At 35.7% G+C, this 117,086-nt stretch overlaps 2 protein-coding genes, 1 long non-coding RNA gene and 1 pseudogene across 3 annotated transcripts; 1 reads left to right on the top strand and 3 right to left on the bottom strand.

Annotated features, from left to right (window-relative positions):
• Window positions 1-3,084: 3,084 nt before the first annotated feature.
• LOC113081646 (inactive phospholipase C-like protein 2) lies at window positions 3,085-22,695 on the bottom strand. The gene is made up of 2 exons (XM_026253663.1): window positions 22,061-22,695; window positions 3,085-5,708 (listed from the first exon to the last, which is right to left on the bottom strand). The coding sequence occupies exons 1-2, from the start codon at window positions 22,283-22,285 to the stop codon at window positions 3,198-3,200; spliced, it is 2,736 nt and encodes a 911-aa protein (XP_026109448.1). The 5' UTR covers window positions 22,286-22,695; the 3' UTR covers window positions 3,085-3,197.
• A 1,822-nt stretch (window positions 22,696-24,517) lies between these two features.
• LOC113081647 (cysteine-rich venom protein ENH1-like) lies at window positions 24,518-28,901 on the bottom strand. Its single transcript, XM_026253664.1, has 9 exons — window positions 28,846-28,901; window positions 28,170-28,240; window positions 27,905-27,908; window positions 27,699-27,799; window positions 27,523-27,613; window positions 26,570-26,712; window positions 25,513-25,598; window positions 25,285-25,367; window positions 24,518-25,167 (listed from the first exon to the last, which is right to left on the bottom strand). The coding sequence occupies exons 2-9, from the start codon at window positions 28,227-28,229 to the stop codon at window positions 25,025-25,027; spliced, it is 711 nt and encodes a 236-aa protein (XP_026109449.1). The 5' UTR covers window positions 28,230-28,240; window positions 28,846-28,901; the 3' UTR covers window positions 24,518-25,024.
• Window positions 28,902-38,971: 10,070 nt separating this feature from the next.
• On the bottom strand, window positions 38,972-43,049 carry LOC113081649 (uncharacterized). The gene is made up of 3 exons (XR_003282253.1): window positions 42,773-43,049; window positions 41,545-41,750; window positions 38,972-40,188 (listed from the first exon to the last, which is right to left on the bottom strand). It is a non-coding gene; the product is annotated as an uncharacterized LOC113081649 (long non-coding RNA).
• Window positions 43,050-46,877: 3,828 nt separating this feature from the next.
• LOC113081648 (raftlin-like) lies at window positions 46,878-114,712 on the top strand (annotated as a pseudogene).
• Window positions 114,713-117,086: the final 2,374 nt, after the last annotated feature.

The raw sequence follows: 117,086 nt of genomic DNA, 5'->3' as shown, positions 1-117,086 counted from the left end.
CAAAGAGTGAGCCTGCACAGAAATGTTTTGCAGCACCTAACACATTGTTATGTTTATGATAATATCTACCACCAAATGTAGGGCTGCACAGTTAATCAAAATGAAAGCGAAATTGCGATATGGCTTCGATTGAATTAATATCTATATACCCTGTGTGCTTCAGAGTGAAGCATGGCACTGTGTTCTTTTACACACGAGCAGCTCATTATCTGATGTGTTTTGCAGTCTTCCTATACTTGAAATTAGCAGTGCTTATCAACTAAACAGAAACCCTGTGGTCTTCTGTCAAAAGGTTTTCAAAAGGTTTGATGTTTGAAAATTCATACAGCCACAAATATAAATATAGCAATTTAAAATTAAATTACTATACTATTTTTCTTACATGTGGTGATCCATCAAAAATATTTTTTTTGACATTTATATAAAAATAAAAATGTTAATACATTTAATTTTTCTATTTATTTAGTATTAATAGTAGAAATAATAATAATTATTATTAATCATTTACTTTAATCATAATTTTAATTTTAATAATGTTTAGTTTTTCCTTAAAATTGCTGTAATTTCTATAATTTTCACTAGGTTTCCTATCATTATTATTTTTTAGTCATATTGATATTAAACCACAGAATTCTGGCCAAATTGTATAGCAATTTAAAGAACAACAACTAACCTGGATGCTTATATAATTATATGACAAAGTACAATAGCGGCCAGCTACTGTTATGTTTGGAATTTAATACTAACATATACGGTGCATATAATTTGCTAAAATGCAATTTACATTTTTTTGTTACATGAACTCATCAGGTTGCTTGCTTAATTCCACAACCCTCACTAGGTATAAATCTCAAAAATATATTTAGCAAATTTAAACTCTCACAGTCCAATCAATTAATAATAATAATCAAGGGCTTAACATCAATAATAACAATATCACTTAAAGTGTATTTGAAATGTTGAGATCATTGCATCATGTTATACTAGAGGATGCACCGATTGCACTTTTTTTTTTTTTTTTTTGGGCAGGATTTCGATTTCAGATTTTTGTTAGTATCATCTGCCGATACCGATTTTTGCAGATTCCGTTTTTTTTCTTTTCTATAAACTATAATTGACAGCAATTACAAACACAAATGTACTTTTTTCTTTAACGCAAAACTTTTATTTCCCCTCAAAAACACGTAAAAAGTCAGTTATAAAATAAGAACAAATAAAAAATTGCAAACAACAGGACAAATAAATGCAATAGAATAAAGAAAGCTATAAAACTACTTTTTAATCCAGATAAGAAATACTACAAAGTATATACCATATTTTTCGGACTATAAGTCGCAACTAAGTATAAGTCACATCAGTCAAAAATACGTTCATGATGAGGAAAAAACATATATAAGTCGCATTTATTTAGAACCCAAGAACCAAGAGGAAACATTACCATCTACAGCCGCGAGATGGCGCTCTGTGCCTGCTCTGTTGTAGACTACAGGAACATCTCATAGAGCCCCCTCTCGTGGCTGGAGACGGTAATGTTTTCTCTTGGTTCATGTCTCTTAGTTCATCTCTCTTGTCAAATTTATTTTCAGTAGTCTTCATTGTAAAAATTAAATACAAATTAATGCTTACCATTAAAGTTCTAAAACGTGTTCTCTTTCTTAACTATTTAACATTCCAAAACAGCATTTAGTGCAGTTAGTTGCTCATTTTGGTATTTGTTACTCATAAGCTGTTTTAGACCGAGCGCGGCTTGTGTGCTCCACTAATATAGATCATTGGCGGTACGTGCGCTTTTGGTGTAAGCGCGAAACCTGGGAATTACTAAAATAAAGCGCAGTATGAGTACGATTTAACTGGACAGAATGAGATGTGTGAGAGAAAAGGGGTCATCAGAGAGAAGAGAGAGAGAGACAGAATGTGCGACTGACGTTATTTCCTGTACCACTGGTAATAAAACGGATAAGCTCGAAATCGGAAAGAAGTGAGATCTGGGCCGATCATAAGTAAAAATCAACTGATTCCGATCCCTGGCCAAACGATCAGAGCATCTTTATGTCATACAGTATGCATACCACATGCTACACCTAATATACGGTGTATGCATGTGCCTATAACACACAGCAGAAACAACAAGAGCATTAGCATGCTATTCTGAACATAACCAGTGACCTAATTGTGGGAGGTTACGAGAAAACAAAAACCGAGCCAATGGAAGCAATGTGCCGACTGAATGTCCACGAACAAGAAATGTGATAGGAAGTGGTTTTTCTACAAAAGCACTGCTCTGAATGTAGGAGGAAGATGTAATTTTTTTGAAGGCTCCTCTAATGAGTTATGAATAGAATAGCTTATGATGACATACATATATATATTATATACACACAAACACACACACACACATGAAGTGCTTTCTTGTTATAGTAGTGCTAACTCTTCTATCCATGAGACCACCTAATCTCTTCTTAAAGGGATATAATCAACACATGCCTCAGGACAAACCCTGTGTTATGTAACATTTTCCACATCAAATATTTAAAGGAATTTGGCTGATCTCCTACCTGTAGCCTATGTATGAGTATATTTTCAGTTCTTGTGTCTAAAAAAGCATCTGTGGTCAATCTTCAAGGTGCTTTTTGTACCAGTTCAACAAGTTGTGCAACATCGAGGAACTGCAGCAGATTAAAATCAGCATTTTTGTTTATCAGTGCCAGAGAGATTTCGGTTCAAGTGCTCCTGGCCTTGTGAAGAGAAACATCCTGTAAACTGTGCTTCCTTCTCAGGGTCGACTTTCTGAAGCTTCATTTGAGAAAACTTTCTCACGCTAGAAGACTTTTGCCACACTGAGATACAGTTGGGCAAGCCGTTTTGGCAAGACATTTACATAACTTGAATGGGGTGAATCTCACAAAACCTGTCCAGGTCATATGTCATCTAAAAATTATAATATTATTTCCAAAATATTTTTTATTAAACATTACATTTTCCCTAAAAAACATAGAAATCGTTTTTTGCTTTTGGATGTTTTCAGTTATTATGCAAAATCAAAATATTTTTTTAAATATCTCATTTATTTATTCTAAGATTTTAGATTTTGGGGAGAAATGTCAACTAGAACTGATTTGAAAATATTTACCTTGATCTTTGCAATCATACTGAGCCTTTATGGCATTCATGTTAAAAACAAGTCACTACTTTGTTTCTCAATGAAGTAAGTGTTGTCTCACCTGCATGTTCTCTCTGAGATCAGTGGCCTCCCGAAGTGGCTGTGCAGCAGATTTAAAGACTTCATCTACAGTCTTGATGAGAAGTATCCTCATAGTGGCATACTCCCGACCCTTTTTACCCTTGCGAACCGAAAGCCCTCTTTTGTGAGGTTTACCCCCTCCACGACGGTTAGTAATGGCCACATGGACAAAGAGCCAGGCGTGTGGAAGGACTTCACCCGTCAGCGACTGGAGGGGAATGTGGCGGAAACCTGGCTGAATGCATTCAAACGGAATTGTGTACTGAGCGATAAACTCGTCCCCAATGTAGTCGTCATCCAGAACAACAAAGCGCACCATTGCTAATTCCGGAAGGTTAATCTGAAACTCGAAACTTTCATCAAAGATGGGGTTGTCGCCATTCTGATGGACCGTTTTAGTCCTTTGTTCTGCACAATCCGCAGGGATGCCATGAATTTCAACATAAACATATGGATCTACCACATCGCCTTTGGCGCCTGAGCCCTTGGGTTTAGGAAGATTTTGTCCACTAATGATCTTTATGTGAAGGAGCTGTGGAGACACTCCAGGAACAGAGTCTTTAGTATTGGCACTGAAATAAGACACCTGCTCCCTCATGATCGCTGGGCGTAAAACATACCCACAGTTCCCGTTTTGTCTAAACCAGCCGATGTTGAGGTCCATCATGAGACCCGGTGTTTGATAGTTCATTGCTACTATTTGACAGCCACATTTCCAAAAGTCCTGCGGGTTCATGTTGCTAGAATCAATTCGCATTGGACTTGGGTAAACCCTTGCTAGAAACTTCTTGTTGTAGTTAACAAACTCACCAGGGTGGTCAGTGGCACACCGATTGGCAAAGACCTCATTGAAGGAGCAGAGCTCCCAGTGCTTCTGGTTCTGGAAAGCCGTCTGGAAATCCTTAAACCGAACAGACTTACATAAGGTTATCAAGTCAGATAGATCCTTGGAAAGCTGGAACTTTTCGGGCTGAACAACCGTCTGCTGCTCGCCACCCTCGCTGTTCATCCGTTGAGACATTTCTGCACCCTCGTCCTCATCCGTCACCTCGCCTTCTGAGCCGATACAGTTGCTCGCAAGTTTCTTTCCTTTCACAAGAATCTTTCCTTTTATCTCCGAAGGAGATGGAAGGTAGTTGTCCTCAAGGTTTGGAGGATCCATGTGGATTTTGTCTCCGAGTATTTTCTTCAGGTGCTGAAACATTACCTTCTGTTGCTTCAAGGAACAGTGGTTCTCTAAACAAAGGATCAGAGGAAATTCCGAGGCTACGAAAGCGTACTTGTTGATGATGTCAATGACACTGCGGAAGACAATATGTGAGGTCATTGTATGGCCCGTGTAAATGACCGGTTCATTATCCGGCCCATCCCATACATCAAGTTCCACGCTCCTGCAGCCCATCTTTAGGGCACGGATGTAGCCTGTGATGTCTGATGGACCCCTGAACTGGTCCTCAATCAGGTAGGTATTGTGGGAAGAGTTTATGTAATAGTGAGAAAGGGGTTGGTTCATGTCTTGGCATACTGTTTTTTGTTCAGGATCAAAGATGTGGCAGTCTGGTGACATGAGGTAATTGATAAACCCATCCAGGGAGAGCCATCCCTTTTGTTGCCCCTCCTTCGAAGGTTCATACTTCTGAATAATTCCCACACTGATGTCTTCGCTCACCTTGGCCATGCCCTGCTCTGCCTCCAAAAAGATCATCAGGTCCTTGGTGTCAAGAAATTCCTTGTTGCTAGAGAACTGCACCAACAAAAAATAGATTTCTGGTCTTGTGCAAAGGTCGTGAAAGACTTCGATGAACTCCTCCTTGGTCACATCGGAACCGATTTTGTCTTTCGCTTTGTGCAACTCTTTGAACTTCAGCTCTATCTTGACATTTTTCAACCCAGGACTTAACTTCTTGATCAGCTGTACGGCTGCACAAAGACGAATGCTTTTTCCACCAATGACGTTCGCTTCATCGAAGAGGTCACCGAGCCAGGATGCACGCATGCTGTCCTGACTGCTCTGAATCATGTTAAGAGTGTGTTTTCCATATGATATTAAGTACCTGAGTCCAGTCACCCATATATTTGCTACATCGGCTGAATTAGCCACTAAATCAAGTGATTCATAGTTCTCCCCATAGATTATTGAGAATGCACAATCCTCTGAAATCTGATCCGAATTCCCATTGGTCCTAAAAGTGTCTGTGTTTTTACCAGTTCGGACCTCTTTAATTGATTTTACATCAATCTTGGCCTTGTCCGACTCTTTTTTGGATGGTTCCCATCGCAAAGACTGCATGTCGGCATCTAGGAGGAAGTAACGGTGGTAGACTCTGGAGTTGGAGCGTACTTTCCTTAGTTCAGACCCATCCACCATTGAGTTAATGCAGTCACTCGCACTGCTGATCTTCTTTTCTGTTGGCATGCTACTGAACGACACCGTCTTTTTCCTTTCCTTGTACCGCCTGGAACCATCCTGGAAAATAAAGCAATTTATCATCAGTAAGGTTTATAACTAGTTTAAAAAAAAAAAAAATCACATGGATACCCTATAGATTTAAATCATTGGAGATTTGCATATTTATTAAGAACATAACTTGCATATTTAAGACCAGTAATGTGCATTACAATAATTTCATGTTGACTTTCAAATAACAACTACTGAATCTGCATATTCAGATATGTTAAAGGAACAACATAAAAGGGACAAAATGAGAATACAAACAAGAGTTTTCCTGTTGCATCATCTCTGCTGGTGTGTGCTGTAATCACTGCTGGTGTTGTGACCAGAGCATCAATGTGTCCTTTGCTTTTATACCACCCTGAGCCTACAGGCAGCAAATTATTGAGCTAAACCAGGCTTAATTAAGAAAATAATTGCAACAGTTTCATCAAGAGAGAGCACTTAAGTCTTCAATGGGGTGTTTATGGGCTTAGAAAAATGCAAAATAAGTCTACATTTTCTTGCCACTATTTGTATCACCTATCTGTTTACAGCAAAATAGGCGTACCAGTTTTTTGCCCGTTTATTAAACAAACAAACAGCATTATTACATACAGTATATATATAGCATACAGAATTTAAATTACATTTTGTACTGCCAAGTTCTTTCAGACTTGATAAACTCAGAACATTGCTGACAAATACACCACACAAATAAAAATATCACTTTATTACATGCATATACATGTATTTTGGGAAAAAACACTTATTTATGAACGAATAATTGCAATTACATATATGGATATGCTGGTATCAAATTTTCATGTTATACAGCAGTATCACGGTATTGTATACAGTATGACAAGTTTAATAACTTTTTTCTTATAACAAAAATAACTATACAATAAAGCAATACAGAAAATATATAAAGTTTTTACACGGGGCAGCAGGATAAATAGCATGCATTATTTAATGCGCATCTTGTCAGTGAAGCCTGTTCTATAATCGGTGGTAAATCTCCATCACCTACCCACTTTCACATGGAGCTGCATCAACTACACAGAGTTGTTATTCACTGACAAACTTGTCAGCTTGAACCGGATTTACTGACAAGATGCGCATTAAATATTGTTTCGGATTTATTGTGCAGCCCTAGTTTAACACAGATTAAAGTGCAGAAGAACTATAAAGAGCAATAGGTATCACTTTACAATTAGATCTCATTAGTTAACCTTAGTTAATGCATTATTTTCACAATGAGAAATACTGTAATAACATTTGCTACAGAAGTTAAACTTAAAAAAAACATTTTTGATTTTGACATATATTATATATGTTATATATTAGAATACCTAAGATTAATGAATGTTCAGAAGAATTTTTCATTGGCAGTTTATGTTAACTTTTGAATTAACTAATGTGAAGGGTGATCGAACAATAAAGTATCAAAACACTTTCGAACAATATCTAGGGTATGTTGCAGTCTAGATTAAAATGTTCAAAAGTTTGAAAATAAATAGCCCATTTAAGTCTAAATATTTAAGTATTTGGCGCGGTGATGAACAGCATAGCAAATCCACAAATCTAAATGGCTATTTAAATATGTTTTAGAAAGTAGAGCAGCTGCTTTATTTATGGGGTTTCCAGGGTAACAGCTGCATTTTCTGCAGTTTAGCGCCATCTGCTGTCAGAGAGTGAATGTGCTTTCATTCAGCGTGTCTTGCGTGTTCCTCCATGTGCTTCTTATGCATGCTTGTTTACATCAGAGCACACATGGTCTTTTAAGCAGAATACAGTGGTGTTGTGCATTTTGACCAGTTGATGGCAAAAGTATTCTTAAAATGCATTCCAAATTCTGAATAATTTGTAATATATAATTATTCACAGGATTTAAAAGTGCCAACGATAACAATAGAATGCATTTTCATTACCGATATAACATTACCGAATACCCGCATGTCTGATCACATAAAAGTATTTTGACTGAAAAAGTACACAAAAAATTACATAAAGTGCCAAATGTCTAAAATTTGTTTGAACAATGTTAGTTTCCAAAGGAATCAGCAGTATGCTAACTAGTGATCGACCGATGTATCTGTTTACCGATATTTTTCCCGATATTTAAGCATTTTTCCATAATCGGGTATCGGTTTTGTAATATCGGATTCGCCGATTTACGGCGCCATCTTGTGGCCGTTTTGAGATTTCCGCCATTGCAGCTCAGTGCACAGGTAAATATATGTTCTACTTGGTTTGCTTTAATTAATCAACTTTATTTAACATAACAAACATGCACAAATGAGATCTGAGACATAAATTCCTGATATAGTTAATTTATGCAGCTTGTTTCTAAACAATTGAGACGAACTCATTGAGTTACGTAGTGTACGTCATGTACTGCTCCGAAAAGACGTATCTTTACATGAATTAAATAAAACAGACATGAATGAGTGCATGTTGAAAATAAAAAAAAATGTTTTTTTTTTTATTCTTTTATTATGTGTTTTATGTTCTGTCGCTGTCATTCTGTTGTACTGCGGAGCTTCTGTCACGAAAACAAATTCCTCGTAGGCTATGTGTAAACATACCTGGCAATAAAGCTCATTCTGATTCTGATTCTGATTCTGAAAAGCGTTGAATTTAATTCTCTATCTGTTGTATTTGCTCACCATTAGTCTAGAAGAGAAAGTTCGTTCATATTGCTTAGCAACTGACGGATGATCTGGAGGCTTAAGCATGGCCACTGAATGAAACTTTTGACAAGATTATCTTGTTTAAACACCCTAGATTATATTTTCATTTACTACATAACAATTATTTCGCTAATACACATATAAATATACCGCTTTGTGGAAATTAATTATTTATTATCTCCATGCGCGATCGCGGTTGATTAAGTTATAGTCAAACAGCACTTTGTCAGTTGGCATTTCATGATTAAACATTAGATTACATTTAGATCATAAAATGCCAACTGACAAGTGCTGTTTAACTTTATATAGTCTCAGGAAAAAAAAGTTCGTTCATATTGCTCAGCACCTGGGTTGATGATCAGGAAGCCTCAAGCAATGCCACTGAATGAAACTTTTGACAAGATTATCTTGTTTAAACACACTAGATTATATTTTCATTTACTACATAACAATTATTTCGCTAATACACATATAAATATACCGCTTTGTGGAAATTAATTATTTATTATCTCCATGCGCGATCGCGGTTGATTAAATTATAGTCAAACAGCACTTTGTCAGTTGGCATTTCATGATCTAATGTTAGATTGAATCTAGATCATAAAATGCCAACTGACAAGTGCTGTTTAATTTTATATAGTCTCGGGATAAAAGTTTGTTCATATTGCTCAGCACCTGACTGGGTTGATGATCAGGAAGCCTCAAGCACGGCCACTGCATACAATTTTTGAAGGAAGCAGGCTTACAGGGCAGAATGCTGAAAGACTCTGTTTTCTACACTAAAACCTAATTCTGCTTAACTGGGAGTATTAAGTTACACTACTAAATAGCTATGCACTCCTAAATAGCCCTCCCGCCCCCACCAATATGTTAGAATCATTTTTGTGCTTTATTTTTTTACCCGTTTTTATTTTTTTTACCTCATCAAAGCTTTTATTTTAAAACAAAGACACTTAGTAACAGTGCACTTACATTTTTTGGACTCAGACCCCTCTATTTATTTGTGTATAAATATAAAGTTTTTTTTTTTTGTATGCAAGGAGGGAGTGATTGTTATAAATAAAATGTTTTTTTTTTTCAGCTCATTTGTGTTGTAATAATTGTCAGAAACCCAAGTATAACAGTAAATAAATATCGGTTCTGCATATCGGTTATCGGGTACATAAACATGCAAATAATCGGTATCGGTATCGGTTATAAAAAATCAATATCGGTCGATCACTAATGCTAACCTGTAAAACAAAACCTGCATACTTGAATAAAGTGAATAAAGCTGAATAAATTATGTAAACAGCCATTCAGGCTTCACTTGGTTATTTAAAACAGTACAGTTTGCTCCAGGGACCATGATCTCAAGAGACATGGAGACATGACACTGACAGTATGACTGAGTTTCACGAGTCTCTCATATAACAGATTGCATCAGCTGTGACAGGCATATCAATTAACAGACATTAATTCATTTTAATTAGAGAACTCAGAGCTGAATCTACACATAAAATAATGCATAAAACTTATGAGCTCCATTGGTCCATAATCTGTTTGTTTACAATTACATTATGGCAACAGTCTTCTCCAGTAGTTCTCCACTCTACATTTCCTGAACAACTCTGTCCTACTGGCGGTCTACCTGCTCCCAAACACCACAACTTCAGTGGATTTTTACCCATCAACAAACACTGTCCCATGGTAACCTCTTGTCCCTTGAGAGGTCAGGCCAAAAACTGGATCCCATCCATATGACCATCTCTCAATATGATGCTGCACTAGCGCTGGAGCAGCAGCACTGAGAGTAATGGCCCCATGTGAATGTCAATGGCTTTGGTCCACTGGAAATTTATTCTAGCTGGGTCAAAGGAAATGTGCTTCCCTGTTGTAAACAACTGAGCTTTGGAGGTTAACCTTATTCTGGCAGGGGGGAATAAGCCCCAAGTTATCATAAAACATCAACATCAAGGTCAATACTGAAAAATCAGCTTTCTGAACATTTTTCAAATATCTGTAATCATTATATATATATATACACACACACACAATTTTGAAAATCACATCTCAAAAGTGGATTCTTACATTTTAAAAAAAAAGTCTATTTAAAGTCGACATTTCCTAATGCATATGCATTTAAATTAAAAATATAATTACATATTATATGTGTGTGTGTGCGTGTGTGTGGGCTAATTCACTAACACCACTCAAAGCACCAGAAAACAATCTGTCCGCCATTTTAGTGAATATTTAGAAAGAAAATCTATGTGTATGTAGTTAATTATCCAACACGAAAGTGTTTTCTGCTAGACCTGACAGGTTATTGTGTGAGGGCCCAGAAAAACAGTGTATATGCATTTTTTGACAGTGACAAAAATAACAGCACCGCTGACCACATCTACAACCAATAACAGCATTCGGCAAGATCAATCATGAGAAACAGACCAACATCTGAGGTTGATCTCGCTTCAGCTCTCTTCAAACAGCACTCAGCTCACAACTAAGATTATCTTATCCACTTTTTTTCTTTTTCTCTGTTTGTTGAAATTCTTTTCAGTTAGGTAAAATCAAAGACTAAATAAGGTACACTAACATTCAAAAGTTTGGGGTTGGTGTGATTTTTAAATGTTTTGACTCACCAGGGTTGCATTTATTTGATGAAAAGTGCAATAAAATATTTGATTATATTTTAAACTATATTTTAAGACATTCTTGTGATCAAAGCTGAATTTTCAGCATCATTGCTCCAGTCTTCAGTGTCACATGATCCTTCAGAAATCATTCTGGGTCTTCACGGTCATTAATTTAATGCAGCTTTGCTGAATAAATCAATGAAGATCTTACTAACCCCAAACTTTTGAACAGTACATCACATACACATTTCACTTGGGCCAGTAAACAACCACTCTGAATACATAATATTATATATTATATTAGATGTTTAACCAGTTTTTCGGAGGACTCTTAAAACCATGACATTCTCAGGACAGTGACTAGTGAAAGACCTGGGACTGTGTGCGTTCTTCTGCTGCCATCAGCCTATCATAAAGTAATTTTTCCTGCGGCTCTAGAGTGGCTAGTCACATGGCATTTGGTTGGCACTTGGCAACTGTTTGACAGGTCTATAAAATCCCCCTTTCCAAGCAGCACTGAAAGCGAAAGCAGTGTAAACAAACTGAACTAATGTAATAGAGAACATGAAGGAATCTCCCTGACTAACCACCTACTGTGGTCTTACCTAAACATTCACGGGAAAAGCTGAACCGCATGACTAAATATAATCTGCCTGGTCTGGGGAAAAATGCAGAAGGTCTGTCTGGGAAGAGGTTTAACACACTTTGACCTTTAGGTGTAGCCCACACACAGGGGAGGTTTCTGTCTTCCAGGCAGACTGTCCTTCCTGAGGATTTCCTTACGACGAAGGGGACGCCCTTACATCCCCGGGCTAGAAAAACAATGCAGTAAAAACCCCTCAGCGTACAACAGCTGTTTTATTATTTCCCTTAAAGAGTCTATTTCTGGCCAGTTATATCGTGAGCTCATTTTAAGGCCTGCTGGGATCAGGTCAGCCGTTTGATTGTTTTAATACACACAATTTGACTATGGTTTCAAACAGTGCTTTAAGTGGCCCAAAAGAGGTGCCGGTACTCTATTATAGCCATTTTTTTTTTCTCATCCCGAGGTAACAACAACTATATTGAAGGGGTTTTATATACAGCAGTCAACATATCCTTTTATTAGTTTGTGGATTTGCTTGAGCTAGAAAGAACTACTGAACATAAATAAAATGTGCAAAAGAATTTTGAAAAAATACCCTTAGAAAGAGCTACTGCATTACTGCATTCAAACTCCCAAACTGACTCAAATGATTCGCGAACCCGCTCCGAACTCCCGAACTGATTCAAATGATTCGCGATCCCACTCCGAACTCCCGAACTGATTCAAATGATTAGCGATCCCCAAACTGATTCAAATGATTCGCATCCCGCTACGAACTCCCGAACTGACTCAAATGATTCGTGTTCACCAAACTGACTCAAATGATTCGCGAACCCGCTTTGAACTCTCGAATTGATTCAAATGATCCGCAAAGCCGCCCCGAACTCCCGAACTGACTCAAATGATTCGCGAACCCGCTCCGAACTCCCGAACTGATTCAAATGAGTCGCGATCCTCAAACTGACTCAAATTATTCGCGAACCCGCTACGAACTCCCGAACTGATTCAAATGATTCGCGATCCCACTCCGAACTCCCGAACTGATTCAAATGATTAGCGATCCCCAAACTGATTCAAATGATTCGCAAACCCGCTACGAACTCCCGAACTGACTCAAATGATTCGTGATCACCAAACTGACTCAAATGATTCGCGAACCCGCTTTGAACTCTCGAATTGATTCAAATGATCCGCAAAGCCGCCCCAAACTCCCGAACTGACTCAAATGATTTGCGATCCCCAAACTGAATCAAATGATTCGAGAACCCGCTTCGAACTCCCGACCTGACTAAAATGAATCGCGAACCCGCTCTGATTTCTTGAACTGATTCAAATGATCCGCGAAGCCGCTCCGAACTCCCGAACTAACTCAAATGATTCACGCTCCATACTCCCAACTAGGAAGAATTAGGAAGCGTGCATTGTGAAGGGCGCTCTGAAAAGCGGCAGCGCAGGCAAAGGATTAAAACCTCTATTAAAACAGATGTCCAAATGAACGTACTGAGTACCGGTGCGTACCGGCCCACTTAAAGCACTGGTTTCAAATGAAAGGCGATGTTCAAATGACATTATCATAATAAAGATTGCAGTAAGAGTACTCAAGAATACTGTGTTTTGAAATAGGTATCATTTAAATAAATTAATTAATGTGAATTTAATAGTATCATATTAATTTCTATTGTTGAGACATTATGGCTTATTTTGCTTCTAATTTGTCTAGTTTCATCCAAAATACACAATTATTAGTTATTTAATTGCAGTTTATCTATTTGCATCTGTAGATGTCAATTACAGCACATATGTTTAAAGGATGTTTTCTCAAAATGAGTTTCAGTCAGAAAGCTCCACTTCACTTACGTACACCAAACTTTGCAAATTTTATTTATCTATATTCTGAAGGTTTGCTAATTTATATAAAATGTCATTACTAAAAACTTTTCTGTTTTTTTTTTCTGATTTATAGAGTTATAATAAAAAAGTAAAAAAAAAAAAAAAAGAAATCCAAAAACCCTAAAATCTTTTAGCTCTAATATGTCCACAATATGAAACAAGAAATTTGAACCTGGCTTTATATCCAATATATTGAGATTTCTATTCTGGTCATATTATCTGATATGCAAATGTGTGTAATATTTAATTAGATAAAGAATTATTTGCATAAGTAAATATTTCAGTAAACAACTGTCTCAATGCACTGTGACTAATAAACTGGGGAAAGTATGATGATATCATTAGATTTACTAAAATATTTCCCCTATTCATCTGTAACTTCTTGCCTTAAAAAATGCATCACTTATATTATTCTTGTGTTAACCATGCAATAAAATATTAACATTTAAAACAGCATCAAATAAACAGTTCAGTTACTTTAATGAAAACAAAATCTTTAGAGGAAAAAAACAATAAGGGAACTTGTAATTCAATTAAGTTTAAAATCACGTTACAAATCAGTAAATGATGCACAAGCAGCTTGTTGTGGCTCTTTTGGCTGCCAGCTCCTCAGTTGCCTGAAACACATGCGACTGAAAGTTTTGGAGCGATAAAAGCGCACGTTAATTGAGGGATTTAAGAGAACGAGGTACAAAGTCATTAAGATAATAAAAACAGGGATTTCCTGTGTATTTTTGTCTCAAAATTTCCTCTGTGTTTGACTAATAAGGGACCATTCGTTGTTCCCTCCTGATTAAAGTCCCTAATGGATTGAAAGCCTTTTTTCTGGCTAACTGCACCGTTGTGAACTGTACGTCCCTCGCAGATATCCACCGGGGAGACGCTATTTATCCGCTAGTCTTCAATATGTCACTTTTTGTGATTACACTGCTGTACAGATTGTAGTGCTTTACTGAGAAAAGGGGCTGACATCTGCTGGATATGAATACACTCCACACATTAATAACACCTCACCATCCGGGTAATAGCACTTCAAAAGCCTCTCCAGCGATGTGGGCATGAAATGCAGTGACCCTGAAAAGTTTTTGGACACCTAAGCCACAATTAACTATGCTTTAGATAATAATAAAGCAGCATGAGAAAACAAATGCTGCACACGCTTTTCTCACAACCTACTTCACTTTTTTTTGCAACCGGCTACATGCAAGACATGTCAGTGCGGTATAAACTGTAAAACATCTACAGCGATGAGCCAAAACTAAGCGAGCTGCCTAAGTAGACATTAACATTTTAATGTATCTGGCTTTTTTTTTTATTATCCATATCACCAATAAGTTTGGCTTGAGGTGTCAGAAGTGATTTTACTCACCAAGCTCCATTCTCTGCCTTTATTGTCTCTGTTTAATAGTTTTAATAATGAATAAATAATAAAATAAGCAAACTGTATGTGAAAAACTATTAGAATTTGCTTCTCTATTATGAGGTAAACTAAAGGTAAATGCTACAACATTCATCTGCCATCAGTTTTCAGCAAATAGTCTAACAGACTATAAATGATTACAGAAACAAGAAAATAATACATAATATTTTTTATCAAATTCAAATGATTTTTCTCACTTTTTTTTCAATTTATTTATTTCGAATTTACTGAATAAGATATAAAATAAATACAATTTAGGATTAGAGAATCAAGAAGCTGCTATCTATTTTATCAAAATTTTGTTTTATTTTATGACTCATGATCCGGCTTTAACCTCCTACACACACCGCAAAGCAGTTGGATCTTCTCAAGACGCTCATAAAACATGTGAAGTGTTCCTCTCAGCTCAATCATGGCGGCATGGATTGCTAATTAAGTCCTGCATTACAGACTAAAGAATTGACAGGGTGGCTATTGCACTTCAATCACGGCTGTCCCTTTCACACAAGCGCTTTCCCTGTGAAGAAAGCGTCCAATTAAAATGTTCTCTGATGAATATGAAAATCAATTCTGAATGCACCATGGCGGTGCATCTTCTTTATCCTCTGAACTGACGCAGGCTTTTAAAATGTATGCTTTTAATCAGTGCAAAGAAACATTTAGGGATTTAATCTGTAAAAATCTGTCAAGAACATGTCATTTTCCACCCCAGAAAGCATTAGGAAGCAAAGGCCTATATGTATTGCATTAAAAATAAAGCTTTTTTTAATTAACATTCAAGTGCAATTACTTTTAGCATGAGATTTGCCCTATTTTCACAGTCTAAGCATTTGCGTGCAATCGTTAAAAATAAAAGAGAAGTCTTACAAGTACTTTCTACCTTCAGAACCAGTTTAAGATATATGGAGAAAAAGATCTGGACAGTTATTTGCAGCACATACAGTATAGAAAGGTTTCATTTACAGTAAGGAAAGTGGTCAGTCTAATAGATAAACAGCAGTTCAAGCTATTCACATAGAGTTATTCACATAGCCTACAGCAAGAGGCGTTCGTTTTGAAGCACTGGATGTGTGACCTGAGTTCACACCAGAACCCAGTTAAGATCTCTGCTCTACAGACAGATGAGCGTGCAGATGAAGCATTCGGTGAATGCAGAGTCGAACCCAACTGCTATCCGTCTCTGCAATGTCTATTAGGCCTGGTTTCTATCTAATCCATATCAAGTGGCTTATATAAAGCGCGAGACTGAATGACGCCACATCTGATGAATAGACCATGAACAACGTGGCGGAGCTAGCACTGAGTTCACTCGCTTAACACACAAGTGTTTAGCACAAAGTGCACATTGACCTTTTTAATGCGCACCACACCTATTAGTGGACAGAGCGGTGCTTTCCTCAAAACACTACTAGTGATGTCAACTTGAGCTACAACACTGAGGGGGACGGGATGAACAAATTCACTACATGATTACTGTGTTTGGAGACAGCAAGGAAGACTTACATTGATCAGAAGTGATACTAATGACATTTATAAAGTAACTAAACATCTCCATTTCAAATAAATGCTGTTCATTCAAACTTTCCACAACATGCTTTTGATACTGATTGATCGTAGGCCTCACTGGTTTGAGCTTATGCACCTCACCTTTTTGAGAGAAAAAAGCTGTATTTGTGGATAATTATGGTAATGTTCATTTAAAACCTGAGGCCTTTTTGAACAGCAAATCAGCATATTATACTGGTTTCTGAAGATCATGTGACACTGAAGACTGGAGTAATGAAGCTGAAAAATCAGCTGTGAAATCACTGGACTAAATTACATTTTAAAATATATTCAAATAGAAAGCAGTTCTTTTAAATAGTGAAAATATTTCACAATAAAAAGTTTTTGCTGGATTATGTTGGATCAAATGAATGCAGGCTAGGTGAGCAGAAGATAATTATTTAAAAAAGAAAACTTAAAACTGAGTACTAGTATTCATACCCTAGCATATCTTTCAAAACCATTTTAAAAATCTCATCAACCCCAAACTTATATAATCTTATATTCCATAGAGTTCTCTATAAACTTGCCACTGCTCATCCAAGCTCATTTCTAATGTAAAATCTTTGTTCTGAAATTTCAAATGACTCCTGAAAGCTCAATTTAGGCTTAATTTATTCTTGCAGCATGCCTGGAAAGTTTCAGTGTGATAAATATTGTCCTCTGTGGTGTGCTGATGCTGGATCGTGACTGATCTCATCTGCTGATCAGAGACCGTCTCCAACTTTACAACTGCATCCTGCTGAACGCAAGAAAAAAAAGGCTGACGGACAGTGTTTTAAGGGCACAGACTGGTCTGAATTGTCTCTTTTTCACAATCCCCACATAAACAGTATCAGCCATTAAAAACTGCTGTTTTAGTCAAATAAAAGAGAATAATGGCTCTACAGAAGAACAACACTCATATCAGCACCTGCTATCAGTCAGTAGATTTTAAATTAAGGATGAGGGTGTTTACTGCTCAAGTATAAAAATAGCAACTCATTATAGTAACAGGGCTGCCCTCAAATTACTGTCAGGTCATCGTTTTCATCTCAAATAAGTGATTTACACTAATACCATCATAACCTTTCACTTGTTCAATGCTGTTAGTTTCTAAACCTGAACTCGGCCCTAGCCTTAATGCAGTCTACACCCCTCAGAGACCTCCTTTCACAGACTGAAGTGAACATGGCTGTTAACAACCAAACCACATCCTCTGACAGCAATGAAGAAAACATGCTATACCAAACCACCGATTAGGACATCAACGATGTTTCAACAAGCAATTACTCACGGGTAATCCGATCTGCTACCTGCAACACAGAAATGCACGCAACTGGACGTTTGCATTCGCTTTCTGCCTCCGGTGGAAATTCCACTTAATTTTGATTCTTTGAATCTGGTAGAAAAAAAATGTAGTCTTATTTTCTTTAAGATCTATTTTTCACTTGATCTTAATATAGCAAAATATATCTTGACAAAACAACTTCTCTTGAGCTATAAAAAAAAAAAACTTTAAATTTAGTAATGTCATTTCAATTTTCAAATAAATGCTGTTCTCTTGAGCATTCTAATCATCAAAAAAACACTGGGAAAAGTTTCCAAAAAAACAAAACAAAAAAAAGCACTGTTCTCGACCTTGATAATAATCAGAAAAGTTTCTTGAGTGACAAAGCGGCATGCTAGAATGATTTCTGAAGATCATGTGACACTGAAGACTGGAGTGATGATGCTGAAAATTCAGCTTTGATCGCAACAATAAATTACACATTTAATGCATATAGAAAATAATAAAAAATAGAAATAGAAAACTTTTTAAATTGCAACTTTTTCATAATATTACTATTTTTATTATATTGTTTAGCAAATAAATGCAGCCTATATATATATATATATATATATATATATATATATATATATATATATATATATATATATATATATATATATATATATATATATATATAAACAGCCTAATAAACGAATAAATGAACAATACTGAGAGACACAGCAATGTCAGTGGTGCTGCTGCTTATGAGGGCAACACAGGTTTGAATCTGGCTTGTGTCATTCAATTCCTGCCTCCTTCTTTTCTCCGTGGCATTTTCTGTCTGCTCTTTAACTAACTCTTTCATTAAAGTGGCAAAAAGAACAACAGGACAGATCTGTGCAAGTTTGACCATAACTGCAGACACCGTGACATTGAATCATCCTATGTTGATGATGATGATGACACAAATCGATCAGAAGCTTTGCTTAAGCTTTTTTCTCTGGGACTTTCTGAATATTAACAATAATGATTACTATGAAGACTACTAAACTGAGAAAATTTGAGAAAAAAATGAGAAAATGTTCTGGTTATTTTGCTAAATTTATAAAGTGACATTTCTTGTCTGTGTTATGGCTGGACAATAAACACTCACTGGCCACTTTATTAGGTACACCTTGCTAGTACCAAGTTAGACCCCCTTTTGCCTTCAGAAGTGCCTTAATTCTGTTGGAAACATTCCTCGGAGATTTTGGTCCATATTGTCATGATAGCATCACACAGTTGCTGCAGATTTGTCTGATGCACATCCATGATGCGAATCTCCCATTCCACCACATCCCAAAGCTGCTCTATTGGGTTGAGATCTGGTGATCTGGATTCTTGAAGATGGTCATGTTCAAGAAACCAGTCTGAGATGATCTGAGCTTGGAGACATGGTGCATGATCCTGCTGGAAGTATCCATCAGAAGAGGAGTACACTGTATTAATAAAGTGATGGACGTGGTCAACAACAATACTCAGGTAGGCTGTGGTGTTTAAACCATGCTCAATTGGTACTAAGGGGCCCAAAGTGTGCCAAGAAAATATTGCCCACAGCATTACACCACCACCACCAGCCTGAATGCAGCAGGATGAATCCATGCTTTCATGTTCTTTACACCAAATTCTGACCCTTCATCTGAATGTTGCAGCAGAAATTGAGACTCATCAGATCAGGCAACACTTTTCATTTTTCTATTGTGAGCCTGTGTGAAATGTAACCTCAGTTTCCTGTTCTTTTCTCTTTTTCAGATCATTCTCTGTAAACCCTAGAGATGGTTGTGTGTGAAAATCCCAGTAGACCAGCAGTTTTTGAAATACTCAGACCAGGCACCAACAACCATTCAACGTTCAAAGTCAATTAAATCCCCTTTCTGATGCTCGATTTGAACTTCAGCAAGTCGTCTTCACCACATATAGATGCCTAAATGCACTGAGCTGCTGCCATGTGATTGGCTGATTAGCAATTTGTGTTACCAAGTAATTGAACAGGTGTACCTAATAAATCCTACGGTGAGTATACATCAAATAATATATATATATATATATATATATATATATATATATATATATATATATATATATAGTGTTGGTGTGTCTAGCACTAGTGTGAATGTTCAAGCCTTTCAAATGAGACAGGAAAGCAGGAAGTGTCTTGCAGGAACTTGCAGGAGAATGATATAGGCTATACTTTGTTCTCTTCATCGTGACAGGCTATTGTGTGGTTAAAGATCAGTCAGAGCTTTCGTGATCTCTACAAGACACAAATGTCAATAGCTTCACTATCTTTCTGCTGGAGGACTGAGATTCAAAGTTCAGCGCCAACAGTGACAAAGGAGGACAGGCTTCAACACTATTCTTTTACATCAAGAAGCATTATGTTTACTTTTTTAAATTAAGAAAATGAAAATTTGTCCAGTTAGAAATCTTAGAATAACTAAAATCATACTGGTTTTCCATGACACGATAAAATTTGAAAGTTTTTCTAAAATAAATTTTGTGCTGCACAACTAACATAAAACTGAAGCAATAATTGGCTTAAAAAAAAAAAAAAAAAAAATAAATATATATATATATATATATATATATATATATATATATATATATATATACATACACACACACACACAAACACTGTATAACTGTCTGTTAAGCATGTTGTCACACCCAAAATAGGCCTCCCGTTGTGCAAACAATGGAGGAAACAGTGAGTATGATGATGCTTGTAGAAGGTTGTTCACGTCTCTGTGGTTCACCTGAGATGATCGTTCTTCTAACCACATGATTTGAATAAGCTGAGAAACGCACTCAAAATCTTTCCACAGGAAACACTGTAGTTGGTACAGGAACTAAAAGCAACGCAGAGTGAAACAAATTTAACTGAGGGAAAGCATTTCCTCATCTACGTGTAAACTGTCTTCTCTGCAAGCCGTCCGACGTTTGTCACATTCTTGCCTTCAGCCAGCTTCAGCACAGAACTTTGACCACAGACGGCACGAATATAAACGTTACTGAGCAACCAAAACTAAATCAGAGGAAAAGAAGAAGCGGTTTCGAAGCTACCGAGCGACAATGGCCGACTGCTTCTGTTCGACAAGTGTATGACCTACTTATAAATGTCATCAGTCCGTCTGTTTGGGCAAACTTGTGCCGTTTAAAGTCTTTATCTTTAAACCGAACTGACAAAATGGTGCCACAGCAGTCGGCATGGGGAAGTAAAGCAATATTTCCTGTCACAGCTTTCTACAGTAAACGGTCAAAATTTCCCAATAACATACAACAAATTCGCTAGAGGCCACTGGAAGATTCACTAGAGCCTCACTCTCGCTAGAGACTGTAAAAACATGTTTAAACTAAAGCAGTATTGGTTCTGAAGAGGAAGAACTTCTCAATGAACAATAAAAAAAACTTAATAAGAACTTGTGCTTCATAAATCCATATAGCTAAACAGTATTTTTACCCATAATCATGGCATACACACAATAAATGTGTCAAACATTCTCATTCAAGATCACAGACATGGTCTGAACTAAACTAGTCTGGAACAGCACTGGCATTAAGATATGGCATAAAATGTGACCTATGAGTCCATTTCGACATGTATTGGCATCAAATGTGATGTGTGAGGTCATTTCAACATTCATTACAGTGAACTACATACAGTAGTTAGTTAGGAGTACAGTCATTAGCACATTTTCCTTTGCTAACTATTGATAACTAGGCTAGCTGTTGAAATGCTACTGATAACAACAAATTAACCAAAGCTTGCCATGTAACTCTATGTGGTTCAGAAATCCACTTTTGACTCAACTAGCTGCTGATGCTTATTCCACTTTTACTGTTGATGATGACACGCACAAAAAAAAGTAATTAATAGTGACATAAGAAAAGATATCAGTTGGGTTAGATGCAATTTGCCTCATTTACAAGTATTAGTAAAGCTGCAACAGATACCAGTAGCTAATGGGATTGTTAAGAGAGGAAATAATGAGCAGTTTTAACTAAAATTGGATTAGAAGCAACAACTTGACTGATCAGTTGACCTATGAACCACAGATCCCTGAAAAGATACAGCCGGTTGCTTAACTAGCCATATAAGACACACAGATGCTAGTTAGTTTGAAAGGAATAAATGCACGTGACTTCATCTTGACTGATCACGAAAACGCTTGAAAAGAACACATGATCTGGAGGAAGCAGCAATGGTATGGTCACAGTGGCTTGTGTTTTCTGTGCATCCGTACCATAAGCCCCCACAAACCTGTGGATGTAGCCGTGTATCAGGGTTTTGCACAAAATTAACCCACAAATTAGGAAAAACCCCGATGTATTGATCGTTTACCTTAATAATACTGGCTTTCCGTGGTATTCCAGGTTTGCCGTCCAGCGCCACAGACGCGTTGGCCGTCTCAAGCCCCTGGTTCTCGGGTGCACACTGTCCACAGTCACCGTTCGAGACCGACAACTCGCTCGCAGCTCTGCCGTCCGCCTCCTCGCCGGGCTGGGTGGATTTCCCGCCACCGCTCGGCGATGAGACCCCGCAGTTCTCGGTGACAAACTCCGCCATGAGCCCCGTGTAAAGCACGCAGCAGCCTGTGTCTGACAGTATTAGCTGTCGGTTCGAGTAGCGAGCGATTGGAGCTCCCCGAGAGACGTGAGAGAGAAATGGAGAGCCATCGCAGGTTTAATTCTCGTCGGCGTTTCTGCTTCGGCTCGCCAGCATCTGTGGGGTTCGATACATTGTATCCGCACGCACCGCGCTCGAATGTTTCAGTGTGTTACAGTGTTGCGAGTGTCATCGTGGAGGCGCTCACGCGTCTTACAGACACTGCCATCTGCCGAATTAACTTCACATCGGTACAATACACTGCTGCTCTGAAACAGCGCGCGCAGCAGCTCCACGATCAGATAAGGCTTTACATGGAAGTGCATTTACTGTACATGTCGGAACATATGCTGCATGGAGACCGGGGCAAGTTGTCACGCGGGGAAATTCAGGAAACTCGCTTCTAATTTACTTTATCTCAATAGCTGTAGGGGTAATACGTTTTTGTTAAACAGTTCAACAAATGTTTATTGTCAAGCACGTTGGCCTCTTTAAAACTTGATGAAGATAATTCGTGTGAAATCTGTCATACGTTCAGAAAAAGGCAATGAAGGGGATTCTCCAGACAAGTGTTTTATCATTGTATTTAAGCAATTGTTTCAACGGCTATAAATAATAATAAAAAAAAAACTCATCGTTTGACAATGCATTGATAAACCTCTGCATCCTAGAAAATATTAGCGACATTAGCTGTGAAAAATAAGGTTTGAAGTACAGTAAGTTAACCGTTATTGAGATGCTTTGCTTCAATCGAATTAAGCTTCGGTAAGGTAGTTTAAATTATACAGATTACTTAATAATCATCATAACAATTTAAAACGTTTTTAGAGGAATATGCATGTCTAGACAGATGGCTTTTAACAATTTGCTGCTGTTGCTTAATAGTCTAAAATGTGCTGAAAAAAAATCTGTTCTTTGTGAAGGAAATCATCTCAACAAATATGAAACGATGACGTTAGCCAGGATGTTCAAAAGCTACCATATGTTAGTTCAGTTAAATTAAATCATTTTTTTTAAGTGCATTTATTACTATTATTTTTGCAATACTTTTTGGTGACACTGTAGATGCAGGAATACACACTGTAGTTTTAAATAGGTTTGTGAGCTATTTAAGTGAGTATCAGTATTATCAGATGCACAGGCATAGCAAAGTTCACAGTTTCCAACAGTATATCATTATCAAGTCACTGAGTCACCAGCCATTAAGGATTCATAGGGTTTCGTACTGGTGGCCATATTGAATTTAGAGTTTATGATGATTATGGATTTATGGATTTGTTTCATGCAATCACAGCTTTTTGCTTTATAAGATGTTAAATGATGGACTGGTGTGGATTATTGTGATGTTTTTATCAGTTGTTTGGACTCTCATTCTGACGGCACCCATTCACTGCAGAGGATCCATTGCTCAGAAATTGATGTAATGCAAAATTCCCCCAAATCTGTTCCTGTGAAGAAACAAACTCATCTACATCTTGGATGGCCTGAGGGGGAGTAGATTTTCAGCAACTATATAACTATAAATGGAAATGGAAAGACTGGACTTCGGACACACATGACTGCGTGATTTTGCTTTTTTATTTTCCCAGCATTGAATCCAGCCAAGAGCTTGTGACACATGAAAGCATGCTTGTTATTTGAGCACCCTGAGCAGTTAAGCCCGCCTCCTCACATTGTGTTTTCATGCACGTGACATGCACATTTCAACAAGTAGCTTTCAAGCAGGTGAAAGCAGCATATGCTCAAGGAACACGGCAGACACGGATGTGCGGTCATACACACTCTTAGCACATTTAACACAGACCATCATCTGAAAGGACGAGACGAGTATTCTAATCATTTCTGACAGGAAGCATGAAACATTTGTGTCATTGTGTTCATATAGTGTGCAACAGAGTCACCTGCTGGACCCTTGGGCTATTACAAAATCTACAGTGCAAAAGGACGTGATGTTTCCTGATTTGTGAATATCAGGAAACAACATGTACTTTTGCACTGTATTTAACAAAATGTGCCTTTGTCTAATTATAATTGCATTCTAATTTCAATTCACATTTACTTTATGTGAGTGTATATATAGTTTTTACTCTAAACTGTGCAGTCTGTAAGTATAATAAATGAAATAAAAATGTATAAAGTGCAATTGTTTTAATAATAATTAGTAAACACTAGATTAAAACCAGAGACTGAATCTACAGCTTCTCGTGGCTTGATGATTTAATATGGACATACATGAATTTGTGAAGCATAATGACATGGTCTAAAATCATTTGAATGATTTTAATCAAGTGATGTGGTTATATAAACTGCAGGATTATGGAACAGAGTTCATTACATGAACATTTCAGCACAATATACAGTACTTTGTGACCAAACTCTTTACTGCCAGCAGTCTGTCATTTGAGATGTATCCGGTTTTCTGTTTTAAGTTGTGCCTTCTCCAGCTATTGTTTTCAGGATGTACAAGGCTTTAAAACACAAATGACTTTACTTATATGTGATTATATGTGATTGTAAGCTTTTCCATCATATTATTAATACAGTACCCTTGATTTTTAATAATTAGCCTATTTGAGGTATTCCACATAGAAAGAACAGACATAGAAAGAAGTTAGAATATATATTTCACATTATAGGTAAGATGTGCATCAACTCTCCAAAAAAGCCTGTGCTTCATTTGATATATGGTCATGGTAGATTTCATTTCCTCGCAATGGGGATGATTTTGTCTTCACATTGACAACTGGCTGGACACCACTGGCTCACCAGGGAGTGGTCACAAGTGGCCATCTCTTTCAGTTCATCGCAATTGGTGACCGTGTTGACGTACGGACAGGGATTAGCTAGAAGAAGAAGAGAATTGAAAGTCAGTGGAGCAATAGACTCTTCTTAGAGATGCATTCAGCCATGCAAACTCGTCGTTTAGGATCATTTTCAACCAAAAACAGGAATGCACTTACTGCACAGATCGTCTTCACAGTGGTCCGGACAGGCAGCACATGGATCACCCAGCGAGTACGGTGGGACTCCTCTGAAATTCCCTCTGAAATAGAGGAAGAGTCATGTATGTTAGTTTGAGATGCCTCCATCTTACAATGTGGCATTTAATGATAATACAAACAAATGCATTGCAACTGTGTTGAATTTGGCAATAAAACATTAAACTATCATAGTGTACAGGAACATACGCTCTGTAGTAATGGCATCCGTAGAAGTAGGAGCTTCCACACTTAGCCATGGCACAACCGACCTCATACGAGCTGTACCACACCACCTAAACACAAGCACTGCTTTAGTTTGAGATGCCTCCATCTTAAAATCACTTAATGACACTACAAACAAATGCATTGCTTTTCTGCTGGAAAAGAAGTGTGCTGAATTGTATTGGTTGTTATTCACATCTTAAAAGTGTATTTTCAACAACAACAACAAAAAAAGCTACTTGCAGAAGAAATAATACTTAGACTACACTTTCTTGTTTCTTAACAGATTTAAGTACACTTTAACAAGTGCACTTTCATGTCAAATAGAAAAAAAATGCATGTATTTCATGCTTTAAAAAGTATACTTTTCGATGTGTTCACCGTACTAAACCTCACGTGTAAGGTACAGTAGAGTAAATGTACTAAACTGCATCTTCATTGTTACAAATGTGTAATTGCAAATATATTTTCAAATACTTGACATACAAGTTTCATTATTGTCATTACATTAATGTATATTTTAATTACCATAGATGCTTATCAGTACATTCAGCAGTGCACTTTAATCATATTTCAAAGACAATAGAATTATATCAAGGGCCCTACTTCTTATACTACTCCTCTTCTTGTTACATGACTGACTAAATAAAACTATTATACATTTTAAGTTAATTGTAAATAACATGCAATTAAGGGTCCAAAACATTATATTCAGTTTGCACTCAAGTATATTTATTTTATTTTTTTTTTGTAATAAGGAGCCGTCTTTTTAAAAGTATTTTAAAGTGTACTTCCTGCATATGTGGCACAGAAATAGAAACCGAACAGTTGCTGGTAGCCATGGGTTTCCATGGTATTTTTCCCTACTCTGGAAGTCAATGGATACCAGCGACTGTTTGGTTATCAACATTTCTTTTTTCAAATATCCTGTGTGTGTGTGTGTGTGTGTGTGTGTTCTGCAGACAAAAGTAAATCTTACAGGTCTGAAATACCATGAGGGTGAGTAAATGATGACAGAATTCTCATTTTTGTAAATAATCACCTGTGTGTAATGTCCAGTCGGCTGACCGTTGGTGGATCCGGTGGGATATTCATAATTGTTGACTTCGCTGTGCCAGGCATTTATCACATCAGTCCATGAATAAAGCGCAGAGCCCTTGAAGAGATTTTCACCCATTTCATATCCTGTCCATTAGAGAGAAAACATTAGATGAGAGAATTTCAGCACTGCATCTGGTGACCTGCAGCCTGGTTGCAGACATTCATTTGTGTTTTTTTTAAAAACATCATTTTTTTTTTATGATTTTTTACACCAAAGCCTATAAAAATAGGCCCTGATGTTCAATGTTAATACAAAGGAATTCTGTGTTGATTTACAGAAGTGTTTTTACCTGTATTTTGAATTATGCATTACAAACATTGTTTCTTTTCTGTTGTTCAGTAAATGTTTCTTACAGTGTAGAGTAATAAACTCTGGTGGTGTAATGGTTCATCCAGTGTCAAATCGTGAAGTGAAACCCACTGAGAATCACTCATCTAGAATGCACTGCATGTGACTGTGACACACAGCATGTCAACACACACTTGCACAATCCTCATGTATGAATATTAGGTCTATATGCATATGAGTTGATCAAAGAAATCTTCTGTTTTTTAATTGCTTTGGTTGCATATGCTGTGGCCTCAAAATATTTGTATATAAGCAACATTTTTTAAACTGTCACTGTACTCATATCAAAAATTTATTCAGGTACAATGTAATATTTATTCAGGTACAATGTAAAACACAAAAACACACACATACATAAAAGCTATCTGTGCGTGAAAAATTCTAAATATTAAAGTATTTAAATATTGAAGTACTTCAGGGTTTGTTCTTTGGCTTGCTGTTTGAGGGTTTTTATAAACACTATTGTTTTTAAAGCTGCTCAGAACAGTATGTACTATGAAAAGTGCGCTAAAGATAAAAGTAGTGACTGTAAGTGTGTAACATACCGTCAATCAGACGGCTGCTCGGTGGTCCATGTGTCATGTTACACTGATCAATCCAGCCTTGAGCTGACTCTGCCACTGCATCGCTCCAACGCTACAAATGACACAAAACATGTTTGTGTCATTGGTATGCATGATGTATGAATGATGCATGATTACAATGCAACAGTGTGATTTACCATTTTCAGCATGTTGCTGGCAGGCGGCTTCACAGTCCTTCGGTAGGCGTTGTGTAGATCCACGATCTCCTGCTGAACTGAAGTCAGGTCTGTACAGACGCCTGTGAGAGTCAAAAGCAAAACAATCAGTATGAAGCATTTTCAGATGATGCATATTTATGCCTATTAACCAAATTTATAAGAGGCAATATGGTAATATATGTCACCTGACTGGAAATCCCACCACATGAAAAGAGACAAATATGAAAGATTATTAATATTATTGCTTGTTGATAACAAAACCACAACTACAGTATAATAAATGTTCATGGTTTATATATATTTGACTACATAACTCATTCCAAGCATTTAAACAGAAGCCTTTCATTTTTTAAATCATTAGAAACATATATTTAGTCAAATGTGTTCAAATGTTAGTTAAAACTCTGTTATAAGTATCATAAATAAAAAAAGTATTAAATTCAAACTCACCAAGTTGCAGGCAGCGCTCAAATGGAGCAATCCCAGGATACAAACTGTTACTGCAAACATTTTAGGTTCTTCTGTCCAGCAGATCGCAAAGGCAGCATTTTAAAATAAATAAATAAAAGCAAAAATGTATGATTTAAAAACATTATCTAAAAACAGGTGTAGGTACATGCGTACACACACACACACACACACATAATTTCAAATATTATAAAACACAATTTAAAATATTATAAATTGTTATATTATATATAATTGTAATAATTATAATAATAATAATAATTACAATATTTTTTAAAGTTAAAAACTTATTAATTATTTTTCAATGTCAAATATAAATGATAAGAAAATTCATTTAAAATATAATTTATAATATAAAAAACAATTTTTTTTTACACTACCATAACAGAAAAAATGTCAGAAAGAAACTAAATTTCAAGTTTGAAAGCTAATTTTGTAGTCCTTTTTTCAGATAAATACATTCAGAATTTAAAATATAAATTGTAAAAAATACTGTAAGTAGAAAAAAATTATTAAGAATATTTTTAAATATACACTACAGATACTAATACACTTTAATCATTGTTAAAATGTTAAGCAGAAACCCAAATGTTTTTTTGCTTGCTTTATAGCTAAAATGATATACAAACTGATCTGCATTATTAATTCTGCTCCTCACCTTCCCACCGGAGTATAGGAGTCTGAGATGTTACTCGCTCACTATTTCCTTTTATATTCCCAGCATCTTAATGATCTCAAGAACATGTTCCCATGTCTGCAGTGACTCGTGACACCACTTGAGCAATATGTTCACAAAACAATACAAAACCTGAGAGGCAGAAGCAAACATGCGAGTGTAAACACGAGGGTCTAGGTTTAGTTTAAAGAACAGCGTGAATTAACCCACAGAAGAATGAGCCGAGATATCCAAAGAACCTGCAAACAAAGCAACAATGATAAATCGAATGGACAACGTGGCAATGGACCAGAGCGTATAGTTAAAGAAAACACATCAGTCTTCTTATAGAGGGGTATAATAGGCAGGATGAAATAGAAACTGTAGACTTTACTTTCACTCAATCACCCTCATGCATGCCAACTATTACAGTGTGACATTTGCTATTGTGTATTTTCATCAAGCAAACAAGGGTTTTTTGACACCAGTTTCAGTCTGACTTGCAAAATGACTGTCCATTTGACCTGGTTAATTAACAAACAGATACATTAAAGTTACATCAGAGCAAAATCATTAAAGCTTAAAACATTCTGTCATATCAGCTGTGTCTCCAGGGCTTCTACTGTGCTTTTTCACAGCTAGGGTTATAATGCAATGGGATGTAATCTGGCCTTTCAAAGCATTTCAATCTTTTTACATCATTGTAGACCTTTAGATATAAGTTTAACTATTCATTCCCTGTCTTAACATGATCATTTGATGTATTTGATGGCTTGACTCTTCTGCACAAGGAGTAACAGGTATATATATTCCTGCAGGTAGTAAATACAATCGCTGAATGATAAATAAATATTAAGATGTCTGGTAAAGGCAAATCATTTACAATGAGCCATATAATTATGAAATGCATTTGTAATATGTTATATATATATAATTACATGTGATTTATACACTGTAAAAATATTTTTTCTGATCACTGTGAGCATAAAATAAATAAGGTAGCAGGTGCTACGCATACCAGGTTTTTGCAAAAAAAAAACTCAAAACTCTACACACAAAACCACAAAACACACACACAACACGCATAACGTAACACATATCTTGCAAAAGAAAACACTCCATTCAAAACTATTTGAACTCCAAAATGTCATTTTTGAGTATTAACGCTACACACAAGAATAAAATAATTAGCCACATACATTCCGAACTACACACAAATTAGAAAAATGTAGAACACTACTCTCGTGTGTCTTTTGCTTGTTCAGATTGCAGTTCACACATACATACAAAGTATATAAAGTACTGTATGTAAGTACAGCTGATGTATTTTACACAGTTATGCAACAGACCTGAATCAATACTGAACTGACTTGAGCTATATAATGACCCTGAAACTATTGTGAAGCTGATGTGAAACAATCTGTTATGTAAAGCACTTTTGAAATAAAGTTGACTTTCTGAATTGGCTTGTATGCATATTCACTGTGTGTGTGTTGTGCACACATAATCTTACGTGCATGTTTTATGTCATATCAGGACACAACTCTGTATAATGACATGGGTATGACACAGGTATTACAAGGAGAGGGTGACTTATGAGGACATAACCCATGTCCCCATTTTTCAAAACGCTTATAAATCATACAGAATGAGTTTTTTTGAGAAAGTAAAAATGCACAAAGTTTCCTGTGAGGGTTAGGGTTAGGTGTAGGGTTGGTGTAGGGCCATAGAATAAACAGTTTGTACAGTATAAAAACCTTTACACCTATGGGATGAACCCGTTGTGTGTGTGTGTGTGTGTGTGTGTTTGTGTGTGTATAATATATATATATATATATATATATATATATATTATATATATATATATATATATATATATATATATATATATATATATATATATATATATTGATTTCTAAAAACACAGAGTTTTGATTTTCTACTGAACAAATTATGTGTAAGTGTTTTCTCACATGAACACTTGGTGCATGTCATCAATAAATAAATGTGGCATTTAAATGGTAGTGTTTCCCAAATTAAACAAAAGAGCTGTTAGTTTCGAATGACTAATGTAATGTATAGAACTGTGTTTAGAGTTTGTTTTATGAGAGTAAACCGAGTTAAACGACACAGGACAGTCTGACCAGTAGGAGGCGCATTGGCACCAATATCAGGATTTCCCCGACAAAAACTTTCTTCAGAATGTTTCTTACACTGAGAGTTATGTTTATATATAGTTTAAAAATCAGTACGAATTAAAAGGTTTTAATGTTTTGTGCTTCTTTTGGATTTCAAAGCAATCTGTCATTTCAGTGGTTTCCAAAGCTGTTAACTGAGAAAGCAAGGTGGCTGAATGCTGATGTGAGGCGGATGTTGCTAGTCTCAATTTTTATGCAATATTTACTAACAATTTATATTATGAAACTATTTATTAATTTAAAAAACTAAAACTTTAATGTTAACGAACTGTATCATCCATTGACATTTTGCTTTTGGAAGACATTTATCAGCGAGATTCCTCAAAACACTGGCTGATTTATGAGACTGTCTGAAATATGGGTTCAGATGACCTCAGCATCAGACAAAATGCCATTAGAGGTCATGCAGTGGGTGTCTTCTGTGTGTAAAGGTTGTTATGGTCCAGTGAGTGCTTCAGCGCTGTGGAAGCAGGAGCATTTACTCGTCTTCTGCTGCACTGCACACTTCTTGTTTTCCTCTCACAATGCAGTTAGTGAAGTGTTCAGTGCTCTTTATTTTCACAGAGATTACACAGTGATTAGTTCGCAATAAACGCAATGCTAATTACGCAGTGGGAGATCTCATTTTCCACCATCTCTCCTTCCTCTTCAAGCTTCAGTGAAAGAGATGTGTTTTGTTTTGTTTTGTTTTGTTCCGTTTTTTTGAAGTACGGTGTGGTCCAGAAATCTGAGAGCACTTTTTTCGAATTAGTACAAAATGTTTCATCTCTTAATAATTTGCTTTGATTAGTGACCTAGAAATGCAGCAAAAAAATGTTTACTCAATATATATATATTTCCAAAAATAACCCCCCAAACACACACACACACACACACACACACACACACACACACACACACACACATATATATATATATATATATTTAGATAAATTATTTTAATGTATTATTATTCATTTCCAGGTTAAATCCCTTTTTATGCACACAAAACATTATACATAATTGATATTTAGAATATATTAAAAAATTAAAAAAATTATATATATATAAATATATATATATATATATATATATATATATATATATATATATATATATATATATATATATATATATATATATACCTCTTGATGAGCTGCAACTGTACTTGAGATAAAGACAGGCGCCACAAGGATTTCCTGTTTCAGAAAGATTCATATTCTTTCATCTCGGCTCATGTCATTAATTTGTGTCCTAGGGTCAGTTGTGTCCTCTGCTGTGCATAAAATCACTATCAACAGCCTTTGAAACAGGAACGTCAATCATCCCGAGTGCCTTAAAGACAATATTTCCCATTAAAACACTTGGTCTTCTGATGAAACGCTGGTGTGTCATTTTTATCATAGTGATGTGATGGATGAAATTAAAGTGATTATGTGTGATTCGGACAAGGCCATTGTGTTTTTAGTCTGTCCCCTCTCTCTCAGACTGGTCTGAATAATGGATTCACAGCCATAGGGGGCCACGTCTGGGGTTTATAAAAAATAGATCTCTCTACTGGGGGCTGCAGACACAGACCCTCTCACCCTTGAACGAGCCACCGCCACAAAACCTCCTCAGAGGAGAAAGGCAGCACTCAGAGATCACTGTTTCATTGCTCAGGAGACAGTCCTCGGTTACGTTTTACTGGAGCCAGCTTTGTTTCTCGTAAAACTCTTAAAAGTGTTTTCATACAGTAAGAATACAGTACTTTGTTTGAGTCAGTTCGGGAGTTCAAAGCGGGTTCGCGAATCATTTGAGTCAGTTTGGGGATCACAAACCATTTGAATCAGTTCGGGAGTTCGTAGCGGGTTCGCGAATCATTTGAGTCAGTTTGGGTGTTCGGAGCGGGATCACGAATCACGAAAGATTAGAGCTAGTAAATTTTCAAATTGGCCATAACCTTTAATTTGTTGCTGCCAACTGGGGTGGCAGCAGGGGTGTGCAGGCTTTCTTTTAGGGTGGCATTTGCCACCCTGGTAGATCCGCCCCCTTATTATGCCATTCTGTATATGTGAACACTCAAATGTCTGATTTCACATAGAAATTGCGGTTTTCTCCAAATAAGTTAATATATAGCCTGTTATGATAAAGCCGTGAAGAAGAATCTGAAAAGAAAGAAGCTTCAAATAAATATTTTAAAGTGAGTGAATAAATCCAACCACCCCTATAGGTTTCATTTTGCATAATCCGTGACCGACAGAGGAGCATCTTGGCGGCAGGGATTTAAAACTTTACCAAGACTCAAACTGACATGGGCAGAGACTGGATTTTTTCGAACATGTAGGGTACATGTGATTTCAAAACAATTCAGCCCGGTATATATAGTGAATATATTATTTACCAGATATAAAATGAGTTTGGTTCAAGCGTTTCATTGTATCACGGTGATATCTCTTCAGCGCACAGCGCGAGCAGGACAAACAACAAAGCAGAATATTAAAAACTATGACTGGACTGTCACATCCATACCATTATATTGAGAACACCATTATAATAAAACTCTGTGAATTTTTTTAGTTTAGCTGCCGTGTTTCTGCACATTGATTCGTGAAGAAGGCGTCCACAATAGGGGTTAGCATTCAGAGCCGCGATATGTTCATTTGCATTAAGGGCTCTTTTTGCAGATAGCCTATAAATCATAATATTAACGCTATGTTGTATAAATAATGAAGGGTATTCTACATGAAATCATGAGTTTAATCCCATTGATTAAAAACGTGCTATCAACTGCGTCACTCTACTGGTCATCTTCAGCGCGCGCAGCTCAAAACAGAAACGCAGAACATTAACAGCACGTCCTGATTTTGCCAAGTTCGATGTGTTCCTAGGTCAACATATTTTGTTGACCCTGGAACAACATTTAACTCCAAAAATATATTCCTAACCATATCCCTACACCTAAACCTAACCTCAACCATGAGTAATCCCTAAAATCAGAGGAAATGATAGATGAATGACACTGATGTACAAGCACCAAACACTGATTTTAAGCATAAACTTCACATAATCTATACACTGGTTCTTCAAATCTGATTGGTTAATCACAATGTTGTTCCAGGGTCAACAACGATGTTGTCCCAGGAACATGTCTCACTTGGTAAAATCAGGTTCTGCGAACATTAATAATAGGCCAACTTTATAATGAGAGCACTTTTGTAAAAACTGTGAATTGTTAGGCTTTCGCTGATGTTTAGTGTTAACTATCTTTTAATCAAAACATGAAATTACTATTCACCCAGTTTGTATCTGTGAGGCATTTGTTACATATTTTCCCTGTGTGTTAACATCAGTAATTATTATTTACGAATGTCTGACTTGACTCAATGTATTTTGCACCTCCTCCAAACATAGGCTACGATTCGACTATCAGTGGAAATATCAGCAAGATTCGAAAATTTCAATTAGACTATGAAAATCCTTAGTCGGGGACACCCCTAATGGGGCAAACCTGTCCTCAAACTCATATAGGTCGTTTGTCCAAATCCTGAAATACGACCCATCAGAGCTACAATTGCCTTATGGGCAAAAGGTCATTTTCATATTAATGTTTGGTACTTTTTTTATTTCCTTTGTGTAGCTCAGTTGGTAGATTATTGCATTATACCTTGATATGTAATCATGTTATCATGGGTTCGAAACCAGAGAATGGACGTGCATGTAAAATGTATATGCACAATAAATCATAATTTAGCATGATTTCTGTGAGGGATATGTTTAGGGGTGGGGTTAGGTGTGTTCATTCAAACGAATAAGCCACTTAGTAAAATATGTACGAATTACTGTGAGATCGGTGCAAAAAGCAGGGGGGCAGGGTTTCATATTTTTTTGAAGCACCCCTGGCTGCCGCCATTGGCTAGCTGACCCCCACCTGCTGTTAGCATTCCATTGACTCCCATTCATTTTGGCGTCACTTTGACAGCGAATAATTTTACATCTGAAGCGTTTAAATACTCCATTTGTCCATTAATTATTTCTAAAGAAACACGAAAATGTATAAAAGGCTCCATTACCTTGTATCTTACGTTATGGTCCCATAGAAGCAGTTTTGGTAAAAAAATAAGCTAACGATTGCGTCATAACCAGCGACTCTCTGAAAGTACCGTATGGACACGAGGAGAAGCTCGCAGGCAATCTTTTACTGTCTATGAGGCTATCGGGGGGACGTGGAGGCATGAAGTCAAGGGAGATAATTGATCAGAATACTTACCAAAATTTGCTCCTGTTCACGCTCGCCTTCTCTGCAAGATTCGGTGGGTGATTCAGATTTCTCTTGGCACAGCGATTAGAAGATTTACAGGTTGCTCACGTGACGCAATGCAATACTGTCATTATTTTTTACGCCCGCTAGAGGGCGCTTAATTTTAAAATGTAAATATAGGTCGTAATAAGGTGCTTGCACAAACGACCTATATGGTCGTTTTTTTTTTTTTTTGTTGGAGGACAGGCTCATTTGTAATATTGTAAGATATTATTTTAATTAAAACAATTAATTAAAAAAATAAGCATGTCACAAAATAACAGCATAAAGGTCTGGAGATTTAAAATGAATTTACTCTCCATTTCATTTGTGGTCTTTGAGAAACAACTGAGATAGAGAGATCTTTTTTCATTCTGTTGCTCTTTCAGTCCTCACTTATGCTGAGCACTTGTCATTGCTTTATTATGTCCCTGTAATTTCTAAAATATCTGCTCCCACTCTCTTGTTCTCCTTTTTATTGGTCTCCCTTCCCTTCCCCTCTCTCTCTCTCTCTCTCTCGCTCTCTCTCTAGTACTCAGCACCTCCTCCTTCTCCTCAGTTGGATTCTTCAGTCGGTGGGCAGTAACTGTGTCTTCTGAAGAAGCAGAGAGAGAGAGGGCGGGGGAGAGAACTGTGTCTGGGTCAGCTCGGTCTGTCATCTCAGACAGTCAGAGAGAGCGAGACCGTACGCAAGAGATAGACGGCAGGATACAGGAGGTATGTCAGAGGATGTGGTTTCCCTGAGCTTGCAGAACATTGCACAGACATACTTTGAGCATGACCTAACGGCAGCATGCAAAGTGTGTTTTCTGCGCTCCACTAGCTGCCTGCCGCAGGAGGACTGATCCGCTCGGGATCCTCGCTTCTTGTTGTTATTGTGCTGTCACATCCAACAGGAATCCTACCGTCACTCTTGCTGTTCACACGCAGGACGGTGGATCGCTGACTCAAACTTGCAGCGTCTGCGTGTCGACACCTCCACAACAGGTAAGCGGTCTGTCTTCATTGATTTTCTCACTTCATGAAGCATGCTGTCTGTCTAGGAGGAAAGCAAACATGACAACAGTACAGTGATAAAGAATCAATCATGGGAAGCCACAAGCCACAAGTTTGCCACTGTGTGATGCGCTACAGCAACCATCTTTATCCATTAACACAGATACATGCTCCACGTAAAGCGTATCACACAGATCAATGGTTTAATTTGAGTCACATGTACAAAGTGTGATACTGAGAGGAAGACTGCATACTTGCCTTCAATGCTTGACAGTTGGCTTTTTCTTTAAGAAGTGTTTCTTCAGCACTTTATGACGTTTGTTTGTCTGAAATCAAAGGATTTGGGTTGCAATCCTCTTTAATAGGACGTATTTAAATAACTTTGGAGCATGCATTCACTAAGTGAGGTTAAAACTCAACATTAAGTAGCCTAATTTGTTTCAAACTGAGAGCGAAAATGCTGCATAAGGTAGAACAATCTGAAGATATTTGATGTCTAAAGTCAGTATGGAATGAAAATTCAGATATTTTCTAAATGCATGTTATTGATTGTACTATGAACCTTTATTTGTGCATGTTTTAATTAGAATTGTTTTTGGTCCTCATTATTGTTCATCAAAATGTCTATCTTGTGGTCAAACACCGACTTCTCCAGTCATTTAGTGTGCATAAAACCCGCCCCTTTCTTACAGTCAACGGCCAACGGCAAGCTCACGTTCAGATCCACCATCCAATCAAAATCTGATAGACAAAACCAAGTCCCCACTCAAGAATTTTTCTACTCCATTAAATATCACAATACAAAATGATAAAAGATTCGTCACTACTTTTGTTTCATCACTACTGTATGTGGAGCATAGTTTTGAACCAATGAGATTTCACTGTAGGCGGGGTTTCCTTACAGTGCAGAAATGAAATACAAAATAATCAAGAGTCCCAAAAAATTCCCTGTTGCTCGTTTAATGTTAGTTTGTTACTGACAAAAAGTAAACCTAAAAATAACCTAAAGACAACATTCTGTATGTTCTATAGTTTCTATTAGAATTTTGCAAAGAAATTTTTATTTTATTTTACATTATATTTAATTTTTTTTTCCTTTTTTTTAATCAATTTCAGTACTTTAGCTTAAACTTAGTTTTAGGGGTTTCCTTTTTTAATTACAACACTAGATTTGTCATTTATTCATTCATTCATTTATTCATTCATTCATTCATTCATTCATTTTTGTCACAGGACCCTATTTGTGTAGAAAACTTTTGGCAGTCTGATAAAATGACTCAAGAAAGAGTTAAAAATCATTACCAAAACTGCAAGGTCAAGTCGAGTGCATTGCATGGTCGGGCTGTGTTCTCTGTTGTGAACTCACTGCACACTTTTTTAATGTACTAGTTTATCAAAGTATTCCTTACACACACATATATATAATATGTGCATATACTCTATACAGCATACTAAATACGGCTCAAAGAGTATGAGTAGTATGTACTGTATGTTAGCATGATAATCTACACATAGCCTAATTGTGCTGTTGTTTAGATAGTAGGCGGTCTCATTAATGGTCCCTGTCACTCATATTGCCAAAAAAATGCCAACTTTCATTATAAATTAATGTGTTATGGATGCAAATCACTGTCAGTTTGAATGCCCTTTAAGAAAGGAATGTAAGAAAAAAGAACAGAGAACGCAAACTGTCATTAATCAGTTCCAGACGGCGGTTCGGAGGCTGTGCGTACTCAGTCGCGCTGCGCCAGGCGCCTCAGGACTGACACACAGAGCTGCTGTTGTCATGGAGGAATCTGGTGCATCATATAACGGGCTAGTCACCTCAGACCCCACGCGTACTCGCTATTAGAGAGTTACTGGAGAGTAATGCTGACTTCAGTGTCATATGGGCATCAGCAGGACCTTTTTATTACAAGGTTGTTTCCTTGGGAGAAAAAAAAAAACTAATACCAAACATAATAAATTTAGTCAATTTTCATACAAAAATATGAATGGTACTTGCCTATGCAAAAGTCTCTGATGTGATGCTATGGAGCTGGGAGTGGTTTCCAGGGTGTTGCCATGTAAATGAAATTATATTTATTAAAAAAAAAAGAAAAAAAAAATATATTTATTTATTTATAAAATGTATTTATTTATATAATTTATTTATAAAATGTATTTAAAAATATATTATTTATTAAAAAAATTAAGTGATCATATATATATATATATATATATATATATATATATATATATATATATATATATATATATATATATATATATATATATATATATATATATGAAAAACTCTAAATGAGGCCAGTTAATTTAAGTTTCCTGTAAAATGTGCTAGTGAAAACAACAAGCCATCTAATAATATATAGTAAAATTTTTAAATAAAACGAAAACACAAATTGACAAGTTAAAACCTAAAATGTTGCTACTATATTTTGTTTACAGTAAAAAAAAGTACTGTAAATTTCACATATTTTTTATCATTAATATGCCTCATTAATATGCCTCATTAATGTGCCTCGTGCTGCTTTATTTAACTTTTTTAACTTTTTTTCATAACCTTATTGTATAGTGTACTGTATAGATGTATTTTATATTTTATATTTTATCTAGATTTTCAGGCTCTACTGTTAAGTTTTATCTGTATGCACCATGGATCTGAGAGTAACGCAATTTCAGTTCTCTTTATGTATGTACTGTACATGTGGAAGAATTGACAATAAAGCAGACTTGACTTGATTAAAAACAGTAGCAACAAACATTACAGGACAAGTTACATACTTAAATTTAATATTTTAGTTAGGGTTTTATTCAAATCACTAACTAGTATTAGCAGTAGTAATAGCGGTGCTCGACTTAACAAACACTAATGAGACAAATGCTGACTATAGGCCTACAGTAAGAACAACTCTATTAATAACAACGGTTATTCAATATATGCAAAAATTACCATTCATCAGCCTTTTTCCACACATTTCCTGGCAAAGGTTTTCTTAACTTTTCACTCATTAAGTTCAGCAAAAAAAAAGAAAAAACAAAGACAAATACCAGTGAGCACAAAGAGGATGCATGGTCATTCTAAACAATCTTAATATTAATGTGGAAAACATAATTCACATAATTTGGTCTTTGATGAAAAATGCGTAAGTTTGGGACTTTTGAAAGTAGACTGTGCAAATGTTTTAGAGATTGTTGAGATCTGCCTTTTTTTATTTATTTTTTGTAGAAAACCTTGTGAATAACAGCTTGCTCTGTAAGTTCCTTTACCTATAAGTCACACACAGCAAAAGTGCAGCTAATTGCCTCTTTGTTCCTCCTGCAGCTGTTACACCTGTATCTTCACTGGCAGCTGAGCGGGATTGTTAGGAACATGATTCATACACGTGAAGCTTCAATATTTTGGTAATCTAATTAGGACAGAGAATCATCTCTTGTGCTCAATTAACTCTAATTTAGATAATTGGAACGCCTTAGTGCATTCGAAACTTAATTACGACATCCTTCCGAGACGTGACGTGCAAAAAGCACAGTGCGTTATTCGTGGCTCGCTGTACAACGGTTTCACCTCTCGTTCAATTAGGGTAGGCCCTCCTTTGCTCTCTCTGAGAGAAAATGTACACTCTCTCCTGTGATTAGACAGCCTACAAATCAGATGTCACATTCGCTGTCTGTGCCGCGCATTCAGCACCTTCTTCTCGGAGTCAGTTGAGGAGATGAAACGCAGCTTCAGCTGTGCGCCTTTATGGAAGATGAATGGTAATTTTTGTTCTTCTACTGTGTGAGGTGCCACTTTGAATGGATTATTCTTCCCGGATGTGCGCGGAGATTAGCTGCTTCCCTCCAGTCTCAGCGACGAGCTTCTGCCACAAATATTCAGGCCGCTGGCGATGCCTAGGCACAACACAGAACAATCAAAGCGGGAAACATGCAAGAGCTGCAGTAAAACACGCTTTAACAGGCGACAGAACAGAACTCCTTTAATACATCTCCAAGACTCATCGACTCGCTTGCTAACGAGCGGCCGGGAAAATTGCAGCGATATTGATTGAGTCGTGCTGAAGAAGGACATGTCGATACTTTGCTTGAGTGAAATAGAAGTTGAGCTTTGTTTTAAAAGAAACACCGATTCAGATTGCTTTCTGGTAGAGTGCACATGTTAAGAAAAGAGACTAAATTCTTTCATTCTCACATTACAAGTACTGGATTGTTTCCACTGAAATCAGTCTCACACTTTCGCACAACATACTGTCTCACATATGGCCACTGGGTGGGTGCTATGATAGAAATATGATATTACTTATTTATTTATCTTAAAAACAAAGGATCTTTATTGGCATTGATATGATTCTTTAAACATCAATGGAATCTCAATGTTCTTTTAATCTCTTTAAAAATAAAGGTTTTAAAATGTGTGTGTGTGTGTGTGTGTGTGCTCTTGTTTTTGTGACATATCAGGACACAACTCTGTATAATGACATGGGTATGACACAGGTATTACAAGGAGAGGGTGACTTTTTAAGGACATAACCCATGTCCCCATTTTTCAAAACGCTTATAAATCATACAGAATGAGTTTTTTTTTTTTTTTTTTTTGAGAAAGTAAAAATGCACAAAGTTTCCTGTGAGGGTTAGGGTTAGGGTTAGGTGTAGGGTTGGTGTAGGGTTGTATAATATACAGTTTGTACAGTATAAAAACCATTACACCTATGGGATGAACACACTTTACACAAAAACAAACGTGTGTGTGTGTGTGTGTGTGTGTATATATGTAACTTTTTTTTAAGTTAATGGCTACTGTCAACTGTTTGGTGAACAGCATTATTCTAAATATCTTATTTAATAAAAAACATTGAAATAAAAAAATAAAAACAATATATATATATATATATATATATATATATATATATATATATATATATAGAATTAAATCATTTAAATAGCCGTAGCACACACCTGTGACCCTTTTTATCTTGCTTGTAATTTTTTATTTCTTTATTTTTTTTTTTGCACATAAAGCATCCAATCTACTGATATATAGTTAATACATATAAAAAGCAAACGAAAATCTCTAGCATATTTCTATCATCACTAGGTTCCACGTGACTCCGCCCATCTCTTTAATAAAGCAAATTATATTTGTCTAGTAAAACTGCAAAGGCAAGAGAAAGCAAGAGAAAGCTTAGATGAGAGAGAAGGAGAATACGAGAGAGAATCTCAGAGAAAGCGAATAAAGGGAAAGAAACAGACTGGGGAGATACTGCTCTCTTTTCTTCTCTTGAGTATGAAATCGTTGTCAAGGGGCCCGTTCCCATGGCAATTCCATCCGCTGTGTCTGGGTTTCCAGCTTGTCCGTGCCCAGACCTTGGATGCTGAGAGGATGGGTTTTCTAGGTTCATGCCAAACAAAAGGGAAAGTGTCCCCCCACCACCATCACCCAACCCCCTTCCAAAAGGCTGCAGTGAAAGAGATTTTAAAGAGACGACCTGTCAGATGAGTAGCAGTGTCTGATATTGGATTCAATCTATAACTGTAGTTTTCATTATACCTGTGTTCCTATTTCTTCTAATTATCTATAAGCAAGCAGTGAAGCAGCGGCCGGAACCGGAGAGTGTCTGCAGCTTGTAAGGACATACAGAAGGAACGCTTTCCCAAGACAACAATTAACCCCCGGTTTTGTCTAAATTATGCTGTGACATTTTGTTTATACTCGACTTTATTTAGACAGGAAATGTTTCCTCAGAGTAAACCATGCTGTTTGTGCATCTCTCATTTAATAGAGTACTTCTTGTGAAAAGTAAAAGCAGTCACGCTCTCTATTCTGTATTTGGATGGCACGCGATAGCTTTGTGAAGGAACACTGAAAATTAAGAATCAAGGCATTATTTTCTGAAAATCTTCCCCTCTATCATAGTTTACATGTTTGAAGTGATGTACTTATTTGGGTATCCTTCTTAATCATAATCATCTTTTTAAGTTAATTAGATGGTTTTGCTTACTGATCCTTAAAGAAAATTCAGGAAACATAAACACTTGGTGTATGCAGTTCCACAATGGAATTTCACTAATGCATTTCTTCATTGATTTTATTAATTAACTATAGAGAGTTTTTACCATGATGTAATTATATTTATCCACAAATGGCACTATTACAATTTCTGTTTCTTTAAGACAAAACTGTTTTATGGAAAGGACATGAAGAGAGCACAATTACAGTAGTTCTTCCAAAAAAGCGATAGTGAGAAAGTTCAGAACACACACACACACACACACACACACACACACACACACACACACACATATATATATATATATATATATATATATATATATATATATGTATGTATGTATATATTTTCATACATTTCATACATGTTCATACATGGCAAAAAGTAAAAAAAAGAAATCCCTAATACCCCCTCCCAATATTTTTCTTATATTTTAAGTATAATAGTAAATCAATTCTAAAAACACATACCATAATTGTTGCTTATGTTGCTTTTACGGTGGTGTTTGTCTTGTTTGGGTCTTCACAGCGATATTATCTCTTCAAGTGTGTTCACATTCCTTCTCAATGTCCTGCTCAGGTGAGGGGTCTTTGTTGAGACCAGGACGTCCAGGAAGGAAGGAGGAAGTCCAAACAGGGAGACTGCCTCTTTCCTACCCTCAGGAGAGTATTTTCCCTGCTGAACCGACAAAAACATGAGTCACGAAACCATGCCTCGTGCCTTATTTGCCACATTAAAGAAAATGGGTCAAAGGGAGAGTGGTATTTTTGAGCGCAGCTTTGAGCAGAGACCCAAAGCGTGACATTGAAGTTTTGTCCTTTGCACACTATTATTGAATTAGAGCAGTGAGAAACACTGTCAGTTCATCACTTCTCCCTGATGGGTTGTTGCTTGGAAAATGATCATTTTTAGAAAGATTTCCTGTGGCGCGTGATATAAGATGCATGCTAAAACACACATAAAGGTTTTGGAATAATTTGGCTTGTCCAGACTCTTTTTTGTCAGCCTCACCATTACTTTTGTTATAAAAAAAAAACAGAAGAACCTTTTTTTTTTTTTTGTCGTTCATTTTGGACTACCATGCAAAGGTAAACTGGAAGGGAACTCTTTTCTTGTCAGTCTACAGTGCATGAGGGAGCTGTTGCCAGGTTGACTAGAGAGACAGTTCTGCCAAAAGCTTGTAGCGTGAAGCAGAACCTCGGGGAGGGAGAAGTCGCTCTGAAATCATAAACATCTCCCACTTCCTCCGTCAGCTCTAAAAATACCTCGCCTCTTCGTTTCACGGCCCCCCTCCTCGTCTCTATCAGCTATGCAAATATCAGCCCCTCCAACCAACTTTGTTTTCCACCCCTCTCTTTTTGTATTTTTGCTGGGTTTCTCTCTCCGACGGGGGACACACTTAGCCTGTTGCCTCTAGAGAGAGCGTATCTGAGCTCAAAGCATCAAAAAGCCACACTGTGCAAGTTGTTGTTATGTCAAAGATGGCTATTTTAGGGGCAGTCTGTTGTTTTTCCATTTGATGGAAATATTTCAGAAAAGAGAGATATTTGAAAGCAAGCTGACCTGCCTTTTAGCACAAAATTACCGTTTACAGAGTCAGAACATCTTTAAATACATTAACATTCAGGTTGTATCGTACATAAATTATTGTGAACCAACATGAATTTAAAAATTACAGTTTACTTTTTAATGCATGTTCCTGGATATATATGTGTGTGTGTGTGTGTATGTTTGTATATTAATTAAAAAAAGCCTTTTAAACTACATTTTATACAATGCTCCAACTCTAAAGTGACTTTCCATTTTAACCAACATCAAGTTTCTTCTGCTCACTAAAACTGCATTTATTTTTTTAAATATAACACAGCAAAAACAGTAAAATTTTGAAATATTATAACAATTTAAAATAGCTGTTTTCTATTTGAATTTATTTTCAAATGTAATTTATTCCTGCAATGGAAAACTTAATTTTCAGCGTCATAACTCTTCAGTGTCACATGATCCTTCAGAAATGTTAATGCAAACCATGATATTTTTATGAATAGAATAGAAACATCATTTATTTTAAATGGAAATCTTTTGTAGCATTATATATAGCTTGACCTTCATTTTAGATCAATGTAATGCAAATGTAATGCACTCTTGCTGAATTAAAGTATCAGTTTTAAAAAAGAACCACATTTTTTCACACAGTCCAATCAATTCCCAATAGACTAAAATTCCCTCTTTTCAGTTTGTTTTCATTAACAACCTATTTCAATTATATTTCAAGTCACTGAATTTAAATCAGATGTGCGGCCATTGCATTTTGACTCTATACACATAAAAAAAAAAAGTCTCTACAAGTCTAAAATCTTCCTGCACTTCATTCATTCAGTCGATCATATTCGAAAAATCCAATTGCTGATGCATGACTGTTGTGCCCGAGATGCCATTTCCCCGATTGGATTCAGCCACGGCTAGCCGAACGCATCCATTCAAGTCCATGTCTCTGGAAACAGTGATTCTTATGACAGCATTCATAAATCTGCATGGCCTCTCGTCTGGACCCTAATTAAAGTCGCCCTGCCGCTGGAGTTGCCAGCACGCTATGCATTATCCTGACTCATAATGAACAATCTGCTCCTTGATTTTCTGTGATTGATTCTCACCTTTTCATTCGAGCAGCTCACCTCATTAACCGTGTATTCTCTAGAACCCTCGGCCATCACTGGCTCTCAGATTATTCGTCCGCTGCGTGCCCAGCCGCTGTAATTAGACAGGAACATAATAGAGAGTATTCTTCATCAATGGCCAACCCTAGGTTTAATCAGCTGGCCACAATGGGATATTACCTGCACCCTTCTGATCCGCTCGCGACTGTCAGCGGCTGTCTCTTTAGATTTGGGAAAGGAGGGCGGTTTGGCTGATGAACAGAGAGCACTTTTGGCCTCTCGCTGGCTGGACGTGTTAATTCCCAGCCTGCCAGTTGAGAGATTGGGCTCCCATGATGAGCTGAAGCCCATTTACGCCTATTATTTATTTATTTAGTAGCTGATTTAGTAATCTAGTGTGCCTTTAATTGGGTCTTTTTCTGCTTTCTTTCTGCCGAGCAAGCACAGGATGAGGCCGTACCTGGCTGAAAGGAACTGTAAAACAGCAGTGCACGGTCTTTTGCTGAGGCAAATTAAGGTGGTACATGAGAAAATGGAAAGATTACTTTCCACACGGGAAACACCTGAAAGAAAGCAGAATGTGAATGGAGTAATGTCATAATGAGAGTCCATGAAATCAAATTTGGAGTTTTGTGGTTTTGAAGACCTTTTCTATTAGGTTTAAGGACATCTGTATGCTAGTATACCGCTGAGCTGACATCTAAACTTCAAGCAGATATACGCAATTACAGAAAATGGAAAAAAAAAAAACACAAATAAACACAAAGCAGGCCCCTTGTGTACTGTGTACAGTGTCTAAAAGTATTGATGACTACAGCATATGCACATTTTTGCTAATATCTAATATAATAATATAAATGTACCATTAGTAGAAAAGAGAATAATAATTTATAACTTAACAACAAATATAATATATATTTTTATAATTATAATTTTATTATTTTAGTTCATTTCATAATTTTTTATCATCATAAGTGTATTATAATTATGATTAATTTATATTAAAATTATTACTTGAATGTTAATATTGACAATAATGACCATAGTAATAACAATAATAAATTCTAATTATTTTAATAATTTAATACAATTATTTACATTTGTGTGATATATTATTTTAGTTTTTAATATTTTTATTATCATAAATAATTTTATAATTAATTCTAATATAATTGTATTTATACGTTTTTTTTATTATCAGTTTTTATTTTATTTTATTTTTTTTTACATTTAATTTTAAATAAAGATAATTTTAAATAACATTTTATGTACAACTGGAAGGTCAGATTGTCAGATTACATTGTGTGACATTATCACTTTGTACACTACATATTTTGGCAAATATAGCAGATAATCCTTGTATTCCATAAAGTGCAAAGATTACAAACACTTATAAATAGTAAGAGTTCTAGAAAACAGTAAGAATTGTACTGTAATTTGTTTTTAGGGTATAGTCATTATATATAGTCATTATATATTTAATCGAACACTGATTCACTGGTGATGCATACAGTAAATAGCTTAATATTTATTGGACATATATATAATACATTTTTTTTTGCATCCGTCAAAGCATTTACACCCCTAAAAAATAAGGTTCTTTATTGACATAAATGGTTCTATGAAGAACCTTTATCATCCTTTGAACCTTTCCATTGCTCAAAATGTTCTTTATTGTGGAAAACGATTATTTACATTTTTAAGAACACTTAACTGATTCTCTTTGTGGAACCAAAAAATTGCATAATTGAAAAAAAACCTTTTGGAACCTTTATTTTGAAGAGTGCATGCAGTCTTTGAATTGCAGGTCAGCTCTGATGTGTCTAGATGCATTAACAGGAGTGTTGTTGTGAATGCTGAAGACACTGTTTGAACCTCTTTGTCTTTCTGACCATGTCTCTTTCATCCCAGGCTTAACTGTGAACTCGTTCGGCAGAAATGGGCTGCGGATTGAGGAAGTACCGTCAGCCGGAAGACAACAGTCCCGGGAAAGATTTACTCCACCCTCAAGAGACCACAGGTGGAGACCAGTGTCGGGGTCGCCTACACGTACCACCACTTAGACTTCCTGGTGGGGAAAGATGGTAAGTTATCAGCCGTTTTCCTATCTCTGTGTGAATTCACTCTGATATCTTGTGACTTTAAAAAGAGACGATCTGCAGAGTTAGAAATGTTGAGGTAAGGATAATCTTCGAGGAACTTTTGAAAGGAGAAATCAAACCGTTGCATGTAGAGACTCTCCAGAAATGTTCCTTGATTCTTTGCTGCTCCGCAAATCCCCGAAGTGATGACACTTGCAAATGACAAGCCCCAAATCCTCCCAGAATTCTCTCTGTGAATCACAGCTGCCTGCTAATACACACGCTCAACGACGGACTGTACCTGGATCTCCAGCAGTCGACGTGTTCCTGTGAGGACGCTCTCAGGTGCGTGGTGAGGTGTCTGTGATCTGTGAGGCGGCTGCCGGTGAGATGTTGGAGCCTGCGGGCTGTGAGGTGGCTAATGGGGGAAGATCCAGAGGGGCTTGGCTAAATATAGCTGTCAGAGTTGTTATTTCTCACGAGCGGAGCTCAGCTTGGGCCGGGAGGGAGGGTGATGAGATGTAGTGTGAGCCAGAAGTCTCGCTGACATCTTACCCCACAGATCAGAATAATCCTGTAAGGAGGATTCAGATGAATGCTGAGGTCAATCTCTCTCTCTGAGTGGGCGTAAACCCACACATATACAGTTTTTCCTACTTCCTTCTCTTGAGAAAGTCCTAGTTTCACTTTATCTATCACTAGACAAACAGGGTTGATGGAATTTGCTCCTCTACGATGACATCTTACCCACATCAATCCATCCATCCATGTCTGTCTGTTTTAGGGTTAGGGTTAGGGTTAGGGTTAGTTCGTCCGTCCATCCGTTTGTTCATTCTTTCAATCTGTTTCCCCCTAATTATTTTAGCTGACTGTCAACCTTGTCTTAGATGTTTCTCCTTAAATTCATTTAAAGAGAACTAAAACAGACACAAATCAGACCATTGTTGACATACAGTAAGACATATTACAGTGGAACCTGATGAAAAGTGACTCAAAATCTCTGGATGTCTGATTGCAAACCTGAGCACCGTTTGAGATCACCTCTGAAATCCTGGCGTGTGACCATGTTAGTGCAAATTACCTGGGCCAAATCATCGTTCTAGATGACTGACATCTGAAATTATAGTTTTTCAGCTCTGTTATGGTAATGACTGTAATAGAGCAGCCTGACTGTGCGATTGCTCTATACTGTATGTCCTTGAATTTGGCAAGATGGGTGAATATGTGCACTTCAGTAAACACCGCATACGAGAACTCTGTTATGTTTAGCAGTATTGGCCCATATCTCACATCCCCCACTACGCTTCATTTCTCAGCACTGCCTCTACTCTATTATTGCAAATATATTGCTATTCATAAAGGAGGAGTTGCAAAACACTTTAAAGGAGGGGGAGGAATGAGCAGCAAATGTCTCATCTACAAGGCGAAGACAATAAACTTCCTCATGCAAGACTGCGGTGGCTAGCTTAATGTTCCCTGACGCCACGCGGGTGGAAACATTAGACTGCACATTTGTTAATCGCCTTAATCAAATTTGATTAAGTGTCCATAGTCAACCTGCGCCATTGCTTTCCTTCACAAAGTGTTGTGTGAACTGCCACGTCTATTTGAGAGATCTGACCCATCAATCTATCTTAAGATGTTGTGGTGATATTGTGACATGAGCCAGATGTTGCAACTGCATAGAAGACGAGCACTAAGCAAGCAACGTCGTTAACTTAATTGACTGCTCTAATCATACAAAATAGGAAAATCATACACAATGTCTCAATTTTGTCACTTGACTTTTACAGAAGTCTTCCACTTCTCAGATTGAACTCAAATTGCATGCTTCTCTTCTACTTTCAGACGGCATCTTCAGATTCAAATATTCAAATTCTGTCTTTCAGATTCAAAGATTAAGGAATTCAAAGATTCCGGAATTCAAAGATTCTGGAATTCAAAGATTCCATCTTCAGATTCAAATTCAAAAGTCCTAAAATCAAAAGAATCCAATATGGAACATTTTTCCTCAAATTCCTTCAAGAACAAATGATCTGTCATTCAGATTAATTTTATATTGCAATAATACTCTCTGTCAGCGATAACTAAAGCTAAAATGATAAAAAAGTTACTTGAAAGGATACAAATGATAACTGAAATCAAATTAAATGTGAAAGTACTTATTTTTATCTAGTTGTCAATGCAGCATTTCAAATTTACATCAAGTTTAAATTCACTAAAATAATTGAAATTAAAATGTAAAAATTAATACAAAAATAAATAAATAAAATAAAACTATAAAAGAAACGACTAATAGAAATGGCAAAAACACAAACTAATGTGCCAGATGTTGTGACTGCGTAGAAGACAAGGCACCAAGCAAAGCCATGTTATTTAATTAAGTGACTGCTCTAAACATCTAAAAATAGGAAAATAAAACACGTTGTCTCAATTTTGTCACCTAGACTTTTGTAATTCTCAAGCATCTCTTCTAGTTTCAGATGAGATCTCAGAAATGTTCTTCATATTTAAAGAACCTGCAGTCAAAAGTCATTTTTTGATCAAATTTTTCCAAAGAACCAATGATAAATTAAGAAATCATAATAAAATTATAATAAAAACCATAATAGTATCTAACTGATACTAAAATAACACTGCTTTATGTATCATTGGTGTCTATTAAAAATTTGGTAACACTTTAGTATAGGGTCCAATTCACACTGATAACTAGCTGCATATTAGCATGTCTATTATTAACATATTGGCTGTTTATTAGTGCTTATAAAGTACATATAATGCATGACATCCATAATCCTACCCAATTCCCTAAACTTAACAACTACCTTATAAACTATAAGTTATCATCAAATAAGGAGTTAATTGAGGCAAAAGTTATAGTTAATGGTTAGTTAATAGTGTGAATTGGACCCTAAAATAAAGTGTGACCAAACATTTTCTTAAAGCATTTAAGGAGAAATGTCAGATTTTTGTCTAAAATTATCATGAATTTCCATTCTGATCCAGACAAGAACATCTTGTAAAAAAAAAAAAAAAAAAAAAAATATATATATATATATATATATATATATATATATATATATATATAATTATTATTATTATTATTATTTTTATATATATATATATATATATATATATATATACTGTATATTCGATATTAAAGATAACACCATATTCCATTTTCTGGGATGAGACACCAATTAGACAAAATGAACACCTTGTGTTTGTTGTTGATTTTGTCTAAATACATTTTCCCCTGATGCTGGTGTACAAAGAAACACCCTGGTAAGCAAGCGCATGAGCCTCGTAGTTGTGTGGTAAAGAAGCCATCACATGAAATACACAAGGGTGGTGCTAAACATGCCCTGCACGTGTTTTTTTTTTTTTGCACGTTTCCCTCAAATGTGATTTCAAATGTTTAAAATGTCAAGAGGAAGAGGAATAGAAAACACACTTACGGACGGCTTCTCGACCACACGGCGCTCTCCAAATCACTCTCACAACCCTGATATCATCAGAGAGTGGGGCTGATTATTAAATGCAATGACACCTAATACCTTTATTCAACATGTCAGTTAATAATACAAGAGGAGTCTTTCTTTTTTTTTTGCATAGCAGCTGAAAGAGAAGGCGAAGACAGTTGGTGCGGGGTTAAAGGAGCTGTAGTCGTGTAGGGGATTAGAGCAGGTGGATTCAGAGACTGCTGCTTTTATTCTGCAGCCAAGCAGTGTGAAAATTGAGTCGGAGGGGCACCGCGGGAGTCACATTCACAGCCATTTGCTTCCCCACATTACCTTCCTTCATTTCATCTTCACCGCGTGGACGACTGCCACAGTGCTGATGAGTTCGGGCCCCAGACCCCGCACCCTTCCAGAGAGCCATAGTTCAAACCTCTGCCTGTGAAATAGAGGCTCTCCGCTGGCGTCAGGTTAAGGCTTTCAGCACAAAGGCAGGTGAACCTCTATTATATTCTCTCTGATGTGGACGCATTGATTCCTTTAGCTTTTCTGCGAGATGGGCCTGCAATAAAGATCAAATGGGCTATTCGGTTAAAGTCGATAGAGACACTGACAATGCAAGTCCTTCTTCTGGCATAGTGTTTACTTTTAAATGGAAACAGAGCATTAGAAACCTTTTTATCCATGCTTAAATACTCCATGTTAGATTCACAAATAAATCTAAATTGTGCTTACACTAGGGCTGTGCAAAATCCAGAATCAAAGAATTGGATCCTTTTTTTATTTTTATTCATGAGGTGGAATTTGAATCGGCCTCATCCCACAGGAAGTTAAACTGGAATTGATAGGAAGAGGAATTTACTGGATTCAGGTCCACCCCCGTTGATGCATTCTGGGAAATTAAATTCATACTACTGTTTAATATTTTGTGGTCATTAAGTCTCACCAAGGCTGCATTTGATAATTTATTTGCCTGATTTATGTCAGTCAAAGCTGAATTTCCAGCATCATTCCTCCAGTCTTCAGTGTCACATGATCCTTCAGAAATCATTATAATATGCTGATTTGCTGCTCAAGAAACATTTTTGATTATTATTAATATTAAACAGTTGCACTGTTTCATAGTTTTGTTGAAACTGTGATGCATTTTTATCAAGGCTCTTTTTTGATCAAATGAATGCATACTTATTTAAAAATATATATTAATAAAACTATTAATTTCTTTAAAATAAAATAGAATAAAATTAATGTTAAGCAATGCTTTGGTTTCTTTTGGAACCTTTTTTATAAGCATACAAAAATTTAATAAAATAAAAAAGCCAACTAACCACATTTTCTCTGAAAATTAGCACATCTGTAACCAGAAGCAGAACAATGACATTCTCATGTAAATGTTCTGGCAGATATAAATACACATAGGAAATGTCAACAGCTAAGCCATAATGCTTTGATCAGGTTTCTAGACTATTTGTGATTTTGTTCTTGATGTGTTAAGAGCACCTGCCCAGCAGGCTTTCTCTTTTAAAAGTCGCCTTTAATCTTTCTAAAGAATTTCCTGCCTACCTCGGTGAACTTTCAAGGAAGAGCTCAGTGTGCATTAAGGGCACAGTTCTGATATGTGAAGCTGTATAATTACTAACACCAGCAGTACAGTGTAAACAGACATAAATAGCACTTTTCCCAAATAAGGTAAAAAATAAGATCTGAAACTCAAATATTTCTTGAGTTTCAACAGATTTGAAGAAATATAGCATTACATTAGTTGCTCAGGGCAATCCTCTGCAGTGAATGGGTGCCATCAGAATGAGAGTCTAAACAAGCTGACAAAAACATCACAATAATCCACCATAAGTCCATCAGTTAACATGTGCTGTAAAAAAAAAAAAAGCTGTGAGTTTGTAAGAAACAAATCCATCAAGACATTTTGACTTTTTAAGCAACGTTTCTGAAGACAATACCAGTCAATAATCAATATTTGACAGGGGACAGGCCAATATCACCATTCTTTTCATGCTAGTTAATTTTATCTTCTTTAACAGTTTATCATCTGATCTTTTTCAATGTAAAATCCCATAGGATCTGTGCTTCTAATGCTTTTAAAGAAACTAACAGGACACCAGAGTCTTCCTTTGCTTCTGTAGTTAGAGTGTTGTGGTTATGTTACATGTTTAAAATCAGTTGTGTTTCGGGTTGTCATAAGCAGCGCTGACAGCGTTCTCGACAACAGGAAATCCAGATCTCTGCAAAGTTCCTTCCTCTTTTCGACAGAGTCAATGTCAAAACTCTGCTCGCTGCAGTTTGTTTCAGATTATAGCTGCTTGTAGGGGAAGAAATTCATCTTACTCTGTTCATCATCTTTCCCGTGTCAGGCTGCTGTCATCTAAATGGCTTTTGCCTCAGTATAATGTCAAAGTAAAGCCCATTTATTGGTGCACATTTCCCCTTTGTCACTATGAGGGAGAATAGGTGGCCACTGCATTGATCTGTCTGCCGGTGGCTAGATAAACCAGGTTTGCTTCACAGTGCTAGCGAGCGGATGTTTGCCCTCAGCCCCGAGCATCTGCTTTACATCACAGCATCTGTTCGGGCCTCTGCTCTAAAGAAGCACATTGAACTTCCACAGGCCAGTCATCTCACATCAGCATGGCAGTCGCTTCAGACCGGTAGTATTGATTCCGCTCAAATACAATCATCAAGTTTCCAGCGGTGGGGTAAACAGCAAAGATTTAACAAAGGAGCTAGTTTTCTGTGATCTTAGTTTCAAAAGAGAGACACTTTTTTTTTTTTTTTTTTTTTTTTTACGTCCATGTCTGTCAGCTTTAAGACATTTTTACAGTATTTCTCATATGGGAAAATTTACCGAGGATGCATCCTGCACTACACAGATTTTTGTGTCTAATCCGATTCTTTCTTGATTCATTGTACCTCCCCCTGATTTACAAATAACATAGCCGTGACATTACTAAAGGCTAATGCCATCATTTACTCACCCTCCTCTTGCATCATTTCTGGGCAACACAAAAGGGGATTTTGATAAGTTGCTATTGTCCATTGAAAATATATGCTGCCCACAGGTGACAAACACTTCAAAAGGAACAAGCAACACCCTAAAAGCGTTCCACACAAACTTCAGAAAACTTATAATGCATTACTCTCTTTCTCTTTCTATATGATATTTATTTATTCCACTTTTTGAAACTCAACAGTCCTGGTCACTAATAGTGACTTAGAATATAGTGCATCAAACATTATATACAATTTTATACAAACACACACACACACATATTTCTCCCTTTTGGAAACAAAGTTAACACATTCTCTCAAGTAACATGTACCTGAGGTGTCTGGTCACATTATTCAAAGTTCATGGAAAAAAACAAAATTCGTCCACTTCCTCTGGATCTCAGCTAGCGTCTGTGGCTACTCAATTCAATATGGCTTCATCTGAGCTCTGTCTTTTATGTGTCTCTTTGGTTTCTGAAATATAATAAGGAATCATAAAATTAAATGTAAAAAAAAAAACAAATATATATATATATATATATATATATATATACACTATGTATCACCATGAGTTGAAATGTGTGGATAAGCAGGCATCCACCAGAAAAGGAAGAAATGAATCATCTGAAAGTTAAAATTTTGAGTGACGGCAAATGAAATGAAAAAGAGAAATGACATAACAAACAAAAACTTGTTCTTGGAATTGATGAGTGTGATCTCAGATCTGATCTGAATAGATATATATATATAATAGTGTATTCACATATATATAAAGCAGTTTAGACAAAAAAATGAATACACTACTTCTATGATATTTAAATATAATATTTATGTAAATGTTTTTCCAACAAATCAAATACAGTGTAGTTTCAGCATTAATTTGCAGTTGGTCATTATCTGAAACAGCTGATAGGCTGTGTCAGTTAATTTTCAATTATTTTCAATTATTATTTTATTCATTTAAGTATATATACTATATATATTTAGTCCATCAGAAAGCCTGAAGACTATTACTATATATATTTTTGTTGTTGCTGCAGACTGACTTTTCATGGCGTTTCTCAAATACACTAATTTCTCATATTTCCACACCCAACTTGAGTGAATTTTTGGACTTGTGTTTCCATGGAATCGGCCTCCCATGCTGGAATCATGGAGCTGTTTCCATGACAATCCACCACCTGTTGTTCCGTTCCTTTCACACGTCTGCCATGAGATGATTGGCATTTGGGAATAACAAATTATAGAGGTGCATTTCTTTGTTAGGAGGCGTCAGATCTACGGTGTCTCATTTACACGTCTATACTGTAGGTATATCGAGTATATCCAATGTGTTAAAGGTTAAAAGTCCTTTTATGTAGTTTAAAACATATAGTGCTTATTTTAGTCCCAGGAACGATGAATATATTTCAATTATATTTGTTTAGAGATTGCTGTCAGGAGGACTCAAGTGAAATGACGGTTCAATAATGGGTCGAAACTGACCTATTCAGTCTCACTATGAGAGGAAAGCTCTGAAAAGAGGTATGGTTTTTTAACAATTAAATGGTTTGCAAAGGCTTCATTTTTCAAGGGAGAGGCCAGTTTTATAAATTCCCATGAAGAATTGAAAGGGTTTTCTTAAGAATGACAATTTGTGGAAAGAAAAAGAACTTCCTGTATTTTGAGGTTGTTCTATTTTTAACTCTTTCATACTGTAAATACTAAAATAATCTTGTCATGCAGTGACATGAGGGGGACATGCAGATGTTTAATTGCATTATAAGTGCCATGTGCATTCGGCCCCATTGCATTCTGGTAGCAATTACAGAGGGTTTGTATGTATGCACATTATGGACTGTGTAAAGTACACATCCCAGAGGAATGTTGAAGTCTCTAAAGGCTTTTTATGAGAGATCCTGATCTCGGGGTAGTCAGATCTCACTCAACTACACAAACACAAAGGTAGGATTCAGAGAGAAGCAAGCAGAACCATTTCGAACATCAGTTTCTTTTGTTTTGTGAAACTGCACCAGGGGACACAGAGTCTGCACAACAAACTGAAGGAAAAATATCAAATATTCATTTCTAATAATGTCCAAGTTTCCCAGGGACACAATGCAATAATATAAACCCTTTCAGTGTATAATATTAGCGCATAATTTACCATGCTCAAATATATTCTGCAGACTTTCCCCTAAAATTAGTGCAGAAAAAGTCCAATCTGGCATTTAAGAAAGATGCCAATGGTTGATATTGTTGGTTTGAATAGGATTTACTGTACATTATAAAAACCTAGCAGAATAGTGAAAGATCACTGCCAAACCGATGCCATAATATCTAATATGATCCCATAATGCCCTTTAAGTGCCACAGCACTTCCTATGATATCATAATACCTTTTATGATGTCACAATAGGCATTATGGTTTCATAATGATCTTTACGGTATAATGCCCTGATGTTACTGTAAAAAGTTTGAGATTTTTTTTTTTATGTAGAAATGAATGCATATTCATCAAGGACAAAAGTGATCAAAAGTGGTACTATTTTTTAATGTTACAAAAGATTCATATATAAAATAAATGCTGTTGTTATTGTTTTTGTGGTTGCACTTTATTTTACAGTACGTGTACTAACATGTACTTACAGTGTATTTATCTAAGAAAGTTCTGGTGACACAAGGTAACTACATGGGGTAGGGTTAGGTTTAGGGGTAAGTTCAGGGTTAGTACCTAGTTATTACATAGTAATTGTAATTACTATAATAAGTACATAGTATGTACATGGGGAACAGGACTGTAAAATAAAGTGCTACCGTTTTTGTTTTGTTTTGTTTTTGTTTATTTGTTACTACTTTTTTGAACTATTTATCAAAGCAGCCAATAGAATGATTTCCACTTATTTTAAATTGTAAAAATAAGAAAAATATTTTAAATATTTCAGAATTTTTCTGTATTTTGGTTTAAATAAATGAACCACTGGAGATTATTAAAGATCTCTGTGTCATGGAAGAGTTTTGAAACATGACACAGGATTTTTGTTTGCAATTTGTGTTGTTTTGTTGCATCAGGCTTGATGTGAACAGGCCCTCGTGTCACTTTCCATGAAAGCAAAAGCTAAATGACATTCAGAAAACTGCATCACGAGCGTCTCATCGCTCCATCAATCACTACACATTATTTATAATTTATTTTTCTAGCTTCACAGACTAACGCCCGCACAAACCGTCGTCCATTTGCTGCTTAAATAATACAGGATTAACGACAGCATCATCTAACACAGCGGCATGGAACAGCAGTGTGAAATCATGAATTAACAGCCTGGTGGCTCCTAAATCATGTCAAAAGAGCCACAATCAGAGTACATCAAATTGATTTCTTCACTTGTGCCGTGATGACTGTTGCACGGGTTGAATAGCACTTGATTGTTAGATTGAGTGTGACTGCTGCACTGGGCCCATTAAAGCTTTCTGACAATGGCAGCGGAGTAATATTCTTAGCTTTTCCAGACGCTCATCAATGGATACAGAAATAACGCTGATGAACAAGCCTCCTCTATTTAACAGAGCTTGTTTCCCAAGAGCTGTCACTTAGCAACAGGACCGTCAGTGGACTCCTGGGCATCTGAGATGTCCTGTCAAGCAAATGACTGAATTCCACTAAAAGGCTATTAATAAAACCTTTTTACCTGGAAAACAAATCACCTTTAATGCATCCCATCAGGCATAGGTTGTAGCGTCTGATTAGCGTCTGGAAAATTCAGTCGCCAGAAAATTGCACTCCTCTCCGTCTTAAAGCAACGGCTCGTTCGAAAATAAAAATCTTCCCATCATGTCGTCTCAGATCTATCCATCTATCTATCTATCTATCTATCTATCTATCTATCTATCTATCTATCTATCTATCTATCTATCTATCTATCTATCTATCTATCTATCTAATTGCAATTCTACATCACAAGTGATCCAAATTTAAAAAAAAAAATGGTAGAAAATATAAATACATTTAATTTTGAAGTGCAAATTATATACAGTTATTATAATGCAATATTGACTTTCAACCCATAGTAAAAAGTTTGGCCACCTCTTCAATGGGGGAAAACAGGAAGAAGTTCGTTAGGACTGGCATGAGGGAACGAAGAGTAAACGATGACAGCACTCTCATTCATGGCTGAACTATGCCTCTACCTCTGTTTCATCTTCAGTGGCGCACATGAAATCAAAGGACTTTTCATTTGCAATATGCCATGGCTAACTGCTTGATGTATTTCTTTTGTCACTGTGCAGTGGTTTCGCATCCCAGGGATTGAGTGTTAATGTCTAATAACACCAGATATATGAGTCTGCAATCAGTAACTGCAACTTTTACAGCCAATAAAATGATTTTTACAGATGAAATACATCATATCAACATTTTTCTCCTTCTGCCAGATAATATTTGAGTTTCATAGTGTCAAGTGCAGGGTAATAAGCTGGTAAACAGACTCTACGGCATATGTCTCCAGCTCAAAGGACAAAAGTCCTTAAAAGATTAATATGTCTGAAAGATAGAAAAGATCATCAGTGTGCATATCACACGGCCAACACTGACCTGAGCCGAAATGCTTCTGGATGGTTAATGTTATACCTATAAAGTACTAAAATTACTAAAACTGAAATAAAAATAAATTACATCTACATAAAAATACATTTATTTGATCAAATATTAAATAATTAGAACTGAACATATAAAAACAAAAGCTACATATTAATAAAGGCTATGCATGAATACTAAAACTGGATGCGCATAAAGACCGTTATTAAACTTACACTGGAAATTTGGTTCATCTTTAATGAAAAAGATGCAATATAATACTACAAAAACACACACAACATCCATCAGAGCCAGATGACACAGAATGGCAGTGTTCACACGGGCTCCTTTCCTGGTGCATTTACCAATTTAAGACAACAAAATATACCTGGAGAGAAAGCTATTCATCAGCATTCCCATTCTTCTCAATGGCAGTCGCTCAGCTGGCGTGTGCAGCCTTTGTGGTTTGCCATCTTTCATGGGTACAAATTTGTGACATCAAACATGCTGCATGTGGAAAATAATGTTTTTTTTTGTTTGTTTGTTTGTTTGTTTTTTACGGATCATGAACACATTACAGTGCAACCAATAAACACAATTAAGAAACAGCTAATTTACCACCACTTTAAATCTATCAGTGATTATTACTGTTAACTAAAACTATGCTGGAAAAAAATTGTATTTACCTGTTTCTGACTAATTTACCTGGAGCAAGCTATCCGTCAGAATTTCCATTCTTCTCAATAGCAGTCTCTCAGCTGGCATGTGCAGCTCTGGGACAGGCCATCTTTCATGCACTGTAAAAAGAATTCTTTTTTATTTATTTTTTTTATGAGTTATAAATAAAACAAAAGATATTGCCATTTGTTTTACAAGAAAATATTTCAGTCTTTCTACTTCAAAAAATAATATTTAATTTGATGTGTTACATACTGTTTCCTTGCAATTGACCAGCATTTCTCAATGAAAAAATGTTTAAAAGTAATTGAACATGAAAAATCTGTGACGTCAAAAATGGTACATTGCATCTTAATGGAAGAGTGCAGTACAATAGCAATTGCACATCACAATACATAATTAAATGGTTAAAAACTGATGAGGGAGATAGAAGCAATAGCCCCTCACTGAAGTTCACAAGATTTATTCAGGGGGTGGAGACGGGTAGATTTAGGGAAATGGAAGGTGGGAGGACCTCACCCCTTGGATCTTGTGTTCTGCAGTGAGGACCATCTCGAAAGAAGCGGGTCATTGGAGAGGTAGTAGACATGAGAGGAGTCACGGGAGGGGATGATGGGAGAGGCAGAATGAGGGGAGGAGAGAGATTTGGGAACCACTCCACAGCCACAGCTTGATTCTCTCACAAAGGTTCATTAGTAAAGTAATTAATGCGTGCCGCTGTGCCCTGGGGCTCGTGCACCGACTGTGAGCAATGACTACTAATGACATAAAGCAGTCTTCCACAGAGCCTAGCCTGAAGAAACACTTCCACACACGACACTGCAAATTATCCTATTTCATTAGCCACACAGACAAACATATTTCACAGAGGCCTCACTGCATAAAAATAAAAGTTCCTTATTGGCATCGACGGTTCCACTTAGAACCTTTAACGTCCATGGAACCTTAAAAGTTTCTTTAAAGTGGGAAACAGCAAAGACTATAGAATTCCCAAAACGTGTCACTTGTTTAGTTTTGAATGGGCAAAAATGCAATGCTCAATATGGCCATTTTTTACCACTATTTGAGCAAAAGAAACATAATTTATGTGATGTGTATTAAATTTAATCATAAGAGGCGTTTTAAAGATGGCCGCCGAGCAAAATGACTTGCCCTAAAAATTGTTTAGGAAATAGTGTCGTTGGTACTTCGGTAGCAAGTTGATATTTACATTTTAAAAACTGAATTAAACTAGTCTTTCAGTAACATGGGAGGCATCGTGACAACAGAGCTGAGAATCTAAATGCAGCTTTTAATGACGAGTGGTCAAAACAGGCAGGGTCAAACACCAGCAAACAGGTACAATCCAGGGCAAGACAAAAGAGTAATCCGATAAACAGTCCAAGGTCAAAAAACAAGAAGGCAAGGCAAGGCAAGGTGGAGACAAGGAACAGGATACATGCTAAGCAATAATCAGCAAAGTGTGTGTGGATGTGTGCAACCTTTATAGTGTTCCTGATAGGAAACAGGTGTGGTGCTAGGCAAGGGTTTAAGGGAATTGGAGTCCTGAGAAAACAAAGACAAAACCCCTTATCATGACATTTTCGCAGTACCGGTAGTACAAATTATTAGGTTGATTCAGTTCCCACTGATAGACGTCTGTTTTCTAATGTCCTCCTGTGTATATGAGAGCACGCTTTGTGATAAATGTCAAACGTTTTTATGTACAACGTGTTTTTGCAGCGTTGAGCATTGTAGCCAATCACAGACGTGTTTGTTGAGCATGTGAACTCAACAGCCAATCAGAGGCGTCTAAATCAGTTTCTGTATATAATCCAATCATAATTTGAATAAAAGTTTTATATTCCATGATGCTGCATACACACTGCAAAGTTTTGGGGTGATTATATTCTGTATGTTCCGTATTGAAATGCAGGACTGAATCTGAAATCGCATTGTTTGACATGATAATCATAACAATGGACGGGACAAAAAATCTGATAGATCAAAGTAGATCTGTACCTATAATGTGTATAGTTGCTTTTAATTTTTTCAAATACTTTTCAACTTTTTTATGCAATGTTTACATACATTGAACCGATTTGAAGGCTACGTGTTTAAAGTTTAATGTTAACATTTTTACTTTTTTATTTATTTTAATTAATCTAAGTAATAATAAAACATTTTATTTAATTTTCAAACAGTTAAATAATAATAATAATTATTCTAATAACAATAAAACTTTAAAAAAATTATTAGTATTAAAATATTAGTACCGACAACAATAGCAGAAAAATGTTCTTTACACTAAGAAAATAATGGTTCTTTTAAGAACTGTTCACTGAAAGGTTCCAATATGGTTCTTCTGTGGCATCCATGTGAAAATCTGCTTTTAGAAGCTTTATTTTTAACATTGCACATGGTGCTGAAAATAGCGAGCTCACCAGATCTAGTGAGAAACTTTCCAGATGAGTTATTAACATGCTCCAACACATGCATGCCTTTAATAGTCATGAGATAAAATGGCGCGGAACCACCTTACGTGCTGTAAAACCTAAGCAGTTCCTTCCCACAGATCTTTTATTCTAACCCTCTCTCATCGTTCATGCAAATCAGATTGAACCGTTTTCCCCAGCGGCAGAACACCGCATTCTCTCCGCTACCCAATCCATACTGTATCTCTGGGTTAATTCATTTCATACTCATTTCTTTTTAAATGCACTGGCTCGTGAATGTTCTGTAATGCCAGTGCTGGGTTAAAGGGCACGGGGACCGGATCACATCACAGAACTGAACATCTGTGAGTGGAAAGACACGGCTGTCTGACATTGAAGTGGACTCTTGCCTGACTGACAGGGAAGCTCATGGGGCCAAAAAAAAAAAAGAAATCTTTTCAAAAAATACTGCTGAAAAACACAAGCATGTATGTGTTCTTGAGTAATCATTCACTCTCGGATGGGTCGCATATTAGAGTTAATGTAAAAATAATTACATTTCTTATTAATAGTCTCTGCGGCACTGGCCACAGTCTACTGCTGTAATTGAGTTTTTGTGTCTAATGTCTTTGGGCAAGGGTTACCATTATTACTCTTACCATTATTAATCACAAGAAATAAACTTTTACCATGGCATGTGACTACAGATGTGAGTTTTGCAGGCAAAATAATATTATTAAGCCTGTAAATGTCACATTTCCCCTTCCACGCTTTGTTATTTGAAAATAATTGATATTATAATTCTTCCAGCTAAAAATGTTTTGACATTAATGAATATTACCTAAAGCTAAAACTGAGACACATACTTAGGAGACAGCTTTATTGCTCAGCAATTAGACATAATGCAGTCCTCAGATGTTTTTCACCAACTTTGTCTATTTTTTCTTCTGGACACCTAAAGATAGACTCAAAGGAGTATTAGTGACATATAGCAAGGGAAGATAGACATTTTTTATACATGGTGCTGTAAGGGTCAATTGAGATGCCCTGCGATTCACTGAACGAGCCGTTTAACATAAAATCTTCGCTGGATATTAATATTCAAACTATAGTGAAACACTATCAATTAGCACAATAACAAGATCGGCAGTTTAAGACATTAACTTTTAAGCATAAAACACAAGATACTTCTCTTTTCAATATGAATAAGGCTTTATTAGATAAATCTAAGACATATAAACTAATCTAACACATAAACGCACGCACTCACACATTCACACAAGTTGCAGGAAGATCGAAAGTTAGGGAAGAGTGAGTTTAAGAGAATGAAAATGTGGAATCCCAAGTTTACAGCAATTCGTGAAATTGCATAGACATGAACAACCATCAATCACGTAATTAGCGCTCGCATTGAGTTCCTCAATGAGGTTAAAATTATATTAGATACACCAGCACAGATCAGAGTCTGGAGGAGTTACTTGCATCTCCTGTGTAAAGGGGTTCCATTTGTTGTCGTTGGAAAGGGGGTTTCCCGATGTAGCTGATTGGCTGGAAGTTCAGTAGTCGCTGAAGTGATGTCTTGGGAAGCCCATGGTTGGGTGATGGCTGAAGACGTGGAGTTGTGTAGCTGGTTGAAGTTGCACCCGAGGTCAGACTCTGAGACACGGCGTTCCAAAACTTAACTCAGAACACAAAACTCTCAAATGGAAAAGAAAAGAAACTAAAGTAAAAGAATAGAAGTAAAGTTTGACGAGACTAGGTGGTGTTTCTTCTCAACGTGGCTAAGTAGCAGCAGGCGTGCAGGCCGAAGCACACTGGAACCGCGCTCAAAGAATACTAAAAGTCATGACTAGGAGCAGAAACTAAGAAGCAAAGCAAAATTTGATGGTGTCCTGAGTACACACCTCAAATGTTGTCTTGACCAATCAGATATTGTGTTTGCTCGGGGTATCATAAATCATATGTTATCTTATCAAGCACGTGGTCTTAATTTTTTCCCACTCTTGCAGGGTATAATTTTGGACATGATTCCTATAACAATAAATTTGACAACTAAGTGATGGTCAGAAAGATTTCAAGCAAGCAGATTGAAACACATACATACTAAAAATGAATATGAATCCTTAAGATATCCAATAGTTATTAAAAGACATACACAATAAGTGATTATAAACATGGTAGTCAAATGTGTGGGTTACATGAATATGGAGTTAAGCAATGGACTGATATTCATTTCTAAGTCTTTTTGAGTTCATTTTGGTGAATCTCCATCTATAAAAGACAGTTTCTGTGAAATTCTCTAACATAAAGATGTTCTGTGGAGACCAGAGGTTAAAAGGTCCCCTTACTAATTTCAGTCTGGTTCTGCTAGGTGGGGGGAAGTCAATCCAAGGATCTTGTTTAGTCTCATGGGTTTACATGTGATGGTCGGCTGTGCATCTCTTTGACCATCAATCTTGATTACTTGCCCCAAATTTTACAATCTCTTCTCTGAATTGAAATTGTCAATAATTCTTCTAGTAGTGTTAATGTTGAAAGCTGTGAGTTGGTTGGCTGGTTATCTAGCTTCAGACTTGTGGCACTAGGAATTGATTTACAACATCCTGTTGCCTTTCAGAGGAATTCGGCTCCTCGTGTATCAATGCTTCTGATCGAATATTTAATTTGTCTGGTTCGGGTCTGATACGCTACAGGGCCAAAAAACAAACTTGTTTGAAGGCCATGGGCCAAAAATTAATGTTGCATTTTATCCAATTATATATATATATATATATATATATATATATATATATATATATATATATATATATATATATATATATATATATATATATATATATATATTTACTTTTTATTAATCAAAGTCATTATTTTTTTCAATGCAAAATAAAACAAAATATAAATTGTAATTTTAGAAATGAAGATATATGGCATGTATGTTTTTTTTGTGTGTGTGTTTTTTTTTCTTTCTTCCAGTGATATGGCATGGCAGGCCAAATCAACGATCATTAGAAGTCAACTTTGGCCTGGTTTGGGCATCTCTGATGTAAATCGTATGTAGTTTGTACTTTTGATATCAAAATGTATCTTTTGAAACTGAAGCAGCTATTTATGAGGTTCCCGGGGTCTTTTACTCAAGAAAATTTAATCTGAAAGGCTTGTGCATTTGCACTATATTTTTATCTATATTATATCATTACTCTCTAGGAGAAACAATTGAGATATTATAGAGTGCTCCTTTGTGATTTGTCTTTCCTATGGGATGAGCTATCTTATATGTTATCAAATAAGGCTGATCTGCTCCAGTTCACGGGTCTGAAAAAGACTTTTCAATATTAGCTGCCACAGAATTTGGTGTTTTGGGAGTTCTTACGGTGATTAAGGCCAGCTTAAGCAACATCCCAATATGTGTTTTCCCAGTGGCATGTGATCACATTTCTTGCTTATTTTTTTCTACAAGACACAGAAAGTGCACATACAGAGATGGCGGAGAGAGCTAATAGCATCGACTGTGAGAGGGCAAACCCAGCATGCATCTGCCTGTTGGGAGAGTCTCTGTTTACACACAGAAAGCAAAAAATCAAATCAAACATACCAGGATTAATTATACTTAAACAGATCCAACCGTGCACATACGGTTTAGAGGGCTTTTGTATCTGTGGACTATTTTCTCATCATTCGTTTTATCTCACGGCTTGTGGAGAAAATGATTGAGCAAACCAATATTATTTTTAGTTGGCCAATGATTTGCCTGAAGCACCCTTTGCTTTATTGTGTGTGCTATTTTACAATGGAGCTTTGGAATTACGCCTGAGAAAAGAAGAACATACATACAGCCACAATCAGGCCTTTATATCGGCTGGATCTTATGATTTATATTCTGTTTGTACAAGCCAGGGTGCAAAGAAAAGGGGGTTGAACTTGTTTGTGAGTAAATACAAGTGGCTGAAAAATAATTATCTGTTTGAGATGTTTAAGCAAAGTATGATAGTAATTTCTTCCATTAAGTTACAAATACTAAAATAAAAAAGCTCTTATTTATCAAGATTAACCTGAATGTGATGCTACTAGTAAAGGCCTCTATGATTTTATTTTGAAATGATTATTTTATTATCTTTTTTGTTTTATATTGAATATTTAAATATTATTTACCAATTTTTAAAAACATTTCAATATACTGTATGAAAAATGATAAACAGAGGCTTCTAAGATTATTGTTATTTTTATATTGCAAGGATAAAAACTGCAAAATAATCTCATTTATATATATAAAATAAAATACTCAATAAAAAAAAAATGTGCAAAATTCAGTTTTATGGCTGGTAAATTTCCTCAATTTCCTCCACTTGGGATGAGCATATGGTGCAAAAAGCTATTTTTTGGGCCGTATTTAAAGCAAAAAGAATATAAGTATTGCACAGTTTGTCATAGACCATGATACACCTGCAAGCTGGATCTGAAATTGTTATCTGGAAATATGAGGGTTTTATCGTTTGTTTGGTATTCATAGCTGTGCCACACCAAAGTATCGCTTACCAGAACTGCTGTCGAGTCACACACATCTGTCTGGGTGTAAATATAGAGTTGTTCTAACATTAAAAAGCAGAAGAAGGGTCTAGAGCTCGACGGCGTGACCTCATATGACTTCCTGTTCATCTTTAGGATGAGTTCAGTATTCAGGTTGACTTCTTCCAGCACACTGCACACAGACATACAGTATATGTGTTTATTTTGGATGAACTCACTCCAGGCAGCTGTTTGGGTTGGTTTATATGTCAGTGTTTTTGGCGCCGAGCCGTATCTGAGCAGACAGACGAACTCTGACTGTTTCTCTCTCTGGGATGATTCACCAATTGTGCAAAGCTTATTCACAAACCACCCACAAACCAGCTTAACCTTTTCAGTTCCGAGTTATTGGCTATGTTTGGATACTAACTTAATACTTAGTTACTAGCTTACAGTATGCACTCTGTAATGATAAATATTAGCATACATATCACCTTATCACAATGCATATGTGGCATCCAGGTATAATCTTAAATATAAAATAGTGTATTTTGGATTTGTAATTAAATTTTGTGTAAAGTTGCTTAAAATCTGGCAGTGTGATCAAGTAACGAAGAAAAAAAAGAAAGAAGAAGATTAAAAATAATCAGGGTTACGTATCATTGATATACTATTATAGTTTTTTTTTTTTTTTTTTTTTTTTTGAATTAGTTTTCAATTTAGATTTTTGGATTTATAATGATTTTTCTGTTCATTTATAAAGTAATGCACATCTTTAGGACATATAAGAGCTGTTGGCTTATAGGGACTTTTCAGGCTATTATTCTATTATTGTCAAAAAAAAAATTATATATATATATATATATATATATATATATATATATATATATATATATATATATATATATATATATATATATAAAAATGTAAATAAAAGAATCATACAAGCCTCTGCTTATTAGTGTGTAAACCCTCACAATACAAATAACAACTAAAAATTAACAATAGAAAGCTCTGAAGCTTCCATATATGAAAATATTTTGAAAATATAAAAAAAAAAATAGAATAACCACAGATCTCTCTGCTTTGCATTATTCATATGTTTAAATGTTTTGACAATAAACTATAAATCATAAATAGATAATATAAATCATCAAAAAGCTGAATAATGTAGCTTTATTTGTTAGTGTTCAGTCCTCCAGGGACTCGACCTGTCTGAGCGTGTGTGGTATAGTGTGTGTGTTCTCACCCGTGTGTGTGTGTCCTCTGGCAGATGGGACGTCCACGCTGTGCCTGTCCTCAGTGAGGGAGCTGCCGTCTCAGCTGCAGGATCTGTACCAGCAGGGCTTCATTCTAGCAGCTGTGCACCCCTTCGTCCACCCGTGCGGCCCCGAACCCGCCAGCGTCCAGCGCCAGCTCTACCGGGCAGTGCTCATCAAAGTCTCTGACAGGTGGGGTCACAACACACATAGTGGAAACATGACAGCTGCTCTCAGCTCCACAGGTGGCGCTGACATTTATTACAGAGGTCATATCCCACTTTATATCTTTGTTTTCTGGCCTGAGATCTTTTAGTCCTCTATAATGTTAGTTTATTGCACCAAAAACATCATAATTAAGTGTATATGAGCATTTTTCCATCCTCTGTCTGATCCTTCAACTGGCTTTCATGCTACTGTACCTTTAAGACTCCATGTGCATGTATTGAGTTGAATATATTTGGTGCTGCCACATTCTCTTTATGAAGGCTGATTTCATTATAACTGGACTTCAATAGAATCTGCATTATATACAGGAATAATCTTTTGGTTTTTTCACCAATATGACTGCTGTGAATCATTTCTGCACCACTTTCTTTGATCAGTTTCTCTACTCTGAAATTAGTGGCCCACAGTTGAGCGTCACATGCATTTGACACACAAACTCTCCACTTCTGATCTGCTCAGCTTGTGCACATCATTCAGGAGTAAGAACACATTCAGTCCACCTGGAAAGGAAGCTGTGTTTATATCGTACTGCATTGAAGGAATAAACCCTTTTGAGGAAAATTTAAAAACCAAACTTTACCAGGTCGGTGGAATCAAAATGAGAGTTTTGAGGTGAAAAATTAAATAAAGGTTTTATGAGCTTTACCTGTAAAAGGATCAGTAAAATATTAGTTTTGGATGCATATAAACTACCATACTGTCCAAAAGTTTGGGGTCTTTAAGATTGATTGATTTTTGTTTATCAGTATGTTTGTTTATATTAGGACTAGACAATAGGACGTAAAATCTAAATCTCGATTAATTGAAAAAATTTTCCTCGGTTACAATTAATTACCTTTTTTTTCTTTTTTTTAACCTCATGCTTCATTAACGAGGTTTGAACTGAAAATATACTGAACTATCAAAGGTATTCTTCTTTAACGTGAGGCTCACCTGCGAGACGCTGTAAAAGATACAAGCGCAACGGTCATACACATCCATATAGTGTGACAAAATATTAATAGTATTTAAAAAACTAAAGTAACCCACATGGGAAAATTATGTTGGTTACATGTTCTGAATTTTGATTTCAATTACTTTTCAATAAATCATCTAGCCCTAGTTTATATGTTATTTTAAAAAGAATTAATACTTTTATTCTTAGGATGCAAAAGTGTCAATATATATTTAAACATTAAAAAATATATATTTATTTTAAATACATTTTTATATTAAATAAATGCTGTTTTTATTATATTGTAAGTATTATTTTATTATATCCTTAACGTTACTTTAAATAAAATACAAATAAAATAAATGCAACATTTCTTCAGTTGAAGTTTTAAATCAACTAAAATTGAAACTAAATCTTAATTTAAAACAAAACTATATGTATAATTATATGTTAACAACAACAACAACAAAATTACTATAACTTTGACTAAAAATGAAAACAGAAAATAAAATGAAAATAGAAAAATACTAAAACAAAACAGCTTTACACTTATCCAAAACTTATCATGGCTTCAACAAAAATATTAAGGAGAAAATTTAGCTTTGCCATCACAGAAATAAATTAAATCTTAAAATATATTTTATTTGAGAATCTGTTGTATAAAATAAAGTTTATTATATTTTATTATATATATTATTATATATTATATAATTTATTATATATATATATATATATATATATATATATATATATATATATATATATATATATATATATATCACATCAGTCTATTACAGAGGGAGCAACTATTCCACATAAACCAATGCATAAAAAATTAACAAATACAATTGGCTGCTTCAAATGTCAGTCAAGCAGTGGACAGCAAAGCCTTCATGCCATTAGTCCAGAGTCTGTCTGCATGAGGCTAACACTTAACAGTCCGTCACACAGAGTTGGTGAAGGTCAAAGAGCGGTTCGATAATCCTCTGGCAAAACAGTGGCAGGAACTCAAAGTCACATCCACTTCCTGCCTGCAGCACTGCTGGATCTCCATCACACAGCATCCAGACCGGCGTAAAGGGCACTGAGCGGGAGACAATGAGCTGACGTCCACCCACACACACCACACACAGTCACACCACAATCACATCTGCATCTGAGACCGCAGGCATGCGTCTGACCCCACTGACCTCTTAGAGGAGAGTCCCTGGAGGAAGGAAGGAAGGTGATGGTGGGGCCGAGGCCCATGTGAAGGCCTCTCTTACCTCAGTGCTGATACTCGGTCTGGAGATCTGTGAACCTCTCAGATTCAGCCTCAGGTTTCCACTGATCTGAGAGTCGAATGATTATGTAGCTGATTGTTACTGCTTAACCTGCCAACAAACAAGCATAAGGCATCACAGCCTTTGTTTCCTTTGTGAAGTCTAAGGATATTAAGAGTTGAAGAGTGCCATTTCAGGTTTGAAAAGAGCCTGTTTACTTACAGTACGGCTTTATTAGCTGGTGCTGGAGAAAGGATTTTAAAGTTGTGATGAAAAGGAAGCAGTGATGGATCTTTTACTACCATAATGACTCCATATTCTGACTGAGTGCAATATAATTGAAAAAGAAAAACATGAAGGGTGGGTGTTGATTTTATCCATCGGTTGTTGATTGGAGATGTGGGCTTACTTTTATTCAGCACGGATGTATTAAATTGCTCTAAAGAGAGAGGAAAGAAATGTATTTTAAATAATAATAATAATACAAATTAGTTAATTCGGTTATGTTTCTTTTTTAATATTCTATTTCTGTACAAATTGACCACAGTTTCCACAAAAAAAAAAAAAAAAAAAAATATTTAGCAGAACAATTCTCAACAATGTTTTTAATTATATGATTAATAATAAGAAATGTATTTTTGAGCAGCAAATCAACATATTTTCATGATTTCTGAAGGATTACGTGACACTGAAGACTGAAATAATGATGCAGAAAATTCAGCTTTGCATCGCAGGAATAAATTATATTTTAAAATCTATTTAGATATAAAACATTTATTCTAAATTATGATAATATTTCACTGTTTACTGTATTTTTGTTAAATAAACGCAACCTTGGTGAGCATAAAATACTTCACCTTCAACGTCCCAAAAAGTTTTGATTGTGTCTTCATGCCATCACAATCTTCTTTTAATTTAATTAAAAAGTTAGTTTCAAGTTATTTCATTTATCTATAAATATTGTATTTATTACAAACAAATGAGTAAAATAAAGCAAGTAAATTCACCTTACTTCATGTCTTGTGGAAATAATCCTGATCCCTGGCCTCTAATGTTACTGAAACTTGGGTTACAAACAGGGGTGGTTCTAGGGTGAGTGGAGATCCGGGGCTTAGCCCAGAAAAATCCATGTATGTGACTTTTTATTTTAATAAATCAGAAAGATTTACCTTGTTTAAAATAAACAAAAACAATAAAAACAAATTGAAAACATTTTATTTAAAGTATTGAGGAAAATACATTTGCTTTTTGCAAACAAAAATTAAGAATTGCAAAACAAATGAAACAGCGCGAAAAGACTTTCGAGTGGATCGTTTATTTTTATTCAGAGCATTTAAACATTCATGTTTTTGTTTTATTTACTTTATTAACAAATGTATGTGTATTAGCAGCGTTTTCTCAAGTTAAAGAAGTTGTTAACATGAACATCTGCTGCTTATTTCTCAGGACATGCACACTTTTACGGCATTATGGGATCGCAAATCATTTGAGTCGGTATTGGAGTTCGTAGCGGGTTCGCGAATCAATTGAGTCAGTTCGGGAGTTCGTAGCGGGTTCGCGAATCATTTGAGTCAGTTCGAGAGTTCGGAGCAGGTTCGCGAATCATTTGAGTCAATTTGGGGATCGCGAATCATTTGAATCAGTTCGGGAGTTCGTAGCGGGATCGCGAATCATTTGAGTCAGTTCGGAAGTTCGGAGCGGGATCGCGAATCATTTGAGTCAGTTCGAGAGTTCGGAGCAGGTTCGCGAATCATTTGAGTCAATTTGGGGATCGCGAATCATTTGAATCAGTTCGGGAGTTCGTAGCGGGATCGCGAATCATTTGAGTCAGTTTAGGGATCGCGAATCATTTGAAGCAGTTCGGGAGTTCGTAGCGGGATCTCGAATCATTTGAGTAATCTGACTCCAATTTGGGAGTTGGAGCGGGATCGCGAATCATTTGAGTCAGTCCGGGAGTTCGTAGAGGGATCGCGAATCATTTGAGTCAGTTTGGGGATCGCGAGTCATTTGAATCAGTTCGGGAGTTCGTAGCGGGTTCGCGAATCATTTGAGACAGTTCGGGAGTTCGAAGCGGGTTCGCGAATCATTTGAGTCAGTTTGGGGATCGCTAATCATTTGAATCAGTTCGTGAGTTCGTAGCGGGATCGTGAATCATTTGAGTCAGTTTGGGGTTCGCAAAACATAGCTGTATATGGAAAGGCATTTTTAACTAATTTAGTAGCTAGTTCTAATTACGTTTTCCATGCTTGTTTAGGTGTGAAATGTGAACTCGTATTTTTTGTTTTAACTAAACAAATCGTGCCTAAAAAGTGCACACATCTAGGCTAATGTAAAGTTACATGATGAAGTCATACTAGTGCGCGTGTGCATTTTGAGTGCGTTCTTTCACTGCATTATTCGGTGTATTTAAATGCATTTATGAATGCATGTGAATGATCACAAAATTCAAGATATGAACCCTTTGTGCCAAAAGGGTTCTTTCCTGTCATCATAGAACCTTTTTAGCATAAAAGGTTCTTTGGAGTTGAGTAAAGAACCCTATGGTTCTATATAGAACCCCAATGATCCCTTTCTTCTAACAGTTTGTTGTCTTACAAATAGCATGTTTTAGGATCCAATGCGGAGCCCGCTTATGCACATAAATGCATGTAAAGATTCCAAATTGGGGACCGATACCTTGTTGATGCAATTGGCTTCTGACATGCAGTGTGGACTCCAGCTCCGGGGACGAACAGTGATAGCAAATTCAAAAGCACTGGAATTATTCTGTTCTCATGGACATACCAGGAATCCCGAAACACATTCTTGGCAAATGAAGGTTTAATACAAAACATTAAGAAGGAAAAATCCTCTCTATATAACTGTTAATCTTCTGGCTACTCTTCTTTTAGGAGTGTAATTTTCCACTTGAAGCAGCATTCTATGAGGGCCAGAATGAGCTTGAGCTGTAAACTGTACTGTAACATTACACAGTTCAGTGATGTCAAGATGAACTCTTGGCACGACCTCCACTCAAGTTAATGTGTCATGCACTAAAAAGCAAGAATGCTCACGCAAAAACCTATTATTGAAGTCATACACACTCCATCATTCATCTTAAAGGAACAGTTGACCCTGAAATGACAATGAAGTTTTAAACCCAAATGCTGTCAGTTTATTTCAGTGGAACACAAAAGAGGACATTTATGGAATGTAGATACTCCTTGTTTTTGTCCAAAAAGGCTGGAGGATTTAGCTAAACATGTTCACTTATATGCTATAGATACATTTATATATTCATTGAAATTTGTTAATTGTACCCTATTAAATTCAGTTTTATAAAATAAATAAAAGCAATAAAAATCTAAATTTTAAAAAACAATTTATGTAGAAATGGCTGCATTTATTTGATCAAAAATACAATAAAAATAGTAATATCATGAAATATTTTTCAAATAACTGTTTTCTGTTTGAATTTATTTTAAAATATAGTTTATTTTTGCAGCATCGTTACTCCAGGCTTCAGTGAGACATGATCCTTCAGAAATCATTCTGATATGACCATCTTGCTTATGAATATTTTAAATGATGGAAAAAGTTGCTGTTTAATGTTTTTGTGAAAACGGTGATAGACCTTTAAGATTCTTGACTAGAATGTTCAAAAAACAGCATTTATAAAAAAAAAAATAATAATAATTGTTACACTATAAATGTCTTCACTGTCACTTTTGATCTATTTTATGTATCCTTCCTGAATAAAAGTATTAATTACTTACAAAAAAATAATAATAATCTGACCCCAAACTTTTGTACTTATTTATTGTAATTTTTTTTAATAGATTTAACTTATATTGACAAATCAGTGATGCCAAACATGGATGTTAATGAGGGGAATTTTTTTTTTTTTTTTTTTTTATTAGTGACACAAAATTATCGAATGACCTCAAAAGAATTGTTGTCGTGTAGTCTACTTGTGTGGTTATTTTCTGGTGTCTTTGTTATTTGGGAGCTGTATGATTGTATGATTTTGTAATATGGAAAATGGCAGTGTGAACATTCTCCTGAAGATTCCCTTTTGGTTTCAGTGGAAGAAAGAAAGTCAAATGAGGTCTGAACAGCATGAGAGTGAGTAAATAATGCCAATTTTCAGGTAAACTCTACCTTTAGCAAGTCATGTTTCATCCATAGAAGAGGTGTGATGTTGGGGCATTGCTCATAGTGAAGACTTCAAGAGACCAAGAGCAAAACGAGAAGAAAGAAGATCAGACTTGGCTTCTGTCACGTGTACGTTGATGTGCGTGTATTGGGAGGAATCGTAGTATTGAGGCAGCTGCCAACCTTTGATGGCTCCAGCAAAGCTGCCTTGCTTTATCTTTGGCGTCTGTCACCGTGGTGACAGTTGCTCGCATCAGCAGCGGCCCTGAGGGATAAACCTGTGAAAAAAACCAAGAGAGAGGCGAGATATCAAACAGGGCACAGCTCTTCTCCTCCTCTGCCAATCCAAGGAATCACAGACGAGAGGGCAGATGAAAGAAAACCTTCATCGTTCTCCCAAAACAAACAGACCCAAAAAATACAGAAGAGAAGACGAGAGCTGGAGAAGGGACGAGGAACGAAATGAGAAATGGAAGAATGATCTCTTGTGAAATCCAGGTCTGAGCTGGTGGTGATGGATGGATGATTGGCTGCTAGTCTCTCTTGATCAAGCTAATTAAAACTGTTAGAAGACCTTCCAGAGGTAGAAATGTTATTGCTGAGAAGTTGCTTTTCAGTAATGTTCCATGTTCACAAGGATATATAAAAATTTAATTTTGAAATGAAATTTTATCTGAAATTCTTGTCATCAACTTTATTTGTAAAGTGCTTTTCATAATACATACCGTTTCAAAGCAGCTTTAAAGAAAGCCGAACTGTTATGTCCTTAATACGTTAACATTGAGCGGTTTTATGGATATAAATCTTGTAATTATAGTGTTGTCTAACACACATATCAGTGCCGCAGTGAGTAAATTGAAAATTAAACCGTTGAAGTTGATTAAGTTGCAGTAAATAAGAAATTTAGACAATGGTCAGTGTTGCTGTAAGCAAGAGATTTTGGTAGAGAGTATTAGTGAAGATAGGATTTGGTTTGTCTTAAGTGAAAAATCGCCAGTTGTCTGAGTCTGCTGTGACAATTCCCAAACTGAATATATAGTTATAATATTTATAATAATATTTATTTATAATATATAGTATTAAAATAGTTATAGTGATTTCAGACTGAACTACTATAAGATGGTGGCATTCTTTGCTGTAGTTGAAAAGCACTGTATATTGGGGCAAAGATTTTTATTGAAAATGACTTGCATTGTGGTAAAGGTTTTGGATAAAATGACTGATATTGGTGTAAAGATTTGGGTTAAAAGGGACTTGTATCATGATAAAGATTTTGGGGGAAAATAACTTATATCATGGAATTTTTTTGGTTAAAAAATCACATGCATTGAAGTAAACATTTTGGTTAAAAATGTCCTGTATTGTAGTAACAATGTTGGTCAAAAATTACTTGTATCATGATAGAGATTTTGCGGGGGAGGGCTACTTGTATCATGGAAGCGATATTAGTTTAATATTATGGATATTTTCAAACATTACTGATATCAAGAGAAAGATTTTGGTTAAAATTACTTTTATACCGGTAAAGATATTAGTTCAATATTATGGATATTTTGGGGGGATTAAATATTTTGGTTAAAAAATACATATAGTGGAAAGATTTTGGTTCAAAATTACTTGTCTCATGGTAAAGATGGTTAAAATTGTTTACATCTATGTATATCACATATCACATGTATATCAATTTATATCACAGTAAAGATTTTAGTCATATTGCCCACTTTAATGTAATTTAACCAGGAAGCTGCTAGAAAGTCAATAAGTACCAGTATGTCCGAGGTAGAAGCTACAGAGGAAGCAGGATGGAGATCAGGCATCAGTCAATCACATGTAGCAGTGTTGGATTCAGATTCCCTCTAAAACTCACCAAATCAGATGTGGCCCACCGCTACCGTGTAGACGCAAACATCACAAGTGTGAAGCAGGATCTCGGGATTAGCGTCGCCAGGCCAGTTTTAAAGCGATTTGCCGGGCATTACATATAACCCAGCAGTGGATGTGTGCGGTAGCTGACTGTGTTAATAATTCCAAATGTCAGCTGTCAAGCCCCCCATGTTCAATTTTAGTTACAGTTCCACTTCAGTGACGAGGGTGGCTGATGTATGCATCATTTTTGATAATTGCAGTGCACCGCGCAGGGGTAACGGTACAGACCAGAAACCATTAAGGCCGATATGCTTGAATAACATTATTCATGGCTCTGTAAATAAGCTGACATCAAGAAAGATGTGATCCATTATTAATACAGCGATTAAAGATGGGGATACCTAGGTTTGATGGATACCATCGAAGGTTGTTTTCATGGCAGTGCCACCGAAATTGCACACGCACACAGCTGGATGTAGCCTCCAGACCTGGAAACACTGAATCTGACAGCACCAGTGATATCGGCATTCCTGTGGGCATTGATAGAGAGAGGTGAAAACACACACACACACACACACACCAACTAAGATGATCCGCAGGCAAACAGGCATTTGCCAACAGTGCAACCCAGCTGTGTCTAAGATCCGTGTCTGAGAGAAACCTTTGAGCGAACGCTTTCTAAAGGAAGTCTAGATCAGTGTTGCTTAAAGCTTTTTATTCCCAGAAGCGGCACTTCTGTGAGCAAGCGGCTGGATCTTTTCTGTCAAAGTTACTGCTGTTTAACCCGCTAAAGCATTTGCACAAAAAACCTCGGTGCTGCCAAATACTGTGGATCACTCTTCTGTAGGTGCATTAAGCCTGTAGGAAAGAAATATCACAAATGCAGTCTCTTTACAGGAATAGTTCACGCAAAAGTAAGAAAACTTTATTCAATCACCATCACGCTGGTATATTTTTCAGTGGGACACAAAAGAAGAATCAGTATGTGGTTCTTTTGAATGAAACAATTCATAGTGACCACAGGATGCACAGGGTGACTGAACAGAAATTTCATTTCTTAAAATAAATCAATTGAGATCAGATGGAGAGCAAATGGAGAAGCTGAGGTCTCTTGCTTGGGTTTTATTAGCCTAGAGATCTCAGTATGAGCAGTCTCAGGTCATCTCATAACAAGTGGTCAGCAAAATAAAAGACAGAGGTATAAAGGATCTAAAACAGCAAAGATCTTGGCAAACTCATCATGTACTGCACTATAAAAGGGTTTTAAAATGTTCCTTTTATATTTGGAAAGAAATGCTCACCGAGGCTCAGTTTACTTAATCATACATACAGTAAAAACAGTAATATTATAAAATATTATTACATTTTAAAATAACCTTTTATATTTTTATATATTGTAAAATGTAATTTACTCCTGTGATGCATTTTCTGCATCATTACTCCAGTTTTCAGTGCCACATGATTCATCAAAAAATCTATTTTAATAAGCTGATTTTCTGCTTAAGAATAATTTCTCATTATTGTTTTATTAATCTATTTATTCTTGTGTTGGAAAAAAAATCTTCAGGATTCTTTAATGAATAGAAAGTTCAAAAGCATTTATTTGCAATAGAAATATTTTGTTATAATATAAATGCTTTAACTGTTTCAGTTTTGATCAATTTAATGCATCCTTGCTGAATACAAATATTAATTTCTTTAAATAAATAAATAAATATATGTAATCATACTGAACCCAAACTCGTGATTGTAGTGAGATTTTTTTGTGTATCATCACAAGCGTTTGGACTGTAGACTCACAATTGCTCAGATTGTAGAAAATCTTATTATTTACATCACAAATTTCACCAACATGTCAGGGGCCATGATTAATTCAAAAAAGCATGTTTTTTGTCCTTTTTTATTGTTAATAACACTAAATGAACTTGTTAATTAGACAGGCCTTTCATTCTGCCGTTCATACGCTGCTTGGATTCGTTTATCTTCATGTTAAAGCCAGGCTGCAGGATCCAGTCGTACGTGCAGCGGGAACACCATGAGGGGAATGTGTTCAGGCAGCAGATGGCCGTGTGTTGGCGGGAAGTGTGAATTCATGTGTGTGTGTGTGTGTATGACAGAGGTGAGTCAGGGCCCTGCTGCACTGCGATCTCTGAGTTTGTGGGTTTAATATCTGTCCCAAATGTCACATGTACACAGAATATGGGAGGAGAGGAAAAAAGAAGTACAAAAGCTGTCAGTGTGGTGGTACCTTTGTAAACGGTACTCCTTTTTACCTTATTTATCCCTAAAGGGTTCATAATGGTACCTTAAAGGAATCTTTCATCCGAAAATGAAAATGTACTCCCCTCAGGCCATCCGATACGTGGATGAAGTATGTTTCTTCATCAGAACAGATCACTTGCTCACCATTGAATCCTCTGCAGTGAATGGGTGCCGTCAGTGTTTCTTACAAACTCACTGCTTTTCTCTTCAAAAGACGTTAACTGATGGACTGGAGTGGTGTGGATTATTGTGAGGTATTTATCAGCTGTTTGGACTTTCATTCTGACGGCACCCATTCACTGCAGAGGATCCACTGGTGAGCAAGTAGAATGCTTTTTTTTTTTTTAATCAAAATCTGTTCTTGTGAAGAAACAAACTCATCTACATCTTCGATGGCCTGAGGGTTAATCTTTAACAAATTGTAATTTTTTGGTGAACTATTCCTTTAAATATGCATATCAGTTCCTAAATGATACATTTTAGTACTTTTTGAAAGGCTAATGCCCCATTGAAAGATTTTGTACCTTTTTTTTTCTTAGAGTGTGTAGGTATGCTTTACTAAACCTACAAGTATCTTACTTACAGTTGTCTCTGCATATTAACTGGGATTGAAAGTATTTTAACATTGACTAAATGACACACTTCCCCTTTAAAAATGCCCGAGGAAATCACCTCAGAGACAGAAAGCAGGACTCAAGTATTACACCAGCTCATTTAGTGCTAATGTGTCTTTCAAGAGCTCATTTCTTGCCAATGCTATGCAAAAATGTTTCCAATAATAAACCTTGTGAACAGATGTTTTCTATATCTTATCACTAACGTTTTCTTTCTTTAAGCATTATCAGGTTGCTAAAATGAACTTTTTGAAGTTTGGTGTTGATGTATCGCTGCTCTGCACCTGTTTAAGAGTGATATGTTTGACACTGACCGGTGTTCCCTTCTCTCTCTTCAGCTGGGAGAAGAATCCGGCAGACTTTGAGCCTTACCATCTCAAACTGGAGGAATGCATGTCTGCAGACCAGATTCCCACCACGGAGCACATCCAAGGATACGTGAAGAAAGTAAGAACCTCCCGTTTAGCTTCTTGAACACAGTAAGAGCACATGACGGAATCATTAATATTCAAATCTGCTCAGGCATATTAACATGTTGCTTAACATTTCTTTGTGTGTCAGTGATGCTTTAAAATGCTGCCTAGAAAGAACATAGCAATTGTTACACTATAAAATCAGAAAATAATATGGTAACTCCTTAAAATCATGTAAAGTGCTTTCAGAATCTTTCGGTAAACTTGTCTGTATTGCAAAATACCAAGAAGGTTTTGAAGTCTACCAAGGAGGTTTTTGATTATGTGTAAGGAGTTGTTACACAGAATATGTCAGTTCTATAACTCCAAAAATTATTTGGAGAATATTCCAAAAATAGTAAAGATCAAGACAAATAGCATTTAAAAAGCACACAAAAACAAACAAACATAAATTATACACACACACACACACACACACACACACACACATATATGTATATGTATATATATATATATATATATATATATATATATATATATACACACACACACACACACACTAATGGTTTTTTTTTAAGAAATTGCTACTTTTAATCAAAAAGGATGCATTATTTGTTCAAAAGTGACATTTTATGTATATCATGGTTTCCACCAAAATATGAAGCCCATCTATTTTCAACATTGATAATAATGATTGAAATGTTTCTTGAGCAGAATATCAGAATGATATCTGAAGATCATGTGACACTGAAGACTGGAGTAATGATGCTGAAAATACAGCTTTACATCACAGGAATAAATTATATTTTAAAGTATATTAAAATAGAAAAACAGTATTTTAAATGGTAATAATATTTACAATAATGCTGATTTAACTGTATTTTTGATCAAATAAATATAGCCTTTATGAGCAGAAGAGACTCAGAAACATTTAACAGTCTTACGGACCCCAAACTTTGCTCTGAATTCTCGCTGTGAGTGTGATGAAATTGACTGTTTACTTCTTGGAGTCACTATATAGATCACAGACCTGTGTGTCTGTGATGTCATTAATCGCAATGATCCATCACAACAATGATCCTTCCCCCTTTCACATCAAACTCGGAAATTATTCAGTGCCCCTTCACCGATGGTGAGAAAATGGCTTCTTATCTATGCAGTTTCATTTGCATCATTGTTGCAAATATAATGACAGGACTCCCAGCGTCAGCGTTCAATATGCATTAAACAATGCGACTGGAAAGGACTGGCCTGTTCCTGGTTTAATTTGAGAGAAAGTAACCTGCACACCTCATGGAAACTGATTCGGCTGGTGTGGGCGAAGATAGCGGTGGCAGGCCTCGGGCTGGCCTTTATTAAAGCAGCATAATGGAAAATGGCATCATTAGCATTCCTTGACAGTTAACGATTCAATTTGGTTTGATGAGAATTCAAATATTGGCTTCCAAACGCAAACTGACAATAAAGTGGTAGATGCTGGACTGATTTGGGATGCAGAGGGCAGTCGATGGTGGACCGCTGCCATTGTAATCAGCACTTGCTAATTTCAAACAGCTGATGGTGTTGAAGAAAGAAAGCCGTTTTTGCAATATATTGTATTTGAATTGGGTTTTATTGTTAGGGTAATGTGGCATATCAATCGTTTTAATGGTCTTTCAATGAGGAAACTGAAAATGAATGAAACTGCTTTCTCGAAATGAAACTTCTTATCAAACATGATGGTTCGCAAAGCCCTCGGCGCAGTGAGGGGTTTATCTGGCGTCCATGTCAGCAAATATTACCGAACACCAACAATATTATGAAAAGATGTTGTCTGTGAACCATTATGAGATCTGCTTAACTGGACCAACAACAAGACCTACGTAAATCAAATCCAAAAACATGAGGGCACAGTAAACCATGTGATGTCATATTTGCAGTCAAGTCAAAGTTTTTTTTTGAAAGAAGTCTCTTATGTTCACCAAGGCTGCATTTATAGCTGTATTATTATGAAATAGTATTACAATACAAACAAAAAAAAAAAAAGCTGACTTTTGCTTGAAAATCATGGTGCTAAATTATTATTATTACTTAATTATAAATAATGGCTCTTATTATTATCAATGATGCAAAGCTGTTTTTTTCTGCTTGATATTTTTATGGATATTGTAAGATTATAAAATGTTTCTACTGTCACTTTTGATCAACTTGATGCGTCCTTGCTAAAAATTAAAGAATAAATTTTTTCAAAATTCTTTTCATCATTGATAATAATAATATTGAGAAGGATATCAGCATACTAAAATGTTTTCTAAAGGATCATGTGACACTGAAGACTGTAAAAATTATGAAAATTAATAAATTACATGTAAAAAAAATACATATATATATATATATATATATATATATATATATATATATATATATATATATATATATATATATATATATATATATATATATTTCCAAACTTTGAACAGTAATGTATGTGTAAAAATCCCACATATATGGACAAGCACAATAATATTTAAAAAGAGCTGAAATGCTGTCTTGAGTGTGAAAGCTTTCATATGTTAATGACTGGTGGTTACATGCTTGTTTTGTTCTCAGAGCACATGGGGAAGATGACTTAAGGATTTCAAGTTGTTTTATTGTCAGCTACAGTAAACAATCTTACTGTTTAAGCAGGATAAACTAGACCAGCACGGAAATTCATGTTGTCTAAACTGGCAAGCAAAATATATAGACTTACTCTGTTCATTTCTCTCTTCTCAGCAGATCCAGGATGCTGCGGATCAGGGAATCATGTTTGTGGGCTTCATCCAGGAGCCAGCTGGCCTACGCCCACACGTGCTCCGGCACGGAGAACCAGAGGAACCCTCCCTCTCCCTGCACTCCAGCCCCAGCTCGCTGCACGGCTCGGGGCTGACGGCCAGTCCCAGTCCCCTGGAGGAGCCGGAGCTGGGAGACGAGTCCGGAGCGGAGAATGAAGGGAAAAACGGGAGAGGTGAGGCTCTGAGAGAAGACGAGAAAGCTACTGAAGGTGGAGACGGAGGAGACGATCTCTCTGTTGAGACATCACCCGTGTTGAACCCAGGATCCGGTGAAACACAGCAAGGAGAAACACTGACACACAACAACAACGACACGGCCAGAATCACAGACACATCCCAGAAACCCAGCAGGCTGGCCCTGACTAAGAGTGGTGGGTTGATCCTCTTTATCTTTTATATCTGATGAAATCTCACAAAATATTTAACAAAGGAGTACAAATGAAGGTTACAACATATGACACTGGCCAGGGCTGGGTGATGATTTTTGGCACATTTTTTTTTGATAATATTCAATATAAGCATTTAATATCGTTCAAAAAGTTTGGGGTCTGTAAGATTTATTTTAATGATTTTTAAAAAGAAGACTCTTCTACTCCCAAAACTTCCAAAATAGCTGTTTCCTATTTGAATATATTGTAAAATGTAATTTATTCCTGTGATCAAACACCTACTGACCCAAACATATTTTTTAAAGTGTGTGTTCTGCTGTTTTATTTAATCTGATTAAATTTGGCTTAAAAAGTGACTGTAATGTTTAATTTAATTGAACAAAAACAGATCTCTTTTGACAGTTTTGAAAAACTTAATTTTAATGTTAGGGTGGTCAGTCAATTACAAATTCAATTAAATTGAATTACATTATTATTTTGATTAATTGCATATCAATATTTATCAAATAAAGCCCCACAATTATTATTATTCAATGACATTAGCCTATAATTTCATGGTAGACAAATAAACTAATCAACATTATAAAAACATGCAGAGCGACATATTTAGTGAAACTAAAGTCATTTAATGAACTGGTCACAATATTTAATTTAATATTGACAGCATAACAGTCAGAAATATATCACTCAGTCCTGTTTTTCTCAGAAAGATCCAAACTCATTTGTGTTCTGGGTGTCACATGTGAAGTGAAGGTGAAGCATCCTCCTAATCTGATTTAGTCATTTTTTTGTCTCAAGAAAAGCATTGTCACAAAGTTTATAAAAACCCACACAGCGGGTGCTAGATTAGGCTTTGTTCACCCTTCCTTTCCCGCCTGTAACCAGATGGCAAACCTCATTCTCAACATTAGCTAGGGAGTTTTTTGTTTTTTTTTAACTGTGGCATTGTGCACAGAAATCGCCGTACCATGTGAATGATGCATGCTGGGAGTCCTGTGCCGGCAGCCCGAGTCTCCATCTGGATGTGGAAGTGACTTCGTCAGCAGTGGAATTATTCTACTGTCGCCACTGGTGGCCTCACGCTACACCAATCTTTCTCATTCAGCCACAAAATGACAGCTGCCAGGAGTCCTTTGGTCTTTATGACTTATCGCCACTACTGATAAATATAGTCATTCCCCGCTCAAGTCACTCTAATGCTCCCGGTGAACATCTATAAAACATAACGCTGCTGGTCAGCAGTGTGAAATGCTCAGAGCTCAGATGAGGTTTGTCAGGGTCCTTTGTCAAAGATCTTTTACATGCAGCTGCAAAGCCATCAAGAGAAACCTGCATCCAGAAAGAAAAGACAATATTATGTTTCGTTTGTTTCATGCACAACACAGCAGTGGTTCAAAAAACTTTACATAGTAAAATGAAAATTGAAAGGGCAATATTCAATATTCTTATATGAAAAAGAAATAAGAACGTGAGAGTGAAGTATATCATAGGATCATCAAGATTATGTCATTATTTTAATGAGAAGCCATTCAGGCTGTAGTCATAAAACTGTGGGGAAAAAACTAGCAATGTTAAGCCAAGGATTCCTTTAGGAATTAAAAAAAACAACTAATCTAAATGTAAAAAATATATAAAAGAAAATAAAAAAGAAATAATATATATATATACAATATATTACAATATATTATTTATGTGTAAATTTGAATTATATATATATATATATATATATATATATATATATATATATATATATATATATACATACAGTATTGCAGTGTAATGATCAGCGTTATAAGTCAACTAAAACCAAAACCATAAAAATGCATTTTCATTACTTTAAATAAAAAATAATCATTTGATTTAGTATAATAAGAAATGCATAAATTTACTTAATTTTTTTAAGTATTTTATTTCAGCTATTTGCACCATTTGCATTTTAATTTAGTTGAAAGAATACTTTAACTTAGAAGTTGATGTATTAAAATAAATAAAACCTAAATAGAAAATAATAAAAACGGTATAGACATTTACAATTAAATTATACAATTCAACAAAATTATTCAAAATAAAATAAACATTAAAATATAATAATTTAATATAATAATCATATATTTTTTATTTTTTATAAAATTGTAATTAATTAAATTAATAATTAATTTTTCTCATTTTCTAACTATTAATTCCTATCCATAAACTATTAAGTTAAATTAAAGAAATAAAACAAATCTATAATATTGATTCACAAATATACAATTATTCATGCAAAAATAACAAAATGTAAATTAAAATGAAATGGAAAAAAATACAAAAATAAAGGGATTACTTATTAAGTGCCTTCAAATAAAATAATTCAAAATATTAATAAAAACTAAAATAGTAGGCTACCTTAAAGCTTTTTAACTAGATAATGATAGGTGACCAGTTTTTCAGGGAATTAACTAAATGTGAATTGCATCTGCTCATTTGGACTGTGTTCATGACTAAGGGAATCCAGCAGAAAGCAACAGCAATGCAAAAATAGACATGCTGTCTTGAAGTGTTTCCAGAATTTGCTCCTTTGAGTCAAAAATCATCTATTTATATCTGAGCCTCATATCTGAAACTTCGGCAGTCAGCCGGTGGGATGCAATCCACATGCAGATATTTCCACAGTTATCGCCAAGGTCAGGACTTGTGGGCATGAGTTTGTTTGTTGAGATGATGGTGATGCAATTCAAACATGGATTAGGCAAACACTTGATGACAGGTCGCGTTCCTTGGCAGTGCTAACTGCAGAGATCCAGCGTGTTTGACCTTGTCAAAAGGGTTGATCACATCGAGCCTGGAAGCATGTAACGGGGTCACTTGTGTACTTGTTGCTCCACTAAATGTCCGGTGCTTTACCAAGCCCATCTGAAAGTTAGGGAATGTCACAGAGACAGTGGCTTTCATGTGTGGAGAGCATGACTTTGTGTCTAATGAACTGTATTTAGAGCTGCAACCAGACAGTTGTATTATAAGGGAAACTTTAATAGAGAATAGAAAAAAAAATATTAAAAATACTTATATCCCATTTCCCCAAATTCTCATTTCAAATAAATGCTACTTTAAGATAGGCTACTATGACAATTCTGAGTTAGTAGTGATACTGTACTTCTGAAACTCTAGGTTTCTTGCTATTTTCCTAGTTATAGAAATACTATGGTGGTATCATGATTCAGTGATGGTACCAGCATTTAATAAATGAGACTTTGATGGACACCAGGGTTTTTGTCCCCCTCTTTTTGTATTATATAAGATTTTAAATTACACATAACATATTACATGCATGTTATCCAAATCACATTGCAAAGTACTTTTAAAGGGACAAAAATATATATGGTGCTGTGTTCAAAAAGCCAATATTATTTAAAACTAAGAATAAATACAGCTTTAACATTTGCATGAAAGAAACAAATTGTTACTTAGTCCATAAATTCTGCAAATTAATGCAAGTTTTGTAGCTACTGTAGAGTACTGTAAAAAAAAATTAAATTATATACTAAAAACTACAAAATTATATACATATAAAATAAAAAATATAGGAATTTGTTTGAAAAATACATTAAAAAAAATTTATTCAATAAGGTCAGTACAACAAATACTACTCTGATGCATAGATATTTCACAATTAAATACATAATTAAATATTTTTTTTGCATGGGAGTAATTAAAATGAGGGGATACATGTCATAAAAAAGGGCAGATTTTTTTTTTTTTTTCAGTCTGTAATAAAGTGATGCACATGTACTGTGAACATTACAGGAAATGGGTTTATAGGAAGTACCTGTTGTACCCGAGTTGAAGTAAAACAACAATTAATGATTCATTCTTGCTGAGATTTGTGTTGTAAATGCATGCGGCTCGGAAAGCCATTCAGATCTCTCTCTCTCTCTCTCTCTCTCTCTCTCTCTCTCTCTCTCTCTCTCTCTCATTGGCTTTTCGTGGTCCTGTCAGAGGCGGTTAATGACTTAATGCAGTCAGCTGCAATCTAAATGATTGCTGCCAGAGCAAAAGTGCATCCATATTTATCTTTTTGGTCAATTTCCCATTAGTTGTAATATAGGTCTGAAACTAGGGAGGATTAACTGAGTGAAGCCGGGCACAGAAACAAATTCATCTTAAACTACCGTAATCCATTAGGTCTGCTCTCTTTCTCTTTGTGGCAGATGCAAATAGTGTTTTGTTTTCCAGCCAAACGTAATGTCATTGAGAAGAACGGATGGTCAGTTCTCTCAGGTGTGGGGTCGGTCTAATGACAAACCATGATCCTAAATACTTGTTCAGATTGCCACTACATCACCTAATTTCCTTCATTACTCACCTGAGCCAGACCAGGACATCAGCTAATTAGTTGTTAAGCCCATCTACAAGCTAATTAATTAAATGTGAAGGACCACGGTGATGTTAGAGAGCAATAAACCTAATAAGCTTCCTGACAAGACCAGTGAGAGTTTGTGTTATGATGGTTAGTACGGGTTTAGTCCCTGCCTCAGAATGAATACTGGCCCATGGACCACTAAATTCAATTAATGTAATTTTAAGTATTAATCAGTATTTTATAATATACATACATATATGTATGTATGTATGTATGTGTATATATGTATGTACGTGTATGTGTGTGTGTGTGTGTGCGTGTGTGTGTGTGTGTGTGTGTGTGTGTCTGTGTGTGGGTGTGTGTGTGTGTGTGTGTGTGACCCTGGACCACAAAATCCAGTGTCAATTTCTAGAAACTGAGATTTAAAAATCATTTGAAAGCTGAATGAATAATCTTTCCATTGATGTACGGTTTATTAGGATCAGAAAACTATTTGAAAATCTGGAATCTGAGGGTTGACAAAAAATCTACATGTGAAAATCACATTTAAAGTTGTCCAAATGAACTCTAAGTAAAGCAAAATATCTTAACGGAACTTGATCTTAACTTAATATGGTTTTTGGTTTAAAAGAAAAATAGAAAATGTTGACCCAAACAATGTTATATATATATATAAATATATATATAAATATACCCCAGAGACCTAAGAGAGGTTTTCTGCTCCAGGGTCACACACACACACCTATCATATATATCATATATATTGAATATGATGTGCGTTAAAACTTACCCTGCCTTTAAAATATGTCTGATTTTAAGAATGTATGTATATTTAAGAAACTATCATATTTTAATTTGTATTAATATCTTTACAAGTTTTAATGCTTTATAACTAAAAAACTATTTAGTACCATTTACTTTTGTTATTTTTACAAGTTTTTATATATATATATATTTATATATATATATATATATATATATATATATATATATATATATATATATATATATATATAATATTTCTATTAATATTTATATATAAAGTATGTAAAAATAATAGAGATTAAAAAATATACAAATTCATAAAAAATATTGTGTCATTATTGTTGATACATGTTCCAAAATCATGTTCATTAAATCTTCCTCTGCCTTTAAACTGTGTCTGATTTTAAGAATATTTCCATTGACATCACAGGAGCCGAGCTCTTTGGTTTGTTTAACTACCCGGGTCGGCGTGAGGGTCAGCTGAAGTACTACACAGTTAAAGTGCCTCTTCGAGTTCAGCCGCAGGGCGAGGGCATCTGTACTGTGGAGGCCAACTGGCTCGATCACATGACTCAACACTTCAACAACGGAGCTTTACTAGTGGACGGATACTTTCAGCTGACCAGAGACAACGGTGAGTTAGAGCTACTCCTGAAACTCAAACAACCAGACATTTACATTTGTTCAGAGTGGCGTATTATAAGAGTACTAAGATGATACCATGATTCAGTGATGAGTTAGCTTTTGATACAACTACTAAACCAAAACTCTGATATAAAGCATGGTCCACTTTGATCATATAAGATTTGATATGTGTATATATATATATATATATATATATATATATATATATAAATATGAAAAAATGAATGCATGACTTAATACATTAATAATAATGATAATGTAATGTATAAAATAAAATGAATAAAATGAATTCTGAATACTGCATGGTGTGGTGTCCAAAAACTGTAAGAATTGTATTACAATTTTTTGTAAAGTGTAATACAGGATTAAATATATTAAAATATGGAATACAGTAAATTAAAAAATAAATTCCAAAATGGGATATACAAAAACACAAAAGCGACTAAATATATAAATGTAAAAAAACAATTTGTTTGCATTACTAAATAAATAAATAAATTATTACAAAAATATAAAATAAAATACAATTCTGAACATTATATGGTGATAGCTAAATAATTATAATAACAATAATAGTAATAACAAATTAAATAAAAACAAATAAATAAATTAAATATATATATATAAATATGACAATATATTACAATACCATTGTAATTTTTTATAAGGGTTATGATATTATTAATATTGATAGGTTCTCTTGCCATAGGTGATATGGATTAAAAAAAATTGATTAATCACCTGATAAATTAAATGCATCTTCTAATAAATGAATGAGCAATTATTATTATATATATATATATATATATATATATATATATATATATATATATATATATATATATATATATATATATTTTTTTTTTTTGTTTTTTTTGGGGGGGGGGGAAATTGATTAGTTTGATATTACACTAGTGTGCTTTATTTTATTTTCTGACTCATGAATTAATCTTGCTATTAAAATAACTTGGGTTTTGCTCACTTGAGTGCACTGAAAGAGATGTGGACTGTGGATCTTCTAGCAGTGAGGGAAATGCACCGGTGCTTTGGGTTTCACTTTGTTCCTCGATGGCTAACTGAATATAAGCTGTTTTGTGGCTGGGTTATAACATCAGAGACATGGGGAAAAGAGGGTATTTGTCATGATTTAGAGCTTTCTGGGTCTTCAAGTGGTAATGATGTGGCAGAACAATGTGTGCAGTGGCAGCAATGATGCAAAACCCAAGCCTCTTATTAGTTAATTCATATTCTTTAATGTCTCCCCTGTACAGTCAGTAAACCCTTGCCAAGTTCTGTGCAATTCTGAGGGAAGTCGTCCTGAGGTAATTATTGAGCAAAAACAGAAATGTATTTGATTTTTACATTTTCTGAGTAAAATAAGAGTGGTATTGGCCCATGAAAAAACTCAATGCCACAACGCTGTGGTGTTCTGGTGGTTGTATACAGGTGAAAAGTCAATATTTCTGACCTCTAGATATGGCATAAGTTGATGCTAATTGCCTGTTTTATCTCTAACCAGGCAAAAATCACAAGTCCAATAGCTTAGAAAAGTAAAAGCTAACATCTATTTAGCAAACAATATTATTTGAGGCATTATTTATATCTGTAAGACAAATTACATCTTTTACGTTTGATTATGCCTTTAATTGATTTTTCTGTACATTTCTGCCATATGTAAATTAACTGAAAGTCACCACTGTCTACTAAATATTGTAGATATGTAATTTTCTGTGAAGTTGCTTTGCAATTAATTATCGTAAAAAAGCGCTATACAAATAAACTTGAATTGAACTGAATTTAACTGAATTGAATTTAAATGCAGGACAAGCAATGAGCTGTGATACTGAGCAAACTAACCGTGGCTTTAAGCAAAAGTAATACTGATGCTTGACTTTGCAAAGACCACTAATAAATAGATTTAAAAATGTAATGAATTAAATGAATAAACATAAAAAAAAATGTATACATAAAGACATAAAGAAAAATAACTGACTATACAAATGCCTATCCTATATGACAAAATTAACTTTATATAAATAATAGACCATAATAAAAAATGCAAACATGACTTAAAAAAAGTGTCAAATAAAAAGTGGAATACATAACCTTATCTAAATAAAAAAAGAAAGTTGAACACAATATATAAAACTATTAAATCAAGCATAAAGAAAATAATGTATAAATATATTAAAGACTTTTATATATATATATATATATATATATATATATATATATATATATATATATATATATATATATATATATATATATATATATATATATATATATATATATATATATATATTAGATTAAAAACTTATACAACTTAATAGTATACATTAGAAATAATGTGGCTACTAACTGAAATAAATTAAGCTAAATAGTAATATTACAAAAACAAAAACTAATAAAAATAACAAAATTGTATAACTTAATTACTAAAATGTAAAAAGCTAAAAAGAAAAACAAATGTAAACAATATATATATATATATATATATATTAAGTACAAGTAACAAGTAATATAACAAAAATATGAAATATAAAAAATTTTAATATAAAAAAGACAAAATCACATTAAAATCACAAATTTACTAAAACATAAATTAAAATTTAAATAAAAACATGAAATATAAAAATAAAAACTTAATTAAAATATTAATAAATACTATAACAGTGGACAAAATAACTTAAATATATAAAATACTTAAATAACATTGTTTGCATTATAGGCTTTTTTTTTGTTTTTGCTTTTTGCAAAAAAGGTAAAAAAGGGTACATTAAATAAATTAATGGTATAGAAAATACAAAATTGACTTGATTAAAATGTTTTTTTATTTTTTTATTAGCAAATATGACTGAAAATGTAAATAAAAAGTGGAATACATAACCTTACTAAGTGTCACTAAATAAATATGTAAAGTAGAACACAATATGTTTCATGAGTCGAGACAAATGATGGTGTTCATGTCAACCACACGTGCAAAGAAAAACAACAGGAAGTGAAGGCCGTGTTAAAGCAGGAGGACGGCGAGGTGCTGGCAGAGCCCCGTGGAGACCGGGAACAATGTGATATCAAAGCAACAGCAGCATGTAGACTTTTCATAAGTGTCTGATTACATGAAAGGCTGGAGACGCATTCATTATCAGGGCTGTGAGCACATGGGCCAGATCTCTCCAAATTTAGCTCCTCTTTGAATCTGGCCTGCGAATGCATAATGAGAACTCCATGGTGATGCACTCCCACAGTGTCTTCTCGCTGTAAACATCAACGTGTCCGTGATGTGTGAGGAAGGATGCACACACAGATAACACAACCCCATCCCTGACAGATTCTCTGGGAGAATCTCTCCAAAACATGGCAAGGTCACGTTTCACCTCAAAATCAACAGGAAATAATAATAATAATAATAAATGTGAGTGGTGGCAAATCTCATGGCCTTGATGGTAGATTGTTCTGGCTGGTCACTGTCCATCAAAAAAAAAATCTAAATCATAAAAAAAAATAATAGCAGCATGCTGCACAAAAGGTATCATTCATATTCATGCCACAAACCATGGCATGAACCGTAACAATTCACAGTGTATTCACAGCAATCAAATTGTGCACGAAAATAATTAAGCTGATTTTAAGACTGTAAAGATTTTTTTAATTGTCATGATTTCATGACAAATAGTCAAATTAAACATAAATTAAAGTTAAATAAAAGTAAAAAAATATATTTATATATATATTTTAACAGAAAATACAAAAATAAAAGCTAATTCAAATAAAATACTATAATATTAAATAATATAATATAACACCATATATATATATATATATATATATATATATATATATATACATATATATATATATATATATATATATATATATATATATATATATATATATATATATATATATATATATATATATTAGGGCCGGGACTTTAACGCGTTAATTGAGATTAATTAATTACACAAAAAATAACGCGTTAACTAAGATTAATTAATTACAGAAAAAAAATTCCCGCATTTTTAATAACTTATTTTTGCACCGCGGAACGTTTCTCACTGGATGAGTTTTGGCGGGACCGATTATACTGAAGCACCAACTAGCGTTCACATATCACTGCAGCAGCACATCGAGCCTCAAGTATCACCTAAACGCAAAACATATATCAGCTAGCGTGGACTTTACACTTTATGTTGAACTATGTATTATTTTGTTGGTGCAACAGTTTATGTTGAACTCTTTATTGTTTTGGCCAAGGTTATTGAGAGTTGGGCTTAGTATGTTATGGCCTCTGAAGCAACAGAGACATGTTTTCTAATAGTCAGGGTTTCCAATGTTCTGAATGTAATTGACAGTATTGTGTTTTACTTAAAAAAAAAACACTTATAAGCTTCCTGAATTTATGAAATGTACTATTTCTAAATTGTTTCTAAATATGCTATTGCTACACTTCATGGCAAAAATTGCACTGCTAGACTTGGTTGAACAAAAATAAACAATATTTTGTTGCTTAAGCTTATGTATTCAGTCATTATTCAATGGTATACTATAAATCCATGTGAAAAAAAAATTACTTCTCACTGTTCTCAGGTCAAATATTTATATGCGATTAAAATGCGATTAATTTCGATTAATTAATTACAAAGCCTCTAATTAATTAGATTTTTTTTTTTTTTTATCGAGTCCCGGCCCTAATATATATATATATAAAACATAAATGTTGTTGTTGGGTTTTTTTTTTTTTTTTTTTTTTTGGTATGGCAATGAGAATTGTGTTTGCAAAGTATTTTTATTTGTCATGAATATTTATCAAATGTAAAATACTTAATGATCCTGAAATATTCTAGGCATGATGTTGTTGAAAAAAGTTTTTGAGGTGAAAATGACCTGGACAAGTTCTTGATGGGGTTTGTGAGATCTGTCATGCTATTTGATAGAAAATCAAACTGAAAGTCTCAGGAGATCAGCGGTGGCACGGCCTCCTCTTCCTCCATCTTCAGAAACTGTCCTCCAGGTGGCTTTGATATGAGTTTATCCACCGGTCCTGGGGTGGATGGGGCTTTTGTGGCAGCTTAAAGTCTCTTGATAGATTCTGCTCTTTGTCGATGCTGTTGGCGAGGCGTTCTGCTCCACTGATTTACTTGTGCAGCTCGCCTGTGCCCCCGTCTAGCTTTGCTTCAGTGACCCTGAAGTTGTCCAGGAGAATGTTCTTTATAAGGAAGCTTTCCTTTCACCTCTCTCATCCTTAGAGATGAGTTTCCATGGTGAGAACAGGAGGCAGGAATCAGGTTTTAATGCGATGGGTGTGGCGTCAATGGAAGCCCATGTGAGTGCCGCCCATCAGGCCAGGATTGAATTTGCAAATCTCTATGCTCTCAGCTCAACGCCACTGTTGTGATTCAGCAATTAAAGGTTCATATGATCAACAGGAGAGCAACACGGTGGGCCACAGGCTCATCGCCGTTCCAGGTGTAGCTCCCACTGAATTGATGCAAACGATGTTGACTGAGGTTTCTTTTGTCTGACTTTTGCTCCGGTGCAAATTTCCCTCTCCTCAGAAGAGAACATGCCCCAACAGCTGCGACACATTCATGCGCCTGACTATTCATGCTGCTCTGCCTATATTCAGATGCACGAAGGCACAGATATTATTCAGCATATGAATTTCCAATAAGGTATTATCTCACTATGAAAGGGATTTTGGCGATACCTCCACTGTCATTTTCCTGATGCACAAAAGAATCAAAGTATGAATAGAACCATTAGAACAGGTCCATGAAGGAGAGAGACTGACAGACACACCTATTCACGACATTACAGTGAACAGTGTCAGTTTTGAAGGGGTAAAATCAACGTGAAATCCAAATTGATCTTATTTAGTTTCTTAATACACAGTACTTGTACTTATGGAGTTCATTCACACTGCAGACAAATACAGATGTCACTCCGGTTTTCAGTCTTGTACTAAACATTAGTGCCATTCAAAATTGAATTAAGAATGCTTTTGAAATTCCAATTTAGGTTTAAAATGAAAGAAAGTAGAATTCAGATTTATGGATGGATGGATGGAACAAACAATGGATGGATGGACGGATGGATGGATGGATGGATGGAATGAAAAATGGATGGATGGACGGACGGATGGAGGGATGGAATGAAAAATGGATGGATGGATGGATGGATGGATGGATGGACAGTCGGATGGATGGATGGATGGAATGAAAAATGGATGGACAGACAGACATACAGACGGATCGACAGATGGACAGACGGATGGACGGATGGGTGGATGGACGGATGGATGGATGGAAGGATGAATGGATGGATGGATGGAATTAACAATAGATGGACGGACAGATGGATGGATGGATGGATGGATGGATGGATGGATGGATGGATGGATGGATGGATGGAAAGAACGATGGACGGACGGACGGACGGACGGACGGACGGACAGACAGACAGACAGACAGACAGACAGACAGACAGACAGACAGACAGACAGACAGACAGACAGATAGATAGATAGATAGATAGATAGATAGATAGATAGATAGAAATATAAACAATAGAACAAATAGAATAGATAATAAATGATAAAACAATAGAAATATAGATAGAACAATAGATAAAATGATAGAAAGAATGACAGATAAAACGATCGAAAGAGAATGACAGACTGACAGACAGGCAGATGGAGAGATATACAGAGAAACAGAATGACATAATAACAGATGAAACGATAGATAGATAGAATGTTAGTTCATCATTGGTTTTGGGTGTTTGTTTGGTGCTGATAGGTGATACAGTAATCTAACCTTTAATAACAAAGCTTTTACATCAATGTCAGCACAGAGACCTTTACTGAAGCAGTCTGTCTGCTCAACTGATTGACATTTAATATGTTCACATCCTCCATCCTTTATCTGTCTCGGCCCCATGTTGTAAAATATACATAAGCTGTCTTGAGCATCAGCAGCACTCGCTGGCACATACTTAAACCTGAACACTATCAGTCACCAGGTCCTGGCCAGACTAACTCCACATATTCCAGCCGTCTCACTCCATCAAACGGACAATCTCTCTCCCGTCAATCTCCATAAACGGGCTTCTCGCGGGGCCGACAGCTTATTGAGCCGACATTTGGCACGTCTGTAGAAAAGAGCGCCCTGTCAGACTTGCTCACCTGAGACATCGCTGTCCGTCCAGACGGGTGGAGTCTCCCGAGTGGACTTTTCCAATTACGATCCCAAGTGGGAACGTCTGATGCACGGTGGCCAGAACAATGGCCGTGTTTGAAAGCCCCATGAGATGCCTTCAGTTGAGTAAGTTCAGCCTTAAATAGGTTTTCTTTTCTTTTTTTGATGGAAGGATGCAGGCGACAGACACCGGTCCCCCTCCTTTTCTCGAGAAAAACCCCTTTGCATCGGTTCCCGCCAGGGGCCGGCCCACGGTCGCTCATCCCTCAGCCCTCCTATAATGTAATCTGGAGTGTCTCCCAGAGCAGACAGGGGCAGCACAAACAGTATTACTGTGTAAATGGAGGAAGGGTAATAAGGAAGCTCTCGGGCCATGAGAAAACACTGAGCAGAAATAACACGGCTCCCAGACGCCCCTGTGCTCGTCTTCAATACTCAGCAGAGCTTATTATCCATCCATATATAAAGATCACTCTAAAATAGGGCCAAACGCAGGAAGCGCGTGGGGCGGCAGTGACATCAGGCCATTAAAATGTGTGCGGCTCTTACATTTGAAAGGGCTTTATTTATGTCACCAGAAATGTTCCTCATGGATGTGCTGGTTAATTAGGCCGGTCATTCATTAGTCTCTGTCTTGTTGCTGTCACTCTTTCTTTTCTTTGAAATACTTCAAATGAATTCCTCATCCGCACATACTCTCTCTCTAGTTATATTTTGATCACCAAGAATTCCCGCTGTAGTTAATGTCCCTTTTCTTTCTGTGCTTTCCTACATTTAGCTAATGTATATTTTTATTTCCATTTTAGTAAATACAGTACTTAAACTTAAACTGATTTTAGGTAATGCAATGCAATATTTCTCATTTCTATTGTTTAAGGTTTTCAACTAATGTTTATGTATTATGTCAGCTTTAGTTTAATTGAAAATTTTTTTTTAGCTTTAGTCAACAATAACAACACTTGTTCCTTCTTCTGGGCAACACAACAGAAGATCTTTCCAAACAACACTGGACCCACCTGACTTTCTATACCCACCGTATTAAACCCAGAACACTGCCTGATTTCTCCTGTATTCTGTGCAGATGTTCTCATCAAAACTGTGGACAGTGTGTTCGTGTTCCAGGAAGGAATAGAGAGCGACACCAATGCGGCTGCTGCATACGACGCTATAGTGGTGGAACAATGGACAATCATTCATGTGAGTTTCACTCAAACAAACACATTTGCATTCTGTTCTTCACAGTGCTATAGTCATATTTAAATTATATATACACACATATATATGTATATATATATATATATATATATATATATATATATATATATATATATATATATATATATATATATATATATATATATTATTCAAAGTATAAGGTTATTGGCATATGTTTTGCAAGAAAATACCATTTCAGTCTTTCTACTTCAAAATGTTTTTTTTTTTCAATGCATTACTTGCTGTTTCATTGTAATTATTGGTGAAATGTATTAGAATTTATTACATTTGCTGAAAATGTACTCAACCCTCAAGCCATCCAAGATGTAGATGAGTCTGTTTCTTGACCAGAACAGATTTGGAGAAATGTAGCTTTACCTGTGCTCACAAAAGGATGCTCTGCAGTGAATGGGTGCCGTCAAAATGAAAGTCCAAAACAGCTGAAAAAAACATCACAATAATCCACAAGTAATCCACACCACTCCAATCCATCAGTTAACATCATATGAAGTGAAAAATTGGTTGTTTGCAAGAAAAAAAAAATGCTAATTCCATTAAGATGTTTTCAATTAAATCTGTTTAATCTGGCTAAAATAGGAGCAAAAACATTACTTTCTCCAGTGAAAACATCGTCTTGTCTGAACCAGGAAAAGAATACGCCAAGATCAAGCATCGTTTATAAGCAAAAACAGTCCAAAACAGCTCTCGGGTGGTTTTCTAATAGCACTTAAGAAAGTGTTTTAAGAGAAAACGGAGAAGATCCTTTGGTGAGCAAGTGAGAAACTCTGGACAACCTCATCTTCATCTTTCATGGCCTGAGGGTCGGAACATTTTTAGTTGAACTATTCCTTAAATTATTTGCACAATCTACTTAAAACCATTCAATTAGGCAAAACTGGGGGGGAAATAACTAGAAGTGCAGCATGAATTACACAAAGAAGCAGGACACCCCATTTTTCTTCCGAACATCCCGTTTGAGTGACGGTAATGTGCCCTTCTGCTCAGAGAGTCTTAACCATGCTTGTTGAAATCAGATATTGTGCCAGTTTGCCATTGATTCTTCTCAAGTTGGTCTCGCTCTGGCTTTCTTGGGCTGGGTGTGTGTGTATGTGTGTGTGTGTGTGTGTGTGTGTGTGTGTGAGGAGCACGTACACCGGACAGTGTTGTGTTATTTAGCACTGTGTACTGATGCTATCAGCATAATCGAGTTTTGAGCTTTATTTTATAATCCTGCAGCTCTCACTCGCTCTCAGCCGTGACGGTGGATCTGTAGCTGAGGGTAAGGACACGCTGTTTCTGCTCAGCATTATTCAGTGCTGCTCGGTCGACGGCCTGCATTCAAATCTAAATCTGCTCGACATCTCCCAGCATTCAACACGACTGTAATTCAAGATTTCATGAGTTGTATTCAGTTGTAAAATTGTGTAAGGGTGATGTATATGCCAGGCATCAGTATCATATAGATTAATCTGTCAGAAGGGTATTTTCACGAATGTAGTAAGACGTTTTGAATTGATATGTTCAGCTGCAGTCTGACTCACTGTCTGCCGTCAGCCCATCAATCACTGTCTCATTTTCTGTCAGTGATATTTCTGTCTTCAATGAGCCTGCATGTTTATTTCAAATGTCTCGTGAATCATGTTTCTATAATAGCATCAGAAAATCAATGCACATTACTCATTCACTCAATGATGGTATTCTGAGAAATGCTTTTTTAATGTAGCGCAACAAATAATCATTTATTATGATGATATTCAATATATGAATAGCTTAGTTGTTGAAATTAAAAATTACAGTTGCAATATCCCACAATATATATATATATATATATATATATATATATATATATATATATATATATATATATATATATATATATAGAGAGAGAGATATATAGATATACATATATACACACACACACTAATTGTGTTTAATAATACAAAATGTGAATATTCTTATTTATTTTAATATTATATAAATTAGTATTATATTATATATCATCTAGTTGGTAAATTAATTAGTAGTTAGTTAAAAAATACATTTTTTTATATTATTTCCACATAATATAATGTTTGTGTATATTTGTTTTTTAGTTGCATAATAAATTGTTAGTTAATATACATTATTTTTGAAAAAAATAAAAATGTGCCTATTTACTTAATTTTTATATATTGTGTGTTTAAAATGTAAAATGTTTTTATTTTTATATATGTATTTTAATGTATAAAATATAAAGAGCTAAATAAATACATTTTAATAAATACATTTTAATATTTTTTTATAAATAAATATTTATTAATATCATCATTTATTACACCTATAAATAATATGGAAATGTTTAAATGCATGCATAAATCCAGAAAGCACTTGTACAGAGTTACTGAGCCATGTTTGTTCAATACGAGTCAAATTGAGCGAGGACTCGATCTCTGATTCTTGTGGCAAAGGAAAATCAATAGGCAGAGTAACCTTGGACGTGTAACGCAATGAGGGCACTCAGTCCCTGGAACACAACCACAAAAAACAGTTTTCCATTTTAGATTTCCTTGAGGAATAATCCTTGAAGAATTACTCACAGCAACACTTATTAGTTTTGATCCACTGAGAAAGAAATTGCCTGAACAGCCTTTTATCAGTCGCAGTGAGCTCTCCGTATGTAAGACTGCGTTGTTAAGAGGAGAGAAAACTGCAGTGAAGTCCACAGCACTGGATGACTATGAACTAAAACAGGTAATGATGATAAAGTTTAAAATAAGAAACTCAGTCATAGTTATGAGAGATAAAGGTGCAACTGTAAGATATAGTCACAAGAGTGAGTTATGAATTCAAAATGATAAGAAATACATTTATATATTTTCTATATAATGCCTAAAAAGTAAAAAAAAAAAAAAAAAAAAGTATAATGGTAAATTAAAGTTAAAATAATACAGTCATAGTTAAGAGAAGTCAATGTTCAACTGAAATTAAAATTATTTTATATATATATAAAATTATAACAATTAAAAATTGTTATATATACAGTTAAAAATGCAGAAAATATAGTGTATTTATGTATTTTAAAGTACAGAAATAAATTACCTATCTTACCCTTTAGATGGAAACTATCTGCCTTGCATAAAAAATGTAATTGCCTCAAAAACACCTAAAAAGAAAAGACAGTCAGAGCTGTGAGAAATCAAGTAAAACATTACAAGAATTAACTATATTTTAAAATCTATCTGTATTGTTAATATTGATATTAACAATTACATAGACATCTATAAAGTAAAAACGTAATGGTGAAATAAAGTTCAGTCACAGTTATGAGAGACAAAGGCACAGCTGAAAGATATCCTCCTGGTTTCACAGACAAGGCTTAGTCCCAGAACAAAATGCACGTCTGAGCCGTTTTAACTGAAGGAAACTTGCACTGACATTTCCTAAAACATATCAGTGGCATTGTTTTTTCTCGAGATGCACACCAGTAATATTTTGATTTTATAAAAGACACTTTAATGTTCAATGTCTTCATTGAACTATGGCCTGAACCTGGCTTAGTCTTAATCCTGACTGTGAAACCAGGCTATAAAGTCCCAATATAAGCTGTAAAGTTAAATTTAAAGAAATCTAGCGCAATTATATTATTTAAAGGACAAAACTGAATTGCCTGTTTTACTCTAACATGTAAAAGCCTTGCATGAAAACAATTAAAAAAGTAATTTAGTTGTTTCTGTAAAATAATTTATCTATATATATACAGACACACACACATACAGACGGATAGATTAACTTCTGTTTTTGCAGTGTTTTTCAGACGTGTCATGCTGACATTGTAATGACCTAGCAAACACAGGTGGTGATAATCATGTTGTTTGTGAAGTATAAACACCGCTTTACCTGCATAAAGAGTCCTGCACATTGTCTAGCCACTAAAGAAAAAGGAAATTGTAATGATTAACATGGATATGAAAACAGTTACCGCAGTGCATCCTATTTCAGGAAGACTGCGAGTAAACACAGACAGACCGAGGCCTGGGGACGTCTGGAACAAGTCCACCGACTGCTAAAACCAATCCCCTTCCTGTGGCATCTAAAGACGCAATGTGAAATTTAGTCCGATCTTGTTATGGTTTTCCCATCTAGCTTTCAAGAAATCTTTCCCTTTCAAATTATTCATGTCTATCTAGCGCTTGCGTAACTACAGCAGCCTCAGATTCTTCTTGCGTGTTTTGAAGCATGTCGACGTCTCTACAGTCTAAACTCTAATCACTTTTACCCGGATCCGTTTTCTTGAAAGCGCTTCTTATGCTACTTCAATTGGATTTATTCAACTATAAAGAACAGGAATGGGGGGGGTGGGGATGTTCGCACTGAACCCTGATGAGAGAGATCTAACAAAGTAGAATAAGTTAACTAAGTTAACTGTTAAAAGTTACCAGAAACCCAATTTGAGCTCAAATACGATTATAACGTGGTTGCATCATGATGCTAATAATGAAGTTTAGCCGTGCAGTGTTGTGCATGAGAAAAACACTCTGGAGTTTCATGAGAGAGCTCAGCAATGTCTTAAACAGTGCTCAAATTCAGTTCAAGTAGCTATAAGACAAGCATCAAAAGAGAAACATCAATGAAATGCCATTAAGTTGCCTGAGAAACCTCTGAGCAATATCCTTTTTCTCAGGTGTTATATATTTAGTATGTAGAGTAGAAGGTAAAGTTTAAAGGTCAGTGCAGTCACTGGATCAGTGTGATATCTAGACCATTAAAACACATCCTTTGGCAACGTAACCTTTATGGCTCCTGTGGAGGTGAGAAAAACACACGACCTGCCGTTTCAAAGAACACTTTTCTTTGTCTGTGTGAATGTGGCTGAACTACACGACTCAGAAATGAAAAAAATCTTGCTTTTCAAATCTTTCATTAGTATATTTCCAGTAAACTGAGTTCATGGTTACTTTATGACATGTGTGTGATTTTAATGCTGCACACAGTCGGTTGCTGTCAGGCCGTGTGGAAATATATATATATATATATATATCAGTGGCAGCCAAACATCCATGACATATACAGCATTCTGTAGACTCTGGCTGGAAAAGTGTGATAGAGGTGTAAAATAAGCCCAGGCTATTTTTAGTTGTTGAGAATGGAAGTCTTTGAGCAGAAACCTGCTTCTTTGACTGAAAAGTTTGAACACAGAAATGCTCCCGATGTTTTCTATTGGTTGGTCAAACAGTAAACAGTCCCGCCCACAATTCACACCACTGGTCAAGTCAAAGTCACTTTTGAAAGCACACAATACTACAACCTACAAATTACGTCAAAAATAAGTAAATAAATAAATAACAATTCTGTAAAAAAATAAATAATAATTGCACACATAAGCTTTTAAATCAACAAGAAATCAAAATTAACCATATCTGTATTCTTAATATACATACATACATCTTAATACACATCTTATTGTTAAAAAAAAAAGAAATCTTTATAATCTGTCATTAAAATTTGCTGTACCTCTAAAATGTTTTTTCATCCTGGATGACATCCCCTCTTCCTTTCCTTTAACTCTCCTCATCAAACCACCTGACTCCATTCTCTCTTTCACAATCCAATCAATTATGATCACATTTCTGCCAACGTGTTTTTGCTCATCAATCATCTGTCTTCAATCTGAAATGCACCATATTTCCAGAGCTGACTTTCGTGTTGACTTTACGACTCGAGTAGTCTTGGTTCTGCTCTATTTCACTGACCTCTATGTTGAAAGAGTGTAGCACTTCAACAACATCGAGATGTTCACACAATCCTGCCGCAATGGAAAGCCATTAAATAGACCATATTTTCTCAATTCGCCTCCGCTTTTAAGTCTGCGTTGCTGTTTACAGGGTCCACTACTGGGACCGCTTCCAACAAAAACCTCTTCTCACATATCTGGAGTCCCTAAAGACTGCTGCTGTGGTCTTGGCCAACGCAAATACCCAAAAACCATTTCAACAGAAACCTAGGCCTCTGAGATCTCAACAAACGACCCACAGCAATGTCATCCAATCTGGGCAAAAGGGCTTCATAACTAGGAAGGGTGTTGAAACGAAACGTCCTCAAAGGACTGAACTAAGACTCTGGCTCTGGCTCCGGCCCAACATCAACGTGGGCAGTGTTTGTGTAGGCTGTTCTGAAAGGTAGACAGACTTTAAGGCAGCATCACGTGCATTCTGCTTACTGAAGGCAATCCCACAATGCATTGTGAGAAAAAAAAAATTTGGAGCCATTACTATTTTTAATGTTTTTGAAAGAAGTTTCTTCTGCTCATCAAGCCTGCATTTATTTGATCAAAAATACGGAAAAAAACAGTAATATTGTGAAATATTATTACAACTTAAAATAATAGTTTTCTATTTGAATATACTTAAAAAAATAATTTATTCCTGTGATGCAAAGCTGGATTTTCAGCATCATTCCTCCAGCCTTCAGTGTCACATGTAACATCAGTCAATCACATGATCATTTAGAAATCATTCTAATATTCTGATTTATTATGAGTGTTGGAAACAGTTCTGCTGTCTAATATATTTGATCAATAAAAGGTTAAAAACTGCATTTATTAAAAAAAAAATCTAATAATATATATATTCTAATAATATATTTTGTTTACTATCACTTTTTATCAATTCAACACATCCTTGCTGAATAAAAGTATTGATTTTATTTAAAAAAAAGAAAGAAAAAAAATTACTGACCCCAAATTACTGACCAGTAGTGTATAATGTTATTTCAAAATATTTTTATTTTTATAAAACAATTTAACACAATTATTTAATGTTTCAACAATAAACAATTATACATAATAATACTTAAACCAATCTACCTAGTTTTACCCAATGATTGTGTTTGTTGTTTTTTATCCATATGTAGAGTTTTCTAAAACAGCCTCTAAATATGGTTTTAGTTGTTGCTTTAGAAGCCTGCTCCAAAGTCATCATGTTGTTATCTACTCTGAACTTTCCACAGTGACTCATCTTTAACTGTATAGTGTATTCATGCGAGACTGAGCCGAAACTCGTGGCATATTATTGCAAGTGAAGCATTATCATGTAGAGCTGTCTTGCGTTATCATGAGTGTGTGTGCATGGCTGACACGCGACATGGTTTCCTTTTGAGGACAGGTGCCGTTAAACCGCACTGACTTCCTGTGTGCTCCTCCTGAAATGAGGGTACGAGCTTTCTCTTTGAAACCACAGTACAACCCCTAACTGCTCAAAACAACCCTGTTTGATTAACGCTGCTCCCTGAATCACACAGAAATATATTCATGAGCTCTTCATACAACACAGCTTCTATTTCAACATCTGTTTTATAACCACAGCAGATATTAAACCTTATTTTTTATCACTCTGAATTTATTTAAACTGAATCAAACAAGTCCCAGGGATCCAATCAAGTTTCAATTATAGGCTTCAACTATATCCCCCTAAAAAACTACTTTTCTTAATTTAACCCATAGTAAATGAATGGGTAACTATAACTAGGATATTTTTTCTATCAGGCTAAACCCACATCCTCAGTATATGACACATTTCTACTTTATTATGAAACTTCCAAATATCGACAAGTTGTATAAGTTATATGTTTTTCAACCTTTTAAAACTTGCAGATATTTGAATTATATTAAAGCAAATGCCCACACAAATAACAAGAACAAAAGAGCAATGGATCTTAACAGAGTCACCATTTTAAATGTCTTAATATACGCCTAAAGACTAACATTTAAAGTCCAAACCAGGTCTCGAATCAATAGTTTGTATTTAATTGTGACTTTTCTCCCTTTAAAGCATTTTTTTTCTTCTTTTCAGGGTTTACAGGTGAAGACAGACTATATTCCCCTGCTGCAGTCTTTGGCTTCATTTGGCTGGAGACTCACTTGTGTGCTGCCTACACCCATCATCAAGACCAACAGGTAAAGTTATTGCCTTAAAATTCATTATTATTTATTTAACTTCTAGGTTCATACAGTTTCTAAAACTGCAAAGGTCAATAAAAAACAATTGTGTGCCATATAACCTGAAAAAGCTGTAAGGATGCATACTTTGAGAATGCACTGGGAATAATACACTATCCAGACCCCCTTGGCATACTGTTTTCAACATACAAGGATTTGGTACACAATAATCCAAATCTCAGTATTTGTACTATATAGTACACAAGATTAGGAGTAGTATGCAAATTGCAGTGCAGCCATAGACTTGTGGTATGTTCAGCTAGACTTCTAGCACTATGAGAATTCATATTCATTGACGGCAATAAACAGCAAGAAAGAAACCAAAAACCATGCATTTCAATGAAAAAAACACAAGTGATCACTGGGCATTTAAGAGGGGAAAAATAATGCATGGAAAATATACAAGGAATTAAAATGAGTTTGTCTTATGCATTGAAAATCATGTTCCTGATATGATGCTTTATGCATTGCCGTTATTTATATTCGAAATTTTAGTGGCAGTCTGAAATGAAGGCGGACACAGTTTTTGTTTTATCAGGCTATATTTACTCAGTGGAGCTTATAACATCCAAGTGAAAGATATACTAAAACACCAACATGTCAAAGCTTCTAAAACATGTCTCTAGACCTTGCACTTTTAAAAAAATCCTCTGACCTGTCTCACAACCAAAACACTATCTGTGTGAACCCTGTATTCTCATACGGTAGCTGTAGTAGTAACTGAAGTAGAAAATGAAACTGGCAACCAAGGGGCCTACAGGAACTCTGTGCATGTGACAACAGTATCACAAATTCTCGTGGATTGTATGGGGCAGCTGCCAGAAAAAAGCCACTCCTCAAGAAAGGCCAGATTGAGTCACAACTGAGCTTTGCCAAAACGCACCTTGAAGATTCTGAGATGAGACTAAAATTTTGTTATTTGGCCTCGACACGCAACAATATGTCTGGCAGAAATCCAGTACAGCTCAGCATCCAAATAACAGCATTCTTCCAGAAGAGCATTGAGGTGATCTCCTGTTATGGGGGTGTTTCTCTGCAGCAGGGACTGGAGCACTCGTCATGATAGAAGAAAAATGGATCAGGCAAAATACAGTCAAATTCTTGAGGAAGATCTTCTGCCCAGAAAGCTATTAATGGGAAGAAGGTTTACCTTCCCAACATGACAAAGACCCAAAACACACAGCAAAACTGATCACACAGTGATTGAAGGAGAAAAAGCTGAATGTCCCTGCATGGCCTAGTCAGAGCCCAGACTTAAACCCTACTAACAGTATGTGGAATGACTTGAAGACTGCAGTCCACAAACACTCACCATCACATTTAACCAAACTTTTGCAGTTCTGCAAAGAGGAGTGGGCAAATATTGCAAAGTCTAGATGTGCAAAGTTAGTAGAAACAAATCCCAACAGACTAAAGGCTGTAATTACAGCAAAATACTGACAGAAGGGAGTGATCCTTTTTCCAACTCTGTGATTCTGTTTTATTTTTTTTATTTTTTTGACATGGTGTTTTCACAGCTGGATAAAAATAATGGTGTATATACTCACACATACATAAATGCACATAATTCCTTTAAATTATGTTAATTATGTATATTATATATAAAATTCCATTTTATCATTATATTCATTTGATATAAGATCTACCATCTTCGAATGGTGTTATGACCACCTGCTTATTTCACCAATCATGTTAGAGCATCCAGCAGTAAAAAATCCATTGCAACTAATAATACGACTAGGTTTTAAAGCCTTTGAGTGTGAACAGGCTTCAGAGGTAGGAAACATAAAGCCATCGATTGATTCTGTGTAAACACCTCATGGGGCGCCATTTCTAACATAAAAAACAATGGTACAATCTAGAGTAATCGTACATCCTGAGCTCAAACCGCAACAGAGTCCTCGGGGTATAAAGAGCTCTGCAGGCCTCGTGGAGTCAGATGTAATGACTGGCACAAGTAGTATGGGGCAGAACTCTGTTTGTTCGCCGTAATGGAATGTCAATACAAGCTAATTGATGATTCCTGTAATGGCGAGTGGAAGCTTCCAGCGATGTCGAACTGAAGTTCACCATGTAATCTCCATCTGTCATACCCAACGCCTGCACTGGGCCAATCCCGCGTTGGCCTTTCTCTCACACGTCATTCTTCTATCCGTCCTGAAGTCCCTGCTGATTAATTACAGGCCTATTTTAAACTTTCACAAAATACCACAACACACAAGAGCAGCAATGTGGCTAATTAATCAAAACGTTGTCCTAGATGCTACAGAACCGTCACTTTTCAATGTCTTTGAGAAGGTTGGCCTTGTTTTTCTGCAAGGCAAAATATAATATGGTAATATATGGGTAAAACTCGTAGTACTATGAATACCAGTGTTGGTGAAAATCCAGTTTTATTATTCATGGTAACAAAAGTCAATGACAAGCAAACAACAAACAACCTAATATTTTGAAAAAGTACAGTATCATTAAAAAGTATAAGTTTAAGAAACTTTTATTCAGCAAGTATGCATTAATCAAATGCCACAGTAAATATATTTATTATGTTAAAGATTTTGATTTCATTTAAAATTGTCATATAAAATAAAATGTATCAAGGTTTCCATAAAAGTATAATAAAAATAAAAATAAAATAATAAAAAGAAGCATATTATAATGATTTCTGATGAATCATGTGACACTGAACACTGGAGTAATTATGCTGAAAATTCTGATTTATAAATTAATTACATTTTAAAATATATTACAAAAAGGAACAGATATTTCTCATTTTACTGCATTTTAGATCAAATAAATGCAGCCTTTGTGAGCATGAGAGAAAAAAATATTACAGACACTAATATTTTGAAGGCAAGCAATTATTTTCTTACTGCAAAATGAAATTGATTTATGTTGCAGTATTAAATAATTATTTATTTTGCTTTAAGATTTCTGCAAAAACTGTCATAGAAAAACTTTTTTTTTGGGGGGGGGGGGGGGGTAAATATAATAACTGTAATGGAAATTTCTACACTGAATATATATTTTTCTTGTCATGCTCAACTCTTGATGAGCTAGGAATCCACTCTTTGTAAGTGTAATCTCTAGAAAATGACTAAAAGTCCTCCAGTAATCGTCTTCCCAAACAAACAAGGTAATTCACAAAACACTTTTCTGAATGCAGATGAGTTTGTTTGTAATCGGTTATATTTCCACACACAGGGCGGCTTCTCATTGCTATGCATCACGCCGTACAGAAGGCTTGTACATTCATTATATTCAAAATTGCTGAAGTTACCATTCAATTAAGCCCTTAATGATGGGGATTTTATAGGTGGCGTGTGTCGTCCTCCATAAAGTGGAGACGCAGACTAGTTTGGATGCTGGCGAGACTGAAGACCAGAGCTGTAATTTCACCGACCAGCCTCTCGTTTACATTTTAATGGACTGAGGCTTGCAGGAATCCAGTTTTAGCTCTTTGATTTAAGCAAGAAGCCCTTGAATAAATAAACGAGTTCCTTGACAAGCAAGAAAATAGGAAGTGAAAAAAATAAATAAATAGCAGGGCAAATTAGACATTTGGTATTGATTGCCAGCTTATGCCAGAGATGCAGAGGCCCATTTGATGTAAGAGATGTGCAGCAGAATCATAAAGAGAAAGGGGGATCAAGATTGAGACTGGTTAGTAACACATCTCCTCTGGAGATTACACTGCTTATCTGAACTGTTTAAATGAGGTTTTACACCAAACACACACAACTCACAGCACTCTATGTTTGCTCGATGATGTAAAACTTCCTTCTCTACACATATTAGCGATAGAGCCATGACAAGACAGCTAGAAAGAGAGATATAGTCATCACAGGATTTCACAAAACGGATATTTTGTTCATCCCTCTCAATGCCGGATGTTCCCACTGCACTCGCAGCTAAAAAATGTAAACAGATCTCCAAGTGGGGGCGGGGGGGTGCACCATCCAGCATTATTGGAGATATAAATACAAGATAAGATGCTGAATATCCAAACACACTCTAATCAACACAGAGCGGCTGCTCTGAAAAATGCTCAAATGAAAACTAGCTGGTCACTTAAAGTTGGTGTAAATCAGAGATGCCCCCCAAAAAAGGCCCACCGTGCCCTTTTGGGGGTGTGAAAAAAGGGAAAACATGCCATTATACAATAACTTCATTTCTAATACACACACACATACTTGCATTTCTGGTTTACAGGGACTCTCCATAGGTGTAATAGTTTTTATACTGTACACACTGTATTTTCTATCGCCCCTACACCAACCTACCTCTCACAGAAAAATACTGGCAATTTTTGAATTTCATAAAACACCATCTTGTTATTTTTTTACGCCTTTTTTTTTTCACAGGGACACAGAAAGTGTCCTCATAAACCATGTTTACATTGTAGTACCTGTGCCATTGCACACATATGAACCATCATAAACCATATATACCAGTACAGACACACACACTCACCCAACTGTGTGTGTGTGTGTGTGTGTGTGTGTGTGTGTGTCCGTGCAAGTATACAACTTTTTATCAATTTTTGGCCCTTTGTAGAAAACAGTTTGTGCACTTCTGCTCAAGATGATTGGACATACGACAAACAGTTTGAACATTATTGAAGTATAATCATACCCAGATCACTAACTGAACTGTTTCCTCTCTCTCATCCAGTGATGGCAGTTTGGCCACCAAGCAGATCGTTTTCCTCCAGAGACCAGTGTTACCTCGAAAGAAGAAGGAATCCAAGGTACATGACCTCTTATTCCAGCCACATTACTGACATACTGCTGTCACACACACACACACACACACACACACAGTTAATATCATAGTCCTCTCATTCGGTCTGCTTCTTGGCTAAAAACATCTATGTAGTTTGTGTTAGCAGCTAAAGTCACACACCAAGTGTTTTTGCAGGGTTCAGTGCATGAGGCATTTCCTTAAAGCTCCACATAAAATAGAGTCGAAAGCACAAGACGCTTGAAGAGAACAATGCATCATTTAAACAAAGGTTTAGCTCATAGCACTTCAAAGAAAACCAAAGCCAGTGTGTGCATAGTGGGTGTTACTGCATGTTTGGCTTTCCTGATGATATTTACCCCTTACATTTTTTGGGAAGAAAGGTTCATGCAAATGAACTGTGTTAAGCTTTAATCAACCCGTCACACACGTCATCATCACTTGTATATGTAATTCAATATGTGAATTCGTCTTCATAAACAAACTGATGTGAGAATCTAAATGAACTTTTTCCAAAAATAAAAATTTCACATACATCTCACGCATCTTGTGGTTGCACGAGGACACCACAGCTTTGTGCCTACTGCTTTTATATAAGCATCATTTCATGTTCATAAGTGCAATACAGCAACAATCAGGTTTTGAGCATTTACAAATCACAATGATCTGTACTCTACTTGATGGAAACAAGGTTAAAAACTTTAAATAATTGTTTCTGTGGCTGGGCTTTCAGTGATTCAATTGATAAACACAGATTTATTATGGATTTGTTTAACATTGATGATGCCTGTTTGTTATTTAAACAGGTTTAATAAGGGTTAAAAAATAGATTAAATCATGTTATTATATAGTAGCCTACTATATTTAATTCAGATTAAAACAAGACCGTAGATAAACAGAGTTTTGCTCAAAAGTACATTTTTATTTATCATCGAAGCAGTGATTCATAAAATGATGCTCGAATGATGGAACAGCATTACAGACTTTTGCTATTTTAAAGAGGCAATTAATTAAATATTTACCTGTATCTCATTATTTTTCCAACAAAAAAAAAGAAGTATTAAAACTCTGTCAACGTTTTCTGTTTCAGAAAGTCATCTTTAAAGCACGGAACAAGTCCAACAAGAACTCGGTCAAAGACGCACCAAAGAACAAGAAGAAGAAAGACTCCACACCCACCGTAGAGAAAGAGATAAGTGATCAAACGCAATGTGATGGAGCCGAGAAGAGCGCTGAAGAGACAAATACAAGACGGGAGGAGAAGCAGAATAACGAGACTGATGCTGAAGTGCAGAGTGAACAGAAAGAGGACAGAGAGGAAGGGAACGAGGCCGTAGGAGCAGGCAGGGAAACACAAGAAGCGGTGGGCGGAAATACTGAGAGAGACGGAAATGCTAAGGATGAGGTAGACGTTAAAGAGGAAGAGTGTAGGGTGAAAACAGAAGCTGAAATGGAGTCGTGTCAAGACAAGGCCTCACCTACAGCACAAGAAACAGGACGAGAGGACCATGAGGTGGACAAACAGGAAGACAGCTCAGCCAATCAGGATTGAGGACGCACTCACACCCACCAGGCCAACGCAAGTGGATCTTTATGAATGTTCTAATTGCTTCGCTGCAAAAAAAAAAGAAAAGAAAAAAAGATTTTGTCTTGTTTCCAGTATCTAAACATCCTTAAAACAAGTTCAATTACAAAACAAGAAAACAAGCCAATGCCAATGCTGATTAAACGTCTTGTTTTATTGATTTTTAAATACTCAAGACGAAACTACTGGTATGGTTTTAGACAGGTTAACTGTCATGCAAACACCTCACCTGACATTTCCACCGCTTGTAACCAATGCTGAACATTTAACTCACGGCTGGTGAGCGGGCGATAACAGCCAAAGGACTCCGCTATCCAGGAAGAGGGAGGAACGATGGGAAGAGATTGTTTATCAGTAAATGCACTGGATGGGAAAACCACATTATTTACTCAATGAGCCCAGAGACAGACTCGAAGACGGCATCACAGACGCGCTCCGAGGAGAAGGTTACTACCGCGAGAAGCAATCTGTTGTGTTGAAAGTGCATTTGTTTGTGTATGCTTTTGTTTACGTTTATATAAATATTTCATTTGACCGTCCGAACGAAAGGGTCAGCTTCTCGAAATTGAAGAGAAGGTTCACGACCTGGTGGAGAGTCATACTGGGAATATTTCTATTACGTTTGTTGTACAGTGGTTTGGTCGTAAGCATTCAGAGCGTATTCACCACAGGTTTAAAGAAATAAACATTCTGTCATCATTTACTCACCCTCATGTTGTTTCAAATATGAATGACTTCATTCCAGTGGAAAGGTTTCTAGCACAAATAAAAAAAAAAAAAAAATGATTTCATGATTATAAGACAAAAAGTCAAAATTGTAACATGCTAAATTATAATTAGGATATAAAGAGTAGAAATTGACATAAAATGTTGATACTGAAAAGATAAAATCATTATTTTTTTATCTCATAAGTGACTTATATATCCCATAATTTTGACTTATGTCATAATTTCAGCACATTGTATCAATATTTAGTATGTCATGTTTGACTTTTTATCTCATAATTATGTTTTATATCAACTTTTTGTTTCTTACAATTTGGACTTTTTTATCTCAAAGTGGTGACAATTATGTCATAATTATGCAGAAATTGGCTTCTATACCTTTGAGCTCCATAGATGCATCAGAACGGTAGGCCATCTAATTAAAAATATATTATTTTACCCAATATTTGTGGGCTAGTATATTTTCACATAATATTTATATTGTACTGTTAGCTTAGCCACAAGCTTTATTAAAATATCCACTGAATGCTTTGTGCAAAAACAAAAACAAAAGTGATTCAATGATGACAGAATGATCATTTTATAGAGTGTATTATTGCTTTTAAAAGAGGCAGGTGGCAAAATAAGTGTCTGTTTGGGCTTCAGTTTACTTTTACATGGAGACAATCTGCTTTAGCTCTAAAAGATGCTCTCTAAAGTGATTTTGTTTGAGAAAGTCAACACCAGAAAGATGAGATACGCTCATGAACAGATCCTTTCCTTGGTTTAATTAGCAGATGAATAAGAGGCCGTTTACACAGGATCTTTATCTCATGTTAAAAACAACGGAGCGCCACAGAAGGTGCGTTTAAATGCACATTAACTCCCAGACACTTGCTAATGTTCACCTCAAGATGTTCATTCTGCCCCTGATTCATCTGATGGCCATGATTTAAAAAGGACAGCAATTTGATTTGTAACTATCAAACTTTCAACTCGATTTTGATAAAAAGTGCATCAAATTACAGAAATAAACATGTAAAAACATAGCACAGATGCGCACATATGTGCACCGAAATGGTACAAACATTGTTTTAATATATTTCACTGCACAGAATTCATAAAGATACTGACAGTTTTTATTTTGAAAATCACATTTTCTGGTGAGGATGTAAAATGAGAGTGAAACTTCACGGTGTTATTATAGAGACCGCAGTCGATTTTCAATTTGCATAAGAAAATAACTGGATACGTGGATAATGTGTAACAGAATGTTGTGAGAGGATAGAGGGGTTATTTCATGACTGATATGATTTTATTACCCTGATCTTCTGGGATGATTCAGTTTTCAAGTGAACAACAGAAAATGAGGATAATGCGGTGACAGGTTCACGTGGTTCTTCAGCTTTTATTAATGAAGCGAATGTCTTGTATTTTAGAAACCAGATCCTTTAATCCAGCCGAATCACAAGACTATGATTTCAGATAGAAAGTATAATCCTATCTAAATCATGGTTTAGAAATGATCAAAAAAGAACAAAATCTATGTGTTAAAGAAAACTATTATTTGACATTATTTTAGCAGTTAACAACAACTGGGTAACACATTGTGTTTTTATATCAGAATAGACCAAAAAGTGTTTAGAAACTTAGAGGTGCATCCACATTCGTGAGATATATATGAATCATAGCTCACACAGAAGTCACTTTCAAACCAAGACAAAATAATTTTAAACTTGAACCCATTGAAATTAGCATGAGGAAATCTTTTGTCCTCACATGAAATTCCAGATTACATGGAATCCTGTTAAAATCTGCAGAAAAATTATGGTGAACACACACATGAATACGCCTTAAAATGTCAGAGAATGTCATTGTATTAGTTCAAATATCAAACTAGTGGCATTTATTTGAAACTGGGAATATAGGTTGTCTCAAGGTTTTCTCAAAGTTATGAACAAACATTATTCCAGTAACGTTAATAGAACGTTTGTTCCACGTTATCTGGTTTTTAATAATCTTCTCAAAAATAACATTTTACATTAATTATGTTTTTTTGTTTGTTTGTTTGTTTGTTTGTTCATGAAACATTTTAGTTGGACGTTTGTCTAACATTTTTAAAAGTTATTTCATTTGAAAGTTACATTCATTGCAAAAATGGAACGGTCCCTTAACATTCACATATCAAAATGTTTTTAAAACTTTTTTTTTTCTTTTAAATGGATGTTTGAAACGTTCAGAAAAATGAAAAACTTTTCATAAAAATAAAAATCTTAAAACATACTTTGTTAGCTGGGACAGTTCAAGCTAACCTTACAAGCAAAACATTTCACAGATAGATAATATTTCAATAATTTAAAACCACTGGTCGTCAGATGTTAGTGGGACAAATCCATCATGAACATCAAGAAATGTGCATTAAAGTGTGATCAAAGTAACTTTCCCACACAGATTTTACTCATGATCAAGTTGGTTGCTCAAAAATGAAAGTGTCTTCTGTGTAAGTAATAATTGATACATCTCTCTGCTATTTACAATGGACCTGTTTTTGCTCCCAAGATTCTGCTACTGCACCTTAAGAAAGTAAATATAGCCATTTTGATTTCATGTTGATTTTTATTCCACTGTACACCTCACCTGAGCTGCATATGCATTTCCATTAAGTCAGCAATGTTGTGTTTGTAATCTGGATTAGCAGTGGTCTTGAGGGACGACGTGTGTGCGGTTCTGTGGGGTCTGCATTAGCTCTAATGGCCAGAGGGGTCACGTTTAAAATCATAATGGCTTTTCCACTCCCCCCTCCTGCTGGGACAAGCGTCTGAACCTCTCTGCCTCATCAGAAAGGACATCAGCCATTCAACTCCCTAATAAAAAACATGCCGTTTTCAATGCTTTAAAGAAATTCATTTTGCACTTCCCTCTATAATACGCGAAGGCGGCTCTCATTCGGTTTCTGACACGTTGTCATTATAATTGCGCTTTGTCACAGTGTTGTTGTTAGACTGCAGCTGGAGGGGAAAGGCCTTGTTTATTGTTTTAATACAGGGGAAAGACAGCTGCGCTGACGATGAAAAGACATTCTGATCACACTATTTTCAGTTTAACATGTTCAATCTCCGCTTACATACAGATGTATTTCTCAAGCATTACTTGTTGCATATCACAGGTGGAATCTAGGCTTTTTGAGGTGGTAAAATCCGTGGAATGTGTTAAACGAGAGCTGAGAGTTCAATAAATAAAGAAGTTTGTGAATGAAGGGCGAGCCAATTCCTGCGGACATCTGAAGGCACTGATTGTGTGTGGGCCTGCTTATCACTGACAGATAGCAGTTATGTTACAGTGTGTGTTAGTATGCATTTTGCTCTACTGTCAGCATCTGCTCTGATAAGCTTGGCTTATCTAGATTGAGTTCCTTGACTGTGTTCGGGGACAGAATACTAGTGTACTGCATATTGCACAGTGTATGCTGTATGCCGCCTTTTGTTTTAATAGAATGTGAAACAGCATAAAAGAAAGTTCTAAGTCAGAGGTGACTATGCTCAGTGCAAAACTGACCTTAACTCAATAATTATGCAGAAATTGTAACAGTATGCTATTTCAAACACAGCCTTTATTCCGCACTCAAACCTTGTTAAACAAACACATACAGAAGCTACGCATTTCTTAAAGACTTTGAAGGTTAGATGTCTATGTAGACATGCTTTCTGTGGTTTAGCTGGCAGTGATGAAGGGTTAGTTTGTGAGAGCGAACATGCGTGATCTTTACCGCCCACTGCGTGGATTTGAATGACATCAGAAAGTTTATGGATGGTATGTCCGGTCTGTGTCCGCAGGGTCAGTCGGATCAGTCCGTGGGTCGGTGAGTCTGCTCCAAACGAGCTGTTAGGGAAAAACAAGGATGTGGAAGAAAGTGAGGCAGGATCAGTGAAATGATGCTGAGTAATATTTACCCTCATCTCCCGTGACTCATGCAGCAGCTGACCTCGTCCACTGTAGGTTTTTTTTTTTTTTCGTCTCTGTTTGTTGTATGCTAAGAAATGTGCCAGTTCATCAGTTATAAATTGATTTTAATGGCATCCTGCAGCGGCAGGGGAGGATCATCATAGCTACTAATGCACATTTAAGTATGTGCACCTAATTTTGTGGTCCATTTCCTGTTGGTTTTCTTGCTTTTCAGAAGATAGAACATGCCAGACATGCTGCATTTCCCCTCTCAACCCCCCAGCCGGTGAGATGCGTAAAGCAAGCTTGTACATCTCAAAGGATTTCACCATTACTGCCTCTGTATTTGCAGGTTGCTTCTTTGATTGTCAGCCTCTGTTGTGCCATTGTGAACATTGATCAACATTTTTCACTGTTTGTAAGGACAAACAACATGATAATGTCATCTGTACAATTTGTATAATATAATAAATATCATTTATATTTGATTTGTTTTGAAAGTTATATTTGCTATAATATCTGTCAGCTTCTTTATTGCTTGCTTAATTAAGCAAAGCCTCAAGATGTTTCTAATAGAGGGATTGCACAGGTCATATTTCATTTAAAAAAACATAATGTTTACTTTGCATTAAGAAAATTAAACCTTATGTTCATAATAATTATTATTATTTATTTTTTTAGCATTGAGGCAGTAATTTCATGACAATTAAGTGCAATTACCCAAATGATAATCTAATGAGAATCATCTTTAAAAAAAATTAATTACAAAAACTCTTAAAACTTAAAGGTTCGGGGAATGTGCTTAACTGTTACCAAGATACTTTCACAGTCCAAAAAATTAATTAAAATCTTAATGGTCCTTAAATAGGCTTTGTTTTCCTCATGCAAATTGTAATTGCATGATAATCAGGAGAAATGTGAAGAGCGTGTTCATCACAGATATCATGCATAGACATTTTATGGCTCCACAGAAATCAGCAACATTTCTATGTCAGGTTGCATCACAATGCACACACTTTTTAGTGTGTATTTAATTAATAAATAATAATAATAACATCATGCACACACAACATCTTATGCTTCTCATATGCTTGTCAGAAACGTTTTGTGACAAAAAATGAATTAAACCTCATCACCGACCCCAAGATAATAGAATAGCTCGTCCAAAAATGAAAATTTGCTGAAAATGTACTCACCCTCAGCCTCAGGCCACCCAAGATGAGTTTCTTCATCAGAACAGATTTGAGGAAATGTAGCATTCCATGACTTGCTCACCAGTGCAATATCCTCTGCAGTGAATGGGTGCCGTCAGAATGAGAGTCCAAACAGCTGATAAAAACATCACAATAATCCACAGGTTATCCACACCACTCCAGTCCATCAGTTAACATCTTGTGAAGTACAACATTAGAAGAAAAGAAAGAATCATTTAACTTCAACCTGTCGTTTCTGGCAAAAAATTTGAGTTCATAATAATAATGCTTCCTCCAGTGAAAAAGCCTATCTCCAGGTGTCATCTCACATCAAAATCCACCCACATATTTGTTTTAGAGCTGTTAGTCTGGACTTGTAAACAGAGCTTGATCAGTGCAGATTTCTCTTCTGATTCAGAAAAGACAACTTTTTCACTGGAGACTTTAGTTTCACACCTCCGCGAGTGCCATCTATTGCATTTGTTATCTAAAGGTGCTCATTTCCTTGCTTTAAACCTAGCCAAAAACCCATAGGCAATGTTTTGACTGTGATACACAGACTTTAATGGTATGCACAATTACTATATTTTTTTGTATCAATCCATGTTCATTTTTACTGCAAACAATCCGCTGTCACTTAAATCCAGCTCGTGCAGCACAGCAAAAACAGACTTGTGTGCAGAAACGATTGTTGAATCCGCACCGCTTCTGGAACCACATCTGCAGTATGAACGCTAAAGTTGGAAAACCGCACTGCAAATGTGGTATGTGTGGAACAAACAGGCAGCTTTTAGCTTCACAAGATGTTAACTGATGGACTGGAGTGGTGTGGATTACTTGTTTTTATAAGCTGTTTGAACTCTGACGGCACCCGTTCACTCCTATAACGCGAGACATACGGACACCGTGGATAGTAACTTATCTGGTATGCAATGCCACAAACTAAAATGCAAAATAGCTCTGC

Source organism: Carassius auratus, unplaced genomic scaffold, assembly GCF_003368295.1.
Source record: "Carassius auratus strain Wakin unplaced genomic scaffold, ASM336829v1 scaf_tig00034766, whole genome shotgun sequence".
Classification (NCBI taxonomy): domain Eukaryota; kingdom Metazoa; phylum Chordata; class Actinopteri; order Cypriniformes; family Cyprinidae; genus Carassius; species Carassius auratus.
The sequence above is the reverse complement of the archived record's forward strand: the minus strand, read 5'-3'. Positions and strand labels throughout refer to the sequence as shown.

Bases quoted from the DNA above. Each gene is read 5' to 3' on its own strand.
- LOC113081646 (XM_026253663.1), bottom strand. From the start codon at position 22,285: ATGGCGGAGTTTGTCACCGAGAACTGCGGGGTCTCATCGCCGAGCGGT. The intron at 5,709-22,060 runs GTAAACGATCAA...TTTATTTTCCAG, and splicing joins GGAAAGCCAGTATTATTAAG to GATGGTTCCAGGCGGTACAA.
- LOC113081647 (XM_026253664.1), bottom strand. From the start codon at position 28,229: ATGTTTGCAGTAACAGTTTGTATCCTGGGATTGCTCCATTTGAGCGCT. The intron at 25,368-25,512 runs GTATGTTCCTGT...CCTCTATTTCAG, and splicing joins GGATGCCATTACTACAGAGC to AGGGAATTTCAGAGGAGTCC. The intron at 25,168-25,284 runs GTAAGTGCATTC...TTCTTCTTCTAG, and splicing joins CTGTGAAGACGATCTGTGCA to CTAATCCCTGTCCGTACGTC.